This window comes from Mustela putorius, unplaced genomic scaffold (genome assembly GCF_011764305.1).
Source record: "Mustela putorius furo isolate JIRA1106 unplaced genomic scaffold, ASM1176430v1.1 tig00003845_pilon_pilon_pilon, whole genome shotgun sequence".
NCBI classification, from domain to species: domain Eukaryota; kingdom Metazoa; phylum Chordata; class Mammalia; order Carnivora; family Mustelidae; genus Mustela; species Mustela putorius.
Window position 1 is genome coordinate 12,092,858 of NW_025421998.1, and position 140,458 is coordinate 12,233,315.

General features: G+C 54.8%; 1 protein-coding gene and 2 long non-coding RNA genes across 4 annotated transcripts; 2 read left to right on the forward strand and 1 right to left on the reverse strand.

Moving 5' to 3' along the window:
• Window positions 1-302: 302 nt before the first annotated feature.
• Window positions 303-13,131, reverse strand: LOC123394851. Of its 2 annotated transcripts, none has more exons than XR_006609567.1 (6): window positions 12,866-13,131; window positions 7,331-7,440; window positions 6,311-6,513; window positions 4,598-4,738; window positions 4,189-4,414; window positions 303-525 (listed from the first exon to the last, which is right to left on the reverse strand). It is a non-coding gene; the product is annotated as an uncharacterized LOC123394851 (long non-coding RNA). The 2 variants fall into 2 exon arrangements; XR_006609566.1 differs by lacking the exon at window positions 303-525 and adding an exon at window positions 3,229-3,492.
• Window positions 13,132-13,229: 98 nt separating this feature from the next.
• Window positions 13,230-14,987, forward strand: LOC123394852. Its single transcript, XR_006609568.1, has 3 exons — window positions 13,230-13,645; window positions 14,123-14,211; window positions 14,618-14,987. It is a non-coding gene; the product is annotated as an uncharacterized LOC123394852 (long non-coding RNA).
• Window positions 14,988-17,308: 2,321 nt separating this feature from the next.
• PKD1L1 (polycystin 1 like 1, transient receptor potential channel interacting) lies at window positions 17,309-96,372 on the forward strand. The gene is made up of 47 exons (XM_045089508.1): window positions 17,309-17,606; window positions 18,262-18,560; window positions 23,456-23,839; window positions 25,371-25,490; window positions 25,931-26,099; window positions 26,776-27,015; window positions 28,468-28,600; window positions 30,320-30,526; window positions 33,460-33,641; window positions 35,593-35,814; window positions 37,945-38,105; window positions 39,621-39,927; window positions 40,569-40,702; window positions 42,317-42,493; window positions 43,489-43,566; window positions 44,808-44,950; window positions 46,016-46,136; window positions 48,366-48,477; window positions 51,144-51,339; window positions 52,116-52,172; window positions 54,587-54,799; window positions 55,759-56,001; window positions 57,443-57,553; window positions 57,641-57,795; window positions 58,962-59,062; window positions 62,112-62,304; window positions 62,807-62,890; window positions 64,583-64,790; window positions 65,791-65,897; window positions 66,544-66,766; window positions 68,395-68,568; window positions 69,374-69,493; window positions 72,847-72,995; window positions 73,927-74,011; window positions 74,344-74,496; window positions 75,294-75,412; window positions 78,309-78,419; window positions 82,572-82,695; window positions 83,993-84,106; window positions 84,809-84,981; window positions 85,819-86,053; window positions 86,797-86,901; window positions 87,146-87,286; window positions 88,261-88,395; window positions 90,422-90,631; window positions 94,261-94,422; window positions 95,263-96,372. Exons 1-47 carry the CDS (start codon window positions 17,479-17,481, stop codon window positions 95,419-95,421), a joined length of 7,677 nt encoding a protein of 2,558 aa, XP_044945443.1. The 5' UTR covers window positions 17,309-17,478; the 3' UTR covers window positions 95,422-96,372.
• The last annotated feature ends 44,086 nt before the right edge of the window (window positions 96,373-140,458 follow it).

Consider the following 140,458-nt stretch of genomic DNA (forward strand, 5'->3'; position numbering starts at 1 on the left):
GTTTGTTAAATTTTCTGTGGTGTGACAGTATTTTCTGCTGTAAAAGTAGTGTTACAGAGACACTCAGGGTTTATGATGTATACTTATGGGTGTGTCTGGTCAGATTCCAGTTGGAGAATAATCATATACGTGTGGGGGTATGTATGTATGTGTGAGTGACAGGAAAAGGTTGGAAAAATATGCAGCAGGGCTTAAACCTGATTATTTATGAATGTTTCATTTTGGTCTTTGTAAACTGAGGTATCTTCTGAAACTCTTATAATCAGTTTTGTAACAAAAAATAAATTATTTTTGAAGGGCCTGAGTAATAATATTTATTATCTGAATGCAGTCCATAATCACCAGCAAAGACTGTTTCCACTTCGTTTTCACGCGTGTCCTTTCCTGAGTAGAAGAGTAACCTCTCACCTGTCGTGTGAGATCGCAGGAGGGTCGCGGTGCGAGTCGTGCACCAGCGAGGCAGCAGCGCTTTGCAGAATGCCTGCGTCCTGGCCTGCAGAGGAGCCGGAGCCAGTGTAGCCGAACCTGTGGTGAGGAGAGTGTGACAGCCACTGGGGCCCAGGCTAGCCGGGTGGTGGGGGGTGGGGCAGGCTTTGCATATCTGTAATTACCAGAGGGAAGACCCCTGGGAGCACGGGGATGGGGCCGGGGATGGGGCCGCCTCCCTGAACCCCACTGAGTGAGCTCCGGTTCCATCAGAGACCCTGGGAGGCACAGGGGACTTGGGTTCTGTATCCCTGTCCCAGGCATAGTGTCTCAGAGAGGCTGCCTCTGTGGGGTTAAAGGAAGTGCAGCCCTCAGGCGCTTTCTGAGTTGAGGAGCAGGCCGAGAAACCAGTGCCCCCCACTCCCGGACTGGTCCCCAAACTGGGTCTCGTGGGTCTGCCCAGTGGTGCGCAGGAGGCTCTGATCATCACTCCCCAGCACGCCCTGACCCTAGGCATGTGCTCCCAGCAGAGGGTGACCGCAGCCCCTCTGTCCTCCTTAGGGAGGGAAACCCCAGGTCTGGCTAGCTGGGTGGGAGGGGAGAGTGACAGCAGGACTGGGGCCAGGGCGACCCCTCCTGCTTTTGTCCCTTTGCCTTCTTTCTCTCCCTCAGGGCAAACCTCTAAGGAGGTGGGGGGCCTTGCCCCTGCTCACCTTCACTCCCTGGCAGCTGAGTTCTTGGGGCAGGGGCTGGAGTGTGAGGCTTGTCCCATCGAGAGGTCCTGCTCAGGGTGGTTTTGGGGTGTTTGGTGGTTCATCTGCCCCTAGCAACACAGGGACCTCCCTTCATAGTGTACATGTCTGAAGTAACCTGGTGAGTCACTGGTGGTTCCCACTGAGCTGTGCAGGGACTTCTAGAAGCTTAGAGGGGCCCCTGCCCAGAGGAACCAGGGACCAGGGTGAGGGCGTGTCCTGAACCCTCCTTGAGGAGCGCATGCGCACACGGACATGTAACCTGAGTGGTCAGATATAGCAAAGTTTCCAAAGATGATCTTATTTCTATTTTACAATTTATCAGTTATCTGTATCAATAGTTTTGATTGGTGTAGATTTCAGGGAGAATCTTCTCCAGATAGAAGGTCAAAGGAAGAAAGAGACCAGTGTGGGAGGCCCATGCAGGGCTGGGTGCCACCAGCAGCCCTACCCTACCCACATGTAACAATGTGTATTGTGGACCCCAAGAAATTCCCCCAAACCGTCTTGTGCTTTTCTTAATTACTGTCTTGGAACAAGATAAATGCAAAACAGGTTATGTTATCTTCTTGCTCGTAATGTATTTTGTAAGAGAAAAATCACTGATCACTGAAGTCTTCAGTGCTGAGTAATGACTTCTGTGATGATCTGTGTCCTGTCAGTGTCCCTGTGACTTTGCAGAGAAGGAGAGGGAAAAGGGGATGGGGGGAAGGGAAGGGGGGGGAGGAGGCAGAGGGGAAAGGGGGAATTAGGAGGAGGGAGGGAGGGGGTGGGAAGGGAAGAGGAGGGAAGGGGAGAGAAGAGATTGAGAAGGGAAGGGGGTAGGAAGAAGAGGAGGGAGGGAGGGAATGGAGGAGGCAGGGGGTAGAAGAGGGAAGGGGAGAAGAGGGAGTGGAGGGAGGGAGGGAGGAGGGGAGGAGTGCGTGAGGAGAAGGACGAGGTGGGAGGGAGGGGATGGGAGAGGGAAGAGAGCAAAAAGAAGAGGAGGGGGAGAGAGGGAGGAGGGGATGGGAGAGGGAGAAGGAAGGAGAACAACTAGCAACCAGGTCAGGCCAGCAGGATGGCAGCCCCTCCAAGTGGCCAGAGTGCACAGGCCTTTGGGATCACTTACGAGGGTGTTCAGATCCTGGCTTCTGGATACGTAGTTTCCTTTAGAAGCCCATGGGGAGAAGAGATTCTGGAGGGGCAGGTGCCGCCTACCTATCCAATTCAGTCAGTGTGTGAATATGCAGGCCCGTCGCCCCTAGCTTTAGGAGGCTGACCTCTGCTGGGAGCGCCGGGCACCCCCTCACCCTCACTGTCACCCACTTTGTATGGGCACCTCCCTGGCCAGACTTACACTCTGCAGGGTCACACCGGATAGGACTTATGCCAGGTGTGACAGCTCCTGTGAGGCTTCGTTGGGGGAGGGTGGAGGTGGGGTGGGGGGGTGGGGGGGAGTGGGCGGGTGAGCCCCCAGCTCCCCCGCCAGCACGAGCCCAATTGGCCAGGCCCTCTGCTGCTGGGACAGGGGAGGGCTGTCCTGCTGCTGTGGGCCCATTGTTGGGCGTACCTGCTGCTGTCCAGTTCGAGTAGAAGGCCCTATGGGAGCAGTCTGCGGGGGCCCGGGCTGGAGGGTGCTCCTGCGAGCCCTGCCCCTGCTCTCCGTGCTGCAGCCCCTTCCCCGGGTCAGCTCAAAGGACGGTAAGTTCACATCTACCAGCATTTAGCAGCTCCCCTCACCTTTGCTGCAGTGTAATTACCGAATTCGCCCCCAGCGTGATGCTGGTGTGTTGATGGGGGAGGCCTGGGTCATGTAAAGAGGACAATGAATGCGTGCATGCCCTGGGCGGGGGGCCGGGCGGTGGGGGGGGGACCTCCAGGTGGGAGCAATGTGCCAGGTGCACCCAGCTAGGTCCATTCTGAGGTGGGGATGGAGTCCTGCAGTCACAGCCCAAGCCGGATCTGCATGGAGAGCCCAGAAAGGCCTTTTACCTGTGAGGAACAGTGTCCCAGAGCTGGTTGGCACTGTGATTTTAGGGACATGCTGGCAGACCGTGTGGGGGCCACTCTGCCTTTGTGCACTGGGCACTAAATCCCAAATACGGAATTTGTGGTTTAAAAAAAACCTCTAAATAGGTGGCTTTTGCTCATTAAACTTAGCAAAAACCACTGAGGGTTGGATGGCTGTATCAGGTGCTTCACCTTCCGGAAGGTTCTCCCAGGGGCTCAGTCCTGGTGCAGAAAGTTGTGGGGAGGAGCCTTTTGGACCAGCAGGTGACTTCTGGGGGTGACTTCTGGAGTCTTGGCGGCTCCTCGTGCAGAGTTTCAGTGGCTGTTTGGTAAAGAAAGCCACTAACTGATCACATCCAGAGCTTCTGGCCGGAGAGCGGATGGGACATAGTCCCATCTGCCGCACAGCGGGCCAACTTCACCTCCGTGCGTCCCTGTGTCCGCAGCTTCCTGTTCCCGGGGTGGCCTGCCCCAGTGGCTCCCGGCACCTGGAACATTCTGTGTCCCATGCTGAAACGGGGCCAAGGTGATGGACACACGAAATCTTACTTATTTTAATGGAACTTGGAGTGCCAGGCGGCTGCGGCTGAGGCCAGTGTGTGGGACGGCACTGGGACATTTCTTCTCTCCGAGGGTCACTGCATATTGGGTTATCCCCGTGGCCTGGAGTGCCTTGTCCCCACTGCTGGTGCTAATGCCAGCCTGGGGCATGTGGCTCTGAAGTGGGTCTTCAGATCCCATGGGAAAGTGATAACAGGGCAGAGGCCGCGGCAGGGCTTTGGAGAGGGGCCTCTGCCAACTCGGTGGTGGGTCTGTATTTATCTTAAAATCACAGGGATCCTTCTTGTTTGCATAGCTCCTGTGAAAGCCTTTGTCCCTTAGAGAAGAGGCAAGGGGGATGGAGGTGCCAAGAGGTGTCCCGGAGTGCAAGGGGGCGGGTGCACAGGCCCCCCGCAAGTGTGCTGAGCCAACAGCACAGGCCTGAGCCCACCAGGGGCTCTGGGCCCTGTTTACTCACCTGCTCGTCTGCAGGGCCCCAGCAACACTCTAGAAATCACAGGATTCCAAGAAATCTGCTGGGAAACCGGCAGGCTCCCTGGTCTTCCTCCTGGGACCCTCCAGCCTCCTGACCTGGGAAACCAGCTTCTGCACAAAACATGCCTCCACGGGGCACCGCTGTCTTCTCTAGAGCCTTGTGCACCCATAAACACTTCTGGGGGGAGGCAGAAAAGTGGTCTCGATTTCTAGGCAAAACGAAAAAAAACCAACTTTCGTAAAATCTCTATTCAATTAGAATGTCGACATGAAGAATTAAGGGAACTGACAACTAGTCAAAAAAGAGACTTTTATCCCTGTAGGCTTCAGGCCAGCCCTGGGAACGGTGGTGCAGTGGTGGCGTGCAGGTGGGAGCAGGGACAAGGCCTCACCGAGGGGCTGCAGTCCCCCATCAGTCCTTTTCCCTGTCGTGGTGTCCATCGTGGGTGCTGGGGCTTCTCTAACTCTCTCCGCTGCCAGATGCCCTCTTCCCCTGGAGAGCTGGCCCATTTCAGACCGATGCGCAGAGACCCCTGCACTTAAGAGAAACTTTCCGTGAGAGTTGTAGGGAATCAAGCTTTTCAGATGGGGAGCAGATTATTGGCAAGGTTTCTGCTTCCCCGTGTGTGACTAGTGTCGGGTACAAGCATAAGCCACCCCCCACCCTGCACTGTCTTCCAGGGAACACAGGTGGATGCCGGCCAGCTGACTGCTGTGGCCAGGGCCATGACCCAGTGACACCAGGAAGGACCTCAGTCCTGAGGGCCCAGGAATCCCCAAAAGGTGTTTCTGATGACCCGCAGAGGTAAGCGGCGCTGGTCGCAGGGACTTTGAGAACCTGTATTTTAGAGCGTGTACTCGGGACTTTTTCTTTCAAAAGGAATATTCCACGGAGTTGGGCTTAATGTGTGTGTGTGTGTGTGTGTGTGTGCTTGCCCCTGCGCGTGTGTGTATGTGCGCGTGTGTGTGCGTGTGTGTGTGAGAGAGGGCTTCTGTGTATCTGTCGTATGTGCCGTGTGAGTGTCTGAATGTGCAAGTGTGTGATTGTGTGTGTGCCTGCATGTGTGTCTCTGCTCATGTGTCTGTGTGTGCTTGTGTTCTGTGAGTGTTTGTGTGAAACCGTGGCATGTGTACGTGTGTGACTTCGGACCCTTCCCAGTCCAAGTTCTGCACAGGACCCACTGTGGTCTTGCAGCCACAGGGGTCACGGGCACAGGTCCTTCCCTGGAAACCATCCAGATGCGCCAGACTTCATGGCTTCTGAAGAGTCTGTGATGTGTGACTCTTACCCGGGTGGTGGGGGGGGGGGGTTGGTTCTGTTGAAGGACCCTAGCAATGAGCATCACCAGAGCACAGACCTATAGCCAGGCCACTGAAGGAACAAACACAGACAAGAACAAAAGGCAAAGCCTGTAAATAGCGCTTCTTTGGGGGTGCTCTCCCACTGGTCTGTCTGTTCACATGGAGGGGGGTCCCTGCTCTCCCCTGCCCCGTCAGTCTATTCACCTGGAGGGGGGTCCCTGCTCTCCCCTGCCCCATCAGTCTGTTCACCTGGAGGGGGGTCCCTGCTCTCCCCCCTGGTGCATCTGATCATGTTGGGGGGTGGACACAGCTTTGGGTATGTCTAGGTCTCCCTCGTTGAACTGATTTGCAGAAGTGCCCCCCCACCTCCCCTGTACTGCCTTCTGTGAGGCTCTGGCCTCTGAGGAGGAGGTCCTGGGGGCTGAGTCACTCCAGTGCCCTGTGCCTCTCCCATGCTCGCCCTGGGGCGGGGGGAAGGAGAAAGGTCAGGCAGGCTGGGGGGGGGTGTCAGAGTCCCCGCAGGATCCTGGGCTCAGCTGGCCCTGCCCAGCTCCTTCGAGGTGGCCACCGCCATCTGCACTCCCCAACATCCCAGACGCCTGTCCCTGGATGGGTGAGTGGTGCCGTCCCACCAAGGGGAGGTTCACGCACACGTGTCGTCAGGGAAAGCAGCCAGAGCCACCCTCCATGGCCAGGGAGAGTCTCTCTTGTATGTACATTTTCCTTACAACACCCCCCCCCCATTTTGCATTAGAAAAGGTCTTTGAACTCTCAGGGCACAATCCCTTCTTTGTGCAGTTCACCTTCAGAGGGGCCGGCTGTGTCAGGTGTGGTCAGGCGGCCCTGGCAGTGCCCCAGGTGGGAGGCAGGTGCCTGCGGGGCTGGAGGTTCCCCGGGGCCTTCCCTGTCTGATCTGCCCCTGGTCCTCTCAGGTGTCCCTCCAGGTTTGCAGTAGGATGTGCGCTGTTCCAAATGGTCTCTTTTCTCCTTTTCTCATGTCCCTGGCCTGTGGGAGACAGGTGTGGTCAGGGGTGGGAAGGAGGCCCTGGGGATGCCTCACTCAGCCGCTGAACCGAGGCCTCTGAGGGACGTCCCCATTTGTCAGAACACCGTGGTCACTGCTGCCTCCCCACGCCCCCCACCGCCCACCATAAAGGGTCCTCGTCTGCCATCTGGTGGCAGCTGCCTGGTCATTGCATCAGGAAGCTGCTGGGGTCAACACAGTCTTCCCTTCTCAGAAGTCCCTGCTTAAATGAAAGTTTACTCTCCCAGCTTCGCAGGCGTGCAGAGAGGTCAGAAACCGCTCGCTGCAAAGTGTGCACGTGTTCTCACGGGGAGTTGAGCCCAGCCTTGGGGACCGGAATTCACACCTGCAGTGCAGAGATGCACGTAGCCCTGGGGTGGGGGGGCGGTGCTGGGTGGCATCCCGAATGGCACCCCATGTCTGGTCAAGAACTCGGTCCTCACACCTTGGTTCAGGACTATTTGATCGATCTTTCTGGGTGGTGAGGGGCCCCATGGACGCAGGCGCAGGTGTCCCTGGCCCCAAGAAGCCACAGCATGTAGAGGAGTAACCAGTGCCTCCCTTACCCCCGCCCCCCAGACTGGGCCTCCCAGTCTGTGCACCCGCTTATTAGGGGCCGTACTCGGGGCCACTGGCCAGTGGTCTGGAGCTCTACAGGTGTCCCCTCTGTCCTTGGGGGAATGTGGGAGGGCGCAGTGAATCGTTGGCTCTGGAGGTACCACCGATGCGGTTGAGCGCAGCTGCCTGTCTCCCGTGGTCGCCCTGATCTCATCTGGAAACATACCTGTGCTCTCCCTACCTGGTCCACGTGGGGATCACACGGCAGGGTCATGCTGGTGCGTTTGGCCACTGTCATGCAGTCCACGGTCTCATCCCCGCTGGTCTGGGCCCTTCTGTTCCACGGTGGGTCTGGTCCACACAGAGGTAAAGGAAGGGGACACAGGGGAGGTGTGGTGGGCAGGGGGCTGTGGGCCTGCCCTGCTCTGTTCTCTGCTCCCCAGTGCTGAAGCTGGAGGAGGGAGCAGGGACGGAGGGAGGGAGGCTCTTTTAAAGCAAGATGAGAAATCTGTTTCAAGTCACAGTTTGAGGCCAGGCCCCACACTTGGAAAACACTGTTGAAAAACCACGAACAACTTTCCATCAGTGCGCGGCCAACTGCATCCCTCTTTAGTTTAGGCACAAGCTGCGGACGTGGATGGAAGAGGGGGCACAGCCTGGCTGAGAAGAAGACTGCTATGTCATGCAGCCCTCTCCTCTGCTCCCACCCTGTTAGGTACATCTGGGCTGCCTGCTTCCGGTCCTCCCCCTGCGCCACGCCCCCGAGAGCCTTGGAGCCCGCGGGCCTTCATCCCTCCGATGGAGCTCCAGTCGGTAAGGGCCTGGGAAGGGGTGCTGGCACCAGAGCCGCTCGCTGGGACTCCCTGTGCGGGGGCCCCGGCGAAGTCCACAGCCCCGGGTCCATCCCTGCCCGCACCTGCAGGGAGGGGCCATCCTAGCCTGGTTGCTGGTGAGAAAGTACAGAATAAACGAGAATAGAAGACACCAGCTGCTCGCCCTGAGCTTGCCAATCAGTGACATCTGGGCTCCAGAACCCCTCTCTGGACCATTACTCACCTCTCCTGGGATCTCCAGACTCCAGGGGGCATCAGACTCACAGGGGGGCTTGCTGAAACCAGGCTACAGGGCCTGCCTCAGACATTCTGCCTTTGGAGGTCTGAGGGGAGGCTGCTGATCCAGGGCTGTACTTTGAGAACCATTGAGTCTAGGGGGGGTCCCCCATGGAGCTACGTGATGGGGGCGCCCAGGTGATGGGACAGGGGATGCTTCACAGCCACAGTGCTGGGTTTCCCCGCACCAACACAAGACGACACTTCCATTATTCATCTTTTAAAATAAAAGTCTTAAGTGGTTGCTTGAAACTTAATTTCCAGTGTTACTTCAGGTCGATGGAATATTTGAGTTCTGCACTCGGGCCATGCCCTTGACAGACATGAGGAGCTTTAAAATACCAGCAAGGCAGGTGTGCATGGTGTGTGTGCTGGTGGGATCGGGGCTCGGGCGGAACCCAGCGTGAAACTAACCCTCTGACTCTTACGTGACAATCGTGGGGAGTGGATTTCCCTCGTGAGTTCATTTCTCCTTCGGATTTGTGTTTGTGCCATTTTGTGACCCTGTATCTTCAAGATGCTTTCCCATGATCGTTCCTGTGTGGAGCACTTGTGCTCGTGTGAGGAGGCTGGGTTTTCCTTCCTGTAACCTGACCACAGTGGCTCTGGGAACCACTTGGTTTCGGAGAAACAGAGGTGACTTTATTATCCTAGCTCACCTGTAGACAGTGTCGGGCACATGTTAGTCCATGCCGAGGGCAGTGTCTGGCTCTGTGGGAGGCAGCTCAGACACTCAGTTTTTATTTATTTATTTATTTATTTACTCAGCTCATTTTTAAAGAAGCCACAGGACGGCTTTTATTAGCCTGAGATACGAACCCACAGGAGGCCTGATAGTAAATAGTGGCGTTGACTCAGTGTTTCAGTCGGTCTGCATGTTGTCCTGGGAGACTGGAAGGTTGAAGGCCAGGGGTGCTGCCTGAGCGGTGCTGGGGACGGTGCTGGGGACACCAGCTCTGGTGACAAGGGGTGGTGATGTGGCTGATGGAAGCCAGGGCCTGGATATTGGAGGGGAGGGGAGCCAACCCAGAGCACCCCCTCCTTTCCACCTGACGTTTCCGGCCCTGCTCTGGGGACCTGCTCTGGGGGCTGCATGTCTGCATGTGCAGGGCCGGCTCTCTGCTTCGTGCCCCCAGGCTGTGTGCGTGGAGCCAGGGCTCTGTGGAAATGCTTCCTATAGCTTTTGAATTGTGGACATTTTCAGACCTCTGCAGGACTAGAGAAAATGGCCTCGCAGACACCCTTGAAGCCGCCATCCGCTTCTGTGATTTAAACCCATGTGCAATTCTTGGGTTAGAAATCAAAATTCCGGTATGCCTGGCTGACTGGTGGTAGAGCGTGAGACTCTTGATCTCAGGGTCATGAGTTCGAGCCCCGCGTTGGGCATAGGGATGACTTGAAAAAGAAATTCCACGGAGTAAGTGTGAAGATCTCATTGGCTTTGTTAAGTAATTCATGGCGCTGGCGGCATCCCATAGGCATGTAGACATACGCCCTCAGGAACAGTGCAAAATGGGAGATTTTCATAGGGAGGAAGGTGAGACAAGGAAATTACTAGCAAAGACAAGCAAGGATTGTTCCAGGCAAGGTCATCGTCCCCAAGGGGAAGGGCAGGGGTTCTCACTGGGTGGAGCACCTCATCTTCCTTTGGGGGCAGGGAGCCACGGGACAGATCACCTCACTGATGCTGACCCGGAAATTCCTGACTGACTGTTACGACAGCTTTTCTGGGGGAGCCTGGCAGCACGGGTAGGTGTTGTATGACGCCCTGGCTTGCTGACTTGACCTCAGCGGTTCTGTCTGTGGTGGGGGCCTTCTTCCTACTGCTCGTCCCTTCTTGTCCAGAAGGTGAGGCAGGTGGATGCTGGCCTGGCTGGCCCCGGGAGCTGGGCAGTGTGTATCCAGAGGCCTTGTGTGGAAGCATCCTGGCTTTTAAACTTCGCGGGTACTATTGGCCTTCATGTTGGCCCCACAAAATCCCCACTTGGTCTTTGGAACTGGTTTCCCCGTTTTGTACCCATCTCTCTGATGGGGAAAGCTTGAGTGCTGGAGGAGAGAGGGATGGTCCTCCGGGTCAGGAGATGAGCTTGGGCTCTGGCCCAGGAGCTCCCCAACAGTGCCTGGCGTTGGCTTATCCGAGACACTGTTATCAGTGAGTTAGAAACAGAAAAGGCACCGAATGCAGACATGGCTTCCACTCAGAAGCAGGTCCCACGGGCACCCAGCTCTGTGACCCACAGGAAAGCAGGTGGCGTCAACCCGGGTGGGACTTCTCACGGTGTGCCACGGCTGCCTTCTCCTGGCTGCACGTTGCAGGCTTCAGACCTGGTCTTTGCCTTTTCCCTAGGGGCCCACGCTAATCCCACGCCCTTCAGGAGCACTAAGAAGGCCAGCGGTCCTCCGGGCGCGAGGACACGTGGGAGAGAAGACGCGGGACCAGAGCACCCACCCCCGCTGGTGTCACGGGACACCAAGGTATTCCTGAGACAGCTGCCACTGCATCTGGGGCGCTCGGGCTTTGCTTCCAGAAGACCGGTTACTCAGGCTGGACTAGCCGGACGGAGGAGCAAAGTGCAGCTGTGCGTGGCCATCGGGAGGGCCGGCGGAGGTGGGGGGGGTGGAGGCGGGACAGGCCGTCTCCGGGTGTGAGAAGCAAGGCAGCGTCTGAGCCGGCCGTGGCGGGTGAACCATGCACGGTGGCCCAGAGAGTGATGTGAGTGACAGCGGGACGCCGTCCTGCTGAGGATGAGCTCTGACTCCCAGAGGGCGGTGCAGTCAGCCCAGACGCAGCATTTCTTGTCATGACCCGAGGGAGCTGGCTCACAGGAGCTCCTGGAACCTCCTCACCCTCACCCCGCCCCCTGGCAGACATCACCCTGCAGCTCAGATTCCCGTCCTCCTCGTGGGGATCCCCAGTCCTCCTCATGGGAGTTCCCAGTGCTCCCCATGGGGTCCGCAGTTGTGCACACAAGGGCATTTGTGTCTGAAGATGAGCTGATCACAGTGCGCCCCATTCTTGTTGGCAGCTCCCCCAGGCTCACCCACCATACCAGGAAGTTCAAAGGGGGGTTTTCAGGCTAACTGGAAAGGGTGTCGGCCAAGGTGCACTGGTCATGTTCTGGGAGCGGGGCTCGCTAGAGGTTCGAGGTCAGGGATCCCTCCGGGACACCAGGGGACCCTGCTGCCGTGGGCTTGTCCTGGTCCAGCAGCGGGCTCCCCACCCCCGCCTGTACCTGCTTCTGTGAAAACCGTGTGCAGCCACCCCCCGGAGGGGGCTCTGCTTTCTGCACAGATGGGGGATATGTATTCAGCCTTGGGTCCCCAGGGCCTAGGGCCTCCTGCCTGTGCTGTTGGGGTTTCCGTGGTTCCTGTTGACCTTGAGCCCACCTGCGCCCCATCCGAGCCCCAGCGCCCTGTTCCCTGGAGCCCCAGCCACCCGGCCTCAGGGGAGGGCCAAGGGGCTGCAGCCCGGGGGCGGGTTTGATGGTGAGGCATTCTGCGGACCGGCTTTGCAAAGCCGAGACTCCATCAGTCTATAAAATGCTGTGCTCCCTGGGAAGAACAGACAGGCCTGACTTCAGGAGGTTATGGCGAGGACTTGTTTACACCCCAATCAGGTAACAGTCACATGCCATATCAGGATTTGGAAGAAACACAGCTTTGGTCATTCGTGCAGTCTTTGTTCATGGCTCCCAGCTCCCCAGACCCCTGGACTCACCCTTAGCTAAGGGCCAGAGGGTGTGTTGTGTTAAGTTAAAGGAGACCTTCTGACCCCTTCCCAGGGCTGGGGGAGCTGGCTGCTGGGGGAAACAGCCCTGTGATTCTTGGCTTGAAACTCTTAGTCCCACCTCTAACCACCCCCCTCCCTAAAAACCCAAGAGGATGGGATCACGGAGCTTCTGGGTTGGTGAGCACATGGAGATTGGGGACAGTGGACCCTGGTCGTGGGGCATGGGAGCGCCACACCCCCTTCTTCTCCCATCTGGCTGTACAGTCCCATCCTCTATTGTATCCTTTACTGGTAAGCATGACTATGGGTTTCCCTGAGTTCTGTGAGCCCCTCTAGGGAATGAAAAGAACCTATGGAGGAGAGTGTTAGAACCTGCCATTGGTAGTGGCAGATCAGAAGCAGAGAGGCCAGCCTGGGGCTCCCAGCTAGCGCCTCAGTGTGTGGGGGACAGCGTGGGGGAACCAAACCCATCACCTGTGGGGTGTGATGCTGTCTTGGGTAGGAGGGGCCAGAAGTGAGTTGAATTCTTGCTAGTATCTGAAACTCCCTTGGTGTTTTGGGGGGACCCCACCCCCACTCGGGAATTGGGTCTGAGACCCACAAAATATCATAGTTCGTAGGTTCAGTGTTCCATAAGAAGTTGATGAGCAAATATGGTTTTCTAGAACAAACGCAACTGAGTCATTACACTTCTTACCCCAAGTGAATGTTGTGGGCAGTGAAGGTTATAAAACCCATTTCTGTAGTTCACATGGCAGGTTGGGGGTGATTTTGGGTAAACGCATCTTGAATTCAGAAGGACAAGACCAGACATACTGGGTAGCTGAGCTGGGTCCTCACCCACCCTGACTTGTGGCAAACCCTGGGTCTTTCAGGAGGGAAGACAGACACTCTCAGTCTTCTTGTCTTCAGGACGGAACAGCAAGGGTAAACTTACCGCTTCTCTTCTTAGGGTGTCTTATTCTCCTAAAAACTGCTCCCTGGTAAAGCTTGGGGCTCCTGATCGGAATTATGCTTTCATTAATGCCAAGTAAAACATTTGGGGCTTTTGTTACATTTAAATGGTAGTCAGTCTTGCCTCCCACAGCCTCGGGGGGGCCGTGACTTGATGTGGGGGGGTCCTTGGGGTCACGGGAGTCGGGTGGTCCATTGACCTTCCCAGTGTGGCACCATCTTTCTGGCCAGCCCCACTGGTCTGGTGGCCTCCCCAACTGCTTCTCTGCTGTTCCTTTGTTTTGTCACACTGACTGTTAGGGTGGCTGTTCGCATACTTGGAATTCTGAATGGCGTCTCTTCCCGGGCTAGTGACATGCGACCAGTCCTCTCCCGGGATGCTGAGGGGCAGCTCGCTACCTGGCAGGTGCACGGTCCCAAGGGTGGACAGCTGATGCCCCGACCGCCCTCCTGCGCCCACACGGCCTCTCTGTTTCTCACCCTCAGTACCGCATCCAGTCACTCACTGCAGACGGTGGCCGCTTTATTATACAATCAGCTTTGTAGCCAAGGCTTTTGCCCGGTGTCGGCTCATGAAGTGTTCTGAGCGCGCATATCGCAGGCCGGGCTAAGCTCGGTGTTTGGGAGGCTGCTGTGTTCAGTGCATTTTCCAGTCCACATTACTTTTAGCCATGGCGGTTCATCTGGACACAGCCCCGGTGTCAGTCAAGGGAGGTCTGTGCTGGTTAGTTTGACACAAACGGCCTACGGTGCCCTGCGTCTGGTAAGGACTCCATCAGGAGACCCAGTGCTGCTGTCCTACCCTTATCGGCGCTGGCTGTCTCTAGGGCCGATGAAGTGACTGAATGGAGAGCCAGCTCCAAACATCTTCCTTGGGATTCTCACCTTCCTCAGCCTTTTTCAACAGTGGCCAGGTCGGGGCTTCCAAAACATGGGTCAGATAATGCCACTCTGGTGCCCACACCTGTGTCTCATTCAGAAGGACATGCAAAGTCCCATGTTTGAAGACCCCATCTGACCTCCCTGCCTCCCCCGTCACCCCCTACTCTCCTGGCATCCACAGCTCCCGCTCTCCAGCCAGCCCCCCATGACCTCGAGAACGTGGGCTCTGGGAGGACGGGGGGCTAGCCTGCTTTGTTCCCTGCAGCCCAGCAGGGCCAGCTGCTATCCTAGGACAGAAATAGTATAGCTGGGGTTTTGTAAGCAGCTCTTAAATGACTGCTGTTTGTCCCCCTTCCAGAACATTTTGAGAACAACCAGCAGAACAGTGCTAAGTGCTGTCAGCGGGAGGATGCAGGCTGCTTCGGATCGGGGAGACTATGCCGACAGGTATGTCCGCGAGCCCTGACGGAGCCTGCTCCTCTGCACTGCACAGGGGCATGCAAAGACCTGCCTGGGATGGCGTCAGATCGGGTGTGCTGTCTGGGGTGAGGATGTGGGGTTGCAGAGAGCTCAGAATACCTATCACCAGGGAAGGAAGAGTGGGGGACTGGTCTTCTCGTGCGTGCGGTACGGTAGCATCAGACAAACCCTGAGCACGGAACACTACGTGGAATAAGCCAGTCCCAGAGGATGGGTATTGCAGGATTCCACATGCACGAGGCCCCTAGAGCAGCCGGGTTCCTGGAGAAAGATGGGTGGTGGGTGCCAGGGGCTGGGGGTGGGGAGCGAGGACCCGGTGTTCAGTGGGCACGGGGTTTAGGGTGAAAAACCCTCGAGGTCTGTTTCACAACAGCACAGAGGTACCGCGCATGGATAAAGCGAACGTTTCAGAATGAGAAAGACGGTCGGCTTCATGTTTTTATTGTGGTCGTTCCGCCACCGTAAGAACGTAGCACTGGGCCATCAGAACTTGGACGTCGGCATGCTTCTAAAAACACGTGGCCTGCTTGGGATTCTGCCTCACACTGGCCCTGTAATCTATGGTTTTACTCACCCCAATGAAAATTAAACGTTGATGCATACAGAGAACAAACTTGATCTTTCTGATGGCAAACACAGGGTGCCTGGATGCAGACCTTTTTTATCCTTCCTGGTGACTAGCACATTTCCACCATGTTCGCTGAGGCGAGCTGCCCGTGTGGCCCACCTGCCAGGCCACCGGAACCGCTGTGCCCCCAGCCCTCCCCGTGCACCTCAACGCACCTGCCCTCCACTTATTTGCATGATTCCTCCTTCTTCTTCCCCATAAAACTCCCCATTGTTGAAGCCCCCAGCTTACAAGGCAGAGTTTGGGTTACAGAGACTAGTAAGATCCCATCCTCCCCGGGGGACCCTAAATCCAGGGCAGGAGGGAAGCATAATCCGAACAGCAGATAGGGCGACATGGGACCCTCCAGACTCCACAGGGATGCGTGGGGGCGTCGGCTGCATCTGCGGGAGTCAGGAAGACCTGGGGCTGGGGACTGAGCTTGGGGGGACTGACGTGGAGGACCGTTAGCTGGAGCCAAGGAAGGTGTCATCCCCACTAACGGGGAACAGCAGGCACGGGAGGAATGTGGCCCATTTGGAGAAAGCGGGTTAATTGTAGGGACAGATAGTAGCCACCTCTGCTGGCAGCGCTGCTGGGTCAAGCCACTCTGTTCCGGTGACACAGGCGCCCTTCTGTGTCCTCTGGGCCTCTTCCTTCTGGGGTCCAGATGAAGGAGAACTGGGTGCAGGTAAACAGAAGCAGCCCTGATGCTCTTGAAGACCCTCTCAGGAGTGGCCGGTGTCCCCAGGGTGCTAGTAGAAGCCCCCAGCAGGGTGGGGGTCCAGAGGCCTTGCTCCAGGAAAGCTCTGGAAACAGGTGTGAGCAGAGCAGGACCTGTCTGTCCTCGGGAGGCTGTGTGAGCTCAGAGGGCACCTGCGGGGTTTGAAGGAACATCGCTGCATTAACAGCTAAAGGAACCTAAGGGAACGACGGGCAGGGAGCAGGCAGCCAGGACGAGCGCACTAGGACTGTGTTGTGGGAGGACGGCTGGCATGGCCAGTGGGAGAGCTCCTGCATGGAGAGAACAGGTGACCCCGTGCAGACAGGGAGGGCCTGGGGCAGACCCTAGGGAGGTGTGGCCCTGGCAGCTGGCAGGGCAGCAAGGGGGCTCATGGGATCTGTGGCGTTTGTGCTCCGATCTGAAGTCTGTGCCCCTTGCCGCATGACCATGGTTGGAAGCCGGGTGTCCTGAGCCCAGATGCTTCCTGCCTAGCACGTTAGGACAGCCTGGGCCAGAGCGGCTCATCTTCACCGGCCCGAGGACAAGGATCCAGCCCTGTAGCAGAGCAGGGGAACGGCGTCCCTGTCTGAGAGCCCTGGCCTGAGTGGCCTCAGCACATCCCTCCTGTAGGGCCCCTGGGTTGAGGTAAACGGGGTCCTGTAGCATGGGACACGAAATGGACCCTCTAAGAGGTCCTCATCCTTGCTGGCTGTGGTCATGCCCCTTGCACCGCCTTCCTAGAACCGTGGAGGGCACCAGACTCGGTAAGTAGCCGCCCTGCCCGGGAGCCACCAGGCATTCAGCTGCAGCCCCGAGTCACAGGTGAATCCCGCCGAGGCCTGGCTCTGCCTCGGGGGTCAGCTACCTGTGACCCAAGCCCGGGCTGCCTCCTCCAGACCGCGGAGCCTGTTAGGACAGTGACCCGCCCTTTGGGGGAGCCATCGGAAGCAGGGTCCCAGCTGGGGACAGACGTTAGTGAATGGCTTTAAATACACTCCTGCTCCATGACAGTCATCCCCGGAACTCTGGCACAGCCCTGGCGGGGTCAGCTCTACCTGCAGGCACCCCGCTGTCACCCGGACCGCTGACGAGCAGATGCAGGCCACACGGGCCATGTGAGTGAGTGAAGCACGGCCAGCCTTCCTGTCTCTGCCTTTTTCCTTCATATCCAGAAACTCCCAGGGACCTTCTGTGACAATTGTGAGCTTCCAGGGCAGCAGTGGCCCGGGCCCCTGTTGCCGAAGGATGTCTGCAGCTGGGAACGTGAGCGGTGACTTCTGTTGGCTTCTCCAGGTGGGTGTCTGCCCGCTGCGGTGGAACATCTCCGGGAAGCTGCTGGTAGGTCAGTGGCCCTGGGGCTTGGGGGCGAGCTGTGTTTCCGGCTGCTAGTCCTTCGGACATGGTTCAGCCAGTCTGAAAGGGTAACCTGAGCTGGATCCTCACTAAAGGAAAGTGTGCACTGCAGTTTCCATGTCTGCAAGAGCGTCACCGCTCAGCTGCCCCCTTTGATCATAGCTGACCCTGTAGAGGAGCTCATTCGTGGTAGCTAGCAGGGAGCAGTGTGAACTTGGGGTAAGAGCAGCTCCCTGGGGTCCTGGTGGTTGCCAGCAGTGTGCTCTTGGCCACTGCGCTGGCAGGTGCAAACCCTCTCCGGAACCCATCTGCAACGCATGGGCAACCCTGCACTAACCCCCAGATGAGGGAGCCCGCAGCCGCACGGGGACCCTTATTCTCCAGCTTCCTGACGGTGCAGAAGGCAGCGAGGCTGCCAGCCTCGGCCCTGGCACGCCCCCTCGCTCACTCACCTCTTGAATTCCAGTGCACCTGTCCCACAGAGGGCTCCTGCCGCCTGAGCGCACAGACCCCCTCCTGCCCCTCAGGACAGTGGCGCTCTGCAGAGGACATGGCCCCAGAGCGGCTTCCAGGGACCGATGTCACGGCGGCCACTGTTGTGATGGGGGTCCCCATCTGGGTAGCTGCGTGCCCGCATTCCAGCACTCCGACCGCACCTTCTCCCACCTTACCCGGAAGGTAGGGTGCGGGCGGCAGGGGGGCCAGTGTCCGCTCTAGACCCCGATTCTGGAGCCACGCCCAGGGAGCTGGCGACGTCACTGTCCCCCTGGTCACCCAGTGGTGGTTGCAGCCCCAGTGCCCTGGGCCACACAGCCAGCCACTGTTTTCCCAGAGAGCCCACGTTACAGGGCGGGCTCTGTAATTCAGACCGGGCCTCACGCATCCGGACTGGAGCTGTGAATAATGGCGCATTCCCAGTGTACACGCAGCGCATCACAGCATGACGGGCCACGGGCGGAAAGGCAGGTGCCCAGCCCATGTTGGGTGTTTTTCACAGAAACATCAGAGGTTGTGACCTTCAGGGAGCATGGCCTGTATGGCCCTTACTTCAGCGCCAAGGGAGAGGATTTGCATTGCAGCTGGGATTAATGCCGCCAGAGCGGGGCTCTCAGATTGTAGCTGCCCTCAGTGTCCCCGTGTCCCCTGCCATCCTGGCTTCTGACTCCATGTACCTGGCATGTCTCACCAGTGCCTGGTGATGCTGGTGCCACTGGTCCTGGGACCCCACTTTGGGAACTGGGACAGTCAGCCCCGCCATCAGATTCCACTCGGTCTCCATCCCTTCTGCTCAGACCACTGTGTTCTCTGAAGCTGTCCTTCTCTCTCCCCACAGCTCCCTCGGCCACAATGGCTCAGCATGCTGGCCTCGTCCCAAGCAGCTCTGTCCCCCTGCTCAATGTCACCCTGGAGCCGTCTCCATGCACGTTCCTGCTGATGCGGTGGACCCCGCTGTCTGTGGCTTCCCAGACACGGATGCTCGGGCGCCGCCCTGTTTGGGGTTCGGGGTGCAGGTGGCTTCCCAAGCAGCTCTGCATCTGAGAGTGGATTTCGGAGACGGCTCTGGGGTTCAAGTGACGGTCTGCAATGTGTCTGGGGGAATGGTGGTCACTGCCTACCACCAATTTGGAAAAGGTAGGGTACTTGGTGTCAGGATCTGAACCCAGGCAGGGAGTACAGGTACGGCGAGACCCTGGAGGTAGCACTGGCCACACCAGGGCCGAAAGGAGACCCCACTCCTCCCCACTCCACCTGTGCCTGCCGTGTTCTGATAACAAAGGCTCAGGTGCCCACACTGTGCCTCCCCCATATACATTTCCTCATTGAGTCCCACCATCACTCCACACATTTGGAGGAGCACGGGGAAGCCAGAAGGTCAGGGGTTAGTCATGTGGTCACACACCTAGCGAGCCATGTGACCCCTCCACGGGGAAAGCTCTGAGCTTTGGTGTGGACTGCGGATACGGTCCTTCAGGTACACACACACTCACACACACACACATACACGCACACACTCGCGCACACACTCGCACACGTGCACGTGCACACACACAACATTGCACACTTAATCTTTTGCACTAAGATGTCAAACACTTTGCATTTAGGCAAAGTCACAAAAGCTGTCTTTCTCCAGACATCTTGGCACTAGAACCAATCTGCGTGGACAAGGACCGAGTCCCCAGAGCTGGTGTTGGGGGGTGGAGGCGGGGGGCAGAATTCCGACCTTGTCCTGCTCACCAGCACCATGTCACCGTTTGCTTTCTGTTTATTTATTATTATTATTTTTTGAGTATGGTATATTCTTGAAGTTCCAACCCCTACCTTATAGGGAGCTGGGGGCCATGAGTTCACCCCTCAGGCACAGTGCTCGTCTCTGAGATGTCTGCGCAGTTGAATATTTAGTACATTGGACTGTGCGTTCCGGCTACAAGTCTGAGGGGGCTGGCTCTGCTTTCTTTTTATCTGAATGGCCACACCCAGGTGCTGCTGGCTCTGCTCTTGGGGATCGGGAGAGCACCAGTCTCGCCCCCCAGCCCGCCCTCCTCACCCCTGCTTGTGGGTTGGGTTCTGCTGTCCGTGCAGCTGAGCTCCCCTCTGTTACTCGTCTTTTCTAAAATTACTCTGGTTATTTTTACTTGTCCGTTTTTCCACGTGGACTTTAGACTCCCAGTGGCTCGCATGAAAACAACTTATTGGCCTTTTTGTCCACATAATGTTAAATTCATGAGTTGATTTCCGCAGACTGTTTATGTTCAAGAAGCTCCCCCCTCGTGAAAATACCTTTCTCTGCCCAAGTCTTCCTTGTGTCTTTAGGAGCATTTAAAAGTGTCTTCGCAGAAAAAGTACACAATTCTCGGGAGAGATTTTATTTTCTGTGCTGGGATATGTGGATCTTTTCTTTCATTTTCTCTTCCAGTGGGTTGTCATTGGGATGTTCAAGAGTCGCTCGTGTTCGCTATTGAATTCTGTCCCCTCTGTCGCTCTGAATGACCACAGTGTGTGTAGTTACTGTGAAGCTCACTCCTTAGTGTTGGCCGGTCACGTGAACAGTATGTACAGATGGAGACACACCATCCCCGATCCTCCAAGCTGACACCTGTCCCGTCCTCGTCTCACTCACTCAGCGTGGCTGCTGCTTCCAAAACAAGGTGGCCGAGGACAGAGGACAGTGGCATCTTTGTTTCGAGATGCTTTTGGTGTCGCCTGTTAAGCTTGGTACCAGATTTGGGGCCGGTAGAACTTCCTGAATGTTGAGGAGCTTCTCATCTTTCCTCCTTTTTCAGGATTTTTTAAAAAATTTTAAACCCCAGTTAGGTCGCATAGAGTGTGGTGTTAGTCTCAGGTGTGCAACACGGAGTCAACATTGCCTTCCATCATGGCAGGTGCGCTCCATCATCCCCGTCACCCGCTTCCCCCCACCCCACCTCTCTTCTGGTGACCAGCAGCGTGTTCCCTGCAGCGAAGAGTCTGTTTCTTGCTTTGTCCCTTTCTGCCCCTTTGCTTTTTGTTTTGTTTCTTAAGTTCCACATACGAGTGAAATCGCATGGTGTTTGTCTTTTTCTGACGGACTTATTTTGCTCAGCATAATACTTTCTATCTACCTCATTGCAAATGGCAAGAGGTCATTCTTTTTGATAGCTGAGTAATATTTGGTTGTATATATGTGTGTATACACATACCAATCTTCTTTATCCATGCCTCATTTGATGGACATTTGGGCTGCTTCCACAGTTTTGCTGTGGGTGACAATTCTGCTGTAAACATCAGGCTGCATGTGTCCCTTGAATCTGTAATTTTGTATCCTTTGGGTAAATGCCTCCTAGTGCAATTGCTGGGTCGTAGGGTAGCTCTATTTGTAACTTTTGGAGGGATCAACATACTGTTTTCCAGAGTGGTCGCACCAGTCTGCATTCCTACCAACTTTGTAAGAGGGTTCCTATCAAGGGTTTTTAAATTTTTAAAATTTTTAATTTTTAAAAAATGTTTTATTTAGACACAGAGAAAGAAAGGGAGCCCAAGAGCAGGGAAGGGCAAAGGGAGAGGGAGAACCTGAATCAGACACGGTGTGATATATGGAGCCCAATATGGGGCTCAATCCCAGGGCCCTGAAACCATGACCTGAGCTGAAATGAAGTTGGATACTCAGGGGTGCCTGGGTGGCTTAGTCAGTTAAGTGCCTGCCTTTGGCTCAGGTCATGATCCCAGGGTCCTGGGGCCAAGTGCATTGAGTTCCCTGTTCAGCAGGGAGTCTGCTTCTCCCTCTCCCTCTGCCCTTCCCCACTCTTGCTCTTTTTCTCTCTCAAATTAATAAATAAATCTTTTTTTTTTTTAAAGGAACCAGTCTTGGAATTTGGAAATTGACTACATTTCCTCTTCTAAGTTTATTAATTTCTACTTTTATCTTTACTGACTTCTTCCTGCTTTTAAACAATGCTTTTGTCTGGGTTTCCATTTATAGTTGGATGCTTGCATTATTATTTATTATTTAAGTAAAATCACCACCTGTCGCATGGCCTTTCTCGTGTTCTGGCTTCAATATTAATTCAAAGTTCCAGCCCATCATGATGAGCAGATATTTTCTCCCATTTTGCTTAAAAAACATGCCAAGGTTGTCTTTGTGGCTTAAAACGTGGTCAGTGTTAGAAATGAAGCGATCACAGCTGGCAGGTTGTCGGGTGTCCTAGCCCCGTGTCCCTCATCAGAGCGGGCGTGTTGGCCCCTCACCTCTTCATGTCCTGAGCACCTGCACTCCCCCTCTGTCTGGTCCTCCTGATCATACCCCTGCCAGAAACACATGTGCGTGTGTGCGAGTGTTATATGTGAGTGTGAGAGCATGTGAGGAGGAGGGGGACCTGGCCTGAGGCAGGATTTGGGGGGTCCTCCCCCTCAGTCCCTCTCTGTCTCAGCAGATAGCCCAGCACCTCTCTGTCCCACGCTCTCGTGATTGCTGGATCCTAGAGTAAGGCTGTATCTAGTTTTAAAGAAACCACCCTACTGTCCCTCAAAGCAGCTGCACCATATTTTTTAAGTTTATGTATTTATTTATCTATGTCCGGCATGGGTCGGGGACTCGCGACCTTGACATCTGGAGTCGCCCACTCCTCTGACGGAGTCGGCCAGGCGCCCTGCATGGGCAGTCTCACATCCCCACCAGCGGTGAGCGAGCGCTCCTGGGCCCCACATGTTGGCCAACGGTGGGTGTCGTCGGGGGCGATCGGGGCTGTCCCTGAGTGGTGTGGTTCCCATGTACTCGGCCTTGACGCGGGATGCGGAGCATCTTGTATGTGCTGGTCCCTGTCTCACCATCTTGGGTGCCGTGCCTCCGTCCAGAACGCCCCCGTCCAGTTTCTGATCAGGCTGTCTGCTTGCCTATTCATTGAGTGTTGAGAGACCTCCGTACGTTGGCACAGCGGCCCGGATCAGACGCATTGTTCAGAATAGGCTTGTCAGGAAGACTCATGGAATACTAGTCCCACTTCTTCCATACTCAGACTTGTTACATGTGAATGACAGCTTGCTGCCTCTTCCGTCCTGGTCACACGTTCTTTTCTTGAGGAACGGAGGGGTTTCTCTGCCCTTATCTGGCCTGAGTGGGGTCCTTGAACTGACATCATCTGTATCTGATGTCAGGATCAAGTGCATGTTCTCCGGCCACAGACAGGGACTCAGAAGTGCAGGGGCTGGGTCCTCGTCCTCGGGGCCGCGGGGAGCCGTCCGCGGGACCATCCACACTTCTGTGCTGTGGGGCTCTACGGTCAGCTTCCTTTTTCCTCCTTGGAGATGACTTGATGGCTTTGTCTGGCTCAAAGTCATTGTTTAGATGTGAGGTCCCTGTGCGGGAACGCGTCTCGGCGCCGGCTGTCCCACATCAACTCGGTGTGCTGCGCGGTGTGCCTTTCCAGGGTGTCGGCATGCTTCATTTCCTTTGTTTTGGGAAGGATTTTTTTAAAAAGATTTTTATTTATTTGAGAAAAAGGACATGAGTGGGGGGAATGGCAGAGAGAGAGGGAGAAACAGATTCTCGCTGAGCAGGGAGCCCCATGAGGAACTTGATCCCAGGAACCTGGGATCATGATCTGAGCCAAAGGCAGATGCTTTGAGCCCACCAGACATCCCCAGGAAAGATTTTTTTTTTTTAAATTATGTCTTTAAGTCATTTCTGTGCTGGCATTTCAGCTTTCTTTATGGCACTCTGGCCAGACACGTGCTAAGTCCCTTTGCTTCTCGAATCCTTTCTGCTCCTTTCATCTGGCTTATCCTTCTCGCTTTGCCTCCAGGTCCCTCCTGTCGTGCTCTCTGGTCTGTTTCCCTCCCGCCAGCCGGCTGCACCCCACCCCTCACTTCCTAGAAGACCGGTGTGTGCATGTGTGTGTGCGTGTGTGTCTGTGATCGTCACAGCTCTTGCCTTCTCTTGCCTTGCTGCAGAGTGACGATGTCTGTTTGCTTCCTTGTGGATACGTTCCAGTGTGTTGTTCCCAGGACCCAGGGCGGCATGAGAACGCAGCATCCTTGGTTAACAAATGACTAAGACATTCATGGCGCCGAGCATGAAAGCACACACCAAGCCCTGTTGCATGTGATGTGCCCCGCACAGCTTCCCTGCCTACGAGGTGGCCCCTGCGGCAAGAGAAGGCCACCCATGCTGGGTCCATCCCCAGAGGATGCACCCCTCATCACCCTTGCACGGACGTTCAGGGTTGCACGTGCTCTTAGTAACTATCACGTGCCTCTTCTCTTCCCAGGAGGAGTCCATGTGCTCCGGGCATTTATCTACGAGTTCTGTGGAACTGAAAAGGAGCTGGGGCCTTACTTTGTGGAGGTCGGCCCTGCGGCCGTGTCCGTGTTCATGAATTCCAGCAGCATCCACAAGGACGAACTTCTCCTCTTTGCCAGCCCTGGCATGGGTCAGGAAGGTAAGAGACACACGTGGAGTCGAGCGCCCAGACCCGCCTGGGCTGGTGCAGTACCATCCGGGTCCAGCTGACTGTCTGCACAGACACGCATTCATCCTTTCCCCTGCCTCATTGGCACGGCGCTGTGCTCTGAGGGGCATGTGCGGATGAAGTCCCCAGGTCCTGGTCTCAGGGTTGACGGTCTAGGAAAGGCATCGAGGTTGGTGTCAGAAACACAGGAGCTGGGGATGGATGAGCGCTCACAGGGGTCAGGCCATCTGCTCGTGCTCTGCTCCCATCAGCCCCCAGTCACCAGCGAGGGGCCCCACATCCGCTCAGTGTGGTAGACGAGGAACCTGGGGGTTCAGCAGGGCGGGAGCGGGGCATCAGGCACATGTCAGCATCACATGGAGGGAAGAGTCGTGGGCAGACACGGGAGCCCATTGAAGACGGCCGCAGAGTGCTCGGCCTGAGTGGCTGGGGCAACGGGTTATGTTTCCCAGAAGCAGGAGGAGGGGAAGCCAGTGGGGCACGTGTCCCGAGGCACCTGCTCACATGAAGGTCTTTGAACCTTGTTCCCCACACTGACCGTCCGGCTTCCATGCAGTTGGCCTCGCGGGAGCCTCTCCACCCAAGAAATTAGAGCTGGCAGGGGGTGGGTGGGCATCCTGTCCCTGGTGATCCTGTGTCAGGAGCTGGAATCGGAGGGCACAGGTGCGCGTGGCATGCCGTGTCCCGCGCAAATACGCGCCGACGCTTCTCTCCCTCCCCCACTCTCACATGTGTTTCGTTCTGTGGCCAGTGCCGCGTTCCTGCCTGCGGAGCCGCAGCTGCTGCCGTGGAGGGTGTCTCTGTCAGCCACAGTGTCAATTCTTCAGAATTCTAAAGCTCGGGTGAACGGGACAGCACTCCGCGTGACTATTGTTACAAATGAGCCTTTCTCCCTGTGCAGGGAAAAACGACACTGGGCAGCAGTGCTTGAAGGGAAAGACCCCTCCTTTCCTCATGCAGACACGCAGGCTGTTCTGAACCCCCCCCAGACACGCCAGTCCTCTGGGACCCAGCGGGCCGTGTGGTGCCTGTCCCCCGCGTACGCCCACGCACACACGCCCACGTGCACACACACATGCACACACACACGTGTGCTCCTGTCCTATATGTGCGGCACTTTGCATTGCGTATCCATGGGGTCACCAGCCTGAGGCTCACCCAGGGCCCCGTTGAGGGCCTTGTGCAGTAAGACAGCCCTTAGTGAGCCCATCGGGGAGATCCTTCAACACAAGGCCGTCCAGCAACGGATGAACACGCCCGCCCCGAGCACAGCCGTTCTCAGGAGCAGCAAACACCGAACAGTGTTGTGAGAGACGTTCCGGACAAGGCCCATGGCCCATGGGCCTGTCCGACCTCCAGGCTCCCTCGTCAGAACTTGAACATCACCGGAACTCAGAGGCGGAGAGTAAACGATGGAAAATCCTGGTCATCCACCACGTGAGACGGAGGCATGGCCCTTTCGGCCCTCACTCGTGTTCGTTGTGTTTTGTCGTCTGTTCAGGCTCCGTTGTCTCGCATCGATTTCCAGCCGGTCCCTCGAGCAACGTGACCTTCACATCTCAGAGCCCAGCGGGGGGCTGCCGGGCGTGGGGCCGCATGACCGTCCGGTATCACATGCAGCGTATGTCCTCCCTCCGAGTCTGGCTGGGTAGGGTCCCGGAGGTCACCTGGTGCTCTGCTGAGCTCTGCTGAGAGTCGCTTTGGCCCTCGAGCCAGCTCTGCGCTCCCCTGCGGTTCGTTCTAGTGCTGTCTAGAAACCACACGTGTCAAGGCTTCGGCCTGAAGCTGTGGGGTGGGTAGAAGCCTCCCCCTGCCCCGGTCCCGACCCGTGCTCTTTGGGGAGAGCTTGCAGGTGGTCGCTTTCACTTTATGAGCTACGGTTTCACTGGCCTTTGATCTGGGGCCAGAGTCGCCCAGTGTGTTCCCACTGCAGCCCTCCATGTGGGATGGGGACCGTCCCTCCTGGCGCCCTGTGTGGGAGGTGAGGGTGTGAGGGAGCTGGCGTCCCTGCAGGGCCCCGACCTCGGCACCGACTCTTCTCTCCCTCCCCCACTCTCACAGCCGTCTCTGTCTACACAAACGGAACCGTGTTTGCCACCGACACCCACATCACTTTTCTGGCTGTTACCGAGGAAACGACCCCCCTGGAGTTCATGTGGTCATTTGGAGAAGGTCCAGCCGTGAGGACAACGTCCAGAAGCATTAAGAAAAGACTCAGCATCCCTCAGTGGTGAGTGTGCAGGCATCACAGCAGGCGGCCGCAGGAAGCTTGCCTGCAGCTCGCCCACAGACTCCCCCACTGCCGCTGCCATGATTTCGGACGCCGCTGCGGACAGGAGGGGCACACGGGGAAGGCTAAAGGATGACGAAGTCCCTCCCGCCTAAGCTAGGGGTGGGCGTGCGGCTTTGGAACCAGCGGTTCCGGGATCAGATCCCACCTTCTCCACCTAAGTCAGTCCCCATCCAAGCCCCGGTCCCAGTGCTGCTCCTGCCCCTCTGCACATGACTGACACGAAGATGAGGGGTGGTCCCACTGTCCCACTACCTCTCCCAGTGAGTGGGGAACCGTGGGGGCTGGGGTGCCTGCAGATGAAAATGCCCCCTCCCCCAACCTTTCTTTCTTTCTTTTTTTTTTTTTTAAGGTTTTATTTATTTATTTGACAGAGATCACAAGTAGGCAGAGAGGCAGGCAGAGAGAGGGGGGAAGCAGGCTCCCTGCTGAGCAGAGAGCCTGACTCGGGACTAGATCCCAGGACCCTGAGATCATGACCTGAGCCGAAGGCAGAGCTTAACCCACTGGGCCACCCAGGCGCCCCTCCCCCCACCTTTCTCGAGGCTGCTCTCTACCTCTGACCCGTTCTTGTCCCCCACCTGCCCTTCCTGCCCCCTTGGCGGTCTTCCCGCAGGTACAACGTGACGGTGTGGGCCACCAACGGGCTGGGCAGCGTGGCCTCGGAGCCCCACCGCATCAGGACGCAGAGGAGAATTGTTGTCAATCGGCTCGCGTCCCCCTCCTCAGCTCTGCTGAACACCAGTGTGACATTTGAGTTCAGGCTCAACTTCGGCACCGACGTCACTTTCCTCTGGGACTTTGGGGATGGCATCGTGGGCCCGGGGGACCATTTAGCCAGTCACACCTATAGCAGGTGAGTGGCTCCGTCACAGGCACAGCTCTGTGGTGGCGGCTGGAAGGGCCTTTGTGAGGCGTGAGCCCCTCGTTCTCCACAGCCGACCTGGCAGTACGTGCAGTTGGCAGATACCAAGGAGAGTCAGATAAGCCTGCTGTCCAGGAGCTCACGGTCCGGGGCCTGGGGCCGGCAGGCAGGAAAACAGTCACTATGAACACCAGGAGGCAGGGACAGAGCCGTGAGATGAGGGGTGGGGGCGCAGATAGAGGTAGAAGGTGCCAGAAGGACTGCCAGGGGCTCACTGTCTGCTGAAGAGCCTGGGCTGTGTCCTTTCATTTGGCATTTACTGAGCACCTGCTGTTTACCTGGAAGGAAGCATTATGGAGATCCAAGCACTGCTGGGCCTGCCTGGGGGAGGCGGGCGTGTCCACAGGAAACCACCAAGACAAACCGTAGGATTTCCACTGTCAAGGTTAGGGGAATGGTGAAGGGCAGGCAGGCCAGGTCTGAGCCTGAGCCTCCGGGCTGCTGCTGTTCAGCGGGGGGTGAGCCCTACCCTGGATTGCCCAGGCTGTGCAGACCTCTGGGCGAAGCTGGGCCTCCGGCTGGCATGGCACTGTTTACGCTGCCGTAATGAAGTAGTGACAGATGCAGAAGGGCCCAGAAGCGAGGCCTGTGTGGCCGGCAGCAGCAGGGAAAGACGGCCAACCTCCCTGAGTGTGGGACTTCCTCGAGAGCCCCCGTGGCCTCGCCACCCACAAGGACATGCCCGAACGGCCCAATGCGAGCTCTCCCTGTGCACCTCCTCCGTGGGAGGTGGGTGTTCACGGGAGGAAGGAGTTGATCGGGGGCGCCTGGGCAGGCTCCCCCAGGGGCACACCTGGGCCCCAGACCTGGGGATGTGCTCTGTGGCTCCGGGATGGACATGCACTGCTTCACACCCCTGCCTCATCTTTGGAGTGTCCCAGGGGTCCCCAACCACCTGGACCCTGAGGGGGACCCCACAGCCTACACTGGGGTCAGCAGGACCCACCCTCCTTAGGGACACACCATGACAGCAGGTGGCACTCTGTGGCTCAGGGAGCAGAGCGGGAAGATCATGCCCACTTTCCGGGTGAGGGGCCAGGGTGCCCATCACATGGAGGGTCACGCCATGGGGCACAGATGGGCCAGGCCATGGCCACCGGGATCTGTCCCCACAGAACAACTATTTCTCCGTCAGCAGGTCACATCAGTCTGGGAGCTGGGCGTCTGGCTTGCCCTGCACTGGGCGGACAGCTGGTGTGTTAACTAGGCAGCAGATGGCCCCTGTGGACCAGCCTCATGAGCAGACGCCCTCTGTGCTCACGGGTGGGCTGTCTGGCGGTCGGGTCCCACAGTGACGTGGTGGAGGCTGTTACGAAGGGGGCGGGAGAGGCAGACGCCTGGTGGGCTGGGTGTTTGCATTCCTGTGTGCTGTGGCCCTTGCAGGGAAGGAGAGTTCACTGTCCAGGCCCTTGCCTTTAATGACGTCAGCGCCGCCTCCCTGCGAAAGCATCTGTTCATTGTGCGGGAGCCCTGCCAGCCACCCCCCGTGCGGAACATGGGGCCCGGGAAGGTGCAGGTAGACTGGGCCTGGGAACAGCGGGATTTTGGGGAACAGACGCCAGGGGGGCGCCTCTTGGGGCTTCTGAGGGCCCTGGCAAGGTTGGGGGGATAGCGGGGGGAGGGCCTCGTCCTGGCCTTTAAGGGGCCTTATTGGCCTTCATCGCTCTGGTGTTCGGTTTGGCCTGCTTTGAGGGGCTGTTTAGAAATCGCTTGTGCAAGCCTGGGCGGCTCAGTGGTTAGCCCTCTGCTTCCCGCTCAGGTCATGGTCCCGGGGTCCTGGGATCGAGCCCCGCATTGGACTCTGCTCAGCCGGAGCCTGCTTCTCTCTCTGCCTGCCGCTCCCCTGCTTGTGCTCTCTCTCTCCTGCTCTCTGTCTCTCAAATAAATGAATTTTCTTTTAAAAAAAAGAAACAGCTTGTGCCAAGCACTCAAGCATTTTCAGGAGAAAGGAATGTTTGGATTCCTGTGAAGTCAACAGCCAAAAAGACACGATTGGTCCCTTCCCAAGCATGCACTGTGGGTTAGGAGAGGGAGGGCACACCCACTGTGGGTTAGGAGAAGGACGGTGGCATTTTACTTCTTTTGTTCCTCTGAGTTAGAGCAGATTTCCCATGTCAGGGCAGAAGTGTCTGTGACACATGGAAATCCAAGCTGTGACTTGGCTGCATTTCCAGACTGCATGCTGGGCCTCAGACCAGGGTCCAGAGTCAGGTACCTCCCACCAGGGAAGAGGTGGCGGGGATCGGGGGACCCACAGAAGAGCCCCCAGGGCAAGGTCTGGATCATTCCTGCCACATGGCTCCTGCAGGATGGGGACGGCCCCTTACAAGCAGGACCCGAGCCCCCATTAGGCCAGCACACACCTGTGTGTGTGCACGGACAGTGGGCTTTCCGGGTCGGGGGGATGAACAGAACGTCAGAGGGACCCTACCATGGAGACGGGATGGCCAGGAAGCAGGAGAGACAGACTGCATTTAAATCGTGACTCTGCTCTCAGGTTGAGGCACCGGATGTGACCTGTCCCTGGTTAGACATGGTCCAGGGGTGTCGCCCACGGCATGTGGTCCAGACTGTTCCTGGTGATGTGACCCGGGGTTCTGTTCTAAAGAGAAGGACTCAAGTGTTTTTCATTCTTGAAACAAAGGAACCAACACTGATGAGTCCATTTTTCCTTTATAAAATTTTTTCTTGTACACATTTTCTGGAAGTGTAAGGGAAGGAGGAAATCATTCGGAATGCAGCAAGAGAGCCCCACTGTGTCCCTGGACACACTTAAGGAAGGCCAGGGTCCACTTCTAGTGTTAAGGAATACCGGTTTTAAAATCTCATTTCCCAACTCCTTCTAGACATTTACCCTTTTCCCTTTGTTGTGGGAGATTTTCATTAAACTGTCCTGCAAGGAAGCTTTTGTGCTTGTTCCCTCTCTCGCTGTGTCTCTCTATGTCAAATAAATAAATACAATCTTGAAAAAAAAATAAATAAAATGGTTTTTTAAAAAGACGTATTTATTTTAAAGAGAGAGAACATGAGCAGGGGAGGGGCGGGGGGGGGAGAGAGAATCCCAAGAAGGGCCCCTGCTGAGAGTGGAGCCTGATGTGGGGCTCGATCTCACAGCCCTGTGATCGTGACCCAAGCGGAAATCAAGAGTCAGGCACTTAACCTGCGGAGCCACCAGATGCTTCTCTGTGGCATCAAGCATAACGGACATTTCGAGACCTTTCTCTCTAACCTGCAGGTGTGGCGGTCTCAGCCTCTGACCCTGGCCGTGACATTTGAGTCTGCAATCCTCTGTGACATCTCCCAAGGCCTCTCCTACACCTGGACCTTCTGGAACTCCCAGGGGTGGCCGGTGGCCCTGCCCCCCACCATCAGCACGCACAGGCAGACAGTCACTGTCCCCAGCTACTTCCTGGCGCCCGGCAACTACACTGCTCTTGCCAGGGTAGGTGGTCCGAAGACATTTGTCCCATCAGCCCCGGAGCAGGAGCTCAGCCCTGTCCCTCCAACCTGTTGTACCTGAGATAATGACGGTCGTCACAACACGTGGGCTGGGCTGCCGAGAAATGCTTAGCACCTCTCAGAGAGCAAGTTGCGTGTCCAAACGCAGGAAAGTCATCGTGAAAATCTCGTTCTTTCAGCAGAAGCTTCCTGAGCATGTGCTTTGACGATGTCGCTGAGGTAGTCCCGAAATATCAGGGAGTGTCTGTGTCGTCACAGAGCGTCCAGCCTGGAACGGGAGGGCATGTTAGTCAGACCACAGAGTCCAGGAGGACACCCTGCGGACCGGGCTGCTGCTGGCACTTGGTGTATTTTGGCTGGAAAAATGGTGAAAATATGTCATGGTCCTTTCTAGAAGAGTTGGCTTCATGGAGCAGAGTCTGTTTGCAGGTAGAGACCAGCCTGCGTTTTCCTGCTGTCTCAGAGTTCCCCGGGGAGCTCACCACCTCCCAGGGAGGGGTGGCTATGAGCCCTGCAGCGCGCCAGGTCAGGAGAGGGTTCCAGAATGGCAGAGGCCAGGACGGTCCCCTAGAAGCACACAGGGTTTGTGGGGGTGGGTGGGGGGACACAGGGCTGAACACATGAGTAGGAGGTTCTCTGATGACCAGGGGAAGGCAGAGATGGAGCGATCGGGTCTCAGGGGGCCGTGATGGCAATGTTGGAGGGAGGGCAGTGGATGTGGAGGAGGGGGGCAGTGTGCTGGGTCTCCGAGCGCAGGCCGGGAGCAGTGAGGGAGAAGGGAGGGCAGGCAGCCCTTGTGTTTTGGGGCTGGGGCAGGGGAAGGAGCCAGACAAGGAGGCGAGGTTTGGTCCGTCTGTATTAAGCATCATAAGGATCTGTGTCACTAGTTTTCCTTAAATTTTAAAATAGTGGAAACGTTTTATTAGTTATAGTTTAAACAAACAAACAAACAAATAACACTTGTTCCCATAATGGTCTGCGTTGTTTTTTAGTTTAACACAGCTTAACATCTTCATGTCCAATGTCACTTGGGCAGCGGCGAGTAGGTGTCCCGTTTCCGTGACTGCCCCTGAGCTCTCCTTGTCGCTGAGGAACCTGGGAAGTGACTCCTGGAAGGGTAGATTTCAGCTGGACTGACAGGGCCAGAGCAGATCCTGTGAGGTCCACTGGACCGTGTTACCAGCCTAACTGCCAGTGTCCCAGCTGGGCACGAATGGGGTGGTGGAGTGTGTCTGAGGCAGGCGTCTGTCCAGCCTTGCTGAGAGGCCACCTGTCTGGTCTGGCCCCAAACTTAGCAGACCCCAGATGGTGTTGTCGGTTTTGTTAGAAATGGCTATTCCTGCGGGGTCTGGTTCATACTGCGTAAGGTCACTAGTGCCATGTGACCTGGCAAAAAGAGAAAGGGACAGGACAGCCCATGGGGTTTCCCTTCGATCCACTGGTTCTGAGCAAGTGAGTGCAGCTGGGTAAGGTGTGCGAATGTGGGCATGGACGCGATCGGTGAGACCATGTGCCGGTAGCCTGTGTGTCCGGTGGCGAGAGCTCCTTTCCCCCAGGCTCTGGACAGTGGGGTTGCAGCACTTGTCCTGTCTGTGTGGAAAGAGTGGAGGCTGGGATCCAAGCTGCCAGGTGCGGCGGCTCCATGTTGGCACGCTTGGTCGCGAGCCTGTCATTGCCCACGAGTGGCTCGGACGCGTCTTCCTTCAGGTCATGGTACCTGCCCTGTTGAGGTGCTTCTGCCGATGTCTGAGCTTGTCTTCACGTTGCCTCGGTGGGTCATACCCTCCGATGTGCAGACCTCCTGCTGTCACTGCCATGCTGACCAGCAGCGCCCCGCACGTCCCCGTCTTTGGACATTCCTGATGGTTCCTCCAGCGGCAGGAGGGGCTGAGCAGAGAGGGAGGTGTAGGTGGGCGTGGGATCACACATTTGGTCGATGGCTGTTGGGGCCCCACGTGGGAAAGCCACAAGCAGGGAACCTCGGGTGCCTTTCTGAAGGAAGTCACAAAGAACCGGGCCCAGACCCACGAAAAGAGCAGCAAGTGTGACGCTGTTGTTCCAGATTGTGTCACATTCTCAAAGAGACTTTGAATGGCAGGTTTACAAAATGTTCCAGTATTCCCGAGTTTCAGAATCATTGTCTTACAGTTCATTTACGTTGCTTCAAGACTGTTGCACGAGGGCTAGAAATGTAGATTTTTTTTTTTTTTTTGAGATTTTTTTTGAGAGAGAGTAGGAACAGGGGGAGGGGCAGAGGGAGAGTCTGAAGCAGACGTCCCACCGTGTGCAGCCCTACGGGGCTCGATCTCACGATCCTGAGATCATGACCTGAGCCGAAATCAAGAGTCAGCTGCTCCGCCGCCTGAGCCAGCCAGGTGCCCCAGAAATGTAGCTTACAGAAGGCCAGCTAATGCCATCCAAGACCGAGGACAAGCTTCCTGACGGCGGAGCAGGCTTGGCAGCTGGCCCGTGTGCTGATGACCAGGACCATGTCATCAAAGGTGTACCTGGGGAGTCGCAGCTCTGTGTGCCCCCAGACGTGAGTACATGTCCCTGCCCGCCCCTGCCCCAGCCACCTTGGCTGCACTGGCACACAGTAGGCGGTCTCTGACACAGGTGACTGGTGGGTATCAGAATAATGGAGCGTCTTGGTGAGGCACTGTCGGAGCTGGCGGCACGCTTACATTCACAGTTTCCTTCCAGCGTTCTCTTGTTTTTGAACTTACTTATTTGCTTCGAAGTCATCTCTACACCCAAGGTGGGGCTGGAACTCACGACCTCGAGATTAAGAGTCGCACGCTCCACTAGTGGAGCCGACCAGGTGCCCCAGTCTCCTTGCAGCATCAGAGGGTGTCTGGCCCCAGCACGCCTCCTGCCAAGTCCCCTGGGTGACACCCCCTTGTCACCGCGTTCCAGGTCCGGGTGGTAGGCAGCGTGGTGCACAGCAGCTACAGCGTGGCGGTGGAGGTGCGAGCCCGGGCCCCCGTCAGCGTCATCTCCGAGGGCACGCACCTGTTCCTCTCCAGAGCCCCCTCGTTCCCCGTCGTCCTCACGGGCTCCCAGTCCTACGACCCAGACCACCCGGGGGCCGTCCTCAGGTGAGCACGCGGGAGCCCGACTCACATCTCCCCCGGGAGCCGAACATACGGGAGACGGGGGGACGGCTGTCACTCAGACAGGAGTAGCGCTGGACATCGGTGTTTGAGAAGTGAGGCTGCCGTGTGTCAGTGCGTGCACTGCGCAGCTCACAGGCAGCGGACGCGGCTTCCTGTGGACTGGAGGCCGGCAGGCGGAGGGAGGGCCAGCCGTTCGGTGTCTGGGACCACCTGCCTCCTGGTTCCTAGCTGGTTCTTCTCGCGGCGTCCTCACAGGGTGGGTGGGGAGGGGGTGCCGGGGGCTCCGCCATAGGCACGCGATCTGTCCCTTCCCGGAGGCTCCATCTCCTCGACCTAAACCCTCCCAAGGCCCCTGTCATCACTCCGTCACACAGGGCGTTGGGTCTCCACATCGTAGCGGGACCCCTCAGTCCTTGGCAAACACGTTTCTCTGTGACTGACGTTCTTGCTCTGACGAAGGGGGGACTTGAGCTCCGCGTGCCCCTCTTCCCACGCTGCTGGAGGTCCCCCGCTCAGGGCTTGGTCCCCCTCCCCATCCACATGCCCTCCCTGGTGGCCTCACCTGATTTCCTGATGGGACCCGATCCGTGTGACAGTCGCCTCCAGCAAGCATCCTGCGTCCGCACTGCTCTTGGCCTCCAGGCTGGGTGTCCCGCCGTCTCCAGCCTGGTCCCCGGGTGGCCTCCCGTCTCTGCTGACGGAGGGGTCCTTCCCAGCATTCAGGCCAGTCTTCACAGAGCAGGTGGACGGAGTCTGTGAGAGCCCCGTCACCGCCCGCCCCCCTTCCATCTGCGCTCGGACATCACACGCCCGGGGAGGCTTCCGATGACCCCGCGGTGATGACCGTCCCATGCTGACTCTGTGGTGTCTTCTTCCAGAGCCCCCATTCCCATGACATCCCACAGTCCTTCATCCCTGCTGGCATGTTCACACCAGTGGGCAGGGCCGTGCCTTGGCATGTCCCTGTGCCCGGCGCAGAGTGGGTCGTCCGCGGGTATTTCTGAATAGTGAGAGTGGACAGCTGCTGAGTCCCGAGCATGGCTGTTGGTGGAGGCGAGAGGCGGCCTGCTGGACTTGTGGGTCACACGCACGTGCTCTGAACAACACACACGCTGCCCCTGTGCCCTGGCCTTGTGGACCCTCCCCGAGAGCCCCGTGTGGTGCCCGCAGCAGGAGCCCAGCGTGTGTCTGTGGAGATGGGCAGAGTCCGCTCCCGGGGAGGGGGGACAGTTTCCACCCAGCCCAGGAGGAGGTTTGCTCCCCAAAGGGCCTGAGCTGGACCGGTGCCAAAAAAGCTCCTATAGACTCTGGAAACAGGGAGGCTTAGAACCGGTGCCTAGGTCCAGGTCACTCACAGTGCAGATTGGGAAGTGAACTCGGAGGGGTGAGCTGTGGTGTGGACTTCGGGGTGCTGTGTGGGGAGCCTGTACCTCCTCCTTACGCACCTCCCGGTGGGGCTGCTTATCTCCATGTGTCCCCCAGAGGACCTGTCCTGGCCGGGGTTGGGGCTGGCTTCCTGACTGTTGAGCGACTGTCACAAGGCAGAGCACGGCATAGGGGAGATGCCTGGTACTCATCTCCTGGCCTGTCCTCCTGCTCTGGGACGGGCAGGCCCCGAAGCCTTGGCCTTCCCAGGGTCAGAGGCTGTGCACTTCTTGGGGGCTGCAGAGGTGCCAGAGGGGGTGGGAAGTAGCATGCGTGGGGCCAGAGCAGGGCCCCAAGCCCATGAGCTGGGTGAGGCGCGGCCTGGCCCCTGACCTTGGCAGCCCTGCTCCAGCGTTGGAACCGCCCATCCCACCTCCGTCAGAGAGAAGGGAGACATCCCCCGGCCCGCCTGCTCCCCTGGGGCCCCAGGAAAGCCCCGTTAGTAGCCGGGCTGGTCACCTGACTGCTGGGGCAGGTGCGTTCAGCCCCATGGTGCCTTCTCCCGCAGCTATCACTGGAAATGCACCATGGCCAGCAGCCCCGGGCACTCCTGCTTCGCCACCTCCTCGCCACACAGCCTGGATGCCGGGGCTCCCTCCCTTGCCTTCCCTGCGGACTCTCTCAGCGACAGCTATGATCAGTTTGTCGTGACGCTGACGGTGTCCAGCGCCGGCCGGAATTCTTCAGAGGCGCAGGTGTTCCTGTCTCCTCGCCCCGACTTGGTGCTCAGGTACCGCCTGCCCCTGGTTCCCTGAAGGACAGGTCCAGGGGCCGTGCCCTTCCGTGCCCTGCCCGACAGGTGTAGGAGCCAGCCGAGCCTGCTGAGGAGGAACGGGGCTGGCCAGGGAAGGCAGCAGAGCCCGCGCTCCGGTGGCACAGGGGCAGAGCCTGTCCCGACAGCTGTCCCAAGACAGGGGTCTGTTGTCGGGCTTGGGGCTGAGACTGGACAGAGGCTAAGCATCTCGGGGCCTCTGCGCAGTGCCTTCCAGGCATCGTGGGGCTGGGCCAGTGGTGACGTGGGGCAGCGCAGGGAGCAAGGTCGTGCTCCAGCCACAAAGCAGACCTGCAACAGGGAGGCCAGGCCAGCACCTGAGTGAGGGACTCGCTGAGCCCTGCACTGGACACAGGCTGGCATGAGCCGCACCTGTTCCATGCGCCCCCAAGGGGACAAGTAGGATGCCTGGAGGACTGGGGCACGCAGAGCTGCTCCCATACACGAACCCTGCAAGTGGTCTGGGCAGTTACCTTTGCCTTGTTGTGTAAAAACAGCTCGGGGTTAAAAGTGTGGAGAAAGAGTGGGTTCTGGCAGGCTTCCTGGAGGAAGAAGAAAATTAGCTGTGGCTGGCCAGGACCAACACAAAGGAGAGGACGCAAGCTGTGGCACTGAGGTCAGATAGATGCCTCTGGTGGAGACCACCCCCACCCTTGGGGTTCAGGGTTGAGGCGGTGAAAAATGCATCTCAGCAGGTGGGCGCAGGTGCCTCTCCACGTCCAGCCAGACCCAGGTCTCCTGTGCTTTCTGAAAGCTCCCAACATAAAAGTGCAGGAATCAAGGTTCCAGGCTGGCTTGGTTGATACAGCGTGACTTCTGATCTCAGGGCCATGCAGTCAAGCCCCATGCTGGGTGTGCAACTTACTGTAAAAAAAATATATACATATTAAAAAAAGAAAGTGAAGGAATGTCAGTACAGGGCTACAAACCTTGGGTCGTAATTTAGATAATTATATTTAATAGATTTTTAGATATGAATTAGGTTAATTAATCTCAATTAATTAGTATTAATTAGAATAAGCTTTTATTCTAAAAACACAACATACTATGTAATTCTGCTGCTCACAAGATAAAGATTTTATTTAAAAATACTCCTTCATCGTGCAAAGGTATGGGGTGGGCGTCGGTCAGTATGGTCAGGCACAATCTGGGCCGCTGCGGACCACGTCCTGAGGGGCCGGGGGCCAGATGGGCCTCTTCTGTCCTGAGTCCACCCCGTCCCCACCCACCAGGCTCACACACACCCCGCAGGGAGACACGTTCACACATGGAGATGCACACACACAGAGGGACAGGCCCACTGAGGCCCCTCGAGGAACCTGCGTGGCCCCACGTGCTGGGTTCCCTCCACCCAGGGTTCCTGCACTGGGAGCCACATGTGGCGGCCACAGTCCGAGACATGTGTGGGCATGCCACCTTCATGTGGGAGATGCTGGCCCCCCATGTGCCCTTGGGGGGCTCTCTCCCATAGTGACCTGCTGATGGCGGCTGAGTCTCTCAAAAGGTCCTGTGAATCAGGCCTTGGTGGCCATCCCAGGGTACCACATAACGCCCTAAGGAACTGCACATGCCAGTCAGTGAGAAAGCCTGGCTGTGGGGCCACGGGACTGAGGGAGCCAGCGGGGTTGCCCATGTGGGGTGGGGGGGGCCAGACCACAGGGGGCGGTGAGGCTGCGGGACATGAAGAACATACCTGGCCATTGGGGGATGTCCAGGTGAGGCTTAGGTTGGTCAGAGGGAGCCCCGAGGTGTTGAACACTTGGGGGACCTCCCTTCCGTGGACAGTGCAGGTGGGGCTGGGGTCAGGGGGCTGTGGGGCCAGGGGGCCATCCAGGCTCTGCCCTGAGCTTTGTGTGACCTGGAGGATTCACACACCCTCTCTAGGCTCGGTGCGTGTGCGTCCTGGGACCCGGCCCATGTCATGAGGTGGTGCCGGGGGGAGCAGGGGGAGCTGGGTGCGGGCTCGGCCGCCCCGCAGTGCTCAGACACGCCAGCCCTGGCACCGACCCGCCCTTAGCACAAACGAGCGAGGCCGCTGAACTGTCCAGTGTTCTCCCTAAAATCCCCAATCGGGTTCGCATGGCACAGGTTCGTCCACATCTCCTGGGTCAGCTTTAAGGACGTGTTTGTTAACTGGAACGAGGAGCTTTCTCTTAGAGCCGAGTGTGACGAGTGTGGTGAGGGGCACACCCTGTCTTACTCCTGGGACCTCTTCCTGGTCAACGCGACCAAAAGGACCCGAATGGAAGGTAAGGTCACGGCCGCCTTCATTTTGTTAACCCAGGCGAGGACTCAGTGTTCAAGGGTTGCTGAGGATACGCAGGCTCCGCGGCACCTGGACCAGTGTCCCTGGCTGTGCCCATCACACCGAGCTCCCCAGCCCCTCTCCTTTATGCTCACGGAGACGGAGATGCCCGAACGCTGCGGCTCAGACACTTGCACACGACCCAGAACTTGCCTCCATCCCTCGCGGCTCCTGCTGTCGTTGGGGCCAGTCCCCGCCCCAGCTCTGAGACCCGCGATTTCAGACCCTTCTCCAGGAGGTGGTTTTCTTGGGTGGGAAGGGTGGGTCCCAGTGCTGCGCAGGGCAGTGGCCAGGTGACGTGAGACGGTGTGTGAGAACGTGCCAGCTCTGGGACAGGACATGGCCTGGGTGCGAGCCAGGAGGGGGAGGGGTTCTCACCCGTGGCCTCTGTGATGAGAGAGACGGCTGGGAATGGCGGACAGAGGAGCTTTTGTTTCTGAGCTGGGTATGGCTGGCTCCAGGGTCAGCAGCTTGTGCCGAGGCCTCAGAGGCCCACACTTACTCTGTATCTGTCCCACGGGGCCGCACGAAGCTTCCATACTCGGGCTCTGAGCGCAGGGGACCTCCCAGTGAGGGGGGCAGGAACACATAGGGGCCATTGTGCCCTTCTCTGCGGGGGAGCTGTTCCCACGTTCCCAACGTAATTGGGTTTTCCAGAAGCAAAGCCGGTGGGGAATGCATGGGAGGAACCGGGGCAAACCGCACCCCCCCACCCCCAGGTGGTTAATCTTGCAGCCAAGCCAGTGACTGTCCGAAGGCCATGTATCTCCCTTTCTTGTCACAGAAGCCGTCTCTGTGACAGCAGTGAGGACAAGCTCACTCTAGCGAAATGTCCTCGTGTTACATCTGTAGAAGTTTTCTCTTTGTCGTTCATCCTTTCTCGTAATTATGCCCGCGTTCTTTAGAGTCGTTACGTGTGACACGGACAAGTGAGGGAGGGTCAGAGGCTCCACACGCCCAGACAGTGTCTAGAGTAGACGTGAACAACTGTGCCAGGCATGCTGGTGCAGGGGGAGTCCGTGGCGAGCAGATCCCGGGGGAGCTATGGTGCCGGCTGCCCTCCTGCTTCTCCAGGGGTGGTTGGCCTGCCTCCAGGTGAAACCCATGCTCCTCTGTATTTTCTGGGACGCATCCTTTTCAGAGATCGGTCACGTTTGTTAAAATGGCATGCTGATGGAATCTGTAGACCTTTGTATTTATTATTATTATTATTTTTAAAGATTTTATTTATGGGGGGCATAAGCAGGTGGGGGGCAGAGGGAGAGGGAGAAGCAGACTCCCCGCGGAGCAGAGCCCAGTGTGGGGCTCGATTCCAGGACCTCAGGACCATGACCTGAACCAAAACTAACAGTCAGACGCTCAATCAACTAACTGGGCCCCCCAGATGCCCCCATAGACTGTTTTCAACCACATAGTTTTTCTGGTCTGAACGTCTCACCTGGCTCCATGTTTGTTCAAGTCCCCTCTTGCAGAACAGTGGGGCTGCTGGGCGCTGCTGGCCTGGGGGCGATTTCAAAGCTGCCAGAGTCCAGTCCACCATCCGCGGAGCCGAGCTGGCTGGAGCCCCACGCAATGGACACACTGTCTTCTCGGGAGCTGTCACCACAGACCCAGGCCCCGCCGGTCCTCTCAGCCACCAGGAAACCCTCCTCGGGGCCCACAGTCAGCGGGCACTGGGTTCCTGCTGTGGGTGACCGGCGTTCCCCAGGACCCAGCCCCCCTCGGAGGTTGTCCCCCCAGAGCCCGTCCCCCACCCCCTCTGGTAAGTGCTCCTGTCCTGTCACATCCGCACAGCTTGTGGGATGCTCATAGGGTCTCAGGGCCTTCCTCCCACCCGCAAACCTGTCCAGGCTCTGACAGCTGCCTGTGCACACAGCCTCCCTCGTCCCTTATCCTTCGCAGCACCAGGCCCTTCACGGTATCGCTCGTTTTCAGGCTGCCCAGAAACGGTTTCTGGGCCTCCAAAGTCGAGAAAGGAGCTCGTCGTCAGGGAGCAAAGCTGTGGCCCAGACTCTGCCTGTCCCTTATTGTCCCTCCCCACTGTCACCATTGACACTGTGCTTTCCTTAGGCTGTGGTCCGGCAGGTGCCACCCTGCCCCAGGACGCCCTGGCCTCAGGTCAGCTGCTAGGACAGGACGCCATGGGGACAGAACAGTAATATCTGCAGCAGGACATGCTTGTGTCCCCTGCTTCCTTCTGAGAGGAGGGGGTGCGACACTCTCTGAAGGGACAGTGGGAATTTGGAGAGTGGGGTCCCGGCCTCGGCCTGCACCCAGCGGCTGGCTTATATCCCGGGAAAGCCACACACGCAGACACCTGCCTCCACTGTCGCGGTGACGCAGTGACACACGTGGAGCCGGGTGTGGACTCGAGACTCAGTCCCCGGCAGCCTGTGTGTGCCGTCAGGAGGGTCGTGTGGACTTTGGGGAAGTCTGTGGCTTTCCGTGACATGGCCTGTTTTTCCCCTCATATAGATTTTGAAGCCTATTACAGCGATCTCCAAGAAGCCGTGCCACCCAGAGGGAGACAGCCCGCCGACTGTGAGTCTGTGACCGTCACCTCTTCCTGGGGCTCCATCCGCACGCCAGTCTAGTCTCTGAAGCCCCTGAGATCGGGAATTGCCTCCCTGCTCCCCCACAGCACGAGCTCCGAGAGCTCCCAGTGATGCAGGGCACATCAGGCCCGAATCTTCTAGCTCACCCACTGCTACACTTCAGGTCCCCTGTACTCAGAACCCCACGTAGCCCCACCCCCACAGGCAGGCGCTGCTGCACTCCCATGCCTTGGTCCGTAGGCGGTCGATGCCGAAAATAACCCCTTAGCACCCTTCCTGGGACGTCACTGTGAAGCACTGCCTCCTTTCGGTCGCCTTCTGTTTCCTTCCTCTGGGCGTCCCCTTCGTCTTGTCTTGTATCCCTTCCGTCCCGTGACAGCCCAGCGTACTTGTAGTGCTTGAAGCTGGTGCATGCGATGCTTGCGGCTCTTTCCCTGGCTGTCCTGCTCTAGCTCTCCAAGGATGCGTCCAGGGAGCGTGGGGACCCCTATCCCAGACAACCGTGGTGCCTGGAACCCTGGCCCACAGCGAGTGTGTTCTTGAGTGGACAGATGTGTGGTTGGTGGACGATGTAGCCATGGACAGAAGAGCTGGACGGGCAGGGGGCGGCATGTCCGTGGGCAGAGGAGCTAGACGGTCGTGGAGGGTTTGCCCGTGGGATCTGCGACCTGTTTGCGCCGGCTTCCTCCTCTCCTCCTGCCTCTGTGGTATCGTTAGGCCTGTCTGTGCTCCCTCCTGCGACCACACCCCCATGTACACGGCTGGCTGCACGCTCACAGCGGGTGTCTAATCAGTAACACTGAAGGAAGAGAACTTCATATTCGTAAAATCGCCCCTCCTGACGGTGACTCACTCAGAACGGGGGGTCACATTCTCACTACGTCTTCTGTCTGTGACTGCGAGCCTGGAGTCTGTTGCTCTCCACGGGGTCCTGCCACGCCACATGCTGGACCGTGCAGGAGTCCTTCCTCTGTCCCTGCCTCCCTTCCCACCACCTAGACAGCCCTGGTGCTTTCAGGGCACACCCAGACGCCCCCTGCAGACCTATCCTGGGCGGCTTTCTGGCACATTCTCCCACCTGATTGCCCTCTTTCCCACCCCCTCCAGCTACATCTCCAACCTCTCTCCAGTGTTCACTCCAGAGCTCATTCTGGCCTCTGTCCGCATCTCGCCTCCCAGGGGACTGCCCGCCCATGGCCCATGGCTCTGAGTCAGTCCCTCCCCACGCCCTCCCCTGTCTTTGCTCACAGTCACCTGGCTCTGGAGTCCGGGGGTGGCGAGTGTCATCTGGTTTGCTGGGCTGACTTTTTCCACTGGGCTGCTGGCAGCCTGGCCCCTGTCGCTCTGTGAGCGGCTCTGCCAGGGACCAGCTCCTGGGCTCAGCGAGCAGGGTGTCTGCGGAGCCATCAAGGCTGGGCGGGAGGGAACAGGTCGTCACGCCCCCACCGCACAGTGCTGAAGGACGGCTCTGGAGTGTGGAGTGTGGAGTGTCACTGTGCTGCGACATGGGCGCCCAGCAACGCTGGCACAGTTACGGATGATGTTTCAGATCAGTGGGACTCTGACCCGGACCACGTGCTGACTTGCCTCATCTTCCCAGGGGCCGATGCTAGCCTCCCGGGCGCAGGCCCGAGTTCGAATCCTGATGGAGGCCGCGGGGATGGGGACAACCTGCTGGGCCCTTTGGACTCCCTGGCCACCGCCAGGCCCACTCTCCTTGTGGACTGGCCCAAGTCCCTGGTCAGCCGCGCTCGCTTCCACGGCTACACCTCCTCCGGTAGGAGCCCTCCCTTTAGATCTGGGGCTTTGTAGCCGGTTCACAAGGGTTTGGGGACCGGCCCCTCCATTTCTTCCACAACATTTCCTTTCAGTGGAGAAGTCCTTGGGGTCATCATGCCTGTTCTGCCTGTGAGTGTTTCTCTGGGGCCTGCAGGCAGAGGAGGCTCCTTATGAAAGGCAGAACATGCCCCTGGGGCCCTCTGGTAGCCGTGCCAGCAAACGGGGTGGTGGAGGGGGTTCCTGCTGAGCTGGTGCCCATGCATGACCCTGAGGCCAGGTACCCCGATGCCCGTGTGCACAACGGCCGCGTCCTCCTGCCTGGGGACAGTCACCCCACAAAGTGGGCCCCGGGGCACTGCTCCTGTGGTACAGCTACCTTCACGCATTATGATGGGCTGACCTACCGCCTCTTGCAGGGACAGTTGGGACCGCACTTCCTCCCCCCGTGGAGGCTCTGGGCCTCCCACTGTCAGGTGGCTGCCTCCTCCCTCTCTGCCCCCACATTTTGGGAAAGGACGGTTTCCCTGTTGAGACCACCCGCCTGCGTTTCTGGGTCAGCCTCTGCCCGCTGTCACCAGTGAGCACCAGTCACACCCAGATCTAAGAAACGGTTCACCGTCGGTGTCCTTCGAGGCGAAAAACTCACCTTGAAATGCCTTAAGCCTGCCTTGTGGACAAAGTCAGTGTGTCAGTGAGCCAGGTTGGACACGGAAGGCCCACGAGGGGTACAACGTGAGCTCCCGCCAGCATCCCCTCGTCGCTGGGAGCTCAGTGTGACCCGGGGCCTGCCCCCCAGACCCCTACTCAGGGTCGCTGCCCTCGGCCAAGGGAGGCTGGAGGAGAGCCTCCAGCTCCGTAAAGAGGGTGGGTGGCGAACTTCTGGGGCATTTGCAGGTCGGAGCAAGCACGATCCACAGGAGTAGGGGGAAGCCAGCACAGAAGAGATCTGTGTGCCCCTGCCCTGCAGAGCCGCTGATGGCCCCTTCTCCTCAGGTATCACAGGACGCACGGTGACAATAAAGCCGTTCTCACTGAGCCCCGGGGACACCTATGTCCTACAAGCCTCTGTGGGTACGTTACGCTCAGCCGGTCCTGGAGCGTGGGAGGGAGGGTGTTCTCATCAAATTCAGGTTGTTTCCGGAAGCTGCAGCCACTTCTGACCTCCCGGGCCCTTGTTCCAGAGCGTCCTGACCCTCCTCCCTCCGTCCCTGTGGGCCCGCACTGCTCATTCTCACCTCCCCCTGTGTTTCCGATCCTGACGGGGTCAGGTGGGTGTTGAGGTCACGGCAAAGGCGGAGATGTTGCCCTTTAAAAAACCTGAAACGAGGTCTGTCTTTGTCTGATTTCTCAAGACAGCTGTGCATATTGGTCCTTTGCCTGAACCGGCTGATAACCCGGCGCGTGTGTAAAACCCAGGAGGTGGAGGTCTTTGTGGGGCCCGTGTCTGTCAGCTGCACGTTGACCCGGTGGCCCACTCCGCCTCCCTTCTGGCCTTTTCCATGACGCAATTGCATCTTCCTTTGGGGGGCGGTTTTGGACCTTCTGCCCCATTTCTAGTGGTTTTTAGTTCCCTGTGACAAGCACAGGGGATCTGACAGTGCGCAGACGGGTTGGGTTCGGAGCCCCCCAGTTTGAGCTACTGGAACCCGGGGTGCGTTTCCAGGCTTGTCTCCCACATCGGCCTCCTCTCATGAGGAACACGAGGCCAGTGTCCGTGCGAAGCCCCTCGGTAGGGCCCGTAGGGTCCCCGAGCTTTGTTCTCGCTCCCCTGTCTCTGCTGACAGCTTTGCACATGTCCCTCTGTGCCTCCCACGGTGCACTCAGAACCGGACCCCGAGGCCCCTGTGTTTGGCAAAAGACACAATGCTGCGTTTGCTGTCACAAGCTCTGCCCCCCAAACCTTTGGCCCTGCCCGCCACGGGTGCCACATTTGTCCAAGCGACAAGCCTGAGGGCCATTTTCTGAGGCAGGTCACACTCCTCCCCATGGTGGAGACTCTGAGCCTCTGCGCGCGAGGCCCGGGGCGTCACCTGCTCATCGCCCCCGCACGCCCAGCAGCAGCACTCGCCCCCAGGCTCCCGCACACGCCACACGCCACACGCCGGGCAGGGCCATGGAGCCGCCACTCCCTTCTCTTTGACTTGACCTTGTGGTGGGCTCCATGGCCGTGCCCCTTTGTCCTGCACTGCCAGAATCCCACGGAGGGCGGGTCTCGGGCTCTGCCCCCTGGCAACCCCCGGGCTGTTCTGGGAGGCCGTCACCGTGCCGCTATCTTTCTCTGGGGCCTTCAGCCCTCGTCCTCCCGTCTGCAGCTTCCCCGCACCGCGTCCTGGGGAGGGCTCAGCTCTTCGTGACGTTCAATCCGGCTCCAAGGGACGTGGCCTGCCAGGTGCAGCCACATCACGGCCTCGAGGCTCGCACAATCTTCGGCATCTTCTGCATGTCAGGGAGACCGGTACGCTTGGCCACCCCGAGTCTGTCCCGGGGTCTGGGGGTAGAGGCCGCTCTCAGAGGGGCTGGCCAGCCCTCGGGGGAGATGCCGCGGGACACGAAGCTACACCCGGCAGCAGGAGTGCCGTGACGTTGCTCCCCACACTCGGGGACACGCCACCCCATTCCTGTCCCGATCCTGCTCCTTCTCTCAGAGGCCCACCATGTGCATCCCTGGAGGGTCCGATGCTGGCCTTAAGTTTTATTTATTTTTTTGAAAAAGATTGTATTTATTCATTTGAAAGAGAGAAAGCAAGAGAGAGCACAAACAGAGGAAGAGGTAGAAGCAGACCCCCCCATTTATCAGAGAACTCCCCTTCCCAATGCAGGGGCTCGATCCCAGGCCCCTGAGATCATGACCTGAGCCGAAGGCAGACACTTAGCCTTCTGAGCCCCCAAGCATCCCTGTTGTTGAGTTTTAATTTTAATTCCAGTTGGTCCATTTGCAGCGCAGTCTGAGTCTCAGGTGTACAACACAGAGACTCACTCACACTCCCCTGCGTCGGCAGGTGCCTTCCTTCGTCCCATCACCTGCTTCCCCTTCCCCCACCCACTCCCCTCTGGTGACCAGCAGCGCGTTCCCTGCGGTGAAGAGTCTGTTTCTTGGTTTCTCCTTCCCTCTCTCTCTTCAAATGCCTGTTCTGACACCGAGAGCTGGAGTGCTGTTCGCGTGAGCCCCCACTGCCGCCCCCTGCCTGTTGTATCCCCTTGACCCTGAGCAGGCCCAGGGATCTGTGTCTCTGTGGCTTTGGGGAGTTCCCAGGCCAGGAGAGCACACAACCCCGAGTGACAGACGCAGCCACGGTGCGGGGTCCTCTTGGCTCTGGGAGAGGGGCCCTGGAAGGGCGATGTCCCGCCGTGTGTGTGTACATTCGGGGACAGGAAGTCAGTGGCTGCCCCTGCCTGTCTGTACACGAGCTCTCGGGGTGCGGGGGTGTGAAGGCCACAGGGGCGTGTGCTTACTGGGGATGTAATTTACGGTTTGTTCATCTATACACTGTTTTTTTGCTCCACATGGAACGGATCCTAGGACTTCCGTTACGAATTTAGTTATCGGATAGGAAATGCCTCCAAACGCACTCTGCACCGCGGGAGAGACAGCCAGTACTACTCCACACTGCCGGCCGGCGAGCCCTTGGACCATTATAAAGGTAAGTCAGGCTGGGCGTTTGAGGGGCTGGTGTGCTCACGTGCGGCTGTAAACCTTTCGCCCTGCCTTCGGAACACTAGAAAATGTTCAGACTGTGTATCCGGAAAATAAAATTCTTATCTGTTCATCTCAAAAAGTTTCATGCTTTTTAGATTAGGTGGATTACCTACTTTTTATTTATTTCTTAAAGATTTTTATTTATTTGAGATTGAGAGAGAGTGAACATGAACAGAGGGGAGGGGTAGAGGGGGAAGCAGGCTTCCCACCAAGCACAGAACCCAACACGGGACTTGATCCCAGGACCCTGAGATCTTGACCTGAGCTGAAAGCGGACACTTAACCAACTGAGGTCTTACATTACAGTGGACACATAAAGTAAATACCAAAATGCCGAAGCCTACCCAGTATTTATAAATTAACTGTTTGAGACTAAGCTGTGCCTTCCTCACTAAGGAAGTTTGTGGTGTCTGGTGAGTCCTGAGTTGGTTGTCCACAGCACCAACTCGAGGGGCCGCCCCCACGAGGAGGAGGCCGGGGTAAAGGGCTGCAGGGTTAGCCTGGGTCGTTCTCTGAGCAAGACTAGCTGTCCATGCTGACAACTTCCCAGACCCCAGGAGCTGCCCGCCCTGAGCCCGTTAGAGACTCGGCTGTTCAGGAACGAGCTTCATCTGTAGGACCCACGCCGTTGATTAAACCTCCAGGGCCAGGTGGTTCCACGGTGCAGGCAACTTGGACTCACTGATCTAGAACTTTCTTGGAGCTGGCAAGGTGAGATTATCTCCACCTAAGGTCTCAGCTCGCTCATCCATTTGGTTTCCTTAAACCTCGAAGCCCACCCAGAAAGCTTTCTTTTTCATGAAACCTTGACTGACCCCAAGTTGGACACATGCGCACTGGCTCCTGGGTGCAGGTCAGAGACGTGGAGTGGAGGTGTTCCGAGCCGGACGCTGTGCTCCGTGAGGATGGACGCAACCACCGCGTGTCATGATGAGCACAGCACATGTTGGGTGGATGGACGGACAGAGGTGGCGCTTGCCGGCCTGCATCGTAAATTCCTCCTCAGTGGAGCTGCAGTTGCCCTCAGTCTTCTGGAAACTTCCCTCCAAAGGGATGATCGCCCCCCAGACCCTCACCTTGCTGGTGCTGGATGCAGAGTCCTGTGTTTGGTTCATGCCCGGCAGGACCCTGCCCCAGATGCCCGCCTGCAGGGCCATGTGAGACCCTGTCCCCGGGGGCCTGCAGACCATGAGGCCGGGCAGACACCCACATAGGATGTTGGGCAAGGCCTCCGTTCTATGTTGGACAAAAGGGCTTCATACCATGAATTGGTAGAGCCAAACTTAAAGCAACGGCACAGAGCGGTGTCAGGGTGAGTGACGTCACTCGGGCCATTCCCAAAGAGTGCGCGAGGCCTTACAGTGGTCAACACTGGGACAGTCGACGACTTCCAGAGTCCTACATGGGTGGAGGCCAGCAGAATAAATAAGGGGCAATGATACTGATCCTGGCCTGTCCACCTCTTGCATGAAGGTTCCACGGACTCGGTGTCAGGTTGGAGACTGGTCTGGACTCCACTGGCTCTCTTGCACTCTCTGACCTTGTGTTTCGGACTGAGAAGGCTTTCACGTCCCTGGCACGCCTCTGGTCTGCCTTCTGCATGGCTCTGTAGCCGGCCCCGTGGCCTCCATGGCAGCATGATCCACATGTCCCCGCCCCGCAAACCCCAGGCCTGCCTCCCAGGCCCGCATCCAGTGTCCCCAGCAAAGCCACATCCTGCCATGCTCCAGGGACGGCACACAGACCTGGCTTCTCTTCCTTCCTCTGTACCTTCCCTGTTCCTGGACATCACTGAGGGGCCGCTAAGAATGTGACTCCCACCCTTGACCCTCCGTTGCCAGATATGGCTTTCATTCTTGGGTCTCCCGTGGCCCTGGTGTCCCGTTCACCAGTGTGGTCCTGCCGCCGTGGGCACACAGGACCTGCGGGTCAGACGAGTGAGTGAGTGGGTGGAGCATTGCCTGGGCCCTGGCCTCCGGCACTCAGCTCCCTGTACCGCCGTGTGGCACTGGATGTGGGAACGCTGGGCTCGCCGCAAGGGCAGGACAGCCTCGCACTCAGAGTCCGCTGTGTTGGGACGTCAGCACCCTGGGCACACAGGTCCACGCCACAGAAATCCTGGTTCCTAGGGTTTGCTCTCCACCGTGACCCTCATCTGCCACGTTCTCTCCAGTCACAGTGTCCACTGTGATCACAGATGGCATGGGCTCCCAGGCACCGCCGTGCACCGTGACAGTGACCGTCCTGCCCTGTTTCCAAGGGAATCTCTGCCTGGATGAGGACACGTGAGTAAGCCGCGTGTAGACACTGTCGCGCATGCCTGTGTCTCCTCGGAAGCAGGGTCTCCCCCAGGCCAGCCACAGGTGGGGGGCCATCTTCTCGGGATGAGCAAAAGAAACAGCCAGGACTCCACGATCCTAACTTGGATCTGCTCGGGGTACGTGCAGGTTCACTGGGGCCTACAAACATAGGGTGTCCTGGGCTGCCCTCTACGTGCCATTGGTCCTCAGTTTCAGGGCGCTTACATAGCCATGCACCTGCTTCTTGAGCCCTAGTGTGGGATCATCTCCTTTGTCCCCTAAACATGTGGGCTCGTACCTGTCACCTTCCTGCCCCTACAGCCTCAGATGGCCGCTAGCCCACCTCCCATCCACAGATGGGCCGATGCTGGACATGGATGCAAACAGGGTCACAGCCCGTGCTCCTGTGTGCTGGCCCCTCTCGCTAGCTGTGGTGTCTTTGAGGTCTGTCACAGCCCTGTTCCCTCCCATCTGCCATGAGCCACGTGCCCTTCCTCAGTTGGCAGACAGGGGACATGTCTTCAGACTATTAGGGACAGTGTTGTTAAGAACAGACGTGTGGACATGTGTTTTTGGGTACGTACCTAAGGACAGAGCTGCTGGCTCACAGGGTCGTCCCATGTGTATTATGTGGGGGAGACAGCCAGACTGCTTTCCAGAGTAGCTGCCCCGTTTCCCACAAGCCTCCAGTTTGTCCCTGTTTACACCACACTGTACTGTCTCTCTTCTTCATTCTGGCCACCCAGGACTGCTGAAAGGGTGTGCGCTGTCCCTCGAGACTTGCATTTCCCTCGTGGCTAACGGTGGAGAGCGTCTTTTCATGGGCTTGCACATCTGGCTTGAAGAAATGTCTGTTCAGCTTGTTGGTTTAAAAGTTGGGTTTCTCTTTCTGATTAAGCTGGAGGAGCCCTTCACATATTGTGAATGCATGTCCCTGGTCAGAGACAGGATTTGCAAACATTTCTCCCCAGTCAGTGGTTTGTGTCTTCTCTTCCACATGGTGTCCTTTGAAGCACAGAAGTGAGTAATTCTGATGAAATCCAATATCCTAACATTCTCTTTCATTCTTGGTGTAGCCATAGGCTTTGTTGCTGTGTTTTCTTGTAGAAGATTTCTAGTCGTTGCTCCCACACTGAGCTCTATGACCCGCTTGGGGCTGGTGTGTGTGTGGTGTGAGGTAAGGCTCCAAGGTCGGTCCCACAGGGAGCTGTCCAGCACTTCCAGCACCGTTCAATTGCCTTAGTCGCTTTGTCAAGAGTCGGTTGGCCATAAACGCTGTGGGGTCTCAATTCACCTCCCTTCTTCTGTGTGAGACTTATGTCAGCACCACACTGTCTTCATTATTGTAACTTCGTGGTAAAATCTGACATCAGGAAGCATGAACCCACTGACTTTGTTCTTCTTTCTCCAGACAGTTATTTTGGATCTTCTGGTTATTATCTGCTGATTCCACAGACAGTCCTGTGGGGTTTTGAAAGGGACTGCACTCAGTCTGTTGATCACTCTAGAATATCGTCATCTTGAGGATATGGGATCTAATGACCATTGGATAAAGTTTTTCCTTATTTAGATTTTAATTTCTTTCTGCCATGTTTTTTAGTTTCCAGTGTACGGGTACTGGAAACCCGTAGCAGTTTATTCTTTTCAGTGCTATTGTAAATCATTTTATTCTTTTTAGTGCTATTGTAAATCGAGTTGTTTGCTTAAAATCTGGTTTTGGATTCTTACTGCTCATGCATAGATACAGAACTGGTGTTTATGTGATTGCTCTTGTATCCCACAGCCTTGCCAACCTCATTTATTTGTTCTAGAGTTTCTTAGCACACTCTCCGGTGTTCTTGCATGTGGAAGAGCCTGCCTTCTACAGATGGAGTTTTACTCCTTCCTTTCCAGTCTGGATGATATCCCCCCCGGCTTAACTGTCCTGGTGAGACTCTTCCAGTTCAATGGTGACTAGAAGAGCAAAGTGCGTGTATCCTGGTCTTGCTTCTTGTCTAGGCCGGAAGCCATCTGGCTTTACCATTGAGGGCCATGTTAGCTGTAGCTTCTCTGTACATGTATTTCTTGAGGTTGAAGAAGTTCCCTCATATTCCTAGGTTTGGGGTATTTCTATCATGAAAGGAAAATGGATTTTGTCACTGCTTTGCCACATATATTGAGATGATTATGTGGGTTGTCCATTACTGTGGTAAATACCTTGACTGATTTTCCTCCTGGAGTTCCTCTTGCATTCCTGGCATAAACCCCACTTGGCCAAGGAGTGCAGTCGGTGATCATGACATAGCGTCCAAGTGCGGTCTGAGTGTGCCCTGGGCTGTGGTTGTGGGTTTGGGTCCTTGCAAACCTCCAGCCCACTGTAGCCACAGTGGTGTCTGGTCTAGCTCTGTCCTGTCCTCCCTCACTTGCATTCCGCTGGGCGACTCTGCCCGTCTCAGTTCTGATCAGAGCTTTTAGGGAATTCTGATGTTCTGCCTCACTGTGTCTTTCCCGAGTTCCTCTTACATGGACGATCTGTCCTCTGAGCCATCTGCTGTCTGCCCCGACCCACCCACGAAGCTTTCCATAGCAAAAACCCCTCCTCCTCTGGTCGGCAGGCTAGAAAGCTTGGGCGTGTGGTGGAGCAATCCTGGTAACTCTTGGATTTCTTTCAGCTATAACTCCAGCCTGAAGCATCTCTCCACCCTTCAGCTGATGGGCAGCTACACCGAGATCAGGAACTATATCACCATGATGACCAGGGTCCTGACTCGTTGGGCTGCAGAGGACAGAAGTCCCTCATGTGGCCAGTGGTCACGAATACAGGATATGCTGATTTCTTCCACATGCAGACTGCCTTTCGCAGATCAGGTGCGGGCTGCGGCAGGGCGGGCTCAGAGCCCACAGGTCAGTGTCCGCGTGGCAAGGCCCCTGACTGCCTGGCTCACCAGCAGGCCGCCTTGCTTAGGAAACACGGTCAAGAAATGGGACCCAGAGGGCCAGACAGTGAGGCCTCTCTCGTCTGCTCATACTTTCACAAACAAATGCTGTCGGTTTGTAGAAGTGAGACCATGTGCATCAACGTCCCACAGATTGTTCTGCTCATTTCTCTAAGTCAAGCGATGTGAGTCCCATCTGACTTGACCTTGCCAACAATGAAATGGCGGAGTAAAATGTATGATGACGGCAGCTTCTAAGGACATGGGCATGTATTCAGTGCCACTGTCCTCGGTCACTGCCACGCGTGTCTCCGCCTCCTGCCCACCCCTCACCACTAGAGAGCGCTTGCATCTCACAGTGCGCCTTGTGTCCCTGTGGCCCTGATACTCTTATCCATGCTGTTTCTCCCTCCCTGAGGCCTCTCACCCTTTTCGAGAATTTCCCTGAGCTCTGTCCTCCTTCTCCCTCCGCTCCCCTCTGCTGGCAGGCACGCTCTGGTCACACTCCTGCTGGGCTGGTGGAGGCCAATGAATGCCCAGAGGACATGGGACCCTAGAAGGCAATGCAGGTCGAGGGGGACAGTCCCTCCACCGTGTCTTAGCTCAGACGCCCGGGCTGCTCTGTCTGAGAGCGTACTGCGGACGATGCAGCTCGGAACTCGTAACTAACTTTGCCCCCCTGTGTGTTTGCTCGTTTCTCCCGGGCAGGAAGAAATGAATGATTCCATTTCCATGTTAAGGGACCTCCTGCGCTTCCCTCATAAGGTGAGTGCTGTGTCTTTCCAAGTCTATTCTCCTCCCTTTTTTTTTCTTTGCATAATTGGGAGGACCTTGATCTGTTCTTGAAGAACCCACAGTGCAGGGTTATGTTTGACACTTAAATTAGAAAGGGGATTTGCTCTGAGAATACCCTTAAATGGCATTGCCCACCCCAAATCACTGGAGAGGAGCTTCTTCCCTTATATATACATTAGAAAACCCAAAGTAGAAACAGGCCCTGACAGTATAACCTGTGTGTTAAATGCTTCTGGTAAGGGGAGCATTCTGTTCTTAATCCAAGGGCTGGGGTTTTCCAGCTCACACCTTTTCTGTTGTCAAGTTTTTATTTAAATTCCAGCCAATTAGCACACAGCATAATATTAGTCTCAGGTGTACAACACAGTGGTTCAGAACTTCCCTACGTCACCAGTGCTCGTCATGGCAGGTGCCCTCTTTCCTCCCGTCACCTGCTTCCCCATCCCCACCCACTCTGGTGACCAGCAGTGTGTTCCCTGCACTGTTTCTTGGTCTCTCTTTCTCCTTCTTTGGACCTTTTGCTTGTTTGTTTTGTTTCTTAAATTCCACATACGAGTGAAATCATACGGTGTTTGTCTTTCTTTGCCGACTTATTTTGCTCAGCATGATACTCTCTAGTTCCATCCATGTGATTGCCGAGGGTAAGACTTCATTCCTTTTGACAGCTGAGTAATATTCCATTGCATAATTATTCCACATCTTTATCCACTTATCTGTTGACGGACACTTGGGCTGTTTGCATGATTTGGCTTTTATTGCCAATGCTGCCATCAACAGCAGGGTGCAGGTGCCCCACTGAATGAGTATTTTTGTATTTTTGGGTAAATGCCTCATAGGATGATTGCTGGGTCATAGGGTAGCTCCATTTTAACTTTTCGAGGATCCTCCACACCATTTTCCAGAGTGGCCGCGCCAGTTTGCATTCCCACCAAGAGTGCACGGGGGCTCCCCTTTCTCCACACCCTCGCCAACACCTGCTGTTTCCTGATTGTTAATTTCAGCCATTTGGACGGGTGTGAGGAGGTGTCCCATTGTGGCTGATGATGAGTGATGTGGAGCATCCTCCCATGTGTCTGTCAGCCACCTGGATGTCCTCCTTGGAGAAACTTATGTTTGTGTTTTCTTGGATCCTGATGCAGAGCTCAATTTCACAAGCCTGAGATCATGAGCTGAGCCGAAGCCAGAGTTAGATACTTGGCTGACTGGGGCAGCTAGGCAACTCTCTTCTGCCCATTTTTTAACCGGATTATTTGTTTTTTGGGTGTTCAGTCTTATAAGGTCTATATAGTTTTTTCCACCTGTTTTCTTCTCAAATCTCCGGCTCCTGCTCTTGAGCTCTTTGTTGCTTTTTTCATTTCTCCCTCTCTGCGGGACGGTCCCCAGCTCAGTCCGAGTGTCACTTATTTAAAATCCCCCTGGGTGCCCCCCCATTTCCATGCCCCTTGTCTTTCGGGCACTGATGACTAAAGCTACACGTGGGAACACATACGCTTCGGTGAGCATGCCAGGTCCTGTAGTGAGGACATTCAGGGTGTTCCAGAAAGGCCCTGGTGCAGAGCACTTTGCCTGGCGGATGTTTGAAATTGGTTTTAAAAGATAAGTGGGAAGATTCATGAGTCATCTTGTTGGAGGTGACTGTGGCCTCCTGGGCATGGTCGGAGAAGCCTCTGACACTTGATTTCAGCTCAGGTCATGATCTCGAGGTCGTGAGATTGAGCCCCACCTTGGCCTCCGTGCTGAGCATGGAACATGCTTGAGATTCTCCCTCTGCCTCTGCCCTCCTTTTGGTGTGCTCTCTCTCCCTCCCTCAAATAAACGAATAAATAAATCTTAAAAAAAAAAAAAAACAGGAGTCCAAGGAGGGCTAGAACACCTATTGTGATGAGTAACGGTCCCAGCTGGGAGGGGCTGTCACAGCACTGTATCTTTCTCTCTGCTTCCGTGTGTGTCTGAAAATGGTCCCTGCTTAGGGTTAGGGAAAGAGTGCCATAGGATTTTTGCCAGCAGACGCAGGGTAAGGGCATTGCAGGGAGAAACCTTGTTTCTTTGGGAACCATAAGAGGGTGTGTGTGCTCCAGACACTTGTAGGACGTGGCGGGGCCCATTTCAAGAAGGGCTTGTGAAGCGGTTGTTGGCTTCAACCAAGTAGTGTCTTAGCATAAACGGCCAGTAGAGACCTTTATATTCTGTGGTCGTTTCATGGGTCAGGAGACCGAAGACCAGAGAAGAAATCGGCACCATGACATTGGCCAAGAATCTGCTAGACACCAAATCTGGGCTTGAAGCCCGCCCTCTTGAGCCCTGGTGCTGTTTCTCTCATTTCCATCAGCGATGGAAGATGCAGGTATGGGGAGACTCTCCCGCCACCTTCCCTTTTCCCACAGTTAAGTCTTACGAGTGTGGTTGTCATCCTCAAAGCTGCCCGGGCGCTCCGGGCTCAGGGCCTGCTGCTGGGGAAACTCGCAGTGGATGAGGGTCCGGTGCGTGAGCTCATCCACCTCGTGTCTGAGGTCTTGGAAGCAAGTGACCGGGAGAAACCGAGGGCTGCGGGCTTCCTGCAAGAAGAGGGCATCGAGGTCATCTCAGATCTCTTGTTGGTAAGCCTGACTTTCTCGTCACGGGTGATGACCATCCCCTCCGGTACCTGCTTCTAGAAACCAGAAATGGAATTGGTTCCAGAAGTACTGTGGGGATTGTTCTGGGTGGCCGTGCGGTCGTTGGGAATCTGGAGGTTGAACTGCAAGTGTTTCCATGAGCTGTTGCCTCTGCTCCATGCTTCCGCATTTTGGGAGATTTCATTCTGGGATGTCTGGGGCGGCGCCAGACTTAAAAGCGGCGTTTCTTGGCACGCTTTCTGCTTCACGAGGAGCTAAGTGAAGTTATGCAAAGGATTCCTAACATGCGCCAGGGTAGAAAGCAACCCTCTGATACTTGACTGCAGAGAAACTCACCAAAGTTTATTTCCACAGCACTGACTATGGGAAATTGGGATTTACTGGGATTTTTTCCCCCATAAGAAATGGCCGCTTTTAAGAAGCAGTAAGTTAACAGTCTTCTCTCTTATTCTACCCATTTACCCTCCCTCCTGCCCAGCCCTGCTGGTTTCCCTTACATTTGGGCAATCAGGAAATCAGCGCGCTGTCTGAATCTGGTCATAGCAAGCGTGATTAGCCATGATGCGTGTGCGCGCTCACACCTACCGCCTGCCCTCGCTGACCCCTACGGCCCGGGGCTTCGGCCCCTGCCAAGTGCGCGGGGTGCTCAGCCTCCTCCCGGATGCGCTGAGAAGCCCCGAGAACTAGAACGGAAGTATCACACCTGTCACAAAGCAAGTAAGATCACAGGACAAGGAGTCAAAACCGAAGAAAATGGTTTGCGTTTTATTGCTATTGGGCATTTATATCTTTATACCAAAATGTTTGCTGGGGCCCGTGAAGCCCAACCACGCCGAAATGGGCCGCCTTTCCCACTATCTGCCTCCTCGGCCCTGGCCCCGGATGCCAGACAGCGCACTCGTTATGCACTATGAATGTTTGGCTCTCTGTCTCCGTTTCAGGATGGCCTCTCTGCGAGCAAGGAGCACTGGCTCCACGTCAGCGCCGGCCGGATGGAGTTCCGCACGCTCCTCCATCGTGACATGCAGGGCTGCGTGCAGAGCCTGGGCTCCGACCGGGTGCATTTACCTGCGGACCTGGCTGGACAGAGTCCTGCAGGGGCGGCAGCGCAGGGCCCATGCTATGTCAGCCAGCTCATGCTCTTCAAGGAGAACCCGTTTCCAGGGGGCCCAGCTCCTGGTCAGGTACAATATGGCCGGTGGTGGCCAATGACCAATGACCAACGTGCAGTGGTGATGCTTTGATGATGAAGTAGGGACCAGGGTGGTGGGCATTTGGGGGACTCAGTCAGTTGAACCTCTGCGTTCAGCTCAGACCATGACCACAGGGTCCTGGGATCGAGCCCCGCATCCTGCTTCCTGCTCAGAGGGGAGTCTGCTTTTCCCTCTCTGCTTCTCCTCCTGCATGTGCTTTCTCTCTGTCAAATAAATAAATAAAATCTTTTAAAAAATCAAAAAGAAAGAAACCATCTGAAGGATCCTGGGAATGGCAGGGAGCTAGGGCCGGGGGCAGAGCCCCATGTTTTCTGTGTGTTCCACACCCCCAGCCTGGCTCCAGGGCCTGATAATGTCTGATGGATGGAGGGGCCAATTAATGTGGACAGCTTCCTTTGGTGACAAACGCTCATCCTCCAAAGCATTGACCTTTTATTATTTTATACGGAAATAGAAAAGGTTAGCCAGCATAAGAAAACCATTCAGACTAACAGGCAGTAAGGAAATAGAAATGAAAATGATTTTTTTAGCGTGTGGCAGTGCAGGTGTTTAAAGAGACGGGTCTGTGTGGAGGCACCGCAAGTGGGCGTCCAGGGTGTGTGCTCCCCGAGCAGTGCTCCCGAAGTGCTTCAGACACCGGACGGCCGCTGCCCTTGCAGGACCCTTCAGGGGAGGCGAGAAGAGAGTTACTCAAAGCGAGATGTGTAGCTTTATTTATTCAAGACAGCATGATTCATGATAACCCAGATAGAGCCGTACCTGAATGTTCAACGGGGACATAGCTCACTGGGGATTTAATGCGTTACAGTCATCCATATGTAGCCTATTAAAATGACGTCACCCGGGGAATTTGAGTTCCTTTGGAAGATTTTATGTGAAACGTGAAGAGCGCGTACTGTGTGCTACGTAGGTAGCCAGAGCACAGAGACGGTTTCAGCCGTGGTGTCCCCAGGTGGTTCTCTGAGCCAGCATGTTCTCTACACCTTTCTGTCCCCTCAGTCTACGATCTGCCACTCTTTATTTCTGTATGAGCTTCCCAGGAAACAGCAAGACCCTCGGGATGCCTGGGTGGCCTTTGTTAATCATCCGATTCCTGATTTAGTCTGAGGTCATGATCTCAGGGTCATGGGATCCATGACCCATGACGTCGGGCTCCATGCGCGGCGGGCAGTCTACTCAAGATTCCTTCTCTTCTTCTGCCCCCCCATTAAAAAAAACTGTGTTAGGGGCTAAAAATTATCAAGGTAGCGAGAGTAACCCTCCAAGAGCAGCACAGCATCCTCCAATCCTGCCATCCTGACCAGCTAAAGGAGCCACGTATTTCCATGCTGCCTTTACCATTGGGTGCCCAGCAGGACACAGGAGGGGCGTCACTGCTCACCCCTGCTCCTAAGTGCTCTCGTCTCCACAGATTGGCCGGGTGATCACCCCGTCCCTGTTTAGCTGCTCCAGCAGGAAACCCATCCGCAGATGGCGGCTACGGGAGCCCGTGACCGTGGAGTTTGGGGAAGACGATGACCTGGTGAGGGGTCCTTGCAGGCCGCCTTGAGTTCACGTGGGCCATGCCAGCTGGCTGCCTTCGCTGACCTTGCTTTCCATTTGCGGACAGGATAATAGGAATAAGAGGACGTTTGTGCTGTTCCGGGATAGAGTGAATGTTCATCAGATCGTCGGGCGTTCCACAAATGCCCAGGAATCTCTGCACATAAGGATAGAATTTTCTAGGCCCGTCTCGAGAGCTTTCCCGGTCATGCTGCTGGTAAGGTATGTTGTGGGGGGACCACCACCAAGGGAGCAGGATGGCTACCAGAACAACATGATTCATGATAATCGTGAGCATCTCGTGAAAACCAGGGAGTGAAATGCACTGTCCACGCAGTCCTGAGGTTCATGGGCTGATGAAATTACGGGACATAGTCACCTGCTTTATTTCCCTGAGATTGGATTCCTGTCCATGAAGTTTGTCAGAGTAAGAAACACAGGCGTGTCAGTGATAACACAGGGACCCTCACTCAGAATGCAGTCCCCCCCCCCAGTGTAGACCTGGGTCTGAATCCTATTGTTTATTTATTTTAAGAAAAAGATGTGTTCAGACTGATGTGTCGGAGGGGACTCAGTAAATGAACTCTCTCTCTCAGCGATGTTGAGTTTGTGAGGCTTGTGCAGGCCGTTTCATGAACAGATCACGAGGGCACACTGAGTAAATGACCACGTGGTTAGGTTTGGGGAATCCTGCGTTGACAGTGCCCATGGAAGCCACTGGCTCTGAGCTCCGTGGTCCATCTGGACCAGCCTGGGTTCTGCTGGAGCCTCTCTCCTCCCCTCGGGCCACCTGACAATGCTTCCCTCTGTCCTACTGCCCCACTCAGGTGGCCCCCCAGACTGGTGGCCTTCTGCAGGAGAACGTCTACACCGCATGTACTGTGATCTCCCTGTACTGTTGGCTACACCCTCCTCCTGCTGCGTGAGCCGAACCCTTCTCTGGAGCAAATGTCTTTTCTCGGACTTTCCCTTCGTTCTTTAACTCACGCAGACAAAAGTCAGTTGGTCCGGACCAGCTTCGCAGGGACTACGCTGGGCTCACAGTCCGCCACCTGCCCGTTCTGGCTGCTCGCGGGTACCGCGAGTGGGTCACTCTGACCAGCGGGGGCATCTGCCTTAGCGGCCGCCTTCCCAAGCACATTGGGCGGCGTGGTGTTGTTCCCACAGGCCGCGTGGTGACCGTTCCTGCTCTGTCCCAAAGTTCCTAGTCTGTAATGGGTGAGGAGTGACAGTGTCACGTGGCCCTTGTCGAAAGCCCAGTGATGCCGTGGCGTCCCAGCCTGTGTCCTTGTCACCGGAAGGATGTTTGCTCGAAACCCTATGACTGAGGTCTTTGGGAGGAAACAACAAACAGAACTTGACACTGTTGCTTTGTTTTTCCATCCCAGGTTCTCCGAGCAGCCGACTCCTTCTGACTTCCTCGTGAAGAAGGTCTACGTCTGGGACGAGCAGACGGTGCACGTGTATGTCCCTGCTGGTCCTCTGAGAGGTCAGTGCGCAAGGCCCCATGATGTGTATGTTTCTTTTTATTTTGTTACGATTTCATTTATTTATTGGAGAGAGAAAGCATGGAGGGGCATAGCAGGAGGGAGAAAGGCTCCAAGTCGACTCCATACCGAGAGCAGAGACTGATGCAGGGCTCGATCCCATGACCTAAGCCGATCACAACCCTGGCCGGGACCAAGAGTCGGACGCTCAGCCGACTGCACTGCCCAGGCGCGCCTGGTGCCACAATCTGTAGTTGTTCCCATGATGACATGTTCTGTAAGAAAGTGGGCACAGATAGCAGTATCTTTCCTCACTCGTGGTGGAGACAGGAAGCCACGTCCGAGCAGGTGGCCCGTCTCAGCGCAGCTTGACCACGGTCATCTCCGTCCCGGCACCTTCCCGGCGGCTCCCCGCAGTCCTGCTGCTGTCCTGCGTTGCCTCCCTTCCTCACGTTCAACCCCCCCACCCCCTCGCTGGCCTTCAGCATTCCACTTTGGCCTGTTTGAGTCACCTTCCCGGGTCCCCAAGGTCTCTCTGCTGACTGCTCCTCTGACACCTGTGTCTGCCTCTCCTTTTGGCCGCTCTGCTGCCTGGGGTCGGCAGCTGTGACTCCAGGGCCTTCCTGCAGCCCTCACCAGGGTCTCTGTTCTCCCCCGAAGGCAACAAACAGATAGTGTGCTTTGTGGGGGCGGGGGGGGGGGGTCCCAGCGGCATCAACACGCAGGTCCAGCTGATTCTGCGGGCTGTGGTCCTTGCACGGGGATGCCTCCTGGCTCATGCACCTGTCCCCTGTCTCCACATTCATACGAGATGGGACTCTTCCTCTGAGAACCCGTCCCGCTGAGCCCCCTTCCTTTCTTTTCAAAATGGACAAATCTGTTATCAAACTCAGATTCTCGGTGGCAGTTTATTTTTTTTAAAAGATTTTATTTAGGGGCATCTGGGTGGCTCAGTGGGTTAAGCCTCTGCCTTCGGCTGAGGTCATGATCTCGGGGTCCTGGGATCGAGCCCCGCATCGGGCTCTGCTCAGCGGGGAGCCTGCTTTCCCCCCTCTCTCTCTGCCTACTTGTGATCTCTGCCTGTCAAATAAATAAATAAAATCTTGGTGGGGGGAGGTTTTATTTATTTATTGAGGAGAGAGTTTGAGAGAGCACCAGCAGGGAGAGAATCTTCAAGCCGAGTCCCCACTGAGCAGGGAGCCCGATGCGGGGCTCCATCCCACGACCCCAGGATTATGACCTGGCTGAAGGCAGCCGCTTAACCACTCATTTGTTTCTGTCAGGTTTTACTTTACATTCTTAGGATACGTCATCCCAAGAGTACCACGTCAAAACTGCTTGGGTTAGTTCTTTTCAGTATGGACTTCCACTGTCAGTTTTATGAACTACTGGGTTTACTGTTTTTTTTCTAAATATGTTTAACATGAAGGGTCACTGTTCTCCATTTGCTTTCTCTGCTTGTTTGCTTGCTTTCAAATTTCTTTTTTTTTTTTTTTGCTTGTTTTTAAGTGATCTCTACCCCAATATGGTGCTTGAACTCACAACCCTGAGATCCAGAGTCACATGCCCAACCCCCTGAGCCAGCCAGATGCCCATGATGTCCTTTAGTTTTTATCTAATTTTTAAAAAATATGTGAGGCATTTCTGTTGTTCAGTTGTCTAAGCCTTATTAAAAAGGCTAAAAAATGTAGCTACCCAGGACATAGGAAGAGTCTAGATGCGGTGTTCCAGGGTCGAAGGGCACACGTGTGTGCAGTTTCCGTAAATGTGGCCAAACCCCACATCTAGCCTGCCCAGTATGAACACAGAGTCTGTTTCCCCATAGCTTCGCCAACAGACTGTTTTCAAGATTTTGAATTTTTCCAGATGCTTACTTGAGAAATGGTAATTTCAATATGCAATATATGTTGTGATATGAGCATTTCTTTATACACTTAAAGGCCTTACCTCCTTTTTTTTTGTGAGCGGTCCATAAACATCCATTTCTGTCTTGAATTTATTTTTTCTTGACTTCTACAGTTTCCAACTTTGTTTTTATTGAGGTGTTTTGCTTTGCAAAAGCTTTTTTTAAAAAAAAAATAATGTTTATGAACTTTTAAAAAATTACCCTTAGATTGTGAGTGAGTCCTTGTTAGAAATCCATTCCTTATGCCAGGTTATGAGAGAAGATCATTCACATCTATGATTTCTTTTTGTGTCTGCACGGCCCCGTGAGCTTGCATTTAGATCTCTGATTGATGGTGCTGTAGAGGGCATGAGATGCAGATCTGATTTCCTATTTTTACAAGTAGGTTAGTAGCTACTTGTCCCAACATTGCTTAATAAAAAGTCTCAGGGGCAAGGGGCACCTGGGTGGCTCGGTCAGTTGAGTGTCCAAGTCTTGGTTTTGGCCCAGGTGATGATCTCAGGGCCATGGGATTGAGCCCCTCGTCGGGCTCCGTGCCCAGCATGGAATCCACTGGAGATTTTCTCTCCTCTCCTTCTACCCCTGCCCCCACTCTCTCTCAAATAAATAAATACATCTTTTAAAAAATCTTTAAAAAAAAGTCTTAGGGACAAATTTTAAATAAATGGAATGTCAAATATTTTTCCTTCTAAACATAAAAAGTTACTCCCAAGTGACAGACTAACAATGCACGGTCACTGTGCTGTCCTCATGGGGACCGCGCAGACCCAGGACCAGCAGCCGGCTGACGGGCCAAGGAGAAGCAGGAAGGGGCTGTATGGAGCTGGGAGAGCTGCCTCCAGGGTCCTGTGTCTCCTGGCCAGGGGGTGGCCCGTTCAGGGTGTCCAGAGGGTGCTGGCATGTAGGCAAACATATCTCACACTCTGCCAGCCCCCAGGAAAATCGGCAGTGGGGGGCCTGCCTGGACCCGTTTTCCTCGCAGCTTCTGTGCCCTGGGAGAGGCAGTGCCAGAGGGCCTCTCCCCTGCCCCACCAGCCTCTCCCCTGCCAGCCCTGCCCCCTGCCCTGCTGCCCACTGCTTTGGCCCCCTGGGAATACATTACGCCTTTCTGCAAATTTCAGGTGTGTTTGTTTTTCCCTCTTTAGACACCCACTTGGGATATTTATCCTTACTAGACGCTGACTACGACAGACGCCCTCCAAACAAACATTTCGCACAGGCAGTGAACTACACGGTGTGTTTCCAGTGGGTGCGGTGCCTCTTCTGGGAAGAGAGGGAGTGGAAATCTGCAGGCTTCTCTCCACGGCCAGGAACATCTCCGGAGAAAGTGAGCTGCAGGTACAGACGTATTGTTGAGGACAAGCTCGAGACTTTTAGAAGCTCACTATACTTTCTTCCATGTGGGGCCCGGTGCATGGCCTCCCTGGCCCCGGGTCCCTGTGAAAACGGCTACAGTACCTGGTTTGTGCGACCCTCCCTTTCTGCAGGCCCAGCTCCCTCCGGGCTGCAGCCGCTAGCAGAGCAGGGTCTGGCTTTCCAGGGCTCTTGTGTCCCCCGCCGAGGTGATGGCTATAGACGTTTGTTGAAACACCCTTGTGGGTGGGCGGTGGTGCCCGCGTCTGGTCAGTGGCCGCGTGTCTGCCCACAGTGGGGCTGGGCTTACACCTGCTGGGCTCTGGGCTGACCCAGACCATGCACAGGGTGCACACTGAGCCATCCCGTGAGGTTAGAATGACTAGAACCCATCAGCCTTTCTGCCCCTCCTTTAACCCGCATACGTGACACTATAGACGCCGCTCTCGGCACACGTTTGGCGTCCTAACCCACGTCTCCCTCCTAGCTACGACCGCCTCGCGCCGGCATCTGTTGCGAGAAGAAGCCTGAATGCTACCTTTTCAATGAGTGACGTTTCCAAGTGGCAGAGGTGAGTTCCATTTTCTAGATCACAGATGTGTGAACCCATGTCACCTGTTACTGTTTTGAGTTTTGGAATCTTCTCTGTCTGTCTGTCCATCCCTACATCCATGGACAGGAGACACAAAACCCTGAGACAGTCAGCACATGTCTTATCCAGCTCGGCTTCAGTTCACCGTGACCTTGGTGGGTGGGAACTCACTGGGGCAGTCTCGTCAGCGATGACATGGTGTGTGCCCTCCTGCTTTGTGCGTTTTCATAGCTCCCTCTTCCTCTTCAAAAGTCCCCTTTTAGCTGCTTTTTCTAACTCACAACCCCAGGATCAAGAATCGCACACTATTCTAAGAGCCAGCCAGGTGCCCTGAAAGTGTCCCAGTTTAGATAGTGGATTTCAACTCAAGCTTGCTTCTGTGGCCCGTGTTTTACACAGAACACATGTATTTGGATTCTGAACTGTGGGTGAGTAGAGGGTGAGCTTGTGCTGGCAGGAGCCCTCTGCCCGGTCACACATACGGAGTCCCGATCGGGCTCGGCTACAGCAGACACCGAGTGGGGGTTTGCGGAATGAGAATTGGTGGCAGGGTCGGCATTTCCTTCAGAGCGTCGGGTCTCCCTCGTGCTGATGTAGTGGGGAACCTTCCATGCTGTGTTACTGAATCAGTCGTCAAAGAGCTGATTGCTCTGTAGAGCAGCCAGTGGGTCACTGACACCATGGTCGCCACAGTGACCTCACTGACACGCCACTGACAGTGAGGCCACCAGGTGTCCAGCGAGTGGGATTCAGGACAGCTGTTCAACTGTGCTTTCAGATATGACTTGAGGGGGAACAGGCCTTGGGGACACCCAGATAAAAGGCAGCACATCGAGTCAGGCAGGGACAGGTGTATTCTGGGGGACTAGCGTCCCTGTGAAGCACCTGCCAGCCCTTGGAAACCCCATCAGAGTCCTGTGAGACTCCAGGTCGGGGTCCTGGCACACTGACTCACGGTGGACCCCCACTCTGTGGGTCTGGAGGGGTCTGGCCAGCTCCGATGTCAGGGAGCAGGAGGCGAGGGCCAGGTGCGGTAGGGAGCAGGCAGCCCAACCACACGGGGTGGGAGGGACGGGGCACGTAGGCAGGGTCTCCAAGAGGGAGCGTCTGATACGCCCACATGAAGCACTTTGCGGACATTGTTCTGCTGAGTCTTCACAGAAGCAGCAAGATGGCTGTTCTTACCACATTTCTCCAAGAAAGGTCCTTGGAGAGAGGCCCTGAAGTGGCCTCTGAGTGGCCCTGAGTGGCCACCCCACATGGGCTTCAAATGCAGAAGCTGGTGTCTCACCAGGCATCTCTGTCCGAGTCCTTATGCCTGAGTCGGCCTCCAGCGGCTCCTTCCCCTGAGGGACTCAGACCTGTCCTAGCAAGGGGACGGCAGAGGCCTCGCAGCCCCCTCCACCCTTCCCTGCTTGGTCTCCTGTCCCAGTAAGAATCCACTTTCTCCTCGCAGTTACACGACAGACAAGCATTTACAAACCTATCAATGAAGACCAGTGTGGGCTTCTGTGTGCGTATGTGCGTGTGTGTGAGCGTGTGTGAGAACGTGCATGTGAGTGTGCTTGTGACTGTGGGTGTGTGTGAGCCAGTGTGGGGGGGCATTGGCTAGTCTTTGCTCAAATGTTTATTTCTATAATTCACCACTTGTTCCTCTCCTCTCATTTACAGACGCCCGGAGAACCTGCTTCCCAGCATTTTGATTGTCATTTTTGCGGTGCTTTATGCACTTCTGGTTACTAAAAGCAGACGTGAAGATTGTCAGGAGAAGGAGAAAGCTGGTTACATTTTTCTGCAAGAAGATACTCCTCCCGGCCATCAGCTGTATGCAGTTGTCGTGGACACAGGCTTCCGGTCCCCCACCCGCTGCAGTGCCAAGGTAAGTGGGTCATCCTGGCACTCGCACTCTGTGGAGCACTCTGTGCGCAAGGCTGTGGATGGTGTGAGTGACAGCCCCGACATGCCCCGCGTGGAGACTGACCTTCCCAGCTGCCCCATCTTCCTCCTTCTAGAGTCGGGAGCTCCTTTCCCCCACCGTGCACTCCTTCGTGCCTGCCGATGTGAGCCTTCCTTGTCCTCAGGGCCACCCCCCAATCCTCGGCCCCTCCATGTTCTCCGTAGAGAGCAGTCGCACGTCCAGCCCCATGTGAGGCAGACAGACAGACGAGGGCATGCGGGTACAGCTGGAACTGGGCATCATGGGGCAGGATGGGAGGAAAAGGGGCCATTCCACAAGATACTGGGGAACCGTGGCTTTTCCTGTGGAAGAAAGCTCTAGTAAACCCCTACTTCACGTTACACTCCAAAGCAGCTCCACAAGACTGGAGACTTGCAGACTAAAACAAAGTTTAGAAGCTTCTCAAAGAAAATGTGTGCTTTGCGATGGAGAAGGATTTTTAAAACTGGAAATAAATAAGGAACTTTCCTAAATGAAAGATTGATCATGTGTTTCTGAGCCACAGAACCCACCCCGGTGGGGAGTCGTGAGCCCCGTGCAGCTGGGAATGTGTGTCTGCAGGCACCTCATCTAGCCCGGTCATGGTCACAGCGCCCGGAGGGCCCTCAGGCCTTCCCAGTCTCCCTCTGAGCAGAGGGAGGAGGACACGCCCACTGTCTGTCCACTCCCTCCTGAGACCAACACATGCCCTAGGGAATCCGAGTTAGATCAAATACATAGAAATCTGGCCAGCCGGGCAGGATGAGCACTCTTTTCCAGGCCTCTCCTGGGGAAGCGTGGGAGGGGCCATGCAGGGACAGGACTAGTCCGTTGGGCCAGAAGGCTCTGGAAAGGCTGGGCTAGGTGGCGATACCCCTTTCTGACTCAGCTTAGTGTTCTGTGTCCAGAATCTCAAACCCCTACCTTGTGTTTTGGTCTCAAGGTTTACATTGTTCTACGTGGTAAGAACGGGTCTTCAGAACCCAGAGAACTCTACTGTCCGGAGAAGCCCCTGTTCGAAAGGAATTCCAGACACACTTTCGTCCTGAGGTAAGCAAGGCCCGTCCCAATGGTGTGGCTCTGTGCACAGACGGTCTTACGAAGTCCTTCACGGTGCTGTTGGACGTAGATTCGTGCGGGAGGGTGCAAGGGGGTGGCTAGTTTACACGCTGAGGGTGCTCAGATGGCACGGCGCCCGCTCAGCTAATTTGGGTCCCCCTACATTGGGAAGAGCAAGGACCCATAGCCGTGCAAAGACCATAGTGTGGCTGGACGGGAAGGGTCACTTCCCAGGAGTCCAAGCGGTTCAGACAATGGGGAGAAGCTGCACTAAATGCTTTTCTACTGGAGAACCTCATGTACGGTCTGTTGGTCTGGGTCCCATCTTCACTAAGAAGAGGTGAGCTCCAGACTCGTCCACGCCAGACACAGATATGTGAGGGAGCTGGGGCAGACGGGGCTCTAGGGGGCTGGCAGGCGTGTGGGAGTGGAGCGTGGGATTACTGACCAGCATGGCCAGGGGCCTGCGGGAGCTCCCTGTCTGTGCCCCCACGCTCCAGAGGGGGTCTGTAGGTCATAGTGCATGGCTCGACAGGTCCGAGGCGCCTCCGAGGGTGAGAATTGAGGCTGAGGCTGCCCTGCGGGGCGCCCACGACCCAGACCCCGCCCTGACCGTGGCTGCTGTGTGTATCCTCAGCACCCCCGCTCTGCTGGGCCCGCTCCGGGGCATCCGCCTCTGGCACGACAGCCGTGGGCCCTCCCCGGCCTGGTATGTGAGCCACGTCATGGTGGGAGAGCTGGGGCCCGGGCCCAGGAGGAGCTGGATCTTCCCTGCCGAGTGCTGGCTGGCCGCGAGCAGGGAGGACGGCCGTGTGGAGCGGGAGCTGGGCTGCCTGCGCCGGGGCCTCGGCTTCTGGAAGGTAGGTGACCGGCTGGCCGGCTGCGATGCCAGTGCTGCTTCTCTCTGTGGCTGTTTCCCTAAACTGCACTACAGCTGGCATCAAGGCGGCCGTGCTGTCAACGGGGCGTTGAGCGGGCCAGTGTGGGCGAGGATGAGTCCCTCTTCAGGCACTGCTGCCGTGACGTAATAACATTCGCAAAATTTACTGTTGCCCGAGGTCTGCGGGGTCCAGAGGGCCACTAGGTAAGGACGGCAGCACCCTGTGCATCCTGAACCCCAAGATGGCCCAGGCGTGACCTGGGGGCCGAATGCATGTGATCGAGGGCAAAGACAGGACCAAGAATCTCAGCAAACACCCATGAACCTCGCTCTACGTGCATCCCTGATCTTCTGGGAGAGGGTTTGGTCCAGTTGGGATGACGCTTAGGCATTTTGCACTTTCTGGCGAATTGTCCCCGTGACTTTTCTGTAGAATCGTCACTGAAGGGCCGGGTGTGCCAGCTGGACGTGGTAGTCGTAGAGACACCTTGATGGGGACTTTGTGTTCCCGGAGCCCAGTTTTGCAGCTGACCTCAGGCGGGCGGAGGCCAGGGAAGGCCGGTGTCCTCTCATGTCACCAGATCCTTCTCTTCAGCGTGTCCCTGTCACCACCTGTCGTGGGCGAGAGGGCCGGGCTCACCACGTGGGTGCTGCCGACAGAGTAAGACAACAACTATGGGCACGGGCGGTGTGGAAAGTCTTCAGCCCCGCACAGCTGAGGGCCTGGCTCGGCCAGCACTTTCCCTTAGACCAGTGTCTGTGTGCGATCATGACGGACAAAATAGTCGTGTTCATTCTCCAGTTGTTTTGCTTGAGAACTTGTGGGGAGAAGTCTGTACGTGTTAGTCCTGAAACCACCTGTTGGCCAGTCCATTGACGAAGATATATTCTTTTTTTCGTTCTAAAAATTTCATTTATCCATTTGAGAGAGAGAATGAGGGAGAACATGAGAGGGGAGAGGTCAGAGGGAGAAGCAGATGCCCCGTGGAGCTGGGAGCCTGATGCGGGACTGATCCCGGGACTCTGGGATCATGACCTGAGCCAAAAGCAGTTGCCCCACCGACTGAGCCACATCCCGAAGATATATCCTTATCTCGTTAAACCTGTTTTCCCTGGATTTGCCTCTGGGTTCTAATGCTCCTCACGGGTTTCCTAGAATAGCGTTGAGCACCGAGCGCTCCTCGGGTTGAACTGAACCTTTTGTACCCAGTGCTATTCTGTAGGTGGCGAGCTGCCCGCCATGTGGCCGATGCCTTGGGGCTGCCAAGGACACCCAGGGCCAGGCGCGCTCCTGGCCTGCAGTGTGCTCAGAGTCCAGTGAAAATCACCTGTGTTGCGAGCAGCGTGCTGGGAACGGGGAGGGCTTGTAGACGGAGGTCCGCGGGGCAGGGCATGAAGATGCTGGGGGGTGAGATAGGAGAGACAGAGGGACAGCTTGTCCCAGAGCCGCAGGTGCCCCAGCACAGGTCCAGGGTGCCGAGCGAGGGTCTAGGAGGCCCAGCAACTGGCCGACGAGCTGACAAGCTAGTGGCATCGCCCAGAGAATCACTGCCTGCCCACCTGGAGTTCCCGCTGTTGGTCCAGCGTCTCTCTCCCGGTCTGTTTCAGCTCTTGTATTCCAAGTTCACGGAGTACCTGGAGGATTTCCACATCTGGACCTCCGTGTGCAGCCGGCCGTCCCCCAGTGGCTTCCCGCACACCGCACGCCTCACTGTGGCCTTCGCCTTGCTGTGCGTGTACACCTGTCTCGCCGCCCTGCTCACGGTGGCAGGACCAGAGCAGGTGGGAGGCCCTGGATTCTCCTGGAAGCAGCTTCTGCTTCCCAGACCAGCCATTGACAGGTTCTCAGCCCCGGCGTTAGTGAAACTCACAGTCCTGGCAGAAAGGTTACAAGTCGGGGGAGGGAGCCCGGTGCCTTGAGTGCCACAGAGGGGAGGCTGGCCTGGATGGAGCTGGAGGCAGGGGCAGGGGCTGCTGGGTGGTGGGCTCAGGGTGGGGCCGACACAGGCCTCCCTCCGTGATCCCTGCCATGCAGAGCTCACACCCTCCTGGTGCCACTGACTGTGGCTTCTCCGGAGTGAGCATTCTGGACTGTCCCCAGAGCACACTCCTGGATTTTTTTTTCTAAAGTTGGCAGTTATTTTAAATTTAAAAACTCCTCTGGCCAGATAAATCTGTCCGGGCAGCAAGAATTTGAAAGTCAGGGTTGGCTGGGACAGGAACGGGCCCGAGGTCCTGAACTCGCCCTCCCCTCTGGGGTCGGTTGACCCTTTGTCTGATCTTCTCTGCTCATGCTGGGGACATAGAATGTGTCCGGGACACGGACACCTTCTCATCAGATCGTGGCAAGGACTCAGCCAGGGGCATAGGAAGCTTGCCCAGCAGGAAGTAGGCACCCAGCACACGTTCGTTCAACTTGGAGAGATGTGTATTTTAGAAAAACAGAAGGATTCCTTGCACGTTTCCATTATTTCCAAGAGTTCAAGGGGACAGGGCTTTGGTTAAACATAGGGTACCCATTTACGTTAAAGACCTTGGTGACTACAGCAGACACATTCCTCGTATCCTCACTGCTGCCTTCCTACAGCTCCCATGGGTGCTCGGCACCCCCGATGCCACTGCTGGGTCCTTCCAGACAGGGCTCCTGTGCACGCTGCTGGCTACTCCCGGGGCACAGCTCCTGTCACTGCTCCTGAGGCTCAGCCAGGTACGGGGAGGCCTGTCCACGTGCCCTGCTGGCCCGGGTCCTCCACACAGTAGGACGCCCGTCCCCAGCAGCCTCCTTCCTTCTGCAGGAAGCCGGCAGGCCGTCCCGTGCGCAGCCCTGCCTGCCCCTGAGAAGAGCGCCGGCCGAGGCAGAGGGTAAGTGTGTGTTTAGAAAAAGCCTGGAAGGTGTTTCCTGTTTGTTTACAAACCACAGCGATGGCTAGTGGTGAAGTCTCCGCCCTCCGTCCTGCAGAGGACACCTCAGTCTCCCGTTCCCCGTGTTCGCTGCTGTTCACTGTGAGGACAGCGAGTTTCACTCCATCTGCGTGAAAGCCCACGCAAGGGGCCGTGCAGCCCATGACCCGCGGGCGGGCCACACTGGCAGCCACATCCTGTGTCTTGGGGAGGCCTATTTCCTGAGGGAGGCTGTCTCCCAGAGAACCCTAGATCCCGGCTTTAACGCCCTAACTCAGACTTTGTTTAAATCAGGCCCTCACTCCCGCGGGAGGACTGCAGACGCCCACAAGATGCAAGAGGTAAATACAGCTGTGCATCTCTGTGTCTCTGTGTCTCTTCTTCTCTCTGTCTCTGCTTCTCTGTGTCTCTGTGTCTCTGTTTCTCTGTGTCTCTGTGTCTCTGTTTCTCTGTGTCTCCCTCGGCCGTGGACTGGACACAGCTGGTCAGGCCCAGCGCGGGGACCCCGAGCAGGGCGGATCCTGTGGAGAGACGGACTCATTCCCCAGGGAGCTCGAGGTCTGCTGTCAGGAGCCCCAGTGGAGGCCATGCGAGAGGGGTGCAGTTGCTGGTCTGTCCTGACGTTTGGGGGACATGTGGTCCTTGTGCTTTCCAATCTCTGCCTCCCCACTGAGAGCTCCCACTTGTGCAGGCCTCGGTCCCCTCTGCTCCCTGTGCAGGGCCGCCTCTCTGCCCTGCCACGGTGAGCCTTGCACAAGCTCTGCACTGGCGGGTCCGGGTCGGCCTCCCGGAGGGCAGGTGGCATCCCTGTTGGTCGCAGCCATCCCGTCCTTGCCTGCGGGCACCCCGCCACCCTCTACAGATGCAAGTGAGCTGGTCCCAAGATGGCCCGCTCCTCCTCCCCAGAACCTTCCCCAGCCTGAGGCTCATGGAGGTCACGGCCCAACTCCTAAGAAAGCTCACAAGCCATGCCGCAGAGGACACAATATGGCAAGGGAACTGCGGGCGCTGAGGTGTTAACCTCACTCCGACATTGTTTTTTCCAGGGTCAGGGTCCCTCGGGGCACGCCAGAGCCCACGGGAGGGCAGCAGGTGGCCAAAGTGCGGGCTGTCCATCCCCAGAGCAGGGGGGCCGCAGAGCTGACCCCAGCCAGCAGGCTCCGAGGGAGAAGGGGATCCACGGCATTCTCCGTGTGCAAGGTGACGTTGGGTACAATGCTGGGCCCCTTCTGTGTCCTCGGCCCCTGGGAGATGTAGGGGTCACCCAGTGGGAGCTGAGCCCAAAGAGGCCGGACGCTCTGGTCACATGACACCCAGCCCGTCCAAAACAGCCATGGTTCTGTTCCCAAGTCCTGACTGTTTCTGCTGTATACGCACGTGGGTTTGCTCACATCTTGAAAAGGTCAGGAATAGGCTTCAGTTGCTGTGGAGCAGCGTGACTCGCAACAGCTTCGGACGAGCCAGTAGCTCAGTGGAGAACCTGTGGGGATGGGGCCCCCAGGGGGCGGCTAAGCCTCCGGTCAGTGCTGTTCAGGGGGACTTTCCGGGGCCTGGCAGGGCAGGTGTGCATGGCTGCGGGGTGCAGGGCTGCAGGTGCATGAGCCGCGTACTCCCCGGCTCCCGGTCACCCAGGTTTGGCACTGACCGTGGACACTGCTCCGTGGACCGTGGTTGGCGAGGTGGTAAGGGCAGCAGGAGGCAGCTGGGTGTGGCTGGGCTGACCGTCACAGCACCCCATGCACTGGGGTGTGGGGTATAAATGCCCTGGTTTCCGTGTGCGGATGGGGCCTGGGACTGGCGTCCTACAATGCTGGGGCTGGTGGAATGAGGAGGGCACACGCCCTGGGGATAGCACCCCACACCCATGCCCAGCCAGGGTGGGGGGTGGAAGAGCACAAAGGCTCACGCCCCACTGACCGGACATGGGGGAGGTCCTCAAGACAGGACAGCGCCTGAGCTCAGGGTCCCCGTTGTACATGCAGCAAGTGTCCTTCCCTTGCCTGGCGTTCCCCCCATCGGCGGGTGCTCCTGAGTCTGTGTCAGCTCACCGCCTTCTGCCTCCAGATGGGCCCTGGGACGTCTTCCTATTGGAGGGATCGCCTGAGAAAGCGGGGCTCCATGACTTCCTCTTGGAGACGTGAAAACGGGCGGGGACCCTCTGATCATGTGTCAACCCCAGGGGACTTACCCAGCGGAGCCTGCAAGAGGCTGCTGCTGCCCACATGGTCCCTCCTCTGTGTGCTGTCCTCCCCTCCCCCTGCTCCTCCCTCCCCTCCTCTCTGCTCTGGTCCTGTCCTCCCCTCCCCCCATTCTCACCCTCCTCCTCCTCTCCTCCCCCTTTCCTCTTCCCTCTCCTCCCCCTCCTCCCCCTCAGCCCCTCCCCCTCTTCCCCCTCAGCTCCTCCCCCTCCTCCCTTGCTCCTCCATTCCCCCTCCCTGATTCCCCCGCCCCCTGCCCCCCCAACCCTCCCCTTCCTCCCCACTCCTCCCTCTGTGTCCTTCACGCACAGTAGAAACTCTAACCTGTGGCCGGGACTGCCCATCGGGCTGATGGAGGACACTGAGTGTGAAAAGCACTCTGCCCTGAGGACGTGAGGAAGTGAGGCCCCTTTCCATCCAGGCCAGGGAGGGTGGTTGCTACACGCAGCCGCAGCCGTGTCGCTGCTGTGTAGACCTGGCTGCTCGGCGCAGAATTGCGAGTCTGTGGCACCGGGTACAGGGTGTGGGAAGGATGCGTGTGTACGTATAAGGAACCGGCTCACTTGCTCATGGGGGCAGGCGGGTCTGAAGGCCCCGCGGTCCACAAGCTAGAGACCCAGGAGCACCAGTGTTTCAGTTCAAGTCCCAAGACAGGAGAAGGCAGGTGTCCTGCTCAAAAGCCCTCAGGCAGGAGGAACTCTCTCTTCCTCTGGAAGGTTGGCCTTTTCTTGTATACCAGCCTTCACCTGATTGGATGAGGCCCACCCACACTGGGCAGGCAGCCCGCCTTCCTCTGTCCAGCCATTTACATGTTCATCTCCCTAGAAACCCCCTCACGGACATGCCCAGAATACCGGTCACCTGATGTCTGCACACCCACGGCTCAGGCCCACTGATAGAATCAACGACCACACTCAGGTGGACGGAAGTGATGAGGTCTCTTACATGTACCTCTTCCTGATCTCCCTTAGCCCCCGACAGCGGGCTTGGAAGACTCGCTGCTCTCCGGTGGCTACGGGTGCTACTGCCTTGGTCAGCATCCGCAGTGTGGGCCGTTTGTGGGATGGTCTCCGTGGCCTGTGGTGTAGGGACAGCACTTCTAGGATACAGGTAACCAGTCACAGTTTTCAGATGTCCCCGAGTCTGGACGGGAGAGTCTGGACTTAGCAAAAACCTCCAGGTGTTTCTGGTAACGCAATGTGTGGGCCCAGATGGGCTATTGCAATTTGGGTCCTCATTTCTCCCTCCCATGGCCCTGGGGATGAGGAATTCGTTACAAACCCCAAAGGGCCACTGGGCCCGGCCAGCTCTGCGACAGCAGTCTGGCCTGGACGGAGTCCCGGTGGATGAGAGGCCGGGGAGAAGGGAACGCCGCTGCAGAGCTCCCGGGACGCTGTGCTCTGGGCCAGGTGTGCTGGTACAATGACTCCCATCTGTCTGTCCACACCGTGGCCTCTCCCATCTGGTTCCCTGGGCAGCTTGGCTCCCCGGCATCCCTGGGGCGGTCCAGCGGGGCTCCCATGGGGCAGGGGGAGCTTCCCTCTTCTCCCACTCCAGCTCCTCCCTTTCTACATGATGACGGCAATGATGGCGGGCAAGTTACTTAGAAAACAAACCAACAAAATCCTCTGTGACCGTTTTCTCAGCTGGGAAATGGGAAAATCCACAAGGTTTTAGGAGGAGCTACTGAAACCCTCCGTCCTCGCCGCCTGGCACCTGCTCAGTACTCTGCAGATGCAAACTTTATTGTCATTATTATAACTAATGCCCCCCACCCCGCCGCCCCTACCCTCTCCGTGCTCTCCATGTCCCTATGCTGGCTTTTCCTTTCTCTTCCATGCTCAGCAGCTTCACGGGGTTGACATCCCACTGGACCCCTCCCGACAGATCTCCCCCCACATTGGGCAGAATGACAGGATGGCCAGCTCCAAGGCCCCCTCCCCGATGCAGCCCCACTGCCACCTGCTGCCCGGGCCCTCAGGCGCGATGTCCCCATGCACACGCGGGCAGGTGCTGACAGCTTTTGTCTCTGGGGGGACAGGTTCGACCCAACTCAGTGTGTGCACTGGCTGCACCTGCTGACGGTGTCCGTGCTGTGCTGTGTTTTCATCACGCAGCCGCTTCTGGTGAGCGGGGGGAGGGGGCCTCCTGCGGGGTCACTGTGCATCAGCGGGGCCTGGGAGTGGGGGGAGGGCTCCACATTCCTGACCCATGATCCCATGTTTTCTTCACATTTGACTGAGTGTGAGGAGAACCTGGGAGACAGGCCTGTACCGTGCTGTCCACACACACATCCCAGGATGGGGGGCATCTCTTGAACCCCATTTTCACTTGAGGACATGGAGCTTGGGGAACGGGGGGCCTGGGAATCCCGGGCAGGGGACACGAGCTTGTGTAGGATCATGACTAGGGACGTGGGGCAGCAACCGTGTACGAATCGTCGGGCCTCTCCTTCCAGGTGGGCATCGCCGCCCTGGGCTTTGCCTGGAAATGGAGAGACGATGCACACTTCTTCACCGAGTCCCTGCACGCGGCCACCAGAGACCTGCACTCAGAGCCGGAGGAGCGTGCGAGGTCCCGCACGCCCCACCCTGCCAGCCAGATGGCCGAGGTGAGGCCCTGTGCGTGCCCCGGCCCAGCCCTGCCTGGCACCTCCGCGCGTACTCTGTGGATTCAAAGTCAACAGCATTTTGGGGTGTGATTCAGTTTTCTCTGCTCCTTTGTGTGCACGGACGCGGTGGGCGAGCACAGGACCCGTTTCCTTCCTTCTGCCCCATCCCAGAAAATCAGACCACCGAGAACGTGAGCTTAGTTCAAGCTATTGAGGCTGATGAAAAACAATGCTTGGCCATAATTTAGAGAACTTCGAGGTCTGTCAAGGGGCAGCCTTGATGTGGGGCCGGTGCCGCACCTCCTGAGAGCAGCACGTCTCTAAGCCCGGCGGACCCGAGGGGATGGCCACTGACTCCTTGAATCCGGACACCTGAGTGCCCATGTTCCCGAGGTGTCCAGCCTGGTGTCGTGTCCCCCACAGGACTCAGGATGGTGCATTGGCTTCAAGGGAGGAGGGTCCCAGGCCTGGGGTTCCGCATCTGTGACTTCCCAGGACGAAGGGTCCCTGATTCTCTAGGTGTCCCAAGCACCTGACCCAGGCTGTTGTCCAATGGCTCCAGACTGGCTCCTGCACAGTGAGACTGCCCACAGAGCTGGCCTGGGCCAGGAAAGGACTGTGTCCGGCCCACTGCCCACCAGCGTGGTGTCGGTGACCCACGCAAAGTGTCCCTGTCCCCAGCCCCAGGAGGCACGAACAGTGCTGCTGCTCCCTGGGCTTGGCCGGAGTGCCAGAGCTCCCCGCCCTCATCTGACCCCCATCATTGGCCCCAGCTCACAGCACTGTTGTCCCCACAGATGCTGGCTGCCCGACAGCGAGCTCGCCGCCTACGTTGGGCACATCCGCCATCTGCGGCCCAGCTCAGTACCGTCAGAGAGAGGATGAGAAGAGAGACCCGGACACGGGTGGCCCTGAGGTGGGTGGCGGCCAGTCGGGCCTTGCTCTGGTCCCACAGCCCCTGGGGGCAGGGTGTACAGGTGGGGCCCAGCTGCAGGGGACGGACACCTAGGGAAAGTGGGTCCAGAGACAGCAGATCTGGAGCGAGGCTGAGTCACTCCTGCATATGCCGGGCTGAAAAGTCTGGAAAATCTTACAAAAATGAAAATGAGAAAAGCAAACAGAAAGTAACATGTTGTGACACTAAAATGCAAAGCCCAGTGTCCTTCATGCACACAGTGCAAGCCAGTAGAGGATTTGACAGAAGTCTCTTTATTGCGCCAAGGGATAAAATACCACAAACACACGCTGGCATCACCACGAGAGGAAATGCCCACGAGTTCCGCAGGAAAGCACCCGCGGTCCTGAAATGCACAGATGTCCTGTGAACATCGCATCTTCTCAAGCTCTGTCCAAATCCGTGTCTGACTTCAACACAATCCCCACCAAAGACCTCGAGACCTTTCTTTCCTTCCTTCCCCTTTTCCTTGATTGGATCTGGTCGGTTACGCAGTCCCTTAGGCTGGACGTGGGGAGCTGAGGAGGGGAGCGGTGGGGACTCGCTCTGCCAGCCGTGACCGGAGCCCAGGCCCCCACTGTGGAGTGTGGCTCTGCGCGCGGACGGTGGACAGCTCTGGGACGCGGGTCGGAAATCCAGAACCAGACCTGAGTACAAGGGCTACGGCACACGAGTCTGTGACGCCGGGGCTATTCCGGCTCTTTGGGGGAGAAGATGGGGTTTTTAATGAGGAATAACTGGACAGTCGTGAGGGTGGGGAGTCCAAAAACATGAACAAGTGGATGCTTTTGTCCCAATGTACACAAACTTATTCCCCACGAATAAAGATTTAAACGTGACAAAACCATACACATCCTGGGAGAACGCGCGTGTCCGTGTATGACCTGTGGGCGAGGAAAACCTCCTGTGACTTAGAATCCAGAAATGACAAGAGAAAGCAGATTTAGTGACATGAAACTTGCAGAAGAAAATCTCGTGCAACGAGATTGATGATGTCATACGTTATGTAAAAAGCAGTGGCGGACAACGAAGAGTATTTGTAGCAGACGAAGGCTTAATCTTCAAATACAAAGAGGCTCCAGAAAAATGGAAAAGAGCAACAGGCTCTTTAGAACAGGACATGGACCGCTCACCGAGAAGAGAAAGGTGGACGTCACTTGCACGTAGGATGAGAGATGGCCAGTTAAAGTACTGAAGTCTGGAAGCTGGTCCCCGTGCGGCGGCCAGTGAGCCTGCGGAGAAGATGGGATGCCACATGGTCCCATGTGGGGACTGGGAGGCACCTCGCACAGCCACAGACGCACGGAGCTCCCCTAGCACCCCTGCTGCTGGGAGCCCATCAGCAGAACCCGGGAAGAGCCAGGTGCAAGGCAGGCGGGGCAGGACCCCCTATAATAACCTTGGAGGGCCCAGGGGGCTCTGATGGTAGAGCGTCCGACTCTGGATTTCAGCTCAGCTCATGATCTCAGGGTCCTGGGATCGAGCCCTGTGTCGGAGGGCGGGGGGGGGGTCCACGCTCAGCGGGGAGTCTGCTCTCCCTCTCCCTCTGCCTCCTGCTTTGAGTGCACTTTCTCGCTGTCAAACACATAAATAAATGAATAAACGAGATCTTTAAAAGGAAAAGAGGGAGAGAGGAAGAACTCTGTATTATGTGTCTCCTGACCGAAACGGATCACCAAGAATGTAACCTACCCCGAACAGGCTGGTCTTAGTCTGACCACGTTCTTGTCCCAGCGTGCAGTTGACCGGAGAGCACACACTGTGTCCCTAGGAGGCAGGGCGTGGAGAGGGTGGGGACAGCAGTTATCTCAACAAATAAGCCCCGAGACCCAGTAGAGATGGAAGTGCTGCCTTTGGGGTAAAGGAGGCGCGGGAAGGAGGCAGTGAGTTGGATCCACGGTGCGAGGACGAGTAAGGAAACTGCGCTCATCTCAACAGACGGGGAAGAAACCATTTGGCAAAATTCAGCACCCATTTACAGGAAAGAAAAATATCTCAGCAAACTGGGAATGGAAGAGAAATGCCCTCAAGTCATAAAGGCTGTCTGTGAAACCCTTCCACAGGGTTTCCTACGCCTGGCCTCGCGCTCGTGATGAGACAGCGACAGCGTGGGCTTTTAAGTAACAGGAACAAGGTGAGGAGCTCCCTGTGTCTGACTCTGATTAAACCTCACATCGGAGGCCCAGCCGCTGCCGGAGGCAAGAAAAACACGACAGCCTCTTGCAAGAGGACATGAATAGTCTCTGCAGAAAATCTCGAATATTCTAATTAAATAGAAGAAAACGTGCAGAATTGATATGTCAAAAACCACAAGACACTAATGGACGATCTCAGAGAAAAGCTAAAGCAGTGGAGACACACGTCCCATCTTCTGGGACACTTGTCTTAAGGTGCCCGTTCCTCCCGACTTGATCAGTCCCAACCAAAGCCCCCCAAACTTTTCTGTAGATGTCGGCTAGCTAATCTGAAAACTTACATGGAAAAGAACCAGAATAACCAAAACGATTCTGGAAAAAGAACGACAAAGCCAGAGGGCTGACTCTACGTGGCTTCAGGGCTCACTACAAAGTGAAGCCACGGTAACCGAGACACCAGTATCGGTGGTCAGTCAGCGCACACGCGCTCGGCTGATTTCCTCACAGGACACCGAGGCCCTTCGCGGTGGAGAACGGATTTTAAAAACGGTGCTGGGAAAATTGGACGGCGACGTCCAGAAGAAAATGCACACAGTTCACACCTTCTAGGAAAATTCACCCGGGGACTTAAGAGGATTTAAAAGTCAGTTCCGAAACCTGTTTTGCTGGGTCTGGACCCCCAGGCTCCGTGTGGTGCTCACTGTATGATGTGTTTCTCGTAGAGACACCTGTCTGTGCACCCTCATGCTCCTTCTGCGCGTGTTTATACTCTGTGGGCAGCGCTCCCGGGACGAACGTTCTCTCGGCCAAGCCATCCGGAGTGAGTTTACGAGGTAGGATGTGTTGTCTACCTTCTCCAGACCCCCGGGCACGGCACCAGCTGTTGGTGGCCAGCACACACTGATGAGGGACCCGGAGGCCAGGGTTTCAGGGTGAGGGTTACTTCGTTATTTTGAACCAGTCGTGTCTGTCTGCTACTACAGTCTGTCCGAGAAGAAGGGGACCCCCAGACCATTGAGTCCTCGCCCTCAGGACATTTTAATTCTGCAAAACAGAGGCTCAGGGAAGGCGCTTGGCCACTGTCCCAGAGAGGAAATATGGAAAAAGTGGTCAAATTGCCTTGGGCACTGTTTCCCCCCAGTTCGCAGGAGGCCTCTCTTTGCAGACTTTGGGCACGTTCAAAGCATCTTATTTTGGTAATAGTGAAACAATATTTTGAGGCACGTTAGGATCTGGGTGCGAAGACGCTAAGACAGCTTAGTGGGGTTGCTTTTGCCTGGAGGTTACAAGTTCCTCGAAAAAACACTTGCGATTCACAAGAAATGGCACAAGATTCCGAGTGGTGATAATTCCCCTTGAGTTCTCCACTGCTTCTCAAGTGCTCATTTGTTTCGTCCTACTTTTAAAAGCAGTAGATGCTGGGATGCCCAGGGGTTTCCATGGAGTAAGCATCTGCCTTGGGCTCAGGTCATGATCCCAGGGTCCAGGGATGGAGCCGCACATTGGGCTCCCTGCTCAGCGGGGAGGCTGCTTCTCTCTCTGCTCCTCCCCCACTTGTGCTCCCTCTCACTCTCTCTCAAATAAAATAAAATCTTAAAAATTAAATAAGTAAAAGTAGCAGATGTTTGTTGTAGGTAAATATGAAAGGACTGAAAAACAGCAACAACAGTCACACGCAGAGGCAACCACAGGCAGCACTTTGCACTGCCAGAATTTTCTCTATGTTTCAGCCTTTCTGAAATTGGGACAGGAAGCATATCAAGGTGGAAACGTCAGGTGGCATTTTTTTTTTTTGACAGTGGTTACTAAATGACTTTGCTTCACCTGTCAAAAATATTCAGTCTGATAGTTCTTTCGAGGACGTTTGGCTTTGAATTCTGAAGGGCGTGACAGGACCCCATACAGATTCTTTACTACCGTTTAGGAGGCGGAAATAAAACACAATATTCCAAGATTTACTTTCTCTTTCTCTGGAGAAGATTTTATTTTATTTTATCTTTTAAAGATTTTATTATTCTGAGAGAGAGGGAGAGAGAGAACATGTGTGCACTAGCAGGCAGAGCCTCAGAGGCAGAGGAAGAAGCAGGCTCCACTGAGCACGGAGCCCCACGTGGGGCTCGATTCCCCCAGCCCTGAGATCATGACCTGAGCCGAAGACAGACACTTAACCCACTGAGCCACCCAGGCATCTCTTGGAAAAATATTTTAAAACACATTACTGTCTTTTTTCCTATGGGTATGTTGCCCTTGACTAAGTAATTCAATTTGATGCGCTCCAGTTCTGCTGCTTTGGGGCAGACAGAGGTGGGTGGCTGGCACATCTGTTTGGTTTTATCTACTATTTAAGGGTGTATTTGTTTTCTTCCATGTGAGAGCTAGTGATTGATACCGCTCAGATGCTGGGCGAGCAAAGTAGGGATAGAAACCACTAGTGGACGGCGGGTTCGTGAGTTTAGACACTCTGCGGGACACAGCAAGGCACCTGCTTGCAGGTGAGCACTGTAGCCACGAAACTGCCTCTCTTAGTGCAGAAACTGCTGTTCTTTGCATGAAGGACTGGGGGGTTCAGCCAGCTCTCCAGCCGCCCCCTTCCTCCAAAGCACAGCTTGTGCCGGCAGGGGGCGCCGTGCGCAAAGCAGAGTGACTGTGTGGCCACCCCTGGAAAGGGAAAGGCAAAGCTGAGCTATTTCTGGCTTCGATGTTTACTTTTGATCTCATATTTCGTGAGTCAGTGCTACTTGACATATTTCTCACGCGAATTGTTGCCCCTTGGTACTCAAATCAGAAATGCCCCAGCCGAGATAATATTTGCGTGATGGTCCCCACGAGCCGTAGACACCTTGGAGGCACCCCGCTCAGCGCTGGTCCCGGGTGTCACGGACCCATATTTCCTGCACGATGCAAAATCCCACTGCCTCTGGTGGTCTGGCCACCAGGCAGGGGCATCTGTGTCCCGGTTGGTACTGGGATGCTCAGGGGGACCCTCTCCACCACCACCCCTACCCCGCCCAGTACCTGATCCTGAGACTTCAACAGCGTCTCAAGGCTTAGAGTTTGCCAGATTCCAGGAAGAACCAAGCTCAGCTGGATCACATCTGACTCAGGGCCAGGGCTCTCTCATGCTCTGTTCTGCTAGCAGAGTCCCCCCACGGCAAGTCCTCCGACTCGGGGCTGAGTGACCCCATCTGCAAGGCGAGGCCGTTGGGCTGCTAGATTCCTCAGGTCTTCACCAGAACTATGATCGCGATGTTCCATTCCGTCATAGTCAAGTTTTCTTTGAAGCCTTTCTGGACTTAGTCAAGACTTCATGCAAGTCCAAGTAAAACAGAAACAAACCAGCAAATAAAGCCCTGATAAACGGGATAGTCTCTCTGTCCAAGAGCAGTGAGTGGGAGAGAACTACTGAGTCATTTTTGCAACATTTCGTGCATCTGTAGGCCTGTTTTATTTAATAGCTAATTAATGCGGAGTGAGAACATTCTTGCACAGTTTGGCTCACTCTCTGCTCTCCGCATGTGTTGAGAACGAAGCGTGAGTTGTGCACAGTCTGGGCGTGTGACAGCGGTCTCTGGTCACATGCAGGTCTTTCCATTCTTTCCCTTAAAATGTTTATCTATTTTAGAGACAGAGAGAGAGAATGTTTGGTAGGTAGGGGAGGAGCAGAGGGAGAGGGACAAGCAAACTCTGTGCTGACGGCAGATGTGGGGCTTGATCCCAGGACCTGAGATCATGACCTGAGCTGAAACCAAGAGTCAATGCTCAACTGATTGAGCCCCAAGGTGCCCCCACATCTAAGTCTTTCTTGAAGCCTCTGTTTCTTTAATGTCATCCCAATGGGGAGTGAATGTCAGGAAGTGATAGCAGTCCCTCCAAATTGTAGTTCTACTAGGGTTTCGATCCGTGAGCAGAGCTGAGAACCAGCACCGTATAAAGGTTCAGCTTGGATTAGGCTCGAAAAGTGGACGAACCAAGGAAAGATAGAAGTCAGGTGCGGGTGAGTCTGTAAGAAGGAGATAGAAGCAGTAAGATACGCTGGCTCACCAGACTGACTTCCACGTGCCGCGACGTGTTTGAACATATTTGTGGCACATGCAAGTGTTGGTGGACATCATTTGCTTCTCTGTTAATCTATGCACCAGTGACATAGTGCTAACATGTCACTAACAGGACACTTCTTCCTCTCGGAAGAAGTATCATTTCCTTTCCCTTTTATATTGTCCAGTTTCTGTCATGACTGTCAGGTTTTTTTTTTTTTTAAAGGCTTATTCATTTATTTATTTGACAGACAGAGATCACAAGCAGGCAGGCAGAGAGAGAGAGAGGGAAGCAGACTCCCCGCTGAGCAGAGAGCCTGATGCGGGGCTCGATCCCAGGACCCTGAGACCATGACCTGAGCCGAAGGCAGAGGCTTTAACCCACTGAGCCACCCAGGTGCCCCATGACTGTTAGGTTTTAAAGCACTTCCTGAGGGTCTCTAAAATCTGCTTCCGTCAGCAACATAGTAACTCCCAGTCCCTCGCTGGGACAGTCTCTGAGCTGCGGTGGTAAGTGGAACGTGGGCTCTGGGGAGCGACAGCCCCCAGCTGTCACACCTTCCCACCATGGTCCGCTCCACCCTATGGCCACAGCCACTGGGTGTGGAGCCGGGGATGGGCGGCAGCGACTCAGGAGCCACGTGATAGCCCGCCTTGCGCTCACATCTGTTTAATGAGACCAGCCTGGCATTTGAAGAACTCATCGTCACTGTTTTTTAGGGTGGGGGTCGAGATTGGGTGGCTGGATGAGGCAAGATGATGAAAATTGTGTTCTTGGATGGCTGGGGTTTAGATCTTCTCCGAACCTGTCACAGCTTTCCTACAATATGCCTCGGGGGAGCAGAGGGCTCCCCGTGGTCGCATGGTACCTCCTACTGCTCACGACTCTGCCTTCACGCCCACAGGTGCTTCTGACTCGTGAGAGAAAGATCACTTGTTGTCTCTGCTCAGGGAAGCCGGGAGCGCCTCCGGAGGCCTGAGAAGTGTGGGGGACTGGTGGGACTGGAGTCTGACCACGCTGCTGGACGGCCTGCACGGGACAGGCGCCCCCACCGCTGGCCTGCCAGGCGCTCAGGTAGGCTTCCGTCTGCTCTCCACACGGGGTCCTGGTGGCAGCGGGCCACAGTGGGACAGGGATGCCGGATGCCAGACCGGCAACGCCACATGCGCTCTCTCTTTCCAAGATGGATCAATTGATTTGAGAGAGACAGAGAGAAAGAGCACAAGCCAGGGGAGGGGCAGAGCGGGAGGAGAGAAGTCGACTTCCTTGCTAAGCTCAGAGCCCGACATGTGGGGCTCGACCTCACAACCCTGACATCACGACCTGAGCCGATACCCAAGAGTTGGACACACCACCAGCTGTGCCCCCAGGCGCCCCACTCCGTGTACTCCTGAATGGCCGGGAGGCGGTGGGCCAGCAGCTGCTTCCCACTGCTTCCCCGTCCCTGCACACCCGCCTCAGCCGCACATGCACACCCAGACACCAGCAGGTGCCAGGTCGCACGGGACGAAAGGGCATGGCCAGTGGGGACAGAGGGCTAGATCACTATGCAAAACTCTGCGACATGGGGCACAGGGCACCCCAGGATGGGGGGAGCATCCAGAAAACTGCCAGGAGACAGGAGAATCTCCTGTCCAGGAGAATTTCCCCAAATTCTGAGAAAAAATTGCCAAGGAATCTGCATTTCCTAGATTAACCCAATTCCCTGCTTATTTTTCATTTTCTTCCTTGTTTTAAAAAAAATAAAATGACTTTGTGTTGCATTCCTCAAACACCACACAGTCGACCCTTGAAGAGCATGGGGTCAGTAGTCCCCACCCCCGCCCCAGCAGTCGAAATTCCACGTATCACTTTTGACTCCCCCAGAGCTGAGCTCGAACCAGCCAACCGTGGGCCATGAGCCTCCCCGAGTACCCGGTTGTTTTGTGTACCAGCTGCATCCTACACTGTGTTCTTACAAGAAAGCCGGAGACGAGAAAATGTCATTAAGAGAATCCCAAGGGGGAGAAAAGGCACCTACAGAGCCTTCTTGTCTTTCTCGAAGGACATACACATTTCTGTGGATCTGTGCCGCGAGAACCCATGTTCAGGGTCCGCGGTCCTTCTGATGCCACTTCCGTTGTGGCGTGCAGCTGCATGCGATAGCGCCCAACACACTCTAGAAAAAGACACAAAGTGACGCTTCAGGTTCAGTCCAGAGAGCGTGAGGAAGCCGTGTCCTCCTCAGAATGCTCTTCAAGGCGGTGGGGGGTTTGTAGCAGGGCAGGGGGGACCGTCCTGACATCTGAGCTGAGGCTGTCCCAGCACAGTGAGCAGCATGTTCCAGCTGCGCGGTCTGTCCAGCGGTCTCACGTGTCCCTTTCTCCTCCAGCCGGGAGCCCTTGGTGGGAAGTGCTACGTGCTGGGCGCCGTGCTGATCCGGCAGCAGAGGGAGGCTTCCGGCGACACGGGTGAGGTACGTCGCTTCCCGCCCGGCTCTATGCGGGTGCGTTTCCCCCGGGGCTCACCCTGTGTGTATCTCGCCCCGTGTGCACTTTTAGTGAAGCAGATTGGACACACCGGGTTATGTAAGTCTCAGGTGCACGCGACACCGATGTAGCCCTTCTGTGTGTCACCTGCTGCTCATCACGTCCCATTGCCGGCGTCCCTGACCCCCACCCACCGCCCCGCTGGTGACCACAGTTTGTTCTCTGTGAAATACAGTGAGAGTTAGAGTAACCTTGGACACATCGGGTGGGAAGGCCGCAGACCGCCGGAACCCTCCCCGGGACCCTGGCTGTGACTTGAAATCCTCCGTGGCCGGGATCTGGGACAGCCAAACCTTTCCCGCGCCCTCTGTCAGTCCAAGCACGCTGTGGGAAACCAGGACATCTCTATCTAAAATCCTGAAAATACTCCTAACCAAGATTCTCGCATCTCCTCCCGGGTGGGAGGGGCTACTGGACAGCGGGCATCTCACCCTCGTCCTCCCGAGACGGAGCCATTGTGACGCCCAAGCCCGGATAGGTGTACAGCTCAGGTGCTGGCTGGAGCCCTGATCCTTCGGGCTCAGCTGGAGCCCAGGGACAATGAGGGGGCTTTGAGGGAGCAGGGGCCGCGGGTGGCCAGCCTTGGACCCCCCCAGGCCACAGGGCTAACTCTGAAGCGAGCGTCCGCTTCTCCCTCTGACTGGCGGTCTCTCCTTCAGCCTCCTGGCCCAGCTTCAGCACTTACAGAGGACTGTCCTCCTCCACATGGCCCCAAAGCTGGGGGCCCCAACGCCCCCTCTGCGACAGATCCTGCCACCCAAACAGTGGCCCCAAGCGGCCCTGGAGACTGTGGGGCCAGGGAGTCCTGGGAGCTCAGCCTGGGCCACACCAGGTCAGTGGGATTCAGAGGTCGGCTCTGTCCGGCCTGCCGGTCCCTGGCTCCGTGTGCAGCCCGGTGCTGGCAGCAAACCCTTCCCAGGGCAAGGGCAGATGTGTTCTCACCACAGAGGAGGGGAGTGAGGCCCCGCGCAGGAAGGCCATGTCGGAAGGTCAATGCTGGCAGAGGGCTTCAGTCTCTAGCGCAGGAAGGAACAAGCCAAATGTTCCTCTAGAGTCTGCCTGAGGCCTAGAGGTCCGGGGACCTAAAGGACACTGGTCTCCGCTGGCTTGGTGCTGAGCAGGTGCTCATGGGGCCTCCTGGTGCTCTCAGGGCTCCACGAGGGAGGGCAGCCCCACCTCGGTCCGGCGCTGTGCCGACGAGCCCTGAGCTGCAGCTACAGTCCCTGGTGGGTGGCCCGGGCCCTGGCAGCTGTGGCAGCACATGACCTGTGTGGGGGTGGACTGGGTGAGGGTGACAGGGGCCCTGCAGCAGGTGATGGGTACCCCCGAGTGAAGCCGGCAACACAGAAGCGAGACCCTTTCATTGTTACCAAACACAGACAGGTCAGCGGGAACTCCTTTCCAACAGCAGAGCGAGTCCACAGCAGGAAAAGATACAAGAAGGTTCTAGAGGCCTCGCAGACAGAGATGGTCACGTCTCCTCAAGTTGTGCCCATGAGAGATGGAGGGCCTCCCTCCTGGAGGCACCCCAGCCTCAGGGTCCTGGGCAAGGATGCGCCCACATACGTCTGTCCAGCCCCAGGAACCCGGGCAGCCTCAGGGGCCTGGGGTGCGAGGCTGGGGCCGGGGGCTCCGTGCAGGCCTTGCCCTGACCTGCTGCACTTTGCAGGCCGGCAGCGCATGCAGCCCTGAGCGGCCTCCGGGCCCACGGGTGGATCGACCACAGCACCAGAGCCGTGTCCGTGCACTTCACTCTCTACAACCCTCCCACTCGACTCCTGTCCAGTGTGTCCCTGCGTGCCGAGCTGCTGCCCACGGGGGACCTGGCCCTGTCCCCGCTGGTGCAGTCGCTGGCTGTCTTCGGCAGTGACTCGGCCCTGTGGTCCAGCCCCCCGCTTCCCGAGGTGGGTCCTCCCGCCCCTCCCCTGCACGCGGATCCCAGGGCTCCCCCTGCGGCCTGCCCCCCACCTCCACCGGGACCCACAAGGACGCAGAGTCTGGCACTCAGTACCATCAGCCTCTCTCTGTTCTGACCTGAACTTCGGCCCAGGCCAGCACTGCTCCCCAGAGGGACGGAGCAGCATCCTGAAAAGTGGCTTTATTAGCCTCAAAGTGTCAACCAGGAGGGTCCAGGGGAGCTGAGCAGGGCTGACCTGCCCGGACCCTCACTGAGCTTCTGCTCCCTGCTGGCGCTCTGAGCGCGTGAACGCAGGCGAGCGGGAATGCGCAGCTCGTGGAGGCCTAGAGAAGCATTAGAGCTTCCGTGAAGTCCTGATGCGGGAGCTCGCCGCGGCCAGGGAGCCCGTGATCTGTGTTTCGCGAATGTGGGAAAAGTCGTTCTCCGGAGCTGGCTGAGGACGGGCGGGGAGGACCCAGATGGGTGGCGCTCAGGGTCTGCCTGTGCACGGGGCCTGCAGTGAGCTCACCCGCGTCCCTCACGCCTGGCCCGGAGACTGGCGGGCGGCTCTGTGGGAGCAGGTGCCCAGGGGGAGCAGGCTTAGCGCCTGTGCCTTGCAGAGCTGGAGACGGGCTCGTGCTGCGTCTCCGCAGGAGGGGCCGGGCGGGGAGGCGGCCGGGAGTGCAGGGCTCGGGAAAGCACGGGCGCTCTGGGTCCTTCTGGGTGCTCTGCGGTCCTTCCCTCCACCAGCTGGCCTTCCTGCTGCTCAGCCTGACTCACGTCTGCTTGCAAGTCTGGAGCCTGGCCGAGGATGGTGTCCGCAGATACTGGCGCAAACCAGGGAACTGGCTGAAGGTAGCCACTGCCGTCCTCTGCCGTGAGGAAAGCAGGACATGATCTGTACACCTGGACACGATCCTGCTTATGCCCTGGCTGACTCCAGCCGTCTTGCTGTCTCCCCTGCTGTCGTGTTCATGACCGACAGCACGAGATCACTGTCCCCTCCCTGCTTGCACCCTGATGTTGCACCCTGAGCCGTGGGGGGCCCGTGGGCCCTCCCCAGCGCCCTGAGGCTCCTTGCCCCTCCCTGCTGCTGCAGCTTGCCATCCTGGGAGCCAACTTCACCTGTCACGCAGCCTCCAGCCACCTGGCCACGCTCACTGAGGACGTGATGGACCACTTCCGCAGAGGACATTTCCAAGGATTTACGGACCTCAGCCTCGCAGCCTCGTGGAATCAGGTAAGGCAGGGTGTCCTGGTGGTCCACACCCTGCGACACTAACCAAAGGAAGAGGTCATACACATTCTAGGAAGTTCCAGATAAGGGATTTATTCCATACTGAGAAAATGCTCTGAGCTCGAGGATGAGGGAGAGCGGGACAGGGAAGGGCTGAATCCGTGTTGCAGGCGGGGGTATGTGGTCTGCGGGCAGCATGACTCAGAACATGGAGGTGCTCAGCGACTCCCTGGGACCCTGAGTGGGGGAGGGAACAGGTGTGGAGGAGGCATAAAGGAGTCACAGCGGACTCAGACACGTCAGGTCTGTCCTCTCTTCCTTCTGCGGCCGTCCCAGCGGCAGGTGGTGTCAGCCGGTCCTGCCACGGGGACAGGTGCGACTTGAAGCGGGGACTGAGCCCCACTGGGATGGGGTCCACCACAAGAGCCGACCCAGCCCAGTACACCCCCTCCTGGCATTCATGTCTCGGTGAAATGTCACCCCATCCTCATGGTGCTAACCAGCCTCTGCTAGGACCTGCGTTGTGATGACTTGGCTCATTGTCTGTCCGTCCTCGAGGCTGGAGGCTCCGGGAGGGAGGGAGGTGTGATACTTCACCCACATCGGGTGGCTGCTCCCCGGGATGGATGGCGGGCGCCGGGTCTGCCTGTCTCTGCGCCCCGGTGTCCCTCAGCCTCTTTCTTCCAGCGGGATTCCGGCTTGGCCGTGCCTGGCTTTCCCTTGCTGGGCTCAGGGAACCGCGGGCTGCTGGCCAGCACACCCCATCTCTGGGCACACTTAGCAGGTCACAGAGGGCTGGGCCTGGCCTCAGGAAGGGGCGGTACACATTCTGTCCGTGATCTTCTCACCGATGTAGGCGGGGCAGTCCTGTCCAGGGGTCACTGTGGGGTGACAGTGAGTGGGGTCCGGCGTGCCTGCATCTGTGTGCCCTTCGGAGCTGGGGGGACATGCCGACCTGCCCTGTCCTTCCGTCTCAGAGGGTGACCTGGCTCCAGGGGACCCTTTTGTTCCTCTTGACACTGAAGCTCGCCTTCCTCGTTGGCATCCAGAGCTCAACGGCCTGCTGCTCCCTTTTGCTGCGTCGCTCGCGGGCTGGCATCTGCACAGCAGGGGTAAGAGGGCTCCCCGGGGCCAGTTCTCTCCCTGACAAGCCAGCACAGTCCGTGTTCTCTCCAGGGAGACAGGAGCCTAGAGGCCTGGCCATCCAGCACCCTGGAGTGGTTTTAGATCACAGGTGCTGGTGGTTCTACGGTGAGGTGAGCTCATGAGCACGGGAGCCAGGACGCACTCCACGGTGCTCTGCCGGACCCCCACCCCGAGCACTCGTTCTTACCACTCCTGCCTGTGGCTATCACCACCCACGGAGCGGGTTCTGCGTGCCAGGAATGGGGCCTGGGCTCTCTAGTAATTCCCGCCCCGAATTATCACAACTAAGCATGGCGGCTGGGGTAGGGGGAGTTCTTCCTTGGAGGGAGGAGCAGGGTGCTAATGCCAGCGAGGGCCCCCACCCCCCTTGCTCCTAACTCTGGCCCTGCACCCAAATGCCCCCCGTGAATACCTGAAACCCACTTGAGTGCAGTTTACCCCCCACGTGGAATCGGCTTCAGTGGGCCCAGAAGAAAGCACACATGTAGGGTTCTCAGGAAGCCTGGCTTCCACCCCGGGCACTGGGTCTCAGTTCAGGGCTAGCCCCGTCTGGCAGACTGTTGATGCCCAGAATCAGGAGGCCCAGAGCCCCACATGGGATGCTGGCCAGATTCTGGGGTGCGGGTGATTCTGACCTGGCCCCTGGGGGGGAAGAGCTTGCCCCAGCCCGGCAACCCCTGGTGGGCCCCCACAGCCGGACTATCATCAGGCCAGGATGGTCGGGGCCAAGTGGCCCGATGAGGGGGTCTGGCTGTCAGGGTCCCAGGCTCAGGCAGCTCACAGGGAACCGGGCACAGGTCTCCCAACCCTGCTGGCCTTACGCTCAGTGGGACAGACTGCGCAAACCAGGACAGAGAGGCTGACCCAGGAGTCGGAGACCTGGCTCCAAGCCTGGCCACACCTCCCCCAAACCCACTGTCCCAACTGAGGGGCCAGTGCCCGAGCTCCAGCTCCAGAAGCTCCTGGCAAGTGTGTGCCTGGTGGAGCAGAGCTTGCTGAGAGATTACATGTATGTGGAACTTACGTATTAAATTGGTCATTATTCTACCATGTAGCGATGGGAAGAATGCTTTTTTGTGAAGGAAAAAGCACAGAATATCATAAATAAATCGTGTCCAAATTAGGTAGTGGGATCCGAGCCATTCAGAAACCACGGGTGGGTGAGGACAGGTGTTCAGGGAGACTGCACTGGCTCGGTCTAGATGGTGGACCGCTGCAGGGTGCGATCCCATGTAGGGAGTGAGTATTAGTGGAGTGAGTGCCTGAGTGTTTGTAGGGAGGCCGTGGGTGCAGGGCTGCGGCTAGGAGCGAGGGAAATGGGGGCCAGTGGGGGTCTGGAACCGATGCAGCCCGGGGCCCCTGTGATGGTCAGTGCACACACTGCAGCCCGTGTGGGCCTGTGACAATGGGCTGCCGGCCTGTGGTGCAGGTGAGTTAGATACACACGCACACATACACACACACACGGCCGGGGGGACAACCCCAGGCTCCCAGGCCAAATTCCCAGCCTGTTACAACAACCAGACCACAAAACTTCACCTGAACTAAACTTAACAGCCTTTACTTCTGAAGTGGCTTATTTTATTGGGCCCTTGCTGGGTGCTGGAGACACGAAGAGGGCGAGGGAACCAGCCCTGGGGCAGCGTGGCTGTCAGCAGCTAGGACGGAGGGCAGGGAGGAAGCAGCAGAGATGCCCCCCCCCCCCGCAGCTTGAGATGGGCACGGGATTGGGGGTGCTAGGAGAGGGTTGGAGCAGAGAGAGAGTGGGGGAGGGATAGTGAAAGGGGAAGGGAGGGGGAGAGAGAGAAGGGGAGGGGAGCAGGGCCCTAGAGGGTGTACACAAGACAGATCCAGGCCACTAGGGATGACATGGTCAACACTGAAAAAACTGCTTTTCCAAGCTTGTTGTTGCTTTAAAGCATTAGGAAGCCCGCACACCAGTCTGGGCTCCGAGGCCCCAGAGCCCAGAGTCACGGATCTTTCTCCCCGTAGCTGGTGGGTGTCCTGATGCTGGCTGCCCGCTGCCACCTGCGCACGGTACCGCCCGGCACCTTCACAGACTTCTCCCGAGACCTGCTGTTCCGTCTTCCAGGAAGAAGCCAGACACACACATCCCGTGGTCCTTCCGAGTCTGACCTGTGGGCCCCAGCTGGGTGCTGCGGGGCCCTTTTCATAGCAGTGAGCACTGTGTGGTGGGGAATGGTACGTGCATGCGTCCCAGAAGTCGGGGTGTGCTGGGACCCACCTGCCGTGGGGTGAAGTTCTCCGTGGTCCGCATGCACGTTTCTGCACGGCCTTGGCTCCCTGAGGCCCACCTGTCCTGCGCTGCACACTGCGGCATCCAGGACAGGTCCAGCAAGACCGGCATTGCGGGGTGCGGGCTGCCTCTTCTAGGGAGCCCCTGGCCCTCCAGACACTGAGCCACTCCCTGTCTCTTCCCCAGCCTCCTCCCACGGTGGCCGCTAACTCTTCCCTCGTTATTTCAAACTTCCTGTCTCATAAAGGTTTCCCTCCGTCAGTCAGCCTTCACTGGATAAGTGTTCTGGCCTCGGGGGGCTGAGTTGGGAATGGGGCTCCCTGCTTACTCCCCTCCTACTGATCTGCCACCTGCAATGTAGTCATATCACACACACACCCCAGCGTAAACTCGAGCCTTGACAATACTCAAACCTGAGCTCTTTGTTTTTTCTTTTTTTCAGTGTTCCTAGCTCCCTGCTCCCTGCTCACCCATCCGTCTGGTCTCCCATCTTCCCACCCATCCATCTGTCCACCCATCTCCCCATCCCTCGCTGCCTCCCTCTCTCCTTCCCTCTGCCTTTCCTCCATGCACCCACCTAGTCTTCCATCCACCTGTCCATCCATCCATCCATCTACCTATCCCATCCACTCATCCGTCCATCCGTCCATCCATCCATCCATCCACCCAACCCATCCATTCGTCATCCATCCATCCATCCACCTGTCCATCCATCCATCCATCTACCTATCCCATCCACTCGTCCGTCCATCCGTCCATCCATCCATCCATCCACCCAACCCATCCATTCGTCATCCATCCATCCATCCACCTGTCCATCCATCCATCCATCTACCTATCCCATCCACTTGTCCGTCCATCGGTCCATCCATCCATCCATCTACCTATCCCATCCACTCATCCGTCCATCCATCCATCCATCCATCCACTCGTTTTTTTCATTCATGCACTCCTTCAACAATTGCTTAAAGGATACCTATTCTACTCAGGCAACGGTGGAACAAACATAAGGGGACATGGTCCACATAAAGGAAGACACGTGTATAAACAAAGGATTATAGCAAATTTCATATTTTTGATACCTTTCCTTCATTGGATATGTGGTTTGCAAGTGTTTCTCCCTTTCTGTGGCTTTTCCTTGTTGTTCCTCTAACCATATTTCTTGCAGAAGTTGTTAACATTTGCAGAGGCCAGTTCCTCAATTTCTTCTTGTGTAGATTCCTCTGGTGTCCTATCAGCGAATGGCAACCCCACACTCCCATGTATTTTCTCCTACGTTTCTTCTAGAAGCTTTATGGTTTTCTGTTTCAGACGTAGGTCAGTGGTCCATTCTGAGTCCACGTTAGTGTAAGATACGGGGCTCAGAGCAGGGTGAGTGTTCTTGTCCGTTTGGGATGTCCAGTTCTTGTTGACACCGTCTTTGAAGAGCACATCAGGGGGCACCTGGCTGGTGCTGCTGCTTGAACATCCGGTTCTTGGGTTCAGCTCGGGTCATGATCTTGGGATCCTGAGATCGAGCCTCGTGTCGGGCTCAGAGCTCAGCACAGAGTCTGCTTGTGATTCTCTCTCTGCCTCTCTCTGCCCTTCCCGCTCATGATCTCTCTCTCTCTCTATCAAATAGATAAGTAAATCTTTTTTAAAAGCATGTTGAATTGCCTGTGTATCTTCATCATGAACCAGTTTGTGGCTTCTGCGAGTCTGCTTCTGGCTCGTCTGTTTTGGTCCACTGACCTGTTCCGTCACAGCTCCACTCTGTTGTGATCTCTGGAGCTGCACAGTGAGTCTTCATGTAGCACAGGCCAGTCTTCCAGATTCGCCCTTTTCCAGTCTGGGCTTCTCTAGTTCTTCTGCATTTCCACATAAGTTATAGAATCAGCTTGTCAGCATCTGTGAAACAGCATTTCAGGGTTTTGTTCGAGCTTGCTGCGGATGTGTAAATCAGATTTGGGGAGAACAGACATCTTCCTAATATGATCACCCCAAGAATGCTGTTGGTGTCTCCCATTTATTTTGGTCTTTTTTGATGTCTTTCTTCAATGTTCTGTCGTTTTTAGCAAATTATGTGCTTTTTAAATTTTATTTTTATTGATGTGTATGTATTTATTTATCTGAGGCATCTCCTCCAAGGGAGTGGCATCTGTGGGCGGGAGGAGTATCCTAGGAGCAAGGGTGGTGGTGAGGCCCGTGCTGGGGTCCAGGGTCAGGCAGATGTGGCTTTGGAAACGATGCTTGGAGCCAGGCCTGGTGGGCCCTGGACATCTTGCTAAGATGATGAAGTGCTTGGGCTTTATCGTCAGGAACCAGAAGGCAGTGGTCCCGGGGGCCCTGCATGCAGGAGTCAGGACACATCACAGCCAGCTCCTGGGGCTCGTGTGGCTGGTAGAACAGGGAAGCCTCAGACCCACGTATGCAGTCTGAATGGATGGTGTCCTGTCCTCAGGTACCTAGACGTCCTTACAGGGTTCTGACACACAGGCAGGGGCCCAAAGGATTTAAGTCTGATCCAGGAAAGAGATATGACCATGAGAGACAGTAAGACACACAAACTGTATGTGGCCATGTCCTGACAGGTGTCACAGCCCAAGCCTGTCCAGACGCTGTGTCTCGGGGCCATCGTCAAGAAGGGAGGAGTGGGGAGCCTGGGTGGCTCAGTGGGTTAAAGCCTCTGCCTTCGGCTCGGGTCATGATCCCAGGGTCCTGGGATCGAGCCCCACATCGGGCTGTCTGCTCAGCGGGGAGCCTGCTTCCTCCTCTCTCTCCACCTGCCCCTCTGCTTGTGATCTCTGTCTGTCAAATAAATAAACAAAATCTTAAAAAAAAAAAAAAGAAGGGGAGAAGGGCAGGGGTCAGAGGGGGTCTTTTAGTGTAGACGTCGCCTAGCAGCAAGCAGGAAGTCTGAGTCAGACCTCCCAAGGGCAGCAGCATGTTGGAGTCCGGGAACTGGGTAACAGCTGTCTGTGCGATTCTGCAGCATATGCAAAGCAGGCTCTTAAAGGGCCCAAACTTGGCTTGTTTGGACTATTTTTACAACAGTCGAATGCTTGCAACTTTGAGTTCGGTGCCCACAGGCTTGTGAGCCTGAGATCAGGTCTCAGCCTGCAGTAAGAAGGAAACAGCTGGGGCCGGTCCACAGGGAGCATGTGAGCTCGTCTTCCTGACTCCTGGGCACAGGCGCTGCTCACGGTGGGGTCCCCAGAGCCCGGTGGGACCGCGGAGCACCCCGAAACCAAGTCTGCTTGTAGAAACGCACACCATGTTGACAATCTTCGTCCTCACCTGTTAGAGACTGAAAACACCCTTGAAATATATGCCCGTTTATACAGCCACGTTCATTGTTGGGTTCATCTTGTTGGGGTTCAGTTCTGTGCACAAGAGCTATTTCCCAGGTTTGTTGTTTTTTTGTGTTTTTTGTTTGTTTGTTTGTTTGTTTTTTGGCTAAGCAGTTGCTGTCTTACTAAAAGGTCCTAAAACAGCGTCATTGGATAGAATCTCCATTTTACAGTCTATCACATTAACAAAGCCATGTTTTGCCTGATGACATGAAATCCGTCTGTCTTTTCTTTCTTCTCCCCAGCTCAGAGGGTCCCTCGCGACTCTTGCTCAAAAAAGGAAATCTTTTCAAAGCCAGTCACTCGTGAGCCTGGCCGACCTGACTGCTTATGTGTGGGGGGCAGTCCTGGCCCGGTTGGAAGCGCGGAAGCCACCGCAGGAAGAGGCTGACGTGGCCACGAGGCGTGTAAGCTGCGGGTATTGGACCGGCAAGCACGATCTTTCCTTGTAGAACCTCACTTCTGGCCATTAAAGCACATGGGATTCTGTGCACCCTCTCATCACAGAGCTGTGGCATTTCCCGTGGAAATTCTAGTGCTTAGCAAATGACCAAGCACATTCTCTTCCCTTAACTCATGATATCCTTGGACGACCAAGTTTATGATTCCCGCCCCCTACAACACACACACAGCCACTCTGTCCCTACAGAGCAGCTCTTTGCTTTGGGTCTTGACCACCAGGGCCAAACTTCTCCGCAAACACGGGGACGTAAGTAGAGCATTTGGGCCTGGTCCCCTGACATGACGATAAGCAAAGCAGGTATTTGCACACTGAATGCCTCGCCAGCCTTTGTGACTGGCACTGTGGTGTCCTGCACTACAGTCCCAAAACCAGTCGTGAGTGATGGCGATCTTGGGCTTTGCAGAGGGCTTCACTCTTTGTCATGTGCCTTTATATCCATGCTCATGCATATGACCTGGGGCGTCGGGGATGCATGTGCACACATGTCCATGACCGGGGTGTCGGGGACACATGTGCACACTTGTCTGTGACCGGGGTGTTGAGGACGCGAGTGCACAGGTGTCCCTGACCCAGGACATCTGGGACATGTGTGTACACGTGTCCATGACCTGGGGGGGTCAGGGGACTGAGATCAAGAACTCGGGCCCAGCGCCAGGTCTCTGGCTCCAGGGAGCGCCCTTACAAAGCACAACACCATTTAAAGTCGGAACCATGAAATGCTTCAAAAAATGAGGGGAAAATCGTTTCTTGAGGGCATTCACTAATCTGATTTCCTTTGCTCCAGAATCACTACCTGGATGAGGTCTCTGATCTTCTGGACGAGCTCCTGTGGAAGATTCACGGTTTGTCCGACAGGCCCCAGCGTCCTCTTCCGCGGCAGCGGTCCGGGGATACAGGAGGGGCCGGGCCAGGAGGCCATCCCTTGGGGGGTGTCTCTGCCTAATGAGCCACTGGGGTAAGCAAATGAGAAATTATTTTTATCGCTCTTCTTTAGAGCAGAAATGTTTTTTACGTTGTAAGGGAGGCCTGACCTGGGGGCTGTTGTAGATCATGAGGTCCCTTTGCATAGATATTCCCTCCGGGTGGGTGGCTGGTGGGAAGGGCGCTCTGCTCAGAGAGGAAAGACTGACTGCTTCCTCTGGGCCAGTGTCACCTGTGACCGCCAGCTTGCGGGGGCGACCGGCTGGCTCTCTGCCCCCTCCCTCTGATTATAGCTGGGAGCGACAAAGGTAGGGAGAACCAGAAATGGGAATTCCATCCTCCCAAACACCAGGAAATATCTGTGCTCCAGGACTGGACCAAGAATCCCCCAAATGTTACCCGCCGCAGAGAAAATTAAGCCAAAGGGGGAGAGGACTCTGCCCCTTCCCAGAACACAGAGTTCTCCCTTCTCAACAGCACACATGGCGGGGGCTAGCAAAGGCCCCTGGTCTGGAAGAAAAGATAATACAACAGCACAGAGCTAAAGGAACCCCCGGAACACGAGTGTTGGGGACACGGGGCTGCGGGAAAGCCATTTGTTGCAGAAGCTGTTGAAGTGGAACCAGCAGAGGGGCTGTTGGTGGCCCAGAGGCCTGGAGCCAGGAGAGGCACGTGCTGCGGGCGGGACACGGTGAACAGACACGTGAGTGTCGGGCTCCCATGTTACATGTGATCTCAGGGGGCTCCCTGAGATCCAGAGAGACACCGTGCTGCCTAGACTGGCCGCCAGCGGCATCGGCGTGCTCCCTGGCCCAGTGAGATGGACCCCTGTGAGCAGAAGTGGACACGCATGACAAATGCAAATCATGATGGGATGATGCGACCTGCGACCCAAGAAAGTCGTCGGTGAAGATGACTGGAAGGGGACACCTGAGTGGCTCCGATGGTGAAGCGTCTCTCTTTGGCTCAGGTCTTGATCTCCAGGTCTTGGGAGATGGGGTCTGATGTCGGGCTCCCAGCTCAGTGGCGAGTCTGCTTCTCCCTCTGCCCCTCCCCCTGCTTGGGCTCTCTCTCCCCATCTCTGTCTCTGTATCTCTCTCAAATGAATAAATAAAATCTTAAAAAAAAAAAAAAAAGATGACTGGAAGGGATGGAGACGGAGACCAGCCCTGCAGAGCATTGCCACACGCAGGTGAGACCGCAGGCGAGCTGCTCTCTGCACGCAAGACTAAACGCACGGGAAAGAGCGCAGAGCCGAGACGGCAGCTCTGATCACTGGCATAAAACACAAAGGAGAACGGATAGAGTCAAGGGAAGAAAAGGACCAGATGACAAAAACATAAGCTGAGCAAAAGAAAAAGGTAACAGATTCACAGAAAAGAGAGTGAAGGACACGGATGGCAAGTTTGAGAGCATTCTGCAAAATGAGATTAAAAATAAGCAATTAAAATTGATTTTAGGGAAAATCATACACACAGAAGTCAGACAGAGAAGAACATGTGTAAGACGAAGAAAGGACATGAGTCACCTCCCAGCGTCCTCCTCCACCCCCCAGAGAAGAAAGTCGGAACACACAAAAAAATATTTAAAGATATAATTTAGGGGCACCCGGGTGGCTCGGTCGGTAAGCGTCTGCCTTCGGCTCAGGTCCTGATCTGCGAGTCCCTGGACCGAGTCGTGCGAGGGGCTCCCTGCTCAGCGGGGGGCCTGCTTCTCGCTCTGATCCTCCCCTCTCTCCTCCTTTCTCTCTCTCTCTCTCAAATAATAAATAAAATCTTATTAAAAATGTCATCTTGCTGGGGCACCTGGGTGGCTCAGTCGATTGAACATCAGACCCTCCACGTCAGCCCAGGTCATGATTTCAGGGTCGTGAGGTTGTGCCCCACATCGTGCTCCTTGCTGAGTGTGGACTCTGCTTGGGATTCTCTCTCTCTCTCTCTGCTCCTCCTCCCCTGGTCATGCTCTCTCCTTCTGTCTCTAAAAAAACAAAACAAACAAAAACAATGGCAAACAGAATCCAGCATCAGATTAAAAGAATAATATGCCGTGATCATCTTTGAGTTTTAAACCAAAGACATGTTTTAATATCAGGAAACAGACTGGTGAACCACCTCCCCAAGAGATGGCAGAGACTCTCATTTGATTTTCCGTGACTGCATTTGATGAAATTTGACATCCATTTCCAATTTTTTTAAAGATTTTATTTATTTATTTGACAGACAGAAATCACAAGTAGGCAGAGAGGCAGGCAGAGAGAGAGAGAAGCAGGCTCCCCACTGAGCAGAGAGCCCGATGTGGGGCTCGATCCCAGGACCCTGGGATCATGACCCGAGCCGAAGGCAGAGGCTTAACCCACTGAGCCACGCAGGTGCCCCCCATTTCTAATTTTTAAAACATACTCTTCATTGATATAATTCAAAAATCAGACCGTATGTCAAGTCAGGGCTACGTGTCAGTGGTGCCATGGCCAAGAGCTTTCCACGGAGTCAAGGACGAGGGGAGACGGTCGGTTCAGAAGTCCGACGGGAGCACTTTGTCGGGGTTTACTGGTCTCGTTCCCGGAAGCGCTGCCCGTGCTTGCATAACTATCAGCACATAGCCTCACTCACAGCGGGGTCGCTGGGGTTTGCCGGGATCCGAGCGCACAGCGCAGCCTACGGTGGGCCCTGGGATGCACCCCAGCCTGTGCCGTTCAGACCAGTCCTGAGGCTTGAGGACAACTGCACTCCATACCCACAGGGGTGCGGGGGTGCCCATGGATCTCAGTTCCTGCCCTGGGACCTACTGGCCCCTCACAGGAGGGGACTGGGAATGTGCCCGGCCTTGGAGCAGACCCGGCAGCCCCTCTTCTGTATGTTGTGATCCAAGCAAACAACCCACTTGAATTTCCTAACTTCAGGGCAGCTATTTTTCCGTCTCAGCTATTAATAATTAAGATCGTATCTGCATGCACTGGGAGGGTGGGATGCCCGGAGCTATGCAAGCCGCCTGCTCCGCACACGGCCCTTTGTCTTTTCCAAGTGACTCAGCGCAGAGCCAGGGGCCACCCGCCTCCGCTCTGGTCCTGGCCTGCTGGGCAGCCGCAGGTGCCTCGGCCCGCTCTCGGCTCGTCCGAGTCCATCCACCGGGGCAGAGCTGCACCAGAGGCCTTCGCCCCGAGTCCGGCCTGATGCCCGAGACCCGCCACTCTGCGGGAGTGACCAGGCCACTGAAACTCGGTCACTGCTTCGAGAGACAAGAGTGGTTTTTCCTGCCGATTTGCCACGCGATTCACTTTAATGGGTAGAGCTGAGACAGGCAGGAGCCCTCTGACCGTGGGTTATGTCGGCTGAGCAGCTTGGTCCTTCTCTACAAGGAGGTGCCGTTCCTTCGCACCCACCGGCGGGGGGAAGCTGGGCGATTGGCACAGCCGTGGAGGAACCCAGGCTCACTTTGCACCTCTGTGGACGTGGGTGGGGTGGGGGGGGGGCTGCTGCCCCTCCACCATGGCCTCTGCCTTCAGAGAGGTCTGCGTGTGCTCCCCGTGAGCCAGGGACCGTTGGGACCCAGGGGGCCATCAGACTGGATTTTCGTCCCACTGCTTCCCTTAACTTTGCCAGTTTGTGGGCGACTTTAAAAGATGTTTGGAAGACTTGACTTTCCTTAACGTGCACAGCATACGAAGGTCACAGGAACCTGTCCAGGAAATTTGCTGAGCTTTCCCCTGATATCCAGGACTTTCCAGGACTTTTTGTGGTCCTTAATCGAGTTCCACAAACCCAGCTTTCTGGACTCATGAACACATGAAACCGGAATCCTTGAGAAGAAAACAGGTTATAAAGGGTTTAAGGAATTACCTTCTCGGCTTATGCACACAGAAGTAAGGGCACCCCAGAGAGGCAGGCAGGACGTGCTTGAGTAGCCACTGAGCGGTGGCCCCGGGGCAGTGACTAGGGTCCTGACCCTCAGTGTCCGCCCCGTGAAGCAGATTCTCCCAGCGCCAGGCTTCCTACGTCATCGTTCATCCTGGGTTCGTGTTCACTCACCAAGTACGGCAGCGGCACAGTTCCAGCAGCTGGGAGCAAGGGCCTGGTGATGTCTGTGTCCCCCGAGAAGACACAGTATTCCTAGAACTTGGAAAATATGAGTCTTCGAATTGGGGACAAAGTTCTGAGTGACTCCAGTGCCCACTTGGATCGGCAGCAGGACGTGCCTCTTCATGAGAGGCTGCAAGTGGCCATTCACGGTGCAGACCCTGGGGTACAGTAAGGTCTCGGGGTATGCAGCTGGCTCGGTCAGGGGAGCACACAGCTCTTGGTCTCAGGGCTATGAGCTCAAGCCCCACACTGGGTGTAGAGATGATTTAAAGATAAAATCTTTTAAAAAGACAATAAAAAATAAATTGAGGGGCACCCAGGTGACTCCAGTCAGTGAAGCGTCTGCCTTTGGCTCGGGTCATGTTCCCTGGGTCCTAGGATCGAGCCCCGTGATGGATTCCCTGCTCAGCGGGAAGTCTGCTTCTCTATCTGCCTCTACCCTTCCTCCTTCTTGTGCTCTCTCTCTCTCCAATAAAATCTTTAATAAGTAAATATTCTCCTTTAGGATTTTGATGGAGAACATAGGCATTAACCTCTTTGATATCGACCACAACAACTTCTTTCAAGACACGTCTCCAAAGGCAAAGGAAACAAAAGTAAAAATGAACTTGACTTCATCAAGATCAAAAGCTTCTGCACAGCTAGGAAACAGTCAACAAAATAGAGAGACAACCCACGGGATGCAAGAAGACATTCTCAAATGACAGTACAGACAAAAGGCTGATATCCAGGATCTATAAAGAACTCCTCAAACTCAACACTCAAAAAACAGATAATCACATCAAAAATGGGCAGAAGATGTGAGCATACGCTTCTCCAAAGAAGATATACAAATGGCTAATAGACACATGAAAAAAATGTTCATCATCACTAGCCATCAGGGAGATTCAAATCAAAGCCACATTGAGATACCACCTTACACCAGTTAAGATGGCCAGAATTAATAAGACAGTAAACAACAAGTGTTGGAGGGGATGTGGAGAAAGGGGAACCCTCTTACACTGTTGGTGGGAATGCAAGTTGGTGCAGCCACTTTGGAAACCAGTGTGGAGATTCCTCAAGAAATTAAAAATAGAGCTTCCCTGTGACCCTGCAATTGCACTACTGGGTGCGGAAAGATAAAAGGGGCAGAATGTTAATATATGATTCCAAGGAGAGGTATTGGAGCACACAACTGAACTATTCTTGCAACTTTTCTTGTACGTTTGAGAAGATTCCAAGCAAAAAGCTTTACCCCAAAGATTCAGATGTAGTGAAAAGAAGGGCCATCTGTACCCCAATGTTCATAGCAGCAATGGCCACAGTCACCAAACTGTAGAAAGAGCCAAGATGCCCTTCAACGGACGGATGGATAAGGAAGATGTGGTCCATATATACAATGGGATATTATGCCTCCATCAGAAAGGATGAATACCCAACTTTTTGTATCAACATGGACAGGACTGGAAGAGATTATGCTAAGTGAGATAAGTCAAGCAGAGAGAGTCAATTATATGGTTTCACTTACTTGTGGAGCATAAGGAATAACATGGAGGACACTGGGAGAAGGAGAGGAGAAGTGAGTGGAGGGAAATTGGAGGGGGAGACAAACCATGAGAGACTGTGGACTCTGAGAAACAAACTGAGGGTTTTAGAGGGGTGGGGGTGGGTGGTTCAGTGAGCCTGGTGGTGGGTTTTAAGGAGGGCACAGATTGCACGGAGCACTGGGTATTACACACTAACAATGAACCATGGAACACGACACCAAAAACTAGTGATATACTGTACGGTGACTAACATAATAAAAAAATAATAAACAAACAAACAATGAGGTTTCCTAGGAAAAATGCGCTCCCCTGAAACTCCCAAGATTCACTGGCTACGTGAGCAGAAGATTCATCCTGGATGTGACTGAGCTGACTCAGCATCCCCGCGGGTCTGTGTACCCCTCTTCTCTCAGGGCTTTCTATAGAGTCTGGTGCTCAGTAAATATATAGTAATCGGTGATTGGTCAGAAGAAGCTACTAGAGTATGTATATGGGTAGAAAGCGGAAAGATAAATGGGGAAGAATGTTAATATGTGATTCCAAGGAGAGGTATAGGAGCACACAACTGAACTATTCTTGCAACTTTTCTTGTACGTTTGAGAAGATTCCAAACAAAAAGCTTCTGAGATGCCTGGCTAGCTCAGTCAGTGGACAGTGTGGCTCCCAATCTCAGGACTGTGGGTTCGAGTCCAATGCTGGCCCTAGAGATGGCTTTAAGAAAAAAAGAAGAAGGAGGAGGAGGAGAAGGAAGAAAGGAAAAGTCTCTGTTGAGTCATTCCACGGCAAGAACACAACATGCCAGAGCCACAGCTGTGGGTGTGATTAGCTCTGATGCTTTTTGTCGTTTTCTAAATTTTCTGCATGCCTAAGTACATCTGGGAATTTTTCCCTTCCGTGGACCTCACAGGAAAAGCTAGTTGAATTTAGGAGCACTATTCAGATATGACTTACAAATGTGTAATATATCAGAAGTGCAAAGAACCAGACAGAAATGGTCCAGCAGACAGTCCTCAGAGATAAATTTCCTCTGCTTTCAGGATTCTACGTACGTCTGCCCGTGATAACTTCATGAGATAGAGCGCTGTTGTCAGAGCCAGATCATTCCTTCCTGGAAGACCCGCTCCAGCAAAGCTGGGATACTACTGTTAATGCCTTTTTCAGTTTGATGTGTGCTGAGGTAGCACTTGAGACAGGATGGATAGAAACCTGGATGTCTGTGTGACCATGGAAACATAATTTGTTTGCTTGAACCAAGTTATCTTGTAGCAGGAGCCAAGAAAGCTGGATTCCTGAAGACGAAATGGCGCTATAGGCTGGCTTCCTTTCGCAGAAGTTTCTGTTCTAGCTTAGAGTCTCTCAAACTACAGTTATGTCCCCAAATAACAAGCAAAATACTGCATTTGTTTCCCAGGGCGGCTGCAATGAGGCCCCGGAAACACGAATGTGTCCTGTCAGGGTGCAGGAGTGCCAGGATCCCAGATAGGTGCCAACGAACTCCACACTCTCTGAAGCCATTGGGGGGGGGGTCGGCATCAGGCATCCCCCTCTCCCCGCCCAGCTCCTCCCCTAGGGGACCCCCCAGGTCCTGTTTTCCTGGAATGTTCCCGTGCGCATGTCTATGTGTTTTATAAGGATGTGGTCACCTGGGGTCAGGGTCCCCCATGGGACCTCATCTTGATGTGATCATCTACAGAATAAGGTCACGTCCGCAGGCACTGGGGCGGCCCCTCAATGTCTTTGGGTGGGGGACTGATCACAAATACCTTTGAGCAACTGTCGCTATTTGAAGACAAAGGCTCTGTCATTTCAATTAATTTCAACATTTTGAGGAATCTCATTCCACTGAGGTGATAAAGGTAAAACAAAAATTTCACAAACTTTCTATTTTTTACTCCGCATAGATCCCCCTGTGGGGAGGCTTTCCTAGGACTGATGTTTGCGTGTTGGGCCATCTTGATTATCATAAAAGCTATGGAAGGAATGAATCATCTGAGTTCTTGGACCCTGAAAAAGATCAAGGGATAACCAAAAAATGAATTCTTTTTGCCACTTGACATGGCAGTTTAAACCAGGAGCACGATGGGGCACCTGGGGGGCTCAGTCGGTTGAGCATCTGACTCTTAAGTTCAACTCAAGTCATGATCTCAGAGTCATGAGATTGAGCCCTGTATCAGGCTCCGTGCTCAACAGGGAGTCTGCTTCTCTCTACGTCTCCCCCTGCCCGCCACTGCCCCAGCACTGTCTCTCAAATAAATAAGTAAATCTTAAAAAAACACAGGTGCGCAACTGAGCCTCCCCCTGAAACCATGGGTATCTGTGTACCACACCTTTAGCAAAGGATAACCCCGTTTCCTGGCGGCTTGGAAGGAAGTGTCTAGCCCTGGTAGATTCTAACCCAGTGGTTCAGAGGGGGCACCTGGCACTTGGGGATGTGTTCATAACATCGAGGTGTGAGGCATATAATTTGCAGTGGGACCAAGGGGAGAGGAAGAGCAGAAGCCAGAGCTTCCCCGCCGGACCCCACTCCCCCTTTCTGGCATCCCCAAGTCTTTCATCTTTAAAGAGGAAGGGTCCTAATTATAGCAGCCACCCTGGGCATGTCAGACCCAAGAATTTCCCCACTCACTGCCCCAGGGTGACAATGTATGGGACTAGACCTGCAGAATTAGAGTGCTTGAGGAAGGGAGCCATGGAAGTCTCTGGAACTGGGGACCCCTATTCCAGGCCTGGCCACCTTCTCTCCAATGTCTCGCACTGCCGTGGATTGTCTGGAACTGGCTGAAGAGCATGAAAATACTAGCCTTTGGTCTTAGAAAGGTAGAGCCCTTAGGAAGACTCTGTGCAGTGAGCAGAGCTCAGCTGTTTCCCAGAGACACATGCTGACCAAGGGCACCTTCATAACTTAACTGCATCTCGTTTCCATCATCTTCCTGGCCCTGTTGTCAGGCAAGGAGCTAGGAACCTGGATCATCAAATTTCAGGAATGTGAGCTGACCTTTCAATGGCCTTAGCATGCCCAGTGCCCTCCAGATGATGAGCAGGTTTGTTCCCAAAGCTGTGGGTGGCGACGTTTATAATCCTCAGAGATGGCTGATTTCTTGGAAGCTGAGTCAGAGGAGAGGGGTGACTATGCCAACTCAGGAGAGTGAGGTGGGGCAGAGCGTCAGAAACAGAGGTCATGGGGACAGAGCAGAGAACCTAGAAATAGAGCCACACAAACATGCCTGACCAGTTTTTGACAAAAGGGCAGAACAATTCAGGGCAGGAAGACCAGCCTTTTCAACAATGGTGCTGGCATGACTGGACAGCTAGGAGCAAGAAAAAAGAAAACTGTGCCCCAACCTGCTCCTCACACCCTAGACAAAAAATTAACTCAAACCAGATCAGGGACTCCAGTGAAAAATGTAGAACCACAACATTTTTGAATAAAGAAGAACTAAAGAAGTAAATCATCACAATCCATAAGATCAAAATTTAAAAAGCTTTGATCTCTGAACCACCCCGGGAAAAGGGTAATCAGGCAACTAGAGACTGCAAACCACATTTCCAAGAAAGGACTAGTATCTAGAATATATAAAGAACTCCCAGAACTCAGCATTAAGTTACACATAATCCAGATAGAAAACAGACTGAAACACCAATGGACATTTCACCAAAGAGAATGTCCAGAAACTCACGAGAAGACATGAGCCTCAGCAGCCGCCAGGGAGACGGAGAGTGAGACCAGAGAGCATCACCTCTGCACCCATGACAATGGCTCAAGTTAAACTAGTGACACTAAACGGGGTGTGCGTGCAGAGACCAGCTCTCTCCTCCATCGCTGGTGGGGATGTAGAGTGGTACAGCCCCTCCGCAAAATAGGCAATTTCTCATAAAATGAAACACGAAAGCTTGGGATCCGGGAATGGTACCAAAAATTATACATTTATCCCAGAGAAATGGAGACTGGTGTTCACACGAAAACTTGTGCATGCACTTTCCTAGCTTCCTTGCAACACCCCTAAGCGGAGAAACCTCCCTGATACATGTCCCTGACGAACAGCTGAACCGTAGGACCTTTGCCCGTGGAGCCCCACACAGCACAGAAGCAGCACAGGGTGTCCTTGAGTGCAGCAACGAGGGTGAGTCTCCAGGGAATCATGCTGACCTCAAGAGCCAAGCTTGGGTTCCATAGTCTATGGGCTTGTTTATATAACTTGCTTGAAGTTGGCAACATTATAGAGTTGGGAGAGCAGACTCTGGAGCAGGAGGGAGAGACGTGCAGCTAGAATAAGGCAGCAGGAGGGCCCCTGGGGGTGGAATGTTCTGTATCTTCACCATATTGGAGGTCACCTCCCAAGCTGAAACTGTTCTGTGGTTGCACAAGACGTTACTATGAGGGAACCCAGGTAAAGTGTTCATGGGATCACTTTACAAGCTTTTATAAGTTTGGGGTTTATCCTTTCCCTCCATTATCTTACCAGGGTGAAAGTTCCAGAGCTTGGAGACATTTGCCATCCTCCAGGAGGTGATTGTCCCAAGTGCTCTGATTTCTGCCTAATGAGGTCCAGCCCTGTTTTGGGCCCCACACCGTCTGTTTCCACTTCCTGTTGTACCAAGACTCAGATGGGGGAGATCCTGTGCCACGGTGGGTCCTAGAGAGGCCCTCTTGGAAGCTCAAAAACTCGGGATTATTTGTGATCAGAGCAATGTTTGTGTCAGTAACCAGATATCTGCAGAGGGAACGGGATCAGGAAGTGTGGGTGGAAGAAAGATCAGGGCATTGGCCAAGCCTGAGAGATAGAGGAACTCTGCCTACAGCGGGAACCACCCCCCTGACATAGCTCAGCGAACGGGCAGCTTGCTCCTTACCGAGCTACGCATTTCCACTACGAAAGGCTCCCCGGCATCTGAATAGCATCAGTACCCCAGAGCGAAATGGACGAAGGGAAGCAAGTCAGCCTGGGACCATGCAAGTTTGCTGTCCATGTGCACGGCTCAGTACTTGGTCTCTGCTCTTGGGCAGGCCACTTGGCAGACAGGCAGCAGGCAGGCTTACTGGCGGGACATCTGTTTGCAGGGTCTAATTTCTTCGGGATCCATGTTTGCTGCCCTCACCTAAGAAATGAGGGGAAATCCTTGGAGTGCTAGGCAGGGCCGATGCTGTACTTCTGGGGTGCTCTAGACCAGGTAAGTTAAACCATGAGAGTGTACTGTCAAAGCCCGCTGAGATTCCCCAAGGGACAAACGTCCTGACTGAATTACTAACATAGCAGCTTGTCAGCTCTGCTCATGTTTAAAAAGATACAGTCACTAGTTTGTTCTATTCGGGCTAAACTCCTTCCAGATAGTCTTGCCTTGCATTCCAGGTAGGTCTGGTTCAAGAGCAGAGGTGCCTCAGAGGTCGGTAGGAGCCACCACAGCTCCCGGTGTCAGGGACGGTGGTCAATGCGGGGAGGTCAGTGCCCATGGGCTGAGAAGTCTATCCGTGCAAGGCGCGGTGAGAGAGGAACTTGTCAGTCACTGACCTATGTACCAGGGATACAGTTGCATTTCCAGTGCCTTTGTCCCTCCTCCAGATTTAAATGCACTGGAAATTGACGTCTTAGGTCAAAGCCCTCAGCACATCAAAGAACAGAAGGGGCTTTATTATTTGCAGGAGAAATACTTTTTTCATCTCACCCAACTGTAAACTATATTTTTTGATGATGCCGCCAGCCCATCTGCCATTGCTCAGCCCCCACACACGTCTGCCATCGCCCCACCCCCGACGTCCCCATCTGACATTTCTCTGAGTACCTTCAGTTGCCTGGTGACTCCTGGAGGTCACCAGGAGTGACCTGGCCCTGTGGGCACTTTCGTGTCTCGAGAATGATAAGCAGGAGTCCGGGAGTAGGATGGTCAGAGAAGATAAGTGCTGTGCTGCGGGGGCTCCGGGAGGCTGGTGTCCCATCTCCTTGGCCCGGCGGGGGTCATCGGGTCACAAAGAACCAGCTTCCGTTTCATTGCCTTTCTCTGTTCAAGGCGCTGATATCTGTCCTGATCTGTAGTATTTTCTCTTTCCTGCTGACATTAGGTTGAACTGGTTCTTCTTGTCCTTCTTCAGACAGAAGCCGAGGTCACGGGTGGGAGACGTTTCTTCTTCCCTGTTAAAAGGGTTTAGTGCTGCGGTTCTCACACAGGCTGTTAAAGGCCATGTTTTTGTTTTCATTGAGTTGAAAATGCTTCCTGATTTCCCTTTTGGCTCCCTGTGACCCCATGGATTATTTAGAGGCGTGTGTTTTAGTCCGCCAAAATCACGTCAAAATCAGTTACATAAGGACATCCAGAAAATCCCCCAAATTTGGGGGACATTCCTTCAAGTGTTTTCCTGACCTCAAGCACCTGTCAGGCCCCCTGACGTTGTCCCACAGCTCACGGGTGTCCTTCTCTCTTTGTGTTCCATTTCCAGTATTTTAAAGAGCTATACCCTCAAGTTTGCTGATCTTTCCTTTGCTGGTGTCTAATCTTCTAAATCCCGTCAGCATATACATTTATATACGTACACACATCTTCTCTCACACTTTATAGTTTTCCTCTCTGGAAGTTTGGTTGTGTTCCCCCCCCGCCCCAGATTTATTTATTTATTTGAGACAGAGAGGGAGAGAGCGAGCATGGTTGGGGGGGGGGGCAGAGGGAGAGGGAGAATCTCCAGCAGACTCTGCCCTAAGGAGGAACCCCACATGGGGCTCCATCCCGTGACCCTGAGATCATGACCTGAGCCGAAACCAAGAGCAGACCCCACCCCACTGTGCCACCTGCTCCTCATCAGTTTGTTTTTAAACATATCTTCCATGTCTCTATGTCACTTCTTGAACATCTAGAAATCTAGTTATAATAAGGCCTTCGGTTTAGACCCGCTGACTCCAGCACCTGTGTCCCTCCACACTGGCTTTAACTGTTGGATTTCTCTCCTCATTCTGGGCCCATTTCTCCGCAGCTTCACGTCCCTGCTGTACCAGGCATGTGAACTTCACCTTGCTGAAGGCTGGATACTTTTTTGTCTCTGCGAAAAGTCACGAGCTTTGTTCTGGGATGCAGTTGAGTTCCTTGAAAAGACTCGGAGCCCCTTGACTCTTGCTTTGAAGACGTGTGAGGCAACCTGGTTGTTGCTGCAGAGACGAGGCCCTTCTGAGTGTCCCACATGAGGACTTGTAGAAGCAACCATGAGTGTGTTGTGACTGGAGCCAGACCCACAGCTGCCAGCGGCTGGGGGCAAACGGGGGGTTGCAGAGCTACAGGCTTCCGTCTTGGTCAGTCCAATGGGCCAACTCGTAGGCCATTGTCTTAGCTCACATTTCTTTGATTGTTGGTGAAGTTGAGCATGCTTTTTAATGGGTGTTGGCCACTTTTTTTCTTTTTCTTTTTCTTTTTCTTTTCTAGTAAATTGTTCATGCACTTGACTCACTTTTTTTTTTTTTTTAAGATGTTTTATGATTTCACATGAGAGCGAGAGAGAGCATGAGCACAGAGCTGGGAGGAGGAGAGGCAGAGGGAGGGAGAGAAGCAGGCTTCCCACCGAGCAGGGAACACGATGTGGGGCTTGATTCCAGAACCCCAGGATCATGACCTGAGCCGAAGGCAGAGGCTTTAACATCTGAGCCACCCAGAGGCATCTGGCCCATTTTTCAATTGGAAAAAGTATTTACTTTTGTGTCTGATTAAAGGAGGTCTTTATTTAGTAAGTGTCTTAATTTGTTAGGGCAGTCAGAGCGCCGTCACGCAGATCGCATGGCCAGGATGGAAACGGATCTCCTCCCTGGGCTGGAGGCTGGAAGTCTGAGATCGGGGTGTCGGGATTGATTGTCTCGAGGCCTCTCTCCCTGGTGGGGAGACACCATCTTCTTCCTCTGTGTCCTGACCTCCTCTTATTAGGACACCAGTAAGATGGGGTTAGCGCCCTCCAAACAGGCTCATTTTGCCTTATTCATGTCTTTGAAGGCTCTATCTCCAAACACGGTCACGTTCTGAGGTGTGAACATGGACAGGGCTGTCAACCCCAGGGCGATGCAGATTAGCCTGTAACACTAAGAATTCTAACTATTCTACCTACTTCATTTTTTGCCTTTGAAGTTCTTGTTGATGGCAAATACAGCAGACCATCTCTATGTGTATGTACATATTTTGTTGTTGCTAGCCGCATGCCAGCCACTGCTCGAAGTTTTGTTCTGTTTTGTTTCTTTTTTCCAAGCATTAATGGGCTGAGTCTTCACACAACCCTGAGAAGTACGTTTTATTAGCATTTGCCTTTGTGTCGGGGCACAGAGAGGTGAAGTAATGTGTCCCAGGTCCCAGAGTGAGAAGACGGGGACGCTAGCATGTGAACCGGGCTCCGGGGTTCTGGAACCTGCGTTCACACACCGGCCTGTCCTGCCTCTCGGGGGGAGCAGAGTCCACGGAAACCTCAGCCCGGGATGGACTCAGCATCTGCCCTTGGGGTTCGCTCCACAGAACCTTCCCAACCTGACAGTTCATAACACAGATGCATCTATCCGCCAGCCCCTTATCTCAGGTGCGTTTGGAATTTGTTTCCATGTAAGATGGTTTTCATTTTTTCTTTTTGGCCACCAGGCACAGAGGGTGGACGGCAGCCCAGTGCCCCACCAGGGTGCTCTCGAATCCCTGCCGACATCTGGGCTTTACAAGGGCAAGAGCCAAGCTTCCAGGAAGGCGCCTATGATCCCCGTTCCCACAAGTGTATGGAAAGCGAAGTCACAGTCAAGGTCTGTCTGCCACTAGACCATCCCTCAAAACTCCCTTCCCAACAGTTCACATCGGGATAAGTTTCCAGCTCTGCCATTTTCCAGACAGTTCCTTTCCCAGCTGCCCTGGAACTACAGGTTGCTTTATTTGTTTGCTTTTCTGTTTTACTGAATCCGTCCCGGTATCAGAAGACTCTCGTCTTATTTTGTAAAGTTTCTCTTCCTGCTGCTGAGTCTCCGTTTCTGTAAGTTAACACATAAATCTAAAACATGCGATGAATGGACGGGGATGAGACCTCCTGGGTGGCTCGGACTCTTGATTTCTGCTCAGGTCATGGTCTCAGGGCGGTGAGCTCGAGCCCCCCAACCGGGCTCCCCTCTCAGGAGATTTGCTCGGAATGCTCTCTCTCCATCTCCCTCTGTCCCTCCTGCCCTGCTCCCTCTCAAAGAAAGAAAGAGAGAGAGATAAAAAGAGAAATAGAAAAAGAAAAAGAAGAACAATTGGATCAGGATGGGATTTTGATTTTTAAATAGGGTTTTTGAAATACAGTCCTCATGTTGTAAAAGTAGCAATTGAATCTTGCTAGATTAATGGCTATCATTTTTGTGACTTACTAATTCAATATAAAATGATAATTCAAGCAGAACCTTTGAAGTTGGCTGGGTTGCTATTTTGAACGCATTTAAAAACCTCCATGCTCTTTTTGCAGCTTCCTGGGGTACAAAAAAAAAAGAAAAGAAATTTGAGGTGATGACATTGTGGTGATCATTTGCGACATGTATAAATGTCAAATCATCGCACTTTACACCTGCAACTAATGTAATGTTATGTGGCAGTTATGTCAATAAAAACATTACAGTGGGGCACCCGGGTGGTTCAATGGGTTAAGCCTCTGCCTTCAGCTCAGGTCATGATCTCAGGGTCCTGGGATCGAGCCCCACATCGGGTTCTCTGCTCAGCGGGGAGCCTGCTTTCTCCTCTCTCTTTGCCTGCCTCTCTACCTACTTGTGATCTCTCTCTCTCTGTCAAATAAATAAATAAATATTTAAAAAAAAATTACAATGTGTAAGATTAAAAAAGTTTTTTAGAAGTATTTTTTATTGCAAACAGTGAATTCTATGTATTTCTGGTTTTCTTTATTCTCTTTATGCCCAGCCTCTCTCCAAAAAACGAAATGAACAGAATCTTGAGGTAGTGTACAAACAAGGATGTCAGTACTGCACAGTAGTTGATGAACCAGCTGGGGAAGAAAAGCTATGGAGAGGAAAGCAAACAGTCTGTTAAGCGTCCAACTCTTGGTTTCTGCTCAGGTCACAATCTCGTGGATCATGGGATCAAGCCCTGAGTCAGGCTCCACAGTTGGTGAGGAGTTTGCTTTGAAGATTCTCTCTAGCCCTCTCCCTCTGCCCCTCCCCACCCCACACTCACTCTCTCTCTTTCCAAAATAAATGAATCTTGAAAAAGAAAAGAAACCAAATGAGATTAAAGTAAGCTGTGTACCTATCTAGGAGGTGGGGATGGGAAAAATGACAGGCAGAAAAAATAGCAAGTGCAAAGGCCCCAAGGTGCTCCCCCCTCCCACCTGCAACACAGTGACAGAGAGACAGGGACAGAGAGAGAAGAGCAGAGAAGGGAGAGGAGGTACAAAGCTACGTAAGAAGACAGCCAGCAGCTAGGGCATGGGGAGTCTTGAAGATACAGTAGGACTGTGAATTTTATTCTGAGTGTGAGCAGGGAATGGCATGATCAACATGTTTTTAAAGATCTAACTCTTGCTGTGTGGATAAGAGGCTGTAGGGGAGCAAGAGATGAGGGAGGAGGGAATGGCTGGGAGGCCATGGAGTAACCCAAGCAGAAGGTGGGGCTGGTTTGGTGTTGGGTAGCAAATGGCTGGCTCGGGGAGCTCTGTGTCAATGTAAAGCTGTCAGCCTTTGTGCATGGAGTGGGCCTCGGGTGGACGAGTCAGGGTGGCCCTGAGCGGGGCCGCGAGCAGGAGCGACTGGTAAAGTGATGGAATGGGTAGTTGACATGTCCATGGGGAATTCATGGTGTTGAGACCATTGGTGTCCACGTGTGTGAAAATAAATTAGATCCATACCTCACACTACAAGAGATGAGTATGTTCCCAATGTGTCTGAGACCTACAAGCAAAAAGTAAAACTTTAATATTTTTAAAGGAAAGATTACTGTGGTCTTATTTATAGCAGAAAAAGATTTTTTCAAATCAGACACAGAAGCAAAACTCAAAAAATTAAAAATAAATTTTATTACTTAAAGCTTTTGCCCAGCTTCATTGAGATATAATTTACCAATAAAATTATAAGTATTTAAGGTGTACAACATAATGACTTGGTACACACATGCATTGTGAAGTGATTGCAATATTAGCTAACTCACACATCCGTTGTGATAGCTCAACATATTCATATTAGCTCATCATAGCTCACATATTCATCATCTGTGTGTGTTAACTCAAGATCTACTGTTTCAGCAAATGTCAACAATACGATGTATTATCATTAACGATTGTCACCATGCTGCACAGTAGATCCCTCTAAATTATTCATTTTATAACTAAAGGTTTATGCCCTTTGACAGTTGTCTCCCCACCTCCCCTCCCCTCCAGGGAAAACAGAACAACATTCTGTTGCAAGTGATGTTCTTCCTACCATAACTGACAGTGGATTAGTATGCACCATGTACAAAGAACACCAACATGTTGTTGCAAATGAAAGAACTTCCTTTTTGAGGCCAAATAATATTCCCTTGTACATAAACCACATCTTCTTCTTTATTTATTTTTTATTTCTTTTCAGCATAACAGTATTCATTGTTTTTGCACCACACCCAGTGCTCCATGCAATACATGCCCTCCCTAATATTCACCACCTTGTTCCCCCAACCTCCCACCCCCCGCCCCTTCAAGACCCTCAGATTGTTTTTCAGAGTCCATAGTCTCTCATGGTTCACCTCCCCTTTCAATTTCCCCCAACTCCCTTCTCCTCTCCATCTCCCCATGTCCTCCATGTTATTTGTTATGCTCCACAAATAAGTGAAACCATATGATAATTGACTCTCTCTGCTTGACTTATCTCACTCAGCATAATCTCTTCCAGTCCCGTCCATGTTGCTACAGAAGTTGGGTATTTGTCCTTTCTGATGGAGGCGTAATACTCCATAGTGTATATGGACCACATCTTCCTTATCCATTCATCCATTGAAGGGCATCTTGGTTCTTTCCACAATTTGGCGACCATGGCGATTGCTGCTATAAACATTGGGGTACAGATGGCCCTTCTTTTCACTGCATCTGTATCTTTGGGGTAAATACCCAGTAGTGCAATTGCAGAGACCACATCTTCTTTACCCAGTCATCTGCTGATGGACACCTAGGTCATGTCCATGTCTTGGACAGTGTGAATAATACTGCAGTGAACATGGGGCGTAGAGATCACTCTGAGATGGTGACTTTATATCCTCAGGATAAATAACTAGAAGGGGGATTACTGGATCATGGAAGCCCTATTTTAACTTCTTGAACCTCCATGCTGTTTCCATGATGGCTCCACCAATTTACATGCCCCACAAAAGTGTACAAGGGTTCCCTTTTCTCCACATCCCACCAACATGTGAGGTCTCTCGTTGTTCTGAAAACAGCCATTTTCTGACGGGTGTGAGGTGTACCTCGTTGTGGTTTGGATTTGCATTTCCTTGATGATGACTGATGTTGAATATCTTTTCATGTGTCTGTTGGTACATTTCTATGTCTTCTTTGGAAAAATATCTATTCAGTTTCTTTGCCCACTTTATAGTCAAGTTATTTTCTTGTTTGCTTTTTACTACTAAGTTTTTACTACTTTTTACTACTAAGCTGTGTTGTATAGACATATCTGTTACTAGCCCCTTATCAGACGTATGTTTTATGAATGTTTTCTCCTGTTCTGTAGACCGCCTTTTCATTTTGTTGATGGTTCCCTTGCTGTGCAGAAGTTTTTTTAGTGTGAAGAAGTCCTCTTGGGTTTGTTTTTTTTTTTTCTTTTATTGCTTTTGCTTTTGGCGTCAAATCCAAGAAATTCATTGCTGGGACCAATGTTGAGAAGCCTCTTCCATAGTGATGCCTGGCGGGCTCAGCCAGGTAAGCATCTGTCTTCAGCTCGAGTCATGATCACAGGGTCCTGGGATCAAGCCCCACATCGGGCTTTTTGCTCAGTGAGGAATCTGCTTCTTCCTCTCCCTCTGCTTCTCCCCCTGCTTGAGTGCACATTCTTTGAAAAATAAATAAAATCTTAAAAAAAAAAAAAAGAGGAAGAAGAAGAATCTTTCCTATGTTTTGTTTTTGTTTGTTTTTTTCCCCCCTAGGAGTTTTATGCCATCAGGTTTTACACTGAAGTCTTTAATCGATTTCAAGTTATTTTTTGAGTGGTAGAGGTCCAGTTTCATTATTCAGCATGTGGATGTCCGGTTTTTCTAGTATTATTTATTGAAGACTGTCCCTTCCCCGTTATGTGTCCTTGGCATCCTTGTCAAAGATTAGGTGCCCATGTCTGTGTGGATTCATTCCAGGGCTCTCTATTCTGTTCATGTCTGTGTCTGTCATGTTCATGTCTGTTCATGTCACGTGTCTGTTAGTATATCAGTACCGTATACCTGTATAACATAGTTTGAAATCAGGAAGCATGGTGCCCCCAGCTCTGTCCTTCTTCAAGGTTGCCTTGGTTATTCGGGGGTCTTCTGTGGTTCTGTGTGAATTTCAGGATTGTTTTTTCTATTTCTATAAAAAACACCAATGGAATTTTGATAGGGATTGCATTAAATCTATAGGTCATTTTGTGTAGTGTGGGTATTTTAATAATATTAATTCTTGCCCTCCAAGAACACGGGATATCTTTCCATTTATTTCTGTCTTCTTCAGTTTCTTTCATCCAAGTCTTATAGTTTTCAGAGTATAGATTCTTATTCCCCTAGTGTTTTATTCTTCTTAATATTACTATAAGTGGGATATATTTTTTGTAATTTCTTTTTTCACCTTTCAAACCTTAAAAATTTTCTCTGAAACTAAAGCCTACAAACAGAGTGCAGAGACAGCCATGGGGTGACAATGAATTAGTATGCAGCATGTACAAAGAACACCTACAAATCCATGAGAAAAAGGCACATCCACAAAAACGGGCAAAGTGAAAGGACAAGGGACACAACCATCAGTACAGCAACAACCGTACAAGGAAAGAACAGAGGTTCAAACTCATCAGGAATCAAGGAGCCATTAAAATAACCTGCCCTGCCACTCCGTACCTCTTAGTTATGCACAGATTAAAGTCTGTGACGACACGAGCATTTGCCAGGGAACAAAGAAGGAAGAAAACCCTTGTGTGGGAAAACACACATTCCTATAACCACTGCAAAAAAACTACATGCTGGGAAGCAAATCTTCTGGGGGTGCCTGGGTGGTGCAGTCCGTCGAGCATCTGACTCTTGGTTCCAGCTCAGGTCGTGATCTCAGGGTCCTGGGATTGAGTCCTACATTGGGCTCCAAGCTCAGGAGAGTCTGCTTCAGATTCTCTGTCTTCCTCTGCCCCCTTCCCCACTCACACTCCCTCTCTCTCTCACTCTCTATCTCAAATAAATAAATCTTTAAAAAAAAAAAAGAACAATTTTCCGTGGCCTGTGTGAGGAGACCACTGGTGGCGCTCTGTGTCTATCTGAAGAGCTAACATTGGGAAGCTTTGGGAGGAAGACACGGTCCTCCTTGGGCCCTCTGTTCCCTTCCGTGCCTCACTGGCTGTGCCAAGAATGCAAAGCCTTGACTGCTTTTGACCCACCATTTTTCAAAGCTGTGTTTGTGGGAAATAACCACGAGGAGAGGTCACCCCAGAACAGAGTGACAGCTATGTACCACCTGCTCTGCACCCACAGTGTTCCAAGGTCAGAGGCCCTCTCTTGAATGGAACCTGCAGCATCTGCAGCTGTCACCTGGCCATCCGTGGTCAACCGGTGGGTCCTGGGGGTGGGGAACCTGCGCCCACACCCTGGCCCTCTGGCTCTGCTTTGACTGTGAATAACAGAGTCTTCCGTCTCTGACCCCAGAACCTCGTGTCTTCCAGAGACCTGAAACTGGGGCAGCCCAACTTGCTAGCCAGTAAGTAGGTGAGATTCCGGACCTTTCCCAGTTCTTAACCGAAGCCACCCAAATATTCACCGTTACCACAACTAGACTGTGCAACGCCTGTGAAATGAAATGCTCCGCACCCATTAAACGAAGTGAATTATGCTTCATGTGTCAGTATTATTACGCTGCACAAGCATCATGTCCGGTGGACGCGAGCTCACTACAGAACGATGCGTTCTCACACAAGCTCGGGCCTTTGCTCTGGACTGGGTGTGGACACGGGCATCCGTAACTGAGTAGAGTTTTGCCCTGGGCGTGAGAACAGCTGTTGAAGGACAGCGAGGGCAGCACAAAGGGCTTCTCTGTGGGGTTTATTTCTTAGTGAAAATGGACACAAATATGGCAAAATAGTAGGATTTTTAAGGTGGGCAAGTAAGTGTTTGCTAGGCTTCTCTCTAAACTCTTCTGTACATTCGAAATGTGCGGTGACTTAAAATGCCACTGGTGATGGCCTGATCAGCCTCGGACCCCAGCCCGGCCTCACGTTTTCCTTCAAACATGAATTTCTGTTCTTGCAGTTGCCGAATTGATGCTTCCAAGGGTCATACATGCTTCTGAGAACACCTTCCAGCCCGGCGGCCTGGGAAAACCATCATGAATTGGCCAGGCCAGGAGGAAATCCAGTTTTTTTAACTTGTGTTAAAGAGATAAAACCCCAAACCCAGAAGCTCCATTAAAGTCCTGACAAGGAGGCAGAATGAGGGCCCACCGGCTCCCCATCCATCAGCCGGTGCCCCCCTACATCCCCCTCCCCAGCAACCTCGCATGGGCCTCCGACTCCTGAGTGCCCAAACTTGCAGACTGAGCTCATGTGGACACAAGCGATGTGGACACAAACTTTGCTTCGGAGAAAAGATGAATCACTGTGCTCTCCTGGTAACTTGATCTCTGCCCTTCTGCTGGCAAACAGTGGAAAGACACATGGGACATTCTCTGCATCTTAAAGCCAGAGCAGCACATAAAAGGGCCATGGGGGGTTGGCCTGAATGGGGGAAGCCATTAATCACCTTCAGGGTAAAAGAATGTCAACAGGCTCGGAGTTATTCTCGAGTTCTCCCAGGGGCCCAGCCACCCCAGAAGTACTCACCTTGTCTCACTGAGCGGGCCAGGGGTCAGGGGTCAATAGGGCTGCTCTGGCGGCCCCGTGTGGCCCAGCAAACAGGCCTCACACGGAGATGCTGTTTAAGTCCAGAATTGCTTTCATGGAAGCTCAGGGGTCAGCCAGCCGGCGTGGGAGGGTCCCACCATCCATCCTGCCCTTTGCTGCCAAGGCCAGTGGGCGAATCAGATTAGAAACACAAGGGAGATGCCCCAAGAGGTTGGGGGAGCTACACACTCATCTTCCATGGCTCTGAGCCTGTGGTGACACCTCTTGGCACTTGTCCCCGGGCTGGTGGCCACCTGCACACTCGGGGGGGGGGGGGCATGGACAGCAAGAACACAGGCTGGACAGTGGGGGTGGCATCCCGCAGTACGAGGCAGGCTCACCAAACTGGACAGCGCCCCTCCCCCCGCAGCAGACTCACCCAGGAGCCCGGATGAGGAGGGAGACCCCATGTGCAAACTCCCAGAGAACTTTGAGAAATGTGTTGGGGCCCAGAGGGCTCACTGATTGGCCTCTGGCTTTAGCGTGTTGGAGAAGAGGCCCGCTAACTGCCCTCTAGCGTGTAAATCAGTGTGGATTTGCATGATCTGAGGAGACTACGAAGACAAGATAGTCCTGTGTGTTTCAAGGGTCTGAAAACGGGCCGCCGGGTCGCCCCAGAGACCTGGGAGCTGGAAGCCCCTCGATCCCTCTGAGGCAAGAGGGAGGAAGAATCCTCTCCCTGGAGTGTAGACGGCCGCACACTCCTTGCGTCCCTTGCATCGTGTTCTCCCTGGGCGTGGCTCTGTGCAAGGTTCTGGCTGGTTTCTGGAGTCCCGTCATACTGGCCCGGGCCCCCCGCTCCCACGCAGCCCAGCCTCATCTTCACCGGGTTCCATCGGCAAACCCTGCTTCCAAATGAGGGAGAGGACATCCCGGGGTGCCAGGACTTCACTGTACGCATTTCGGAGGGACACAGCTCTCCTCCTACCCCTGGCCAGTCACCTCGCAGAAAGCTTAGGGCGACGCGCTCCGCGTATCCAGAGCATGTTTGCGTGTCCGCTCATTACCATCTCCCCAGCGTGGCTGCTCGCTTCTCTGTCTTGATCGCTGACTGATGGGTTTGTGAGAACTGGGAATTCATTCTTGAGTAAACTGCCCGTCTGTGAACTGACTGTTTGGGGCCTCCCCAGACCGTGGGAGCATCTCTCCCCTCGTCGTGGCCGGAACTGAGAAGGGCGCCGAGAACCGGCAGGCACTAAGCGCTTGGTCGGCAGGTGGAATGGCCCCAGCCCGACACCCAGGCACCTCCCCATGGGGAACGTCCTCCCAGAAGCCACCATCAGTGTGGCAGAAGTAACCTGCCCCTTAGAACCAAAGCATGGGATTCATGGCTCGGTTCTGGCAATTTCTGTGTTATTCTTGCCGGTACTTGAGACCTTCGTCATGTTAAGGGCAAGATGGAGACAAGGGAGCCTCCTTGCTGGCTCCTGAGGCTGCAGTGAGCTCTGAGAGCATCGCGCTCCCGCGCGTGGAGGGTCAGTTCCGGGGAGTGTCTGGGCCTGGAGCTGCTCTGCGAGGGCCGGAGTGTGTCCGCAGAGCGAACAGGCCCACGTCACGGGGGCGGGGGACCGTCTGAGCACGAGCACCAGGCTCTTAATGCGCATTAGCGGGCTTCTGCTCAGAGAGGAGGCCCATCTTTCAGTGGCCTGCTGCGTGTGGCAGAATCGAATCACGCAGGGGAGCTCATGGACCGAAAATTCAATTACTTGTCATATTTTTTATTCGCTCGTTTCCTCCTTTTCCTGCTAAATTTAATTTTTCTCATTCTAATGAAGCTCCCCGGGAAAATCGAATCATTGTCTTATGTGGATCAGTGTGATGAACTCGAGACGGAGACGCACGGATGGAGGGGAGTTCGGCGGACGGTGTTCGAGGCAGCCAACGGTGGCGTCCGGGCTTCCTTCCCCTGGGTCCTTGCTGGAAAGGATGCATCTCGTTCTGCGCTGAGTACCAGTGGGTCGAGGGCCAAGGATGTGAGAAAGAGTTTTCTGGAAGCAAAAGATGACCTTGATTCAGTCGCGACCTGCTCTGTGTCAGCTCTCTCAGAAATGTAGGAAGACTGTTTAGAGGACAGCGTTTTCTAGAATCAAGCTGTCGTCCAACAACAGGTATTGCCAGTCAGCCCCACTGACAGCTTGACATGGGCTCTCATTCTTCTCCAGAAGCAGTCTGAGTCTGTATGCGCATCTCGGTCACTCCAACCATGTCACCCCCAGCTGTGGACCCCAGCTTCCTGCCCCTGGGTGCACAGCTGTGCTGGCTGTCCACGTGGGCCGCTGCCAGGCATTTGTCAAAGAAGGGGGCTTATCCCCTGGGGGTCAGTCGTGTGCACACCCACATTTCCAAGGTCTCGTCACTTCCCATAGCGCAGCCCAGACAGTGGCACTTGGAGCCGTTGCCTGGGGAGATGGCCGGACCCCTCCCACACTTGTGCACGCAAACATGTACACACACGTGCACGCACACGTGCATATGCAGAGCCACATACATGCACACATGCATACACACACTTACACACGTGTACATGCGGGCATACCCATGCAACCTCTGGGGATGGTCATGAAGGACGGAGGCGTTCCCGTGGGTTGTGAAAGGAAGAGACAGTGGGGGTGCTCGCTTCTCTCCCATCTTTGGAACTCCCTGAGCGGCTGGCCTGGAGAACCTGCACTGGCGCGACTCAGGAGTGCTGTTCCCGGTTGTCGTCCTCCTCTCCAACCACCCCGTCCTTCCGCGGAGGCAATAGAGGTCCAGCTGTTGGCTTGAATGTAGCAGAGGGGAAGGGCTAAGCATGAGTGGGGAACAGCAGGGAGCAAAAACTAGCCGATCCATTTCTGAAAAAAATTGACCCCGTTATGTCCTCGTGCCGTGAAGAGCCCACATTCCAACAGCAGCCTGTGCTGGGCTGGGAGCGGCAGGGATTTATCTTGGGAGTTGACCTGATGCCAGCCCTCCAGGAGGGATGAGTTGATGAGGGCCTCGGGGAAGCCTGGTGGGAGAGGAAGGGCTTCACTCTGCTGCCAGGGATGGGGGGCAGCACCAGACGGGGGCCCGGAGAGGGGCCGGGAACAGCAGGCATGCAGTGGGGAAAACATATAAGAAACACACTCTCCACCCTGTGCACTTTTAAATATTTTATACAACTTTCCATATTTCCAATTTCTATATCAACTGTAGAGTACATGATGTTTTCTCCATTTTATGGAAGAAGAAACTAAGGTTCTGAAAGGCCACATAATTCTTCCCAAAGCATTCCTAAGTCCCGAGTCTCCCCTTACAGCGAGGGGCACAACTGTCACTCAACAGTTCAAGACAGAAACCTGAATTCACACGGGACTACCCCCTTCCCACTGCCCACCTTCTTCATCTGGTCACTCAGGGAGCGGGTCCCCTTGAGGGGACCTCCCAGAATCTGCACCGCGTCCTTTCACTTGCCGCCATCTTGGTTTCCTGCTTGGATTGTTACAACAGCACCTTACTGGTTTTCCAGCCAACAGCTCTCTAGTTGGGCTCTGAAAAGAGCATTGGGCTTCCCTGCTCAGCTTCCTGGGACACCTTGTAGACCTCAGCTGCCAAGAGACCCCGTTCACCTCCATTCTCCTGAAGAAGCATGATGGAATTCTCTCTAGAATGTCTGGTTGCCCACTGGGCACAAGTCTGAGAACTCCACTTGCTTGCCAGCGAAATGAAGCATGTTTTCCTGCAATCTAGAGTAATCTAAAGCGTATGAAACAGGGATGGTTTGGATCCAGACATAATTCCTTAGCAACAAAGAACATTTTCACTGGTTTTTAGGTGACTTTATTTTGCCCGAAATGAGGAAAATACACACATGCTGATTCAGTCACAAGAGTTACAGGAAGTTTCAGTTCTGCTTTGACTTCGCAGCTGGCCATCCCGAAACTAGACCGCAGATCCTTGTGGAACCCATTGTCCGAGCTACCACCTGGGCAGAGACAGAAGCCTGACCGCAGAGCAGATGTGGGTCAGGCTCCCAGGTCACAGCTGGTTTTCATTCCATTTGCTCAGAGTGGCACTGTCCATCGTGTTCTTCAGACACTGTGTTGAGACATCGGCCGTCATCTAGGAAGGAACAAATACTAACATTGTTAGTACACAGGAAGAAGCTTGATTTTCATTATCCAGAAATATGTAACAAATAGAGAGGTTTCCTTAAACTCTCTATAGTCTGTGCCAGAAAATAGAAGCAATGTAACACTTCCTATTATGTTCTGTGAAGACAGCACCAACCTAATAACACCGTCAGACAAAGACGCTACAAGAAAAGGAAGCTGCAGATCGATATATCTCATAAACCGAGATCTGAAAATTCTCAGCAAGTATCAGCACATTGAAGCCAACAATGTATAGAAAGAATTATGCACCATGAGCAAGTGGGACTTCTCCAAGGTGTGAAAGACTGGGTCGACCTTCAAAACCCACGTAATTCAGTCCATCACGTCCACAGGTTGAAGGAGAAAAATCAGTCCGTTGATTAAGAATGAAAGGATTATGAGACAAGGACCAAACATGCGAGCTGCGGATCGCCCACAAGAGCCCTTGCTCACGGGCTTCCGGGAGAGGGGCCGGGTGGGTTCAGGCCCCGAGGGGCCCACCGGGCATCTTGGCCAGCACGCCTCCAGGCTGAGCTCCCCACGGCCCACACATCCTCTTCCTCACCCTGCCTTGCCCCCGTCAGGGACTGACTCACCAGCATCCTGATTTGGCAAGACCAAAACCAGGGTGTCATCCCTGACAACAAGGCACAGTGGAGGCCTTGCTCACCCCACGTGCACACGCCTCCTCTCAACCCTCCACCAGCCCCTCTGACAATAACCGAGACAGGCCGCTCCCCCACGGGACATGCCCGGTGGAGGCTGCCCCGGGTCACTGCAACCTGATTCTCTCTGTAGAAGGCCAAGTCTGGGCACTGGTGCTTCATTTGGGTTTGATTAACAAGGCTGTGGAGGGTCTCCGGGGCACAGCCACCCCGACGCATGCTCCCTCCCAGCGCCTGATACGCCAATTATCTGTGTCTTTGGGAGAAGACGGAGGAAGTGGGCAGTTAGCAAAAACACAGACTCACTCATTCTAATAAATTGTGGTGAAAAGTAAAACAAACATGACCCTCTCATAAAGGGGAGAAAAGCCCAGCGGTGAGAAGACAGCAGAAACGTGAGAACAGACGTCTGCTGCTTGGCCCGCCAGTGCGACACGCAGCCACACCCACCGGGCTCGCGGGCTGGGGAAATGCCGGCGTCCGGACACTCTTGTTCCGCAGAGAGCTCCTACACGGTACAGAGCCGGCTCCCTGGAGGCCAGAGAGCAGTGGACCGGTGATCACAAGGAAAAGGACTCGGGAGCGTACATGGAGAAAATGTCCACCCTTCCCAGTGATTAAACAAAGAGCAATGACCACAAGGAGGGCCTTTCATTGCTTATGAAATTAACAAAAACCCTGGAAACAAGGTCAGGCCCAATGTTGGTAAAATCAAGGGAGTTCTGGGATGTTGGTGGAAGTGGAGCCGGTTTCAAAGGCGACCTGGTGGTACGGATTAGGAACCATCAAAGGCAGGATTACCTTTCACCTGATGTTGATGTCATGGAAGCGGTAATTTATGTCAGTAACTATGACCCCCCAGATTCCGAACTATTTAACGTAAAAAATACGGATAAGTCAAAAAAACACGTATAAACACAACCCAAATTCCACGTACAATGCCACTTGTCATAGACTGGGAACAACCTAACTACCCCTGAGCTATCGGGAGACGTTTAAGAACGGGTTGCAAAGACATCTGCCCACTCGCACAAATGTGTGTCTTCAAAGGTCGGAGGACGCAGCCAGCGGTGGAGACGCTTACCTAGCTCAGCTGCGGTGATGCAAGCAGGTCCTGACATCGGGCCGGGAGGAAGACAACGAAACAGCAACGGCACTCCTATTTTGGAACTTGGACACAGTTAATGTTTCAGTTCTAACGTGTTGGTGTTTCTAGTTTTTTTAAGTGAAAATGTACTTATAGTAGGGAAAAAACAAAGATGAGCTCAGATCTTTCCAATGACTCGTTCGTTGCTCGTCCGTCGTTCATGAGCGTATCGGGACTTGCCGGGCCCATTGACGCTGTCACCCCACGTGTGCTGTGGCTAATGAGCTGCGGCGGGAGTCCCTGTGGTGCAGACGACTATTTCCTTCGCTCCCGCATCCACGCATGCCCTGGGCTGGGGTCCTTATCTCTGCAGCAGCCACACACGCAGTAACTTCCTATGACTGCGGTTCGTCGAGACTCCTGGAGATCCCAGGCTCTGCCGGTGGAGTGCGCGCGGGAACATGGCACTTGGCCACATGCAGGGGAGAGGAATGTGGTCACCAGCGGCTCCCCGTTGAGGAAGAGTCCACGGGGCCCATACAGGCCGCGACTGCTCTCTGGGTGCCTGGCCGGGCCTGCACGGTTGGCACGTGCACAGGGAAGTGAACAGAGGCCCAGAGCCCGCGTCAGAGCAGCACCCATGAGGAGTGGCCCAGGTTCGGCCCCAGATCAGCGGGAGGTGAGCCAGGGACAGGTCCAAGGATGCCTTTCTGCTTCCTTCTGTGGGGCCCTCCTTGGAGGAGAGAGTCTCCAGGGTCTGTACGTGGGTTTGTGGTTGGGGGTCAAGGCAGAGCATGAAGAGGGCTCTTTCTTTCTTCCTCAGTGGGGGACACTCATTCGCTGGGGCCAGTGGCAGGTGGAGGGCAGGGAGCACAGGGGGCTGGAGAAGGAAGGGAATTTCTCTCACCTCCGTTAGAGCCTTTGAACAATACTGGGAAGGTGGCTCCGTGGGCTGAGCGAATGGCGTCAGAGCAGCTGGGGCCCCTCTGGGGAGGGGCACAAACTCACAGAGGCCCAGACACAGCTGGGCCCTTGTCTCCAGCCTGGAAGCTAGAACCGGGAGATGGGGGTTGGGGATCATCACGGCAGGCCCGGGTGGTTTCGGAGACGCTGCCGTTGAGCACCCCACGTGCCTTCAGGGAGCCATCAGAAACGTTCACATCTGTAACAAGAGCTACTTTATGTGCCTTGAATTAGATCCTCAAGGACTCGTAACATTCATCCAGAACATTTTCTGTCGGGGGCTGTCCTGGAGGCCCATCATCCCACAGACCCCAGCAAGGAGTCCAGAGCCATGGAGGGGCCGGCAGACGTCCTCACAGAGTTCCCCATGGGTCCTGAGTGAGTGGGAACCCAAGGAGCATTGTCCCCATGCCGCCCCCCACACCTCCGCCTGCAGGGCCCGCAGACGCACTCCCATGGGACAGACCGACAGGTCATCTCCCCAGGTAGCTGCACCAAGAGTCACAGATCCAAGACTCAGACACATTAGTCCGACCTCAAATCCACTGTCTTCCCCCTAAACGTCGATGCTCACATACTAACAAACTGAACTTAATTTGTTTCTAAGTATACCAGTGAAAGAATGGGTTTTGCAATGCATTTCTTCATTTAGTAAAACGCACACTTCCTGTGCCTTTGTCGCCGAGCCCCGCTAAGTATCCATCTCACGGAGAAGACAGTGCCCCTGGGAGAAGAACTAGCCCATGGGGGGCGGGTGCGGTGGCTGGAGGAGGCAGAGCAGATGTGCCCAGTGCCTCCAGAGGACACCTGGCCTGTCCCCTTCCTGTCCTGCCCTCTCCTGACCAAGAAATTGGCATACCGTCTCTGTGAATTAATACAGTCGTGTTTATCAAAACCCCTACAGGGACAAAGCTGGGCAGTGTCGTCCCTCGAGTGACCGCCAGAAAACCCCCACCAGCCGGAATCCTAGGAGGTGTCATCTTCGAGGATGGACCAGGGTCCCAGCCCCAGCCTCTGGCTGATGGCCTCCTGGTTTGTCTCTGAGCCTCTGTGCCCTGATTCGTAAAGTTTCGATAATTCATAAACTCCTTGTGGAGTTTAAACATAAACTATTCATTGCTGGCCATGACTTAGAAGGGAAACTATCCCTTTGCTCTAGAAACACCCTGGTTCTGTCCCTGCGCTAACTACACTCTGATCGCCTTTGCCCCCTTGCGGGGTTCCCTATGTCCTTCCACACCTGCATCCACCAGGGAGGCACAGAGTGCCATGAGAGCGCGGCCGTGTCCAGCTTGTGCCACAGACGTGGCCCGATGTGGCAGGTGTAACCTAGGCCCCTCTACCCGTGGCCGCCTGAGTGCCTCAACCGAGACTGAGTAAGGGACAGGCGAGGCTAGGGAGGGAGAGACAGGCTCTTGCCATGGAGAAATGCTGTAGACACAGTGTCAGCCAGAGAAGTGAGCATAACAAGCCCACCCTGTTTGCTCCAACGGGTGGGGGGGAGGTGCAGCCTGCAGCCCACCTTTAGGAACCCAACTTGTTTGTCCTCAGTGTTACAGACAAGATATTTACCAAGTTCCCTGGCCAGTTTCCATAAAAGACTGACTATAAAAGCCCTCAACGGCAGCCAGCAGTGGGTCCGGGACCCGCCTCACTGTGGGGAGCTGTTCTCACCTTCTCTGAATAAGCCTCCCTCCACCTCGCCCTGTTCTCCGCAGCTCCGTTCTGCGATCACGAGAGACAAGAACCCTGTGATCCTACGGCAAGAGGAAGCTGACTTTGTCGGGTTCTGCAGGAAGCTGGCCGCATCCCGGTGTAAACACAGTCGGACGAGCCCCAGTACCCCCTGGATCTCAGGTCGTCCTATCCTCAGTCATGAGAACCTCAGAGCTGTAGCTGAGGAGCCCAGCCAGCTGCGGGGGACGCTTGCGGGTCCCACAGGGTGGGGAGAGCCAGAGGCAGCGTGCAGGGCTGCAGGCCGCACCTCCCCCCGCCGAACCAGCCGGCCTGCGATGGCTGAGCCCGGAGGTCTATTTCCGGGGGCCGCTGTAAGCAAGTACACAGACGGGGGCCCAGACCACAGGACCTGGACCTCCTTCGGTTCTGGGAACTGAAGCCTGGACTCGAGGGGTCCGCCAGTCTGTGCCCTTTTTGAAAGCGCTAGGCGAGGATCTTCCCAGGCTCCTCGCATTTCTGGCGGCTCCTGCCTTACCGTGGCCGTGGCTGCACCACACCGGTGTCTGCCTGCGTCCTCACACGGCTCTCTCCCCGTATCTGTCTGTGCCTCCGTTTCCTCTTCTTATCAGCATACCAGTCACACCAGATTAGGGCCCCCTAATGACTTCATCCTCACTGGATCCCGTCTGGGGGGACCGTTTCCAGGCCAGCTCACATTCACAGGTCCTGGGGGTGAGGCCTCCAGCAGACCTTGTTTGGGTTGGTGGAGAGCCGGGGATTAACTTTTATTTCGCACTAATGGAAACCACAAAAAGAGGTTGACATTTCGCATGCCACAGCACAGCATTTCAACAGAATAACAGACCTCGAGCCCAGAGTAAACCCTCCTCAAACAATAGGTTCTGTTGCTCAGGGTACAGGAAACTGACTTCGTAAACGTCTGCTGATGGAGGATACTGAAGTCCAGACGTGAACCCACGGGCTCGCTGTTCACTTTCTGCGCAGTCCCGTGAAAAGATGAGCTCAGGCCTAGTCAACGTCGTCAGAGTGTATCCGAGCACAGATTCTAACGCGGCAGCGCCAGACGGGAAGGGGTCGGGAGCACGGCGTCAGGAACCGGGAGACACATTGGGGGAGCAGGTGCAGAAGTGGGCGGCCCGTGGTTGGTGGGCCACACAGACAGCTCAGCTGGCGTTGGGGACGTCCCCAGTGTTTTGACTTCACACCCTCGAGACACTGACAGGCTCAGACTTCAGTCTGCTGAGCTCAGCCTCGGCATCCGAGCGCCCCAGTCTGCTGGCCTCCTTGTGGGAATGATCTCACAGCCCATCATAACCAGTCTCCATGAGGGATTAACACCCGTGTACAAAGACATCTTCCTGCCATGGCTTGGGGCACCTGGAGGATAGCGGGAAGGCTAAGCCCAGTCCCAAAGCATCAAGAGGCTGGTTCTGTACTGCACGGGACTGACCATGCTGCGCCAACTACTTCATTTCCTATAAGTGCATTTTCAAGGTTGGGGGGCATGTCTCTCCTGCAAGGGGAGAGCACGTCCCTGAGGCATCAGGCAGGCACCGTAGCTTTGGGTTCTCAGCTGGCTGGGAAGACATCTGACGTAAGGGGAGAAGGTCCGTCCTGCTATGGGTATTTTCCCAAGAGCCAGAGCAGTGCGGAAACCAATGGAGATCTCCTAGCAGGGCCCCCCTCAGGAACCCCCAAGACCCCCTCTGGGAGTGGCCGTCGTGGGAAGGCCCATGGCCTGGACTCCAGGCTTGTCCAGAGGTTCCAGGACCAGCTGGCCATGCGGATGAGGGCCAGCCACCACGGAGGCCAAGGACAGGCACCCCAGCAGGCTGAGCAGGTGCTCTGCAAGGAGGTGGGAGGAACATTCCAGAACTGTGAGTCACGAGCTGCGCCAGAACAAGACACAGGAGTCGACACCAATGGCATGAGAAGGAGAACACGAGTGATGAGACGTGGCGGATGTTCAGAGAAGTGGGGCTGGGACATGTCTCGCTGACGGTGGAGGGAGGCCACGGGTGGACGTGTCCACACAGGTCTGGAGTGTGAGTGACGGTGAGGACCTGAAGCTTCCGGGTCTGCCAGGCTGATTCCTAATAAAATATTCCCCAAGAATCTGCCTCCCCTTGTGCTGAGAAAATCCTTAGGATGTGAGGCACTTGCTGCCTCTCAAGTCTGAGATTTAGGGACTGGTCAGTTTCTGGTGACAGAAGCGTCCTCCTCACCGTCACTCCAGCAGCTGCAGGAGCCCACTTCAAAGCTGCGGTCGTTCCAACGACCATGCCAGGAGCAAGCCCAGCCTCCTAACAGGCAGTATGTCTGGTGTCCAAAGGGATGTGTTGGGCCTCTCTCCCTGCGGGAAAACAAAAGAAAGAAACTGGGGCAGCTGGGGGGCTCAGGTGGTGAAGGGTCTGCCTTCAGCTCAGATCCTGATCTCAGGATCCTGGGATCGAGTCCGGCATCAGGCTCAGTGGCGAGTCTGCTTCTCCCTCTGCCTCTGCTCTGCCCTGCAACTTTGCTCCTCCTCTCTCACAAATAAACAAAATCTGTTAAAAATAAATCCCAACAGAAACACAAGCATGTGTATAGCAACAAAAACTACACATGAACGCCTATTGTGGCTTCATTTGTTGTAACTAAAAATGAGACGAAAAGGAAAACCAGTGTCTGTCAGCAGCGGAATGGGCACGTCGTGTAGTCAGAGCAGGAGAGTCACACAGATGTGTTGCAGACGTGAGGTCCCCCCAAACAGCCCAGCCAAAGGCACTCCTAGCGCACAATTCCTGATACAAGCAGTACAAAGGGTGGAGGGCCACTTGCTGTCAGAAGTCGGGACTGTGGTTACCTTGGAGAGGGAGGAGAGGGCAGGACGTGGGACGGGTCACGAGAGGCCCCGGCGTGATGACAGGTATGCAGGTGTATCTGGATCCATCTGCGATGGGGCCCCAAATGGTACTCCCGTGACTTACGTGTTTATTAAAATTCCGTGTTTGAGCTCTACAGCCAAGGAGTTTGACAGTGGAATGCTTGGAATCGTAGTATGAAATCTCGTCGATCTGGAGCTTTAATTTGCAAATATGCAGTCCTAAGCACCCACTCTCCCAATGTTCAATGTTGGGATCTACCCAACCTTAACAATTAAAATATTTCTACTATTGTCCATAGTCTTACTTTCATCTAAGCTACAGTGACCTTAAGTGGGAAGTTATGGGTCTTCATCCGGAAAGTCATCTATAGTCTCAACATTTTTTAAAAACAAGAGCACGTCTGGGTCTTCTGATCATGAAGAGCTCCTCCGTAAAAACGTCTTTTAAAAGCCTTTCTTCCTTGGGCAAGGGATTGGAAATCTTTCTAGACTATCATTTGGAGAGAAGATGTTGAACTAAAAACTCCTAATGTATTAGTGTTTGATTTTGTCTTATAGCCTTGCAGTTCTCGTAACTGATTCTGACTCCCCTTAGAACTGAATTGGAATGTGCCCACTTGTGTCAATTGTAGGTCTGTGTGTGCATGTGTGCACGTGTGTGAGTGCGTCTGTGTGTGGATGCATGTGAATGCGTGTGTGAGTGCCTTGTATGTGGCTATGTGTGAGCACATGTGTATAAGTGCATGTGTGTGCATCTGCATGTGCATATAAGTGCGTTCAAGTTCACATCTCTGAGTACATGTGTGTGTCCGTGTGTGTAAGCACATGTGTGCATAACCATGTCTAGTGTGTGAGTGCACCTGTGTGAGTGGACATGTGAGTGCATGTGTGAGTGTGTGTGCATATGTGTGTGTTGTGAGTGTGCATAAATACGTCTGTGTGAGTGCATGTGTGTGTGCTTCAGGGGAAGGTGTGTAAGATGGCCTGGAGAGAGTCAGAGGTGAAGAGGAAGGGTTGGAATGACCTCAGGGCATATGTGAGGACTTTGGTCAGCTCAGACTTCAAGGCTGCTCCACACAATCTCATAGGATGACAGTTTGACGTTTCAGTTGAAGGGCCTGCGGGACTTGTCTTTGCTTTCTCACTGCTTTTCTCTTTGCCTGTGTGGTCTGATTCTCTCTGCATGTAAGCACGTCCTGCCTCCAGCATCAGTCAAAGATTTCTGGGTCCAGGTTGCTAAACTCCTCAACATGCTCCAGGAGTGGGCACAAGGTGGGCATCCCGGACTTACCCAACAGGCTGGGAGAGGGGCCACTGTTCCACCTGATCATCTAAGGGCTGCATCTCTGATCACCACTCTTGTAAGAGATCATTTCAGTTCAAATTTAGCTCAGAATGAACTGACACTTTCTTCTTTTCAGATTTATGCCTCTTACACCCGAGCCTGTCATCCAGCATGCTTGCCCACTGCTGTCATGGTCATCTCTGTCGCATGTGTCCACTGTATGCATCCCTCGTAGCTCTGTCCATTAACCAGAATATCAGCACACACATCAAGGGTGTTCCTCTTCAGGGAACATGGTGTAGCCGTAGTTTCCTCCATTTTCAACTAAAAGTCCTGAGCACCCTATAAAACACAGACTAGGAAGCCTCTGGAAATGGAGGGAGGCAAACCGGCTACAAACCTCGGCATCTGAGGGATGGCCCAGCCAAGAGCTCCCTGGGTTTCCTTCTTGCTTCTCAGATCCCGGACTGGGCAATGGAGAAACCAACAGTCTGCAAATGCCAGGAGGGGCAGAAGGACTGCAAGACACAAAAACCAGCAGCTTAATCTCTACAGCCTGGGCTGGGGGGGGGGGTGTAGAATGAGGCATATGAGCAAGGCAGGCACCAAGACTATAGCAGCCATTATAGAAACGCTTCCACAGACGATCAGGAACACACCTGAAACAAATGGCAAGAAAATTAGATGGCACAAGAACAAAAATGAAAGCTATCAAGAACCAAATGGAAATGTTAGAACTATAAAACCCAATAACCAAATTTAAAACGCAATGGATGAGCTCAAGAATCGGAGGGAGAAGAGTCAGGGAGCTTGAAGACTGAAGTTTAGAAATTACTCATCCTGAAACAGAGAAAGCAGGCCAGTGGGATGGTCACAGTAGTCCTAACTCCCATGTCAACAGAAATCCAGAGGGGACCATAGGAGAGACAGATGTGGCTGAAAGAGTATTTGGATGAACAACATCTCAAAATGTTCCAAATTTGGCACATGCAAAACCAAAGCCCAAACCGTAAACAACCCAAACCCTACAGCTTTAAGAAGCTGGGTGAATCCCAAACAAAATACATCAAAGAAGCCCACAGCAAGATTCATGATAACAAAATTGAAGAAAAAGAAAAAAAAGTCGTGAAAGGGGCTTTTTACCCACAGTGGATGAAACCATCCACAGGACAGCAGATTTCTTATTGCAAACTATGGAGACCGGAAGAAATTGGCATAACGTTCATCAAGTTGTGGAAGAGATGTCGCCCCAGAGTTGTGCATCCAGGAAAAAGGCCTTCAGGAGTCCAAGTGAAGGAAAGTGATGGGAAGAGAAGAGGCTTTGTCACCAACAGACTTACCCTAAGTATGGCCACAAGAAGTTCTCTAAACAGAAAAGGAATACTGGGTCATCAGGAAGGAAGGACGAATAATGAGAAGAGTAGAAACATAGGCAAATACAAAAGATGGTCCTTTTTCTCTTGAGTTTTCTAAATTCTGGGTGATGTAGAGTAAAAACTGCATCACTGTGGTTCTCAAGAAAAAACCTGCACGTGATGTGTCCTGCCCTGCATTTCTTCTGGACAACAGTGCTCTGCATAATAAGGAAATTGTAAAAACAGTAACAATTTTTTTAAAAAGTGGGGTACACAGAGATTCCCAAGAGGCAGTCACCTTCCCCATAATTATTCCCAGTGAAAGTGTTTGTGGAAAAGCACTGATAACTCAGGAAACCAGAATTTCCAATCATTCATCTGTCAGGGCAAAAGAAATGCATGGATAGAGTCTAGAACACAATAGCAGGGCTGTAAGGGAGAAGGGCGTGGGGGGCACCCACCATCACAGCACCAGCTGCCCCCACACCTGGGCCGGGTCCACGTGGAGCCTTGCAGTCATCCCAGACGAGACCTTGACTTCTCCCCTGCCCTCTTCTCAATCCCCTTCCTCCCCAACTGTCTCCAAGTGTGCATTTCCAGCATACCTTGCCCATATAACAATCCACAGCCTCACGAGGATTCCTGAACTGGGTAGCTTTTTAAAAATGTGTTTTTGACAATAAACTTTACAACCAAGGATATATTCAAAAGGAAAGCCAAACGGGCATAAAGAGAATTAGAGCGGGGAGGGATAAGGAAGGATCTTCACATTGGAGAGCCACGGACCTGGAACATCCTTACCCCTGGATGTTTGCCCCATGTTGAACTCTTGATGGCAAGTTATAGTCAAGCACATCCAGAAATGAGTTTCATTCGTTGCAGTAAGAACAGGTAAACAAGTTCATCACCAAGGCAGTAAAAATCTGGTTTCTGTGCTTAATGTCAAAAACAAGTTGACATTGCTTGCTTGGTCTGAATATTGAGGAAATGTGAAATCTCTTTACACTTCTATAATGAGATTTCCTATTGCTAATCTATAACTAGTCCAACAGAGCTTTAATTTCCTCCTAATAGGGACATTTAAGAATTTACCAGGTTATGGAGAGTTCAAACATGGTCAGGCTTTCAATCAAGAATTCCTAATTCAAATCCTGTCCTCTGCTGACTAACAGGCACTAATAGGTATCATTACGTCTTTGCAAACCAGGACAGAACGGTGCAGGGTAATTGGCTTATCCCTCGCCATCTGGCCAGAATGCCTGCAGCTGGCTCTGGGCTGCAGACAGGCTTGGCTGGATGGTAAATTGTGCAGGAAAAAATCCCTGGCTGGAGGCTCCCAGTTGGCTTTATGGGGGAGTAGCAGGGTTCTCTGGTGAAAAAACAGAACCCAGAAGCAGTTCTGGTGCCAGTCAGTCCGGCCAGAAGGTACCAACCTCCTCTTCCTCATCCTTCACACACCCCTACCTTTTCGGGTCCCTCCAACAGCACAGTCACTAACATCTGTTGTGTTAGGCTCCACGGGGCATGGCATCTTCCCTTCTCCATCTCATTAGGCCCGTCCAACCTGTGAAATGGGAAGGGCTGTGTGTTTACGGGCAGGGAAACTGAGGCAGAGGCACATAAAGACACGCCCCGGAGGACACCAGATTTTCACCAATGGGTGATGCTGTCTGTGCCTTGACTCTTTCTTCTTGTTTGACTCTTGGCTAAACCATCTCTCAATGTTGACAGCTGACATAACACCCGCATATAATTTAGTCATGTCGGAGGGCCAACATCGGGACAGGCTTCCCTCCACTAGCTTAATCCAAGTTCCAAAGGGAGACAGTTCAGAAGAGGCACATTTTCCCAGAATCCTCCATGAACCTGAACATGTGAGTGTTTCTAAGGGGAGCCTTCAATGAGCATGGACAGCAGGGGCTCCTACCTTTCATTCTGCACACACAACATGTTTTTCTGACTGAAGGCAGATCCACAGCAGAGTCATCATCCAGGAGGGGCTGGTAGAAATGGATTCACCGCAGAATGGAGAGTCTTTCCCTTTCTGCCCAGTGGGTCTGAGGGAGAACCCTTGACCCATCAGGTCTTCTGATAATGATTTGCTAAACAAACAAAAATGGCTCTGGGTTTTTCCAGAAAAACAGAACCAACAGGATATAGATATAGGTATAGATGTGGATACATAGAGGTAGAGATAGAGTGGGGGTACAGATATTCATTTGGGGGGATATAATTGTGGAAGTAGAGGCTGAGAAGTCTAAAATCTGCAGGACAGGTCAGCAAGCCAGAGACTCAGGGGGTGCAGTTTAGGTGGGAAGATGTCTGGAAGCAGAACTCCCTTGTGCTCAAGGGAAGTCAATCTTTTTCTCTTAAGTCCTTCAACTGACTGGATGAGGCCCACCCACACTGTGAAGCATAATCTGCTTTACTCCAAAGCCCACTGATGTAAATGTTAATATTATCACAGAAAGTACCTTCACAGCAACTTTTAGAATGATGGTTGACAAAATATCAGGTACCAGCGCCCATGAAATTAACAATCGCACTCTCCCATAGGACACAAACGGGTCTGGCAGTGACATCAAGAGTCAGGCTCTAAGCGATTCAGGGCTTTGGGGTCCTTCAAGGGCAACACTGTTCTTGAAGCTCCTCATTTGTGGTGCTTTCTTTGAGGCAGTTTGTGGACATTCTGCAGAGGGGGCTGGAAAGTTGTGCTAGCAGTGTGGGCCTCACAGGGCTTGTCCGGTTCCCAAGGGTGGGCGGTCCGGCTCCCCATGAGCACCGTGGAGGCTGTGAGCATCCCACCCGCCTGCAGATCGTCCTCCTGCCCCAGGCTGGCCGTCCACCCCTGCTTCTTCCCAATGGAAATCCCAGAACCCGAGCATCTGGATGACGTCAGACTCTGGAGTCAGGTTCTGGGGTTAGCCCAAGCCACCCACGATTGGCACCGGACCCTCCCTGCAGATGTCGACTTGTCTCTTCCCCTGCACATTTGCGCTTTGTGCCAGGCACTAGGACTCCACTTCACTTCTTCAGGGAAGTCATTTGACGTCATGGCGGGGTCGACCTGGGACCTGAGCCCTGTGCCTTCCACAGGGAAATGCGTCCTTTAAGTCTGTCACAAGATCAAAGGAAGGGTAGAAAGGGAGGGCTTGGGGGGTGTTTTCTTCCATGGCAGAGACTTGCTTGTGTCAACATTTCAGATTATACGCGATCCAAGCTGACTTGAAAGAATCCTGTTGACACCGTCTCTGGATGCTTTGAAGAGCATTCTGTCACAGGACCGGGGTGGGCTGTACTGGAGGGGTGTCCAGGGGCTTTTAAACTGTTGGGCTTTGCTAACCTCCTACACTGGACTTGACCAGCTGCACCATGGGCCGAGGCGGTTTGGATGCTCGGAGCTCTTTGTGTTGGGTTGGGGGCGGGTAAGTCATCTCACACAATCCTGACCGCACCTACCTCCGGGCTGTTCTACCTGCTCTGGGTCTCCCTGCCTTTCCTCTCTCCTGAGCCCTCTCCACATCCCAAAGAGAGAACCCCATGCTGCACCATCAGGAGCACAGCCTTCTCCAACCCCCCTGCTCTGGGCGGACACACCTTGTCTTGTAGGGATTAGAGTATCACCTCCCCCTGGACTGCAGAGTCCGTGAGACCCAGACGGAGAAGCCCGAGTGTCCTCTGTGTGGCTGGCCCGTGGGACCAACAGAAAAGCACCCATAGGGGCCTGAAGGGCAAGAGAGTCTCACCCCTGGGAGGGTCCGGCCATACTGGGGCTTTCCCGCCCACTCCACCATGGATGGTGCAGACAAGGCCACCTGTGTCCGTCCAGGATTCACCAGCCAAAGCCAAGTACATGGGTTTCACGCCCATGAGGAATCACATGGTGGCTTCGAGTCAAGAGGCTCTCCTGTCTCGGGGGCACAAGGTGACCACGGAGATGACCTAGTGAAGCCCGGCATTTGGGACAACGCCAAGCAGACATGCCACTGAGCCAGCACACTGGCAGGTGTTCAGCCTTTGCCCGACTCCAATCTCCTGCGCTGAACGTGTCTCACCACAGCGGCCGCAGGGAGGTGAAGGCCAGAGGCAAAACTGCGGGGAAACCCTTAAGCCATCCCTTGTCCAAATTCTGGGGTAAAGATCCTTCTAAGCTTTGTGACTCAGGGTCAAGTTCCCGAAGCCCTGAGTGAGAGAAGCAGTGGGGAGCAGCGCACCCTCCCTCCCCAGAACCAGTGTGCAGGAGAGAGGCCAAGGGCAGCGGGGGCAGGGGTGCAGGCAGGGGGCGCAAGGGGACAGGACACAGGAGTGAGGCCTGACCAAGGAGGAGGGGCGCAGTGTCAAGCCCCAAGGAAAAGTCGCAGGTGCCCAGGAGATGTGATGGTTTCCACCATCCTCCCCAAATCACCATGATGCAAGAGAACGTCTGGTCTAAGTTCAGGTTGACACAGCACGTGCCCCCTGCCCGTCCATCCCCAGAGGTCCCCCAAGCCCCAGCATGATGATCTGCAGATGGAGATCCTCTTCGTGGCCAGGCTAGCCCAGGGCCCATAAACTCTGTCTGTGCCTCAACAGATCATCCAGGACCCGGCGGGCTGCCTCTCGCTCGGCCCTACCCCACGCCAGGCCTCACCACGCCCCTCTCCGTCCACTCTTCACCCCGGTCGGGGCTGAGCACCTCCCATGCACCAGGCCTGGGACAGGACGGGGCCATGAGCAGGCCCCAGGGCTGCGCATGGTCACTCAGGCCGCAGACACGCTGTCTTCACGAGTCCCAGCGAGTTGGGTGGTAGCGAGGGGAGTGTGGGGAGGGCTGAGCACCTTTCCCCAGACACACAGAGATACAGGCCGGGGTTCTCGGGTGGGGCCCACGTGGTCTCGTGTGTAAGAGAGATCAAGTTCAGCCGTTACAGCAGCAGAGTGTCGCCCTGCCCGCCAGACACGCCTGCTGGTGAGGCCCAGGGTCACGGTGCAGGGGTGGCTCGGCGACCCGGGGCCCTGACCTCCCGAGGGAGGCTGGGAGGCTCCGGCAAGGTGGCAGGCAGAGAGGCCAGCACCCTGCCTAACGGGGGGTCGGCCGCCGGCTCTCCGAAGCCCCGTCCGGGCCACCATGACCATCGCGTGGGGAGAGGAGGCAGTGAGAGCTCTCGGTCCGGGTGGGGGCCGGCTCGCAGGGGACGCCCAGGACAGAGGCTGCACGCCCAGCCCCACGCCAGCCCCGGCGCTCCGTGTGGATAACGAGGCTGGGCTGGGTGGCCGCGCTCTTCGTCTCCCCATGAACGCAGCACGGGGCAGGAGAAAAGAATTCCCAATCGCTTGGACCCATATTTAATTATTTTGATTTATTAACACCGAGTACACAGAGCCGTCCCCTGAACGTGACAGCCCTCCTTCCCCGGCGAGTCTGGGAGTCTGGCTGGCCTCCCGCCGCCGTCCGCATGGTCCTTTTCATTCCCGTCACGTGATTATCCACCAAGGCCCAGCCTGGGGGAGCAGGGCGGGCGTGCAAAGTTCACCACGAGTTCAAGGGCTGCCCATGAGGCCTTGGGAGCCGCCGCGAGAGTCAGAGAACAGCTTATGGGCTGGAGGAGGGGGCCCCTGAGGGTCTGAGGGTCTCCAGGGGCCTCGGCCCGATGGGCAGAAGTTGGGGACTGCGGGGGGCACGGACAGAGGGCGGGCTGGCGCCACTTCTGCACCTCCTTCTCTCCTCCCCACCTTTCTCCGCTGCTCCTGCTGCCCCCCTCCCCTCATCCCTCCTCTCCCCTCCCCTCCCCTCCCCTCCTCTCCCCCCTCCGCCTGTGCTCCCCTCCTTTTTCTCCTTCGCATGCTCCCCCTCCTCCTTCTCCTCCTCCCCCGCCGGGGCTGGTCCAGATCCACGTGGGGAGCAGATACCCCGCGAGGCCCCCGGGTCACGCATCCCGGTGCTTGCGTCTCACCCAGGCGAGCTCTGCCCACTTGTCTCAGACCCGGGAAGCCCAGAGGTCACATTCCGGCTCCAGCAGGGGTGACCTGTGGGACATTAATCCCTATAACGTCAGAGGCTCTGAGCCCCAGGCTGCTGACAGTCGGATTGAGACACAGAGGGTGCGTCCTCGCCTGGCCGCGTGTAGAGGATGGGTCCAGATGACGCGGCGATCCGAGATGTCAACAGTTTCTCAGGCAAATACACCATCAAACACCTCAAGGGCTCAGTCGGTGAAGCATCTGTCTTCGGCTCAGGTCATGATCCCGGGGTCCTGGGATCGAGTCCCGCGTCAGGATCCCTGCTCAGCGGGGAGCCTGCTTCCCCCTCTTCCTCTGCCCCTCCCCCTGCTTGTGCTCTCTCTGTCTCTCTTTCTGTCAAATAAACAAATAAAACCTTTAAAAAAAACAAACATGAAACGCTTCAGACACGCACAAGGACCTGGAACCTGCCCCACGCAGCCCCTTCTTGCCTCGAGATGGCTACCGAGGGGCTTAGGGAAAGTCGGGCTTGGTGACCTGGGGCTCCTGGGACAGTCGTCACGTGCCCACTGGGGCTCAGGCCATGTGGCAGTCTTCTAACATGAATGCAGAGGACAAGTGACTCGGTAGCAAGGGGGTTTCCGGGGACCAACACGTGGCCCTGCGTCTGCTCTCTCCATCCCAACAAGCATTTGCAAGGCTAGGAGGAAACCAGGTAAGTGGCCTCCCCCACACCAACCCCTGTGCCCCCAGAGCTGTCATGCTTAAGCACCCAGTGGACATGGCCCCAAACACTGAGAAAGAGCCTCTGCTCTTGGGCTCTCATGTGGGGATCATCCGCTATCCGCTCCACGCAGGGCTAGGGAGCTCTCCGCCTCGCCACAGCTCTGCACGTCCGCCTTTGTCGCCCATTTCACAGCTGGGAAAACTGAGACTCGCAAGCCCGCCCCGTGTCACGGAGCCCATAGCAGTGGCAGAGAAGCTGCCTCTGTCCCCCCCTGTTTCACCATCTCCCACACTCCGGGAGTCTCCCTCCTGTTTCGGTAGAATCAACATATATTCTGTTTGGTTCGTCTGGGACATGCGGGCTTTCCAGCCCCGGCATGAGGCACCTGGAAGGAGAGCCCACGCCGGGTAGCCAGGGAGGGAAGGGAGCCGTGCCTGGCTCCAAGCCGGACTAGTACTCCTGCCCACGGGGCCGCCCTGTCCGCTGTTCCCGGCGTGCATCTGTCTTCCCAGAAGATGGGCCAATCTGCAGCATTTCTTCGGAAGCAGAAACTCACATCATGGGGGCTTTTCGGGCTAGTGTAAGGCTCCGACTTCTGAGGAAGGAGCGTGAGCATCCAGAGTGGACGGGCTGATGTGCGTGTCCACCGCCCACGCCTCACACTGTCCTAGAAGTCATGGCGGATGAGGACGAGGAGATCAGAGGAAGCCAGACATTGAAGGAAGGGAACCAAACACTGGCTTCCTGTCCAGAGAACATGGGGGCCCCAGCAAACATGTCAGAGAACCAGGTAAAGGTTAATGGATCAAAAGCTTTTCCAGTTTTCAACCATCATCAGCAAGAGAACGTCATTTTTTTTTTTTTTCTTAAGTGTTCTGTTCATGGGATGCCTGGCTGGCTCCATCGGTACAGCACACGACTCCTGATCTCAGGGTCGTGAGTTCGAGCCCCACCACACTGGGTGGAGAGACTGAAAAATAAAAGGGATGCCTGGTGGTTCAGTCGGTTAAGTACCTAACTCTCTCTTTTTTTTTTTTTTTTTAAGATTTTATTTATTTATTTGACAGAGAGACATAGTGAGAGAGAAAACACAAGCGGGGGAGTGGGAGAGGGAGAAGCAGGCTTCCAGCTTGAGCAGGGAGCACGATACAGGGCTGGATCCCAGGACCCTGGGATCACGACCTGAGCCAAACGCAGACACCCAAAGACTGAGCCACCCAGGTGCTCCAAGCGCCTAACTCTTGATTTCAGCTCAGGTCATGATCTCAGGGTCCTGGGGTCCAGCCCCGTGTCAGGTCCCCTGCTCAGCGGGGAGTCAGCTTGAGATTCTCTCCCTCTGCGCCTCCCCCCGTTCCCACCCTCTTTCTCTCAAATCAAAAATAGATCTTTAAAACATCTTTTAAAAATAAAATCTTAAAAAAAAGTATTCATTGATAAGAAGAAGCAACATATAAAACACTCTAGATTAAACGTAAGGTCTGCAGGACATCAGGAAGGCAAATGAGGAAGCAAAGACCGTGACATCATAACACAGGGTTTTGAAGACTCAGCCTTGCCAAAGAGGCCGGACAACAGTGGTCCTAGCTCCGTTCCTGACGGCGGGCCCGCGGGACCACAGTGGGCACAGAAAGATCGACGGTGGCCACAGTTCAGGACAATTTCATTTACTGAAACTGTCTGAGGGACCTCGTTGGCCAACCTCGGCTGCAAACGCGTCTCTTTCTTCCTCTAGCACAAAATAACCACCATGAGCATTCTACAACTTCTAAACCCTTCCCTCTCTGGAGATACTCCCTGCAGAGAAATTCTTGGAATTCAGATCCATGGGCCAAGGAGGACAGGATGCATTCCAGGTTTGGGTCGCACCTCGCCACGCTGCACCTGACCAGTTATCCATGTGGGTGACTCTTCCACCTTAAATGTCACCAGCATTAGAGAAATCTTAACAAATTAAATTACTCCATCTGCAATAGATTTTCTGCCATAACTATAGAGGGGTAGAGGGAAAACCCTTTTTTTTCTTTTTTGTATTTTTCAGAATTATCAGGGTTCTCCACCAAAACAGAAGTGGAAACTCTTTAAAGAGAAAGGGTGCTTTGGCGATCCTATGGCTGTGCACATCATCTATTTGGGGGCTCTCCACCTCAAAGGTCTGAGTCTCGTGCTATTTAAAGATGATCTTTTTATGTTTACTTTAAAGGATCGACTTTGAAGATGTTAATTTAGCCAAGATGGGTCAGCATTGTGGTTTAACGGCTCTGAGGTTTATGAACATAATTGAAGTCAGGCCTCGCGCGGAGGCTCCTGGCTGCTTCCAGGGCACTGGGTGGGAGTTGGGGTCCGCAGCCTGCCCCTCCTGGCCATCTTTGACCCTGTGCCACCGCTGCCGAGGCCCTGCTTCCGCGGGGGAAGCGGTGGGAGGACCGCCTGTGGGGCTCGCCCGCCATCGTAAGGCCGTTCACAGCTGCCCATGTTTCATAAGGTACATTTTGATTGTCTTGAACTTACCGTGAAATGTAATTACTTGTATTTTATATGGATGGGAATCCAGGGGGAATGAAGGATAGCGTTGGTGTTTGGCTCGTCTGTGTCAAAGGAGCGGCCCCGGGAAAGGCACCATTGCCCCAGATGAAGTCAGGAAGTGACTCAGAGTTGGCGTCTGGCTGTCTACATGGCCCATGTTTTCCTGAAACAAAAGCGAGCAGGGGCTAGAACTTGGGGCTTG

Coding starts and splice junctions, on each gene's coding strand:
- PKD1L1 (XM_045089508.1), top strand. CDS start 17,479: ATGGCCCCAGAGCGGCTTCCAGGGACCGATGTCACGGCGGCCACTGTT. Junction 17,607..18,261: donor TCTCCCACCTTACCCGGAAG/GTAGGGTGCGGG, acceptor CTCTCCCCACAG/CTCCCTCGGCCACAATGGCT. Junction 46,137..48,365: donor GCCCTTGGACCATTATAAAG/GTAAGTCAGGCT, acceptor CGTTCTCTCCAG/TCACAGTGTCCACTGTGATC.